Source organism: Glycine soja, chromosome 13 (assembly GCF_004193775.1).
Source record: "Glycine soja cultivar W05 chromosome 13, ASM419377v2, whole genome shotgun sequence".
Lineage (NCBI taxonomy): Eukaryota > Viridiplantae > Streptophyta > Magnoliopsida > Fabales > Fabaceae > Glycine > Glycine soja.
The window spans coordinates 17670845-17815023 of record NC_041014.1 but is presented as its reverse complement, the minus strand read 5'-3'; the positions used below and the strand labels follow the sequence as shown (position 1 = coordinate 17815023).

Below are 144179 nucleotides of genomic sequence, written 5' to 3'. Positions count from 1 at the left end.
AAACCCTCCCCCACACTTGAAATGCAAATTGTCCTCAATGTGAGCATGTAATGAAATGCAAACAAAGAGACAACATATAAAAGAAAAAGGAAAGAAACTCCTCAAGTGTCATTCAAGGCACAACATCACATAAAATTGGAAAGACCGAATAGAGGTCTACCACAAATTCCTCCTATACTTGGGAGCTCTCATGAAAAATCTTGAGTTGGTGACCGTTCACTTTGAAGACTTTGTCAGTAACTCCATTTTCAATCCCAACTGCACCATGGGGAAAAACATTAGTAATAACAAAAGGTCCATCCCCTATAGATCGAAGTTTACCTGAAATAAGCTTGAGGTGAGAGTTAAACAAGAGCACTTTTGGCCAATATGGAACTCCTTCCTAAGAATCCTAGAGTCATGAAACCTCTTCACATTCTCCTTGAAAATCTTGGAGTTCTCATAGGCTTTTAAGCGGATCTTCTCAAGTTCTTCCAATTGAAGCTTCCTTTTCATACCTGTTTCATCAAATGCCATGTTACAACCCTTCATCGCCCAATAAACACAATGCTCAATCTCTATTGGAAGGTGGCATGCCTTACCAAAAACCACCCTATAGGGAGACATCCCCAAAGGTGTTTGGTAAGCAGTCCTGTGGGCCCATAGACCATCCTTGAGTAGCTTGCTCCTATCCTTCCTACTAGGTTGCATTGCCTTCTTAAACACTTGCTTGATCTCTTTATTAAAAACCTCTACTTGCCCATTAGTTTGGGGATGATAAGTTGCAGTAACTTTATGCACAACCCCATACTTCTGGAGCAAGGATGCCAATGACCTGTTGCAGAAATAGCTACCTTGGTCACTGATAATGACTCTAGGAACACCAAACCTACAAAAACATGTTAGATCTCACAAAATCCACAACAACTTTAAAATTATTAGTTTTGGTGGCCTTAGGTTCAACCCATCTGGAAACATAATCAACAACAAGCAAGATATACGAGAAACCATGAGAAATAGGAAATGGACCCATAAAATCAATACCCCAAACATAAAAAATCTCATAAAAAATAATGGGTTCCTAGGGCATCTCATGCTTATGTGTAATGGTCCCTCCTGCTCTCTAACATTGTTCACAGGTGGTGGAAAAATGATGAGCATCTCTAAAAATGGTGGGCCAATAGAACCCATAGTCTAAGATCCTCCTAGTGGTCCATTAAGGACCAAAATGATCATCGACAATTGTGCCATGAAAAAACTGAAGAATAGAGTGAATCTCATGATCGAGCACACACCTGCGGATCACTTGATCACTACCAAACCTCCACAAATAAGGATCATCCCACACATAATATTTGACATCACTCTTAAGTTTATCTATTTGAGACCTAGATGCATGAGGTGGGACAACAGATGCAACAATGAAATTCACAATGTCAGCAAACCAAGGTGTAAGATGTAATGAATGTAGGTGCATCAAATGCTTATCAGGGAACTTGTCCCTGATAAGAAAGGAATCAACAAATCCCTCAATCCTGCTCAAATGATCAACAACCAAGTTTTCTACACCGCTCATGTCTTTAATCTCAATATGAAACTCCTAAAGAAGAAGCATCCACCTGATCAATCTAGGTTTAGCATCAGGCTTCTTCAACATGTACCTCAAAGCTATATGGTCAGTAAAGACAGTAATATGGGAGCAAAGCAAATAAGATATGAATTTATCTAAAGCAAAAACAATGGTTGAAAGCTCCTTCTAGATAGTGGTGTAGTTAACTTGGGTTGCATCTAAAGCGCGTAAGGCATAAGCAATGACATGTGATAATTTATCAACATAACCCCAAGTGCATAGTTTGAGGCATCACACATGAACTCAAAGGAAAGCTCCCAATCTAGTGGTTGCATGATGAGAGAAGTGGTAAGCCTCCTCCTCAACTCCTCAAATGCCTCTTTACAAGGCTGGTTAAGCACAAGTCTATATCCTTTTAAAGAAGCTTGGACAATGGCAGAACAATCTTACTAAAATCCTAGACAAATCTCTTGTAGAAACCTGCTTGTCCAAGAAAAGAATACACTTCCCACAGAGAAAACAGGGTAAGGAAGAGAAGTAATAACATCGATCTTGGCCTTATCGACCTCAATACCTCTACTAAAGACCAAATGCCCTAACACTATACCCTAATGGACCATAAAATGACATTTTTCAAAGTTAAGAACAAGGTTAGTCTCAATGCATCAGTCAATAACTCTAGAGAGGCTATCCAAAAATGCATCAAAGGAGGAACCATAAATAGTGAAATCATCCATAAACACCTCCATGCAACTCTCTAATAAATCAAAAGAGATACTCACCATGCACCTTTGGAAGGTGCTAGGAGTGTTGCATAGGCCAAAGGGCATCCTGGTGTAGGAAAATGTGTCGAATGGAGAGGTGAATGTGGTCTTGTGTTGGTCCTCTAGTGTAATATAGATATGCATGTAACTTGAAAAACCATCAAGAAAGCAATAATGTGATTTACCTGTAAACCTCTCCAGAACCTGATCAATGAATGGGAGAGGGAAATGGTCCTTGCGAGTTGCTTGGTTCAGTCTCTTATAATCAATACAAAGTCGCCAACTGTTGGCCACTCTAGTCGAGATCAACTCATTATCCTAGTTCTTCACAACAATGATGCCCGACTTCTTAGGGACCACTTGGACAGGTGAAACCCAAGTGCTATCTGAAATAGGATAAATGATTTGTGCAACTAGTAGCTTCATCACCTCCTTCTTCACAACATCAAGAATGGTGTAATTCAACCTCCTCTATGGTTGCCTTACGGGTCTGGAATCATCCTCCAAGAGTACTCAATGCATGCATATGGAAGGATTTATTCTAGGAAGGTCAGCAAGTGTCCATTCAATGACCTTTTTGTGGCCTCTCAAAACATGCAACAACTTATCCTCATGCTCAAGAGAAAGGTTGTTAGATATGATGACTGGGAGCTTTTGAGCATCATCTAAATAAGCATATTTAAGGTGTTTAGGTAGTAGTTTCAGCTCCAAGGAAGGTGGTTGAATGGCGAAAGGAAAGGGAAGGTTGATGGTTGGTGGAAGAGAAATAGAAGGATTAGGACTTGTATCACAATTAGAGTGAATTACAGAGGAAATATATGCCCAAATACTACATACAATGGCAAAATCATCACAAGCACAGTTAAAAGAACCAAGATCAAAGTCATAAAAATCAGAAAAATTAGAAAGTAAATTTATACAAATATCTACACTATCTACTGCATCATCAATGATATCTACAAGGAAAATATAATGCTCCTCTGGAGGATGTCTCGTGGCCTAAAAATTGTTGAAATGCACAACATCATCACTAAACTCCATGGAAAGAGTTCCTGCATGCACATCAATTTTGCTCCTGGTTGTCATCAAGAATGGTTTTCCAAGGATCAATGTGGACCCATGGCTAGAAGACTCATTCTCCATATCCAAAATGTAAAAATCTATTGGAAAAATCAAATCCTTAACTCGCACCAGCACGTCTTCAATAACTCCAAGTGGGATCGCAACACTTCAATTGGCTAAATAGAGGACAACACTAGTGGGTTCTAAATCACTAAGATGTAATGATCTGTAAACTGATGTGGGCATGACATTAATTGAGGCTCCAAGGTCAAGTATGGCATCTGTAAAAGTGTAATCTCCAATGGTACAAGGGACAATAAAAGTGCCAGGATCTTTGCACTTTTGTGGCAGGGTGGATGGTGGAATGGCAGCAACATGTTTGCTTTGTATAAGTGCAGAAACATTTTTGCCCATCTTCACTTGCTCATTTCCCTTCAACTTCCTCTTATGGGTGCACCAATTCTTCAAGAACTTTGCATATTTTGGAATCTTTTTTGTGGCATCCAAGAGGGGAATGTTGACTTCCACCCTTCTGAAAGTCTCAAGATCAGAATCAAGCTCCACTTTCTTTGCAGGAATGGATCTAGAAGGAAAAGGTAGAGGAATCTGTTTTGGTGCAGAATTTGTTTTGGCACTATCATCAATTTTGGCACCAACATCTGTTGGCTTTGGAAGCTCTCTATCACTCCTCAAGGTAATAACACTTACATTCCCCTCCAGATTGATAATTGGTTGGGCGAGAATATTGTTAGAACCTTGTTGTTGCAATTGATTGACAGTTCTAGCTAACTATCCAATCTGAGTCTGTAGGTCTTAGATGGTTGAACTAACATTCTATTGAAACTAAATGTTGCTAGTGGCCATTTGCTTCACCAACTCCTCCAAGGAAGGTCCAAAACTACTATTTTGCACATGTTGTGCAGGTATAGGTGTAGACTGCTGGAATTGTTGTTGTTGTTTTCTGAATGAAGGAGCTTGATATTTGTTGGTGGAGGGTTGATATTGTTGTTGTTTGAATGGTTCTTGTTGTTGTTGTTGTTGTGTCTGCTGCTGCTATTGTGGACCAGGGTCATACCTCAAGTTTGGATGATCTCTCCAACCAAGATTATAGGTGTTGGAGTAAGGATTGTATTGTTTTTGTTAAGGTCTAAATGGTTTTCCAAGTTGCGTGGCAGAAACATCAGTAGCCTGTTCTATTTCGTGGAGTGTGGAACATGCATGTGTTAGATGATTAGGTGCACAACAGATACCACACAACCTTGGTTGTTTGGCTGCCATCACATTCTATTGTTGACCAATGGCTAGCTGTCTCACAAGGGATGTCAATTCTATAAGTTTATTCTCCAACCCCTGATTACCAACAACCATAGAAACAAAAACTTCATTTGTAGCAGCCTTGGATGGTGCAACAACTCTAGTACCAAATTGTTGGTAATTTGTTGCCATGTTGGAAATCAATTGTCTGGCAGCAATAAGAGTTTTGTCCATTAAAGCGCTTCCACTGGTTGCATCAATCATACTTCTGTCTATTAGCATCAACCCTTCATAAAAATACTAGATCAATAATTGCTCACTAATTTGATGGTGAGGATAGATAGCACACAACTTGTTGAATCTCTCCCAGTGCTCATATAATGTCTCTCCAGGTTGTTGTCTTATACCACAAATTTCTCTCTGGATGGATGTTGTTCTAGATGCAGGGAAGAATTTCTCTAAGAATCTTCTCTTCATGTGTGTCCAAGTTTTGATATGATCTGATTGAAGGCACAACCAGTCCTTAGCCACACCATCCAAAAAGAATGGAAATGCTTTCATCTTCACATAATCCTCATGAATGCCATGTGGTCACATGGTGGAACAACTTACATGAAACTCCTTAAGATGCTTGTGTGGATCTTTACCTGTATAACCATGAAACTTTGGCAACAAATGAATTAGTCTAGACTTTAGCTCATAACTAACCTTAGTCTCAGGATATTGAATACACCAAGGTTGATACACAACATGCGGTGTAGCCAATTCCTTGAGAGTTCAATCATTATTAGCCATTATATCAATATCAATTTCAGAATTAGAAACAATAGCAGCAGGCTTAGAAACAGAATCAACAATAAATTAAGTATGCACTATACTACTATCCAAAACTACACTATCATGTACAGTTACACTTCTACTACTATTACTTATACTCAACCTATGAAATGTCTTTTCTATCTCAGGATCATATGGATGCAATTCACCTGAGTTGGACCTAGTCATGCACAGATAAGATCATTAGTGACAACACAGACAAAAATAATAGACAACTACCCTATGAGAACATTATTCATAATATTTGCTCAAGTGCTATAGAAAATGGAAAACCGCCCCAAAAAAATTTTTAAAAATTTAAAAACACCACAGTAATTGTCTTAAAATCATTTTTGATTTTTGGTAATTTTTTAGTTATTTAAAAAAAACATAAAAATAGAAAAAAATTCCAAAAGTGGCCTAGATCGTCGAATTTGGAAAAAATGACCCCCAATTCCCATGTTCATACCTCAAAAAGGCACCTTGATGTATGAATTTTTTTTTACATTATGGCAAAGTTTCAACCCATTCTGAGCTAATTGCATGTGAAATGACCAAAATACCCTTATCGCTGAAACTCTTATTTAGAGGTTGAATTTGCAATTTTTGACCCAAACCCAACCCCAAAAGGTTTACTTCTTCTTAAAATGTGGGATAAACTTTTGGACACCAAGTCGTGCAACCAAACTCCACAAGACAATTTACTTCTGTGACACAATGCACTACACTACTCCTCTGCACTACTACTCTACACTATTACTCAATGTAAAACACTCTACTACTCACACAAATTCTACATAACAACATTAACAAGACCAATGCAATATGTCAAACACTTAGTGTATGGAGAATGAAAATGAAAAATGCACAAAATGCAAAATGCTATAAAATGCAGAACATGCACAGATGTGTATTTTTTTTTCTTTTTCCAATAGACAAATGCAAACCTATTATCCTGATGTTAGTTATACCTATAATACTATGAGTGAATTAAGATTGGCACACAATGAATCGTATCCCTAACAACAGCGTCAGTTTTGATAACGACTGTCGAATCACTCCAAAACAAATAAAACTAAGAAATTCTACAGTATAGGATTAACCAAAATCGACTCAGAGATACGATTCAATTTGTTTCCTACTTCAGTTCACTTCTAAACAGCAAAGGGAATTTTAATGAATAGTTTGTAGGCAATGGAAAGAAATGAGAAAAGACAAAACAGAAGTGCGAAATCTAAACTAAAACAGAGTTTTAGTTGCAGAAACACAAACAGAATTGCAAAAAGATATAGAAATTGACAAAGTTTATGAAATAGGTTGTAAAATAGATTCGAGATCATCAATCCAATTCACTAAATCAATCAATTTGAATTATCACAATTCTTCAGAGAATGATCATGTTGTGAAAGTTCAATCAATGTCATTAGAGTTAGTTCAATCAAATTAATCCCTAAATTCATTGAAATCGCAAATTTGGTTGGAATATCATCCAAACAATCTATGATTAAATTTGAAATTAGGAAATGAATCTATAACCTAATTTATTTTGAATCTTAATCACATTCATAATCATGAAAATTAAAAATAGGATTGAAGAAGAAGAAGAAGAAGCACACAAAATTGAAATACTAATCCAAAACTCAATTTCAGTCTTGCTTGGAGTGTATCCTTGGATTGATTGACTCTTTAGCCTTCCATGATCATCACCAGTGGAAGAGCAATGAAATTTGTGCAAGAAAAAGGAACAAAAGTGAAAAGAGGAAGAAAAATGAAGAATAGTTGAGAAAAAAAGAGAGAAAAGAGTTTGATCCTAAAGCTTGTCGAACAAGTTTCTAAATTTGTTTTTGTACAAAATGAAGTAACGCATTAACGAACTAACTGGCTAACTCCACTAATATATACACTGACTACTTAGAATGAAAGGATGGGCCTTGATTAGACCTATCTAATTAAACTAATTACACAAAGCAAAGCCCAAATTCGCAGCCTAATTATTCAAGTGCAATGGTTCTGACTTCCCAAACCAATTGGACCCTCGAAATGGTAGCATTAGCCCAAGCTTATTTTTGACAAAATTGAAACTCTTTTTCATAGGTTTCTAGGGACTACTCACATGCTTCATTTAGAATTTTGTAGTGTATTATAGGCCCTACACAAGGCAGATAGGACAAGTAAGCACAAAAATCCAAAAATAAGCAACAATTATCAATTAAGCTCAATCACTGCCTAAGACCAAACTGAGTTAAGGTGAGAAAATAGGAGTGAAATAGAGGTCAAATAAGCTAAGAAGAATAGAAAAATACTAAACTACAAATGCTCAATCAAATTCCACCACACTTTATCTTTTGCACTCCTAGGCAAAACTAAAAGAAAGACTAAGAAAAAGAAATCAAACAAAAAAATAACCACAACTAAAAGAAAGGTATGAATAAGACACACATATTTTTCAATGGATCCTAACAATGCACAAAAATGAGAGAGATGAAAAATAGAAGAATAGTATCAAGGTAACAAGCAATCCATGTAAACATGATCACAAAATGCAAAGTGGACAAGTCGTGAAGTCAAAATTAAGAATGTATGATGGTGATATAAATCTCTCAAAAAAGAACACTAAAAAAGATATAATGGTATAGTATTGATGCTCTTCAAATGATCGCTTTGACTCTAAACGATCTCTAAAGTGTATGGTCCTTGTCGCAGACATTAGTGATTATAAAATCACTAACTTTGGACACAAGTCACTAAGACTTTCGCTACTCTGTATGATATGTTTGGGTCACTAAGGCTTTGGCTTGTATGTATACATATGGATGTATGATACGTTGCAACAGATCTATGCATGATAAGTTAGTGTTACTTTTGTATGGTTGTAGGATTACAATATATACCATCAAACACCACAACGCAAAAAATTAGCTCGTATTTTTTAATTAAATAAATAAAATATTTTTATTTGAAATTAAAATAAAGTAGTTGTTGGGAGTTGATTAGATGATAGTTGATAGTTTTAGAGAATTGTTTTAGAAAGAAGGTTATGTCATTGATTTCTTGGATGATCAATTACAACATACCAATTGCCTATTTATAGACTCAAGTCACCAACCTCTCAATGGTGGTGAATGTTTCTACATTACTTTAGGTCTTTCTAGAGTTTTCATGATATATTAGTATCATGATAGTTCTAGATTCTTCTATCTTATACATACACTTATAGTTCTAGATTGTTCTACCATATTCATACACATTATAGTTCTAGATTGTTCTACCATATTCATACACACTATAGTTCTAAGATATTCTACCATTTTCATATATATTATATTTAAGAATATTCTAGAAATTTGTAGCAATTTCAACATTCCTCCTTAATGCAAATTTTTGTGACTCCGAGCATAGCTCGTAATTCTTCAAATGTTGGTCTCGACAATACCTTCGTGAATATGTCTGCAATTTGATCTTTTGTTCTGCAGTAGTCGAGTTTGATCTCCTTAGTTGCTTCAGCTTCTCTGATAAAGTGATACTTGATTGCTATGTGTTTTGTTCTATTGTGATGAACTGGATTCTTCGCCATTGCACTTGCTGATTTGTTGTCGCAATTGATTTTAGTAGGCTCATCTTGTTTTTCTCCCATGTCTTCAAGTATCCTACGAAGCCTTATAGCTTGACTCGTTGCTTCAGCAGCTGCCACGTACTCTACTTCTGCTGTTGATTGTGCTACTGTAGCTTGCTTCTTTGACGCCCAAGAGAACATTCCCGATCCTAGTGAGAAAGCATAGCCAGAGGTACTCTTCATGTCATCTGCCGAACCTGCCCAATCACTGTTGGGGTAGCCAAGTAATTATGAGTTGGTTTCGGTAGTATACCATATACCGAACTCTTTTGTTCCTTGTAGATACCTCAAAATTCTTTTTCCTGCTCCAAAGTATATTTGACTTGGGCTTTGCATGAATCTTGATAGAAGACTTGTAGCATACATTATGTCAGGCCGTGTAGCTTGAGACTTGATATAAAGTGTAGGCTCACTCTTGCTCCTCTTGAATCCTCGATCCATGAAATACTGATCGATTCTGCTATACCATGCTCGAGGTGCTTGCTTCAAACCGTAGAGTGCTTTTCTTAGTCTTAACACTTTGCTTTCTTTGCCTTCAAACACGAATCCTTGTGGCTGCTCCACATAGATCTCTTCTTCAAGTACGCCGTTAAGGAAGGCGGATTTGACATCTAGTTGATGGATACTCCATCCTTTTTGTGACGCAAGAGCTATTAGAGCTCTTATGGTATCAAGATGAGCTACTGGTGCAAATGTCTCATTGTAGTCAATTTTGGGTTGCTGTGAGTAACCCTTAGCTACTAGCCTCGCCTTGTGTTTCTGTATGGTGCCATCAGGGTTGAGTTTTGTCTTATAGACCCACTTAACCCCAATGATATCTTTTCCATGGGGACGATTTACTAACTCCCATGTGTTGTTTTTCTCGATCATCTGTATCTCTTCTTCCATTGCCTTGATCCATACTTCCTACTTTGACGCTTTTTCAAAGCTTCCAGGTTCAAGTATGGCCAAGTTACAGGTTTCATATATGTCCACCAAAGATCTTACTCGTCTTGGAGTAGACTCTGGTGATGATAGTTCTTGATCTTGTTGTTGTGGTGGAGGTGAAGGTGGTTCACCTGGGTCTTCTTCCTCAGCTTCTTCTTAAGGTAGTTGAGCGGGTATAAGAACGTTCTTCTCCACTTTTTCTTCATCCCAATTCCAAGAAGCGTACCCATCAACTTCAACATCTCGACTGATGATGAGTTTCTTAGTTTGCAAGTTGTAGACATGGTAGCCCTTAGAGATATTGTTATATCCAAGGAAGATACCTCGTATAGTCTTGTCTTCAAGCTTGTGTCTCTTCACGTTTGGAATATGAATGTAGCATATAGATACAAAGACCCTTAGGTGCTTTGCTGATGGCTTCTTCCCGTTCCAAGCTTCAATTGGAGTCTTGTCTTTTACAGACTTAGTTGGACATCTGTTGAGTATGTAAGCAGCAGTGTAGACTGCTTCAGCCCAGAATGTGTTAGGTAGTCCCTTCTCCTTGAGCATCGATCTAGCTATTTCCATAACTGTGCGATTCTTTCTCTCGGACACTCCATTTTGTTGAGGAGAATATGAGACTGTAAGTTGTCGCTAAATGCCTTCATCCTCACAAAATCTTTCAAACTCGCGAGAGGTGTACTCTTTGTCGTGATCACTTCTTAGTACTTTTATCCGTTTTCCACTTTGATTTTTAGCAAGGGCCTTGAACTTTTTGAATACTCCAAAGACTTCTGATTTTTTCTTTTAGAAAATATACCCATGCCATTCTAGAGAAGTCATCAATGAAGAGTATGAAGTACCCGTTGTTCTCATGTGATGGCGTCCTCATTGGTCCACAGACTTTCGTATGTATCAGCTCCAATAGATCTTTCACTCTCCATGCTCCGCTTGTTGAGAAAGGAAATCGGTGTTGCTTACCAAGGAGACATCCTTCACACACTTCATTGTTCTCCTTTATGCTTGGAAGATCTCTCATCATGTTCTTCTCATGTAACAACTTCAAGGCATGTGTGTTGAAGTGGCCAAATCTTTGATGTCATAGCCATGAATCATCAACTTATACCTTCATGGCAATGTTTGTTGCATATTTTAAATTTAGAGGGAAGCTTCTATTGCTCTTATTCATCTTTACTTGGGCTATCTCAGACCTTTTATTTTTGTTGTCTAAGATTTTGCATTCACCTCCTTCAAAGTGAAGTGTGTAGCCTCTCTCCATCATTTGGCCAATGCTTAGAAGATTTTCTTTTAGTCTGGGAACTAGTAAGACATCATGGATGAGTCGCGTACCTTTATTTGTCTCCACTATGATAGTGCCTTTGCCTTTTGATTCAACCACACTTCCATTTCCCAATCGAACTTTGACTTTGACAGACTCGTCAATGCTTTTGAAAATAGTCTCATCCTTGGCCATGTGATTGCTACATCCACTATCCAAATACCAGCTTCCTCTCTTTTCTTTTATTGAGTCTTGAGTGGCATAGAACATACATTGTTCTTGATCATGCTCCTCTGCGATATTGGCTTGATGCCTATTTTTGTTGTAACAATTTTTCTCTACGTGCCCGAACTTCTTACAAAGGTTGCATTGTGGCATATTACGGAACCAACAATTTTTCTCTGTGTGGCCTTGCCTTTTGCATATATTGCATGGAGGATTTTTATCTGTTTTGTTCTTAAGGAAATTCCTAGAACCTTCTCTTCTTCTGGAAGTTTCTCCATAATTTTTCTTTCCTCCATTTTCTTTGTTTTGGGGCTGAAATTTAAGCTTTGACTGGAAGGCATTTTCAAGTGTATCTTCTTTATGCCTATACAGTCTTTGCTCATATGCTTCAAGAGAGCCCACAAGTTCTATCTCTGATAGAGTGGACAGATCTTTGATTTCCTCAATCGTTGTCATGATTGGGTCAAACTTTTGGGGCATAGTAATTAGAATTTTCTCAACAATTTTCTTGTCAAGAATATCTTCCCCAAAAGCTCTCATTTGATTAACTATTTCTTTAACTTTAAAATAGTAATATTTAATTGTCTCAGACTCCTTCATCTTCAATAGTTCAAAATCTCTTCATAGAGATTGAAGTTTAATGGCATGTACCTTAACACTTCCTTGAAACTCCTCCTGCAATGTGTTCCACGCTTCTTTGGCAGTCTTAGCTCCCATAATTCTTGGGAAAATTGGATCAGTCACCGCTTGTTGCAAGGTGAATAACGCCTTTGAATATTTTTGTTTATTTTTCTTCAACTCTTTTTCTTGAGATGCATTAAGAGCTGAAGTATCTGCGGGAACGGTGAAACCTTCTTCTACTATGTCACATAAATCTTGAGATGAAAAATATGTTTCCATTTTAACACACTAGAAATCATAATTTTCACCATTGAAGATAGGGACAGAAATAGTTGACGATTGAATAGTGTTATCCATAGCTTAGAAAAAATATTATTGGAGTGGGTTAATAGTACAAAGGAAATTTTTGAAGTAGTTGGGAGGATTTTGGAATGGTAGGTAGGTAATATAACTACACTCAATGTATGACCGAACGTAACTCTAATACCACTGTTGGGAGTTGATTAGATGATAGTTGATAGTTGATAGTTTTAGAGAATTGTTTTAGAAAGAAGGTTATATCATTGATTTCTTGGATGATCAATTACAACATACCAATTGTCTATTTATAGGCTCAAGTCACCAACCTCTCAATGGTGATGAATGTTTCTACATTACTTTAGGTCTTTCTAGAGTTTTCATGATAGATTAGTATCATGATAGTTCTAGATTCTTCTATCTTATACATACACTTATAGTTTTAGATTATTTTATCATATTCATACACACTATAGTTCTAGGATATTTTATCATTTTCATACATATTATATTTAAGAATATTCTAGAAATTTGTAGAAATTTTAACAGTAGTAATCTTTGCAGTACGACAGGGTGTTACAGTAACTATGTACTGATTGAAACAGAACAATAAAGTTAGCATTAGATGGGATCACTGAATCAATATTATTTCATCATTGCAACAACCAATTCGAACTAAAATCTAAATCCCACATAGTTAATGCAGTGGGTGGGAAAAAGAGAGGGGTTTACCTTGGTGAATGAAATAGAAACTAACTCTAGTTTAGCTTTCAGAAGGAGGAGCTCCAGCGCCTTAGGTTTGTGAGAATTCTTTCATGTTTTGCGCACAAAGTCTGAATTGGGATTTGTATTATGTCTTTCTTTGGGTAGTGATTGGTGCTCGAGTCTTTCTGTGACATTTATGAATATGAGAAAGCGATGCTTTATCTATATAAAAAAATAAAAGCTCTACTTTGTTGTGGTGGTTGCTTCAAGAACGTTCAAAGCACTGAAGTTTCTTTGCTTATGAAAGACTTGCACTTAGTTGTTTAGCAATAAGATTCCAGTTTCTTAATTTTTATTTAGTAATGTATTTTTTTCCGCAATATATTTCTCCTGTAATTTTTTTCCCGCAATATGAATTGGCTTTTATCGGCAAATTATAAAATTAACATTATAGATTTTGTTTTTATTAGCTAATCATTATTAGCCGAAAAATACTTGCCATTAAGTAATTGCCTCTATATAAAAGCCGCTAAAACCAAGTTTTGTTGTAGTGATGTCTATTTATACCACGCCCTATAATTCATGGATAAAAATTATATTCAAACGCGTGTTAAAATGATGCACTTTATTGCCATATAAAAATGCGTGTGGTATGAATATATATTTTAATACAACTTATTTCTTGAATCATAATAAGAAAATGTTTTAAATTTTAACATTAAAGATGTCAAATGACTACCATGTTAGTTCTCAACACATACATGAATAAGAATAAATTTCACTATACTCTATATGTTTGAGATTACTACAAAATATGAGTTATACCTTTTTATGCACAAAATTTACTTCAAAAGTTGTATCATTATAAATGATAATCCTCTTAAATTTCATTGTAGCACTAATATTTTCTTATCATTAAGTCTCAACATCTAGCTTTCAAATCTCTTACTTCCATTTATTGCAAGCTAGTAATTGTTGGAAGTGAGGATGGCCTATATAAATGTTGTTTTCTCTTAGGTTTTTATGATTCACAAATAGCATGATGCGTAAGGAATATGAAAATGAGCATGCTTGTTGTTCTACATCTTAAGGAATAGTAAAACAAAAGAAAAGGAAAAATAAAAGGTTATACAATTTATTTGATATCAATACTTGTCATGCAACTTGTTATTTGATAAGCGGGGCATTATTTTGCTATGAATATATCAACATAATAAGTTGTACATCCATGCAATGCCATGCATATATTAATATTTTCTTGAAATGAGACTATTTAAAACTTCTAAGTTTGGTAGATTATACAATTTAGAAATGTCATTTGACAAAAAAGATCTCAATTGTTAAGACCATTATTCATCAACATATATAACCATTGTTGTTAAAATTGATTTTACCTGGGATCGAGAGAGAGAAGAAAAATCGTGACTCGGGAATCATAACTTGGATCATAAGATCCCATATTCACACTTAGAATACTTAATGCATAATATATATGCACATAATGTAACAGGAAGAAAGAAAATAACTTCTAAATCACAACATTAAATAAACTTAAATTAAAAGTTCATAATCATAATACATCAAAAGTTTATAACGTGTAGATTAATAAAATTAAAATTAATAATTAGTAGTTATATTATATTTAATTTTTTTATTACTATTATTTAGTTACTTATATTATATCTTATACTTTAAATAGTTTATTATTATTATTATTATTATTATTATTATTATTATTATTATTATTATTATTATTATTATTATTATTATTATTATTATTATTATTATTATTCAATTTGATTATTATATTATATGAAAACTGTGTGGGAGCCCTCAAAAAAGAGAGGGGAATTTTTTGCGATTTGAACATGGACAAAGAACTTCTTGTATTAAAAAAATAACAGCAGGTGGGGTTTTTTTTTTCGCATGTGAGTTAGTAATAAAAATAGTAGAATATAAGTAGCTCGAACATCTCTAATACTTTGGTACACATATACAATTCAAAATATATAAGACATAATAAGGCTAATGGATGGCCATACCCTTCACACCACTCATAAACTTGATACCTGATTGCCAGATCATGTAGAATAAGATATATCTATATAAGAGAGAACTAATATGATAGAATAAAGTCCAAGTACAAACCATTTCAATACTCGCGAGTACTAAACATCAATCATACACAAGTTTGACAGATATAAGTTGTTCAAAAAGGAAAGGATAAGGTACCCTCTATAACAAGTCACAAATATTTACATAAATGTAGAATAAAATATTTGTACTTACATCAGTCATCACACAATCTAAAATCATTGTAATATGCATATATCAAACAATCACCTAACTCACAAAATTAATCATCCTATATGAATGTGATGCATGTCCCTATGTTAGTCATTACTACTCTTCCATTTATGATGTCATGCATAGGATACCCAAATAGTATTTATTTGGCACCCTTGGCACTAAGCCATGAAATAACCAGAACTTGAAATGGCACTTAGCTTAGCATAATATCATGTTTGGAGTGGCACTAAGGCTGGGAGTGGAAATTCGGTCTTGGGATGTCGTGATGCATGATATATTCAATATCTTCCTCTTGATATTAGAGATGAGATGGATGGAACAAATTTTCATGGAAAACACTTGCCCTCATTTGTAAATCTATCCTTTTTCATTTCACAAGCATTTTCTCACCCATAAAACCATATCCTAAGTCTTCAATAGAAAAAAGTGTTTAAAACTTATTAAAACATCAAGTATGATAGTAAGATTACATTAATATAGATATAAATGTAATTAGATAGTATTGAATGAACATAGTATAAGTTTACTAAAACTAAAAGCTACACATAAAAAAAGCATAAATTAGTTGGAAAACAAATAAGACTAATAAAAAGACAGTTTGGGTGAGAAGATACAAAAAATATAAAACACGGTATTTGGGGCTAGAAGTATTTGGGAGGCTAGAATTTTACATATAACTTCTTATGGTTCAATAAAGTACTAAGATTTTTCTCATAATTTTGCAACTATCATAGTTACCTCAAAACTAAGTCCCATTTATTTCACAATCAAACAAAATAAACTGTAGAATTGTATTCCATCTCCGTACTTGATGTAAGTTCCATTTGAGCTTGTAGGTCTAGGATCTTCTTCATCAATGGATTCCTTTGCTTCTTGGAAGATGAATGACAGCGGAATAGAGAAGGAAGAGAGAGAGGAGACGCCACTTCAAGGAGAAGATGAGTCTAGAAGAAGCTCACCACCATAGGAGACCATGGATAAGAGCTTGGAGGAAGAAAGAGATGAATGAAGGGAGAAAAAGAAAGGAGCACAAAATTTTGTCCTCTAAAAGAGCTCTGAAATCTGAAGTTTAATATTCAAATGATCAAAGTTCCAAAAAAATGCACACACATGAACTTTATTTATAGCCTAAGTGTCAAACAAAATTGAAAGGAAATTTGAATTTCAATTCAAATTTTACTTGAATTTGTGGAGCCAAACTTTGGAACCAAAATTTCACTAATTATGATTAGTGAATTTTAGTTATGGTTCAGCCCACTAATCCAAGATCAATTCCAAGATTCTCCACTAAGTGTGCTTAGGTGTCCACAAAGTGTGACTATATGATGTGGCAATGGGGTGTAGTAAACAAATGCTCACCTCCCCCTCTAAAATTTAATTGGATTGGGCTTCTACCAATTCAATTAAATTTATTTCCAACCACACACATCAAATATTCACTTAGTGCATGTGAAATTACAAAACTACCCCTAATACAAAAATTAGTCTAGGTGCCCTAAAATACAAGGGCTGAAAAATCCTATATTTCTAGGGTACTCTACCTACATTATGGAGCCCTAAATACAAGACCCAAAATTAATGAAACCTTAATCTAATATGTACAAAGATAAGTGGGTTCATACTTAACCCATGAGCCCGAAATCTACCCTAAGACTCATGAGAACCCTAAGGTCTTCTCTTGCATCTTTGACCAAATCTTCTTGGAGTCTTCTATCCAATGCCCTTAAGGGGTAGGATTGCATCAGTACTCATCTTATCAAATTCATAATTAACTTTCTAAGAATATAAATCCATTGATTCCAAATCCTATAGGATCCTAGTCTATTTCTCACTAACAAAATACATAGCAAACATCGATAAATGCCAAACAATGCAATTTATTATTTTCATCTCATAGCTAGACAAAATCGTAATCAAGAGGGCAGGTTGTAGTGTAAAAATCACTAAAAATTTTACAAAATTTGAATTGACATGGGACAAAAAGCATTACGTAGAGGACAAACAATTCTACAACAATACTGAAGGGCATTAAAAACAAAGATTTGTAACAAATACAGTCCAAACCATAACTCCAGGGTGATGCTCACAATTCTAACACAATATTAAATGTTTTAAGTCATTCATTTACTTCTACATTACTTGGTTTTCAAAACACCTTAAAGCAGGAACACAATCAAAGTTTCAAGCTTTACATCTCCTGCACACTTCACATGTTAACATAATCACAAGACAACCCATAAGTCCATGCCTAAAATCTAAATTTTCACATTTTGCACTAGTGATTAACATATAACTTAATCAATTCACATAAGTGACATTACAGCTCAAAAACTCCACATTTATTGTGCATTTTGTATTATCATAAATGATCCAAAATCTCATGAAGCTAGGATGATCTCCAGCAAAATATGCCACAAAATGAGACAAAATTTGTGGGTAAAAAAAATCTATGGTTCATGTGTATGCTATTTTAATTAACGCTGCAATAAATTACCTATTAATATTAAATGACCAATAACTAATATTATTAAGATTCATGTATGCTATTTTAATTCATTGTGCTCATCATTACTCTTCATTGTTTTGAACAACTCGACATTCTATTCTATATTAATGGTCATTTACTCAAAAACAATCAATGACCACAATTAACGAGAACATGTGATTGGATGGTAAACACAGCGAATGCTTGATAGCAATTGCATGCAAGGTAATTAAGCATGACTCTAATTTTCATTTCCTTTCTTGAATAACTAGGACTATAGGAGTATCAAAACCAATTTTTAGTTTTGAAGCTCATAAACTACACACACATACTCTAGAACTCCACGTGATTTTAATGCTTTCTTTCCCCCTCTGCTTCCTTACAAGACTCTTCAAATTATACCGTCTAATGATTCTAGTGTTTTTTGCTGTCGCTGTTGCGCTACACTTTCTATTCGCTCTCCTTTCATTTCTAGCTCCTCCTGTTAAACCAATTTTCCTCCTAGATGTGAACACACTTCAACTCTCTCTATTTGTATCTCGCAATTTCCTATATCTATAATCCAAATAATTAATCATAAATTCCTTATCATTTTGTGCAGTTTAACATTCAAGCGGACAAGGCAACGAGAAATCATGCACTCAACTGTCTTTAATGTACATTAGAACCGTCGTTAAAAGTCAATTTTCTAATAGTAGTAACAACTTGAAAATTAGAATTGTGTTTTAGCATATTGAGGTAGTGTTGTTTTGTTTATATAATAAGAGAGTCATTTTTTTTTGTTGGTTTATTGGAGTAACAAGCTTCGTTAAAGGGCAATAGAGGCTTCAAGTGCATATATCTTCTTTCGTTCAAAACTCTTTTGGATGTTGGTATGCGTGCAAACTGGTTATTATTTTACTAATTTTAAAAAAAAATTATATTTAGTAATTTTTAAACAATGTTAAATATTTTTTTGAAGAAAAAAAATGGTGAAATAATTACTAAATTTAAAAAAAAAATCATATATAAATACGTCTATGTCATATAGTTATATACCAAATTAACTTTTAAAATTAGTTATTTATATTTTTGTAACCTTGTAGTTTATTCATAATTTCGATGCTTATTTTGTGAGGCAATAGTTTGGATTCAAATAATTATTTTCAGTCGTTGCATGTTTCCTTTATTGTGTTATGTTTGTTAACTCTTGCAGCATGGTTTTCATTGTTTAATTGTGCTTTAGTATATAAAACTACTAGATTTTATATAGGCAAAAATATTGAAATTAAGTTTAAGTATTTGTCAATGACATTCAATTGTCAAAAGATTCTTAAACAAGTAAGTGGCTTGTTGAAGTTAATATAACAACACTAAAAGAAATGGTTGCTTGCATGGAATAGTGATCATTGAGCATAGCAACTGGGAGCACAAATATGAACAATCAATCTAGGTTGATAATGCATTTTTCTTCTCTTATTTGAACTACACAGATTTGTTTTTATTCGTGAAATATTTTTCATTTAATTTTTTGAATCATAAACTACCTAATTATTAATTTCTCTCACATATTGATATGTATAGAAATTCTGTCAAATATGTGGTGAGCTGAGGTTATTTTAAAGAAAAAACATATCGTTGAATTATCAGTTCTATCACAATTATACAACATCTGTTTTGATATTGTGGATACAACAGACATAAGTAAAAGAAACCAGTTTGGATTCTTAAAATGTTCTCAGGCTCATATACTCATCAACTTGAAAATCATAATTGTTTTTTAGTAGATTTAAATTTAGGTTGTGTTATTTTGTTTATATAATAAGAGCGAGTTATTTTTTTGCTGCTTTTATTGGAGTATCTGGCTTCGTTAAAGGGCAATAGAGGCTTCAAGTACATATATCTTCTTTTGTTTAAAATTCTTTTGGATGTTGGCATCTGAGCAAACTTGTTATTATTTTACTAATTTTATAAAAAAGTTATATTTAAAAAAAGTCATATTTAGTCCTTTTTAAACAATGTTAAATATTTTTTTTGAAGAAAAGCAATGATCAAATAATTATTATATTTAAAAAACTTATATATAAATAGGTTTATGTTTACAGTTATATACCAAATTAACTATTAAAATTAATTATGTATATTTTTTTGTAATCTTGTAGCTTATTGATATTTCAATGCTTATTTAAATTATTTTTTTATAGAAAAATAAAACAAAGTTGTACCATTCTTAAGTATAAAATAATTTCTGGTTTCATTTTTTTTACAGCTAAACGTTAAAATTTTATTTATATAAATATTTTAAAATATAATATTATTATTTATTTGAATATAAACTGGAAATATAAAATACAAAAATATAACATTTTATATATCATGTTTATTTTTTATTTTATTTATTTAATTAGAAATATTTTTTGGTTAAATAAACAATATAGTGTTTTTTAAATATAAAATTGTAATTTTATATTTCACTGATAAAATTTTATATTCTTTATAATTAAAATATATAAGATACTTATACAATCACTCTTTTCCTTTAAAAAAGAGCGAGAAAGTTAAAATTAAAAAGAATAAGAAAATTGAAATTACAAAATTATCTCCAATTATATATATATATATATATATATATATATATATATATATATATATATATATATATATATATATATATAACTCCCGTTTGATGACTATGATCACAATTCATCAGATTTAAAAAAATGACCATTCCCTATATTTATCACCCACTTTTCCTTCTTTTTTGTATACATTAAATTAATTTTTATTTATATCTAATTATTTCTCGTACCTTTTCTTTTTTAAACACTCAATCACGAATCACTTATATTATTGTGAAGTACGTGCTATGATTTTAGATTTTTAATTATGATTTCAAATTATAAAATATATTATTTTAAATTAAAAAAGTCAAGTTTTCACTCATTATTATTCATGAAATATATTAAAAAACTCAAAATATATTATTCATAAAATATATTTTCAATTAATTAATTTAAAAAATAGACCTACGTGTGTGTATATACACATATATTTCTTAATTTATATTCTTAATTGCTGTTAAAAAATTATATTCATAATATTTAAAGTGAAATATTAAAAATTATTTTAAAAATAACATTAATGTGATCAATTTAATCCACCACATCAATGTTTAATTTGATTAAATTAAATCAAAAGAGTTATTGTTAATTGTTAGCTTTTTTTTTAGGGGTTTCGGTTTTGTTTTTGAATTATTTTTAAATAAATTTAAAAAAGGTGTACATGATCGAGTTGTCTTTTCATTTCATGTATACTCTCGTTTGATGACTATTAATTATCACAATTCATCATATTTAAAAAACGGTGATTCTCTTTTTTTTCTAACCCATTTTTCCTTCATTTTGTACAAAGTAAACTAAATTATTTTTATTTATTTTATTTCTCACACCTTTTCCTTTTTAAACACTCAATCACGGATCACTTATATTATTATTGTGAAGTACATGGTATGATTTTAGATTTTGAACTATGATTTCTAATTATTACTATATAATAATGAGCTACAATTAAAAGTTATGATTTTGAATTAGAAAATGTACTGTTTTTAATTAAAAAATTCAATTTTTCACTCATTATTATTCATGAAATATATTTTAAATTAATATATATATATATATATATATATATATATATATATATATATATATATATATATATATATCATCAATATCTATATATATCATCAATATCTATATACTAAAATTGAAGTATGATGAATATATTAAAATGTCCATGATTGAGGTCTTGACATTTGTCCATTTTCTTGGCTTTTTGGTCATTTTATGCCCCTCCAGCTTTGCTTGGTTTTGTACCACCTCGCTGCCATGTGTCATTTTATAGTTATGGATAGTTGGATTGATTTTATGCCACGTAGCTTGGTGTGTTGTTGAGTGTTTGGATTGGCATTTCTAGTTTGGGTGGTTTACTTCTGTTGGTGGTGTACGTGGCTTCTTCTCTAGCATTTTTGAGTCCTTTCACTAGCAACTTGGAACCTGCTGATTTATGCTCGGTTTTCATTGTTTCTTCTTCATTTTGATGTCCTCTTCAGTTTCACTTTTTGCCTTTGTTTTCAGTTCGCTTCTGTCTTCAATATACCTGTTTTGTTGTTTAGCATTTTGGCGTGAGACTGTGGTTTCCGGTTCGTGATTTCCGATTTTCTGTGGTTGAAGGTTCGAGTTTTGTTTGTCTGTTGTGCATGTGTGTTTTTGTCAGTTTTTTGTTGTTTGTTGATTTTGGTCTCTGTATGTTTGTGTTCTTCTAGCACGTGCTCTGTTCTGTTTTTTATTATTAAAAAATTCTTGCTTTTCTTTTCGTTGGCTTCCATTTGCCTGTTGTTCGTTGGATTGCATTTGCATGGTTTTGGATTGATCATATTATTCCTTTAGAGGTATAATTCTTTGGTTTTGTTTTTTTTGCTGTTTGCTGAGTTGGCTATTTTGTTTTTGTCTCTTTTCACTAACTTCGATGGTTGGATTGCATTTACATGGTTTTTGATTGACCATATTATTTCTTTAGAGATATAGTATTTTGGCTTTGCTTTTCTGCTGTTTGCTGACTTGCCTATTTTGTTTTTGGGTTGAGGTCATTGCATGTATTTGTTTTTGGTATGTTGGCATTGATGGAAACGTTATTACATGTGTGGTTTAAGTGTGCATTGGTATTCTATTTTTTGTAAACAAAATTTTGTTGTGTTTGTTTTCAACCCCTTCCATTTGTTTGTTGATGGTTGCAATATTATTTCTTTGGAGATATAGTTTTTTGGTTCTGCTTTTCTGCTCTTTGCTGATTTGGCTATTTTCTTTTTGGTTGAGGTTGTTGCATGGATTGGCTCAGTAGATCAACGAATAGTATAATAGTTTTTATGGTATGTTGGCATTGATCGAAATGTTATTGCATGTGTCGTTTAAGTCTTTGTTGGTATTCTATTTTTTGTAAACATAACTTTCTTGGTTTTGTTTTCGGCGGCTTCCATTTGTTTGTTGACGGTTACATTGCATTTGCATGGTTTTGGATTTATCACATTTTTCATTTAGAATTGGAAGTTCTATCCAATTTTATGGCAAGGATTCCTAACAAGATTAAGTCTATTGATGGGTCAAAAGAGACGCCTAAGCTTGCTGTCAGAAACACCGATCTTTGGTTCGTTGGGACTCCCGTCAAGTCTGAGCAAGCACAAATGGTTTTTGTTGATTCTGAGGTATATTTTGTGTTGTTTATTTGGTTGTTGGATTGTTGTTCATATCGTTGATTGATTATATAGTTTGCATATTTCAGGGTGATCAAATTCATGATGTTTGTAAAGCGGACCAACTCAAGTCTTGGAAAGCTAATTTGAAGGAGAATTCCACTTATGTTATGCATAATTTCAAAGTTGTCAAGAATGATGGTCAATTTAGAGTGTGTGAACATGAGTACAAGTTAGTTTTTATTGGAGTGACCGTTGTTAGAGAAGCTGATTTGCATGAACTGCCTTTTAAGGAATTTAGATTTGTTGAATTTGGAAATGTCGGGAATTTTGTGGCTGGCCTGTTGGTTGGTGAGCCTAGTCACAATTTGTGCTTTCATTTTGATCATAACTTTTTTGCTTTTTTTCAATGACCTGTTTTCATTTTTTGGTGCTTTAAGATATTATTGGGGTCGTTGATCAGGTGCTCTTTCGGCATGTTTCATAAAAAAATACCAGGGTTGTTTTTAGAATGAAGGATTTGAGGTTATGGTTAACACCAAGTTTTGCTACCTCCTATATATTTGGTTATTTATGGTTTATATTGTCAAGGATTTTATTTGTCACTTTGGATGATGGTTATGTCTATTTGATCCTTATGAAGTGATAGATTTAATGTTGTTTCTTTGTTGTAGTGGTGAAATTTTATCTTGCACACTTTGGGAAAATTACTGTATGCAGTTCTTATCCTATTTGAATGAACGTGGGAATGATGGGCTGATCGTTATTATTTTGACACATGCTAGAATAAAAGATGTGTAGGGTAAGTGTGATATTCTGTTTACTGATTTGGGTGCTGATCAGATAACTTTTGGCGTTGGTTTTTTTCGCATTTACAGGAAGTTATCCCGCTTCAGTGAGCAATTCCTTCAAGGCCTCAAAATTATTAACTAATGAACCTATATTGGAAATTTAGGAATTTAAAGAGAGGTATTTTGCTTATCATCTTTGCTCTGTGCCTGTTAAATTCGTGTATCAATTGTGTTGAGTGTTTTCTGTTGCTTTTTCCTATTTATTTGATTGCCTTAGGCTTTTAGATTTAGGCGTTGAGGTCAGCCCAGTTTTACCACCTGGCGATCAAGGAAGTTCACAAGTTTCAGGGGGAAGCCAACTATCATTAAATGATGCATTTCTTTCGAAAGCTAAAGTCAAAACTATTTCCGAGATCAATGGCATTTCTGAGGTGGACCTGTTATCTGTGTTTATTGTGTATTCATTGCAATTAAAAGTCCAATTTGCCTAGATATGTTCACATCAAAATATTATGCCTAATGTCTCTAATGCTTGCATTTTATTGTTGGCAATTTGATTGTTATGGTTTTCTGTCAGGATGTTGTTTGTGTTACGGTGGGCACTATTAGCAAAATAGTCATGGATAATCATTCATGGTGTTATCAAGCTTGCGTTCAATAGTCATGGTTTTATTCAGCATTTTGTATTTGACTGGCATGTACATTGCTAGGTATAGAGTTGAAGTAATGGTTACCCAAAACAATGAGAGTAGCAAGTTTTTGCTCTGGGACCATGAATGTGCTGAATTGAATGATCAAACAGCTGATGAAGTGAATAGGGTCAAGATTGAAGTATGTTCATGTCTTATCATATACTGCTTCTTATTTTATGTATTATATTTTGTTCTTTCGATTGTAACGGTGACTGGTGGATTTTTCCTCTTTCTGGCACGATGGTGATGTTGATTTGAATGCTTCTCCTCAAGCACTTGATAGGCTGTTGGGTTATGTGCTTGCTTTTAAGGTTAGGATTCAATCAAAATTCAGGAATGTCGTTGTTCTTAGATACTCAAATGAACTAGATTTGATCAATGTTGTGCTCGAGATGCTGGCTGATAGTGAGGTGTTGTTTTCTAATGTCTATTTTAATTGTTGTTGCCATAGCGATATGATGCATGAGTTTGACTATCATCAACTTATATATGATACAGGCATGTTCCAAAATAGATGCTTCGAATGTTGATTGCAATAATGCTACCCATCCTTAATGTATAAGTTAACGTTGTTGTCATGAGCGTTGATATGCTACATTGTTTTTTATTTACCAGTTTATCTTTTATGCAACAATCTCTGTCTGTGACAACGGACCATGATCCAGTTGCAGGATTCCCTTTAACACCCAAAAAACGGATATCATCTGATGAAGTTGATGATGAGTTAGGAAGCTCCCAAATTTCCCCAGCCCAACTATCGTCTAACAAATTAACAAGACATTCTAATAAAAGTGAATTTAGTTGATTCCAGATTGTTTTCGTTGTGTTTTCACGATGCTGTTAAAATATTGTGGAATTAAGCAGACAATTATGTAGTTTTGGTTATGACTACCTCTGACAATTCCCCTTACGTTTCTTTCCGCCATGCCGATGTTTTGGCCATTTGAAAATCCGTTTTTTTGGATTCATGCTATTTTGTCTCTTGCTGCTGTACATTTCTGCCTTTTATATTCTGTCAGTTCTGAAGCTAACTATGACTTATTTTTAACAGGTTACAATTCACTCAGTTATGGGCAATTAAAACTAGGCAATTACCTGTTAGGGTTTTTTTTTGTGGAGCTTTTAGGCGCCCTAAATTGAGATTTGCCCATATCATGTGTTGCTACCATAATATTAGAAGTTTTCTTATATTAGATATGCCACTAAAAACAATTAATTTTATCACTTTTGATGATTTGGTTGCCCTCGATACAATTGGACTATTTTTTATGATACAATTGATGATCTATATGCTTCTTACAAATTAATGTACGAGTTAGACTAAACTTTAAAAATAGTGAAGGAGATAAATTGATGTTCAAATTACATCAAATATTAAAAACAAGGAAGAAGAAAAATTTAAAGGCACATTGGCGACTATATTGATAGTCGATACTCTCACATTCTTAATTTGTTTCTGGGTAAAATGTTTGATGAATTCCATTCCCATCTAAATTGCATGAAAATAACAACAAAAAAAGCATATTAATAAAAATAGAATCGCCAGGATTCTGTTAAATTTTTAGTTTCAGTTTTGCTTCTGGATCCATGTGCTCTTTAAATTAATACAATTTTCTATACTGACATCATATTTCCTCATTTAGAATGTGTTTGACATGAATGTTATCATCCATATCAGTAAAAAATCCTTCTAGATATGAGTGCAACCATTCCCACATACTCCATTTTTTCAGCTATCACTGCTTGCCTAAAATCATGTGTTCTATATTTCAATTGTAATTTTTTAGTTCATTGATGGCTTATGCAAGTATAATACTGATTTTAACTAGAGCAAACTAGAACTATATAAAACAAGTCTAATCTATGGACAAAAGAAATCAAAAAAGAATTTGTGGTGCGCCAGACTAGCAATATATAAACAACCGATGCCCATCTCTGATATAAACATTTAGTAAACTTTTTTTTTGCATCTTTTGTTACATAATGCCAAATAAAATATGTAAAATAGAAATTTAAGATTTCAAGTTGAACACACAATCTAACATATTTGAGCGTACAAATAAAACAAATTTGTGTTACTGAATGGAAAGTTCATTACTATATATACAATATCTTCCATTGCAAGCTTAGTAGCAGTTGCAGAAGTTAATATTTCTGCCAATGACTATCATCATTTCTATCTTACCTATTTTGAATTATGGCATTGGTTTGTGTGTCTAGATTGACACCAGACTCCTAAATACACAATATCTTTCATTGCAAGCTTAGCAACCGTCCCAAAACCCAATTTTATTCGCAACCAAGTGTCATGATTTCTATATTACCAATTTTGCTAGCTGTTAATGTTGAATCATAGTTTTGCTCTCTCATCTGCCCTTCGTCTCATCTCTTTACCTTACAACTCAGTCAATTCTATCATTACCATTTTTCAATATGTAGAATTACCAACATGCAAACATATCTAATCCAGCAAATGTCATCATCAATAGCCAGGCTATGATCCAGAACCAACGAGATGCCTCATCTCCCATTTCTTTCATCTTCTAAATTTATTGTACCTTCTACAGATTTAAAAGAAGCATTTGGTTCTTCATTTCAACATGAATCTACTGTTTAGTTTATAATTCACTCAATTCTGCCTTTAGTCATTTTCAACATGCAGAACTATCAACATGCAAAGAGATCTAATTCTGCAAAAGCCAGGATCAATTGGAAACGTATCATGCAGCAAAAGCGACATCCTCATGCTCAGTCATCTTCACAACCAACAATTAACTGCACTTCCGAATATGATAGTGAGACGTCTGATATAGCATGTTCTGCAAGAAATCAATTTACTTAGCTAGCTTAATCACATTTTCTTTTGTTTCCTCTCTATTTTTTAGTCATTGCATCTGATTCATCAGAAAGTGTAATTTCTTAATCCACACAAGGTACTGCAAAAAGAATGTTTCATGCTCTTTTTTGCTATGGTTCAAATATTGCTATTATATCTATTTCTAATTTTTGCAGGTTCAAGCTCTAATTTTTTAACTGCTTATGAGGATTGTCAATCTCCAACTAATTAGCTTGTTATCGACACTAAAGGTAATGGCTATAATTTTGATTTAAAGTTTCAGATACCACTGCACATGCTCTTAAATTAATATTCACAATTGTTATCATCATATTGTACTATGATATTAAACAATTTTAGGAAATTCTGATCTTGGTGATCAACTCATGCAATGTAGATATTGTAATGCACAAATGTGGTATGATGAAAGAATATCAAAAGATAAAAATTGTCGGAGTCCAAGGTTCAGCTTATGTTGTGGAGATGGCAAAGTTGAATTGCCATTATTACAAAATTCACCCCAATATCTCCAATGACTTCTGTTTGATGATAATACAATTGATAGTAAAAATTATCAACATAACTTACGAGCATACAACATGATGTTTGTCTTTACTTCTACTGGATTAAGCTAGACAAAATAGTTAATAATTCAAGAGGACCTCCTACAATTAGAATACAGGGTCAACCATGCCACAGAATAGGCAGTCTATTACCAATGCCTGGAAAAAAAACCCAAATTTACACAGCTATATATCTTTGACACAGAAAATGAAGTGCAAAATAGAATTAATGCCATGAGGTAGAAGTTCTTTTATTTCTATTAGTGAGAAAATTATTCATTCACCTACAATAGTTTGTTGCAGTTATGAATATCTTTAAATATTGTTTTTTCAACCAATATTCTGGAATTCAGAGCCATATTGTTTCAACTTTAACTCACATGCTGGATCAACAAAATTCTCGTGCTAAAAGTTTTAAAATGGCCAGGGATAGATTGGCAGATGATCAAGCCGATAATATCAAATTGCAACTAATAGCTGCTCAGGGAAAAGATGGTCGTGTATATAATATGCCTAACGTTCCGGAAATACAGAATTAAACTCAAATATAAGTTTATCATTTGGCCACTTTTCTTTATTCTATAATGCAGATATTAATTTCTAAAATCTTACAATTTGACTGATACTTTTACAAATATGAAATACAGAATTATACTTTCCATCTTAACATTATCATTTATCAATCACAGATATGCATACTATAAAGTTTCAAAAGTGAGGACTCTCTCACGTCCATTTATTGTTATTTCTACACCCAGACAATAAATATCCATCTTCAACTAACATTGACCAGATAATATCAGCAGAAATACCTTCCCATGAAGATGACCCAAAACTCTACAGATTGGTGGAAAACCATATGATACATGGCCCATGCGGAATTTTACAACCCAACTCTCCATGTATGAAAGAAAGCAAATGCAGTCGTTTTTATCCTAAACAATTTCAGCCTTAGACTCTTTTGGATTCAAACGGTTACCCAGTCTATCGTAGAAGAAACAATGGTCATTCAATTTCAAAGAATGGTGTTATCATTGATAATAGATACATAGTACCTTACAATCCAAAATTATTGAAAAAATATCAGGCACATATAAATATTGAATGGTGTAATCAAAGTACTTCAATCAAATATTTATTCAAATACATAAACAAAGGCTATTACAGAGTGACTATTGTTATGGTTTCTAATAGCAATGATACAACTCAAAATGTTAACATTCAAAATGATGAACTTAAAGAATATCTAGATTGGAGGTAATTTTATCTTAACCTGCATAATTTATTTGCTCATTATTACTTTTACTAACCAATCTATATGACATATACATTTCTCCCTGTGAAGCTGCTTGGAGAATATTTGCTTTTCCAATCCACGGGAGAAAGCCTACTGTTGAGAGATTGTATTTTCATCTTTCATATCAACACAATGTTCTTTATGAAGATCATAATGATATAAATGATGTATTATCCAAACCAATTATTTCAGATTCAAAATTCCTAGCTTGGATGAACACCAATAAATGTTTTGTTGAAGGCAGGAATCTTATTCACAATTTGTGTCAAAGTTTGTATATAATAAAAGAAACAGATCATGGAAACTAAAAAAAAGGATATACCATTGGAAGACTCATATGGGTACCACCAACCACAGGAGAATTGTTTTATTTAAGAATGATGCTTGGCAGTTGCAAAGGACCTACTTCATTTGAGGATATCAGAACGGTTGCAAATATCCAATATCCAACATATAGAGAAACATGTTTTGCAATGGGCTTTTTACAAGATGACAGAGAATATGTTGAGGCAATCAAAGAGGCTAAGGACTGGGGCATAGCTAATTATCTAAGGAAATTGTTTGTATTAATTCTATTAATAGGTGCCATGAGCAAACCTGAAGAAGTTTGGAACCAATGTTGGCATTGGCTGGTTGATGACATTGCATATCAACATAGCAAATCAACAATGAACTCCAGTAGGTCGTGACTATTTTTATGTTGCACACCAATGGTCAGAATCATTCACTAACAACTTGATTTTTATTTCTTATTCACTAACAACTTGCTTTTTATTTCTTAGAATTACAGATCAATGATGATACTCTTAGAAATTTGACATTGATTGAAATTGAACAACTATTGCACATAAACCAAAGATCACTGAAAGACTATCCTACAATGTCATATCCTCAGGATATCAATCTGACATCCTACCTACAAAACAACTTGGTATTATCAGAACTTGATTACAACCATGATGCAACCAGATCAGAATTTGAGCATCTTTTTGCATCCATGACAGGCAATCTACCTATTCATATATTATAAATTATATTCATAACAGTTAACATCTTACAAAGAAATGCTCATTAGGAATTATAAATTGTATTAATGTTGTTAATTTTCTATTCATAACAGGCAATCTACCCTTATTTAATTCTTTCCATCAACAACAAAATTAATCTTCATTTCAATATAACATTAGCTTACCTATGAATACAGATGAACGAAAAACAATTTACGATAGAATTATCCAAGTTGTCAACAACAATGAAGGTGGGATGTTTTTCCTATACGGATTTGGAGGCACAGGAAAAACATTCATATGGAGAACATTAACAAGTTCATTGAGAGCAGAGAATCAAATTCTTATTATCGTTGCTTCTAGCGGAATAGCTTCTCTATTATTACCAGGAGGCATAACTGCACATTCCAGATTTAAAATTCTTGTACCAATTTTTGAAGACTCAACATGCAATATCCATCAAGGGACCCAATTAGCAAAATTGTTGAACCAGACAAGTCTAATAATTTGGGATGAAGCACCAATGGCCCATAAATTTTGTTTTGAAGCACTTGATCAAAGTTTAAGAGACATTATCACAAATAAATCAAACTCAAATCAAATATTTGGAGGCAAAGTTATAGTATTCGGTGGAGATTTTTGCCAAATACTATCAGTCATCCCAAGAGGAACCCGCTCAGACATTATAAATGCAACAATCAATTCATCCTATCTATGAGATTCGTGTGAAATATTGACCTTGACAAAAAAACATGCGCTTACACATCAATCTAGAATCAGTTGATGAACAAGAAACTGCCACATTTGCTAAATGGATTCTGGAAATTGGAGATTGAATTATAGGTGATGAAAACGATGGTTATGCTACAATTCAAATTCCTGTCCACCTACTTATTAGTGAATATGATGATCCAATCAGTGCAATAGTCAAATCAACATTCCCAGACTTAGATCAGCACCATAATAATCCTCAATTCTTTAAATCCAAGGCAATACTAGCTTCAACAAATGAAACAGTAGAACAGATCAATCATTACGTATTATCCTTCATCCCAGGTAATTATCTCATTACTTATTTAATTAACATTTCCTCAGTCAAAAATATAATCATTGAAATTGGAATTTTGCAAACCATAGGTGACCACATGGAATATCTAAGATCTGATTCCGTTGACAAATCAGAAACCAGTGAAGATTCCCATTTCCAATCAATTACTACTAAATTCCTTAATTCATTGACCACATCCGGTTTGCCAACTCATTCTATCAAACTTAAAATTGGAAGTCCTATAATGCTCTTAAGGAACCTCGACCAAAATCAAGGTCTATGTAATGGTACTAGATTAGTAGTAACAAAGATGGCAAAACATGTAATTGCAGCTGAAATTATCTTAGGCAAAAACATCGGCCTCACTGTTTATATTCCAAGAATGTCAATGTCCCCTTCACAATCACCATGGCCTTTTAAATTATTGAGAAGACAATTTCCGATTATGTTGTCTTATGCAATGACAATTAACAAGTCACAGGGACAATCGCTATCCATGGTTGGACTTTATTTGCCAAAACCTGTATTCACTCATGGCCAATTATATGTTGCATTGTCAAGGGTCAACTCAGCAAAAGGATTAAAAATTCTGATTCATGATGATAAGCAGAAAAGTATGAATTCCACTACCAATGTAGTATTCAAAGAAGTGTTCATAAACATCAAAAGATCAATTTGAGTTGTTTAATATCAGGTTCAATTCTTTTGTCATGGTTTCTGAAACAGTGTTATTCTTTTGTAATCACTTCTTTAATATTTGATTATGATTGTATTATATAATTTAACTTATTACAATCTTCAACACAATTCCATTGATTTTAAATACTGAGAATTGACCAACAATAACGACAAGCAGTCAATAATTTTTTAAAAACTGTCTGCTTAATCAAACATGACCAGCTTGACACAGACACACACTCACATACACACACACACACGCGCACACACACACACACACACACACACACACACACACACACACACACACACATATATACACACACGTGGTTTTACTAATAACAAAATAAGCATCGAAAAATTCAATTACCACCACAGGAACATGTAAAATAGTTTAGTTGTTCGGTGAAGTTTACATGATTAACCTATTAATTAACCCATTAAGCCGAATACCTCATACAAAAAATTTACCCATTTAAGGCCCAACTATTACATGCACGCCACAAACAACACTAAAGTCCAATAACTTCTGAAACCATTCACAAAAAACTGTTCAGTTACTTCCACAACTATTCACGTTCAGACTCCTCACATCACCACTAACTTTCCCATTCCAGAAGCAACAATTGAGTTGCACCATTTCCAACAAATACCTACCACCACTTATACCATTGGGAAGATAAATCAATTAATCAAGTCCGCTCAACTACTAAGCCATATTACACGTTCTTCTGTAAACTTCATCTCAACATCTAAATACCACACTTTCACTTCAGAAAAACCCAAAATGAGTATGACATCCTCCACCGCCTCAAGCAGAGTAAGGAGTGTTTCTTTAAAACTTGACCTCTTCCAATACATGATTTCTTCACTTTAAATTTTCTACATTTCTAAATGTTGTGTTGATGCAGATGAGATATCCGATTATAAGACCACCCTCAATCATGCAATTCAAAGCAGCTTTGCACAATGACCAGGTTATACTTTAAAATACAAAAAGTTTTTTTTCGTTGCCTTCCATTTGTCTATTGTTCCTTGGATTCCATTTGCATGGTTTTCGATTGATCATATTATTCCTTTAGAGTTACAATTCTTTCATTCTGTGTTTTTGCTGTTTCCTGCCTTGCCTATTCTATTTTTGTCTCTTTTCGTTGGCTTCCATGGTTGGATTGCATTTGCATGGTTTTCGATTGACCATATTATTGTTTTAGAGATATAGTATTTTGGCTTTGCTTTTCTGTTGTATATTCATCATACTTTAGTTTTAGTATATTCATCATACTTAATATCATTCTCTCATTGTAGTATCATATTGACATTTGACATATTATTTGTTTTCATATACTTCAATTATCCTTTTACTTTTTTTTATTTCTCTTTTGACATATTATTTCTTTTCATGCAATTTCTCCCTCTTTACATCCAGACTACTTAGTATCATTCTGTGACTGTAGTTTTCGGGTGGTACTTTATATCATTTTCCTTTGCTTCCTTTTACTTTTTTTTTATTTCTCTTCTGACATATTATTTCTTTTCATGCAATTTCTTCCTCTTTATATCCAGACTTTCATAGAAATACCCCCATTCTACCATCAACAATGGGTGCCAAATTACCCAGAATCGATCCAGTTGGGATACAATGGAGCAACCTACCAAATACAACTCCAACAACACCGAGGCAGATATTTTCTGGCAGATGGACTCGTAGACTTCAGAGCAGATTTAAAAATCTACGAGTCTATCATCATCAACTTCTTTGCCTGCGATGATGACTCCATTTTTTATATACACTTTACACCTCCACTGGATCAACAAACATGTGGCAGACCACTACTTCATTCCCGTCAACACATCTGGACAAAAGAAATAATCCAATGTATACTGGGTGCTCCTCATCCGCTGGTAACTTGTAATTACATCAATTTGCATTGTTATGACAATTTCAATCACATTATTAATTTGTATAAATAATATGCAGGAAATCCCATTGCATGCAAGAAAACATCTGAAAGAATGTGGCAATCACATGACAATTTTAAGGAAGCATGGACCTCCTCTACAATAGAACGTGGTTACCCTGGATGCCGACATTAAAGATAAAAGTGTTGTCCAGCCATGGTATAAGTTCCTCAAGGAAAATGACTTTCACCATGGAGACGAAGTATCATTCTACTACCGACCACATGAAAAAATTTGGGAGATAGTCATTAGAAAAGAGAGGAAGTGGGAATAATTTTCATTTTACATGTAATTATATTTTGTTAATTTGCTCTGAACAAGCGACCTGTGCGTACACACGGGGTGTAGACTAGTATATATATATTTCTTAGTTTATATACTTAATTGCTACTAAAAAATTATATCCTTAATTAATATTTAAAGTGAAATATTAAAAATTATTTGAAAAATTGCATTAATGTGATCGATTTAATCCATCATTAATTGTTGCCTTTGATCAATCCTTAAATATAAGATAAAATTATAAATTTGTTCTCCTTATTTGTTTCAGAATTCAATTTTGATCCTCCTATAATTTAATTCATGAATTTAATCCCTCAGTTTTTTGAAATCTCATTATTTCAGTGTTCAATCCCGAAATTGGACGTTGACTGTTAATTGTTTACCTTGACCATCACATGTTACATTTTTGTTGAACGGTGACCACCACGTGTCGTGCTTGTTGGACAAGAGGCCTCAATAACTTAAGAGGGGGTGAATTAAGTTTCAAAATTTTCCACTAACAAACTTTTAACCCTCTTCTAAATGATAGACTCATAATGCAAAAGAAGAAGAAGAAGAAGCAATCAAATTAATAATGTTCTTTAAACATGCAAGACAAAATTGATTGCAATAACATAAATGAGATAAGGGAAGAGAGAACTGCAAACTTGATTTATACTGGTTCGGTCACTTCTCGTGCCTACATCCAGTCCTCAAGCAACCCACTTGAGATTTTCACTAACTTTGTAAAAATCCTTTTCACAACTTCTGAACACCCAAGGGATCCCTTTCCCTTGTGTTCAGGAAACTCACAATTCAAGAGACAACCAGTCTCTTGATTACAACTGACTTTCTGAAATGAACAGAAAGATTTCTCTCCTTTAGAGTGGATAATACAAATTGAAGTTTCTAGAGGAATTTCTCTCTTTTAGAGATGATAATACAATTTGAAATTCCTGGATGAACTTTCAATAGATTTGCAAGTGTTTACCCAAGAGTTGTTGAGAGAGCATTTGGCAATGAAGCTCTCTTAGAATATCTCTCTCTTACTTTTCAAAGTCAGACACACATATATATAGGCCCTTTGTGCCTTTTCAAAATGGTTTGAAGAGATGTGTTTTTTCAAAAAGCTTTTTTTGAAAATTTTCACTGGTAATCGATTACAAGTTTCTGGTAATCGATTACACATTTATATTTTGAAGGGTCATGACTTTTCAAATTGAATTTCAAAGAGTTCCGTTGCTGGTAATCGATTACACATCAATGGTAATCGATTACAACTTTTAAATTCAAATTTCAAAACCCTTCTAAAAGCTGATTTTTCAAAATTGTCTTCTGGTAATCGATTATACTGTCTGGTAATCGATTACCAGAGCCTTGATCTTTTGGAAACACTTTGTTTTGAGGAAAAAGCTTGATCTTGAATTAATCTTGAAGCAATGCTTGTTTGCTGAAGCAACCATGTATTATTCTTGAAGCAATGTTTAACCTTTGAATGTCTGTTGAAGTAATCTTGAAAGCAACCTTGTTTGATTATTCTTTGGCTTCATCAAAATCATGTATTCATACATTCATAGTGCTTTTATTGGACGTTAATTTCATGCACCTAATTAACGTCAACCTCCAATAAAAAAGTGAGACACGTGACGATCAATGTCCAATAAAAGCGTGACACATGACTGTCAAGGTAAGCGATTAAGAGTCAACGTCCAATTTCAAAGTTAAGTACTGAAATAACATGATTGCAAAAACCTGAGGGACTAAATTCGTGAATTAAATTATATGGAGACCAAAATCGAATTATGAGACAAATAGAGAGACCAAATTTGCAATTTAGCCTAAATATAATTATTAATTATCGCAACTCATCAGATTAAAAAATGGTCATTCTCTTTATTTCTTACTTGTTTTCCTTGTTTTTTGTATAACCTAAAGGTTAAATTATCTTTTAGTTTCTCATACTTATACAATTTTTTTAATTAGGTCCCTTTAATTATTTTTTTAATTGGGTTTTATATTAATTTTAAATTTGTAATAAGATCCCTATCTTAATTTATTCTGAGAAATCTAATAGATTTGATGGAATATATATTTCACCACGTAGATGTGCATCCTAAATCAATACACTTGAGGTGATTATAGATATGAAAATCCTAAATCACGAAATGCTACAGAGGTGATTAAGGAGGTGTGAATAACATTACAAATAAATTAAGGATTAATCACGCATTAGAGTTGGGTTGCCGTGAGATACAAAATCCACATTTTAGGGTTGGGTTTTTGGTTTGGGAGATAATTGGTTGAGAATGAAAAATACGGGATGTTGAAACGCATTAGATAAAAAAAATTAAGAAATTAAATAATTTCACGTGTAACACCAACACTATTTTGACTAACATGAAATAACACTTGACATGTATGTATGTGTATTTGATAGAATATTTTGTCAAATCTAACATATTTTTCACGATAAATTAAAATAGAGACCTGATTACAAATTTAAAATTAATATATAGACTCAATTTAAAAAGAATAAAATATAAAAACTTAATTAAAAAAATTGTAATAATACCAAAACTTACATACTAATTTAACCTAAGTTAAACTAAATTATTTTTCATTTATTTCTAATTATTTCTCACACCTTTTCCTTTTTAAATACTCAATCACGAATCACTTATATCATTGTGAAATACATGGTATGATTTTAGATTTTTAATTATGATTTCTAATTATAACTATATAATAATTAGTTGCAATTAAAATTATGAAAAATATATTTCACTCATTATTATTCATGAAATATATTTTAAATTAATTAAATTAAAAAATAGACCTATGTATACATTTCTTAATTTATATCCTTATTGCTGTTAAAAAAATTATATCACTTATATCCTTATTTTAAAAAATTCTATTAATGTGATCAATTTAATCGATTATTAATGTTCAATTTTATTAAATTAAATCAACGGTTATTGTTAATTGTTATTTATTAAATCATATTAAGGGCTATAGTAAAATTAAAATCTTAATTCAATGGTTTAAAAAACTTCAACCTTTATATATATATATATATATATATATATATATATATATATATATATATATATATATATATATATTCATTTACTTTTTCAATATATACTATTAGAATTACATGCAGAAATAATAGAAAATAGGAAATTGTATATGTGAATTACTGGATGTTTCTTTCTTATTTAATTTCAATATGTATAATATTAAAGAATGAAAAATACTCAATGAAATAAATTAGTAATTAAATAATTGAACTTATATTTATAAATTTTAATTATTTTAAATATTTTATAATTGAGTTCTAAAATTTTAAACTTTAAAATTATTACAAATATTTTTGAAAAAAAATAGTTGAATTTAAATTAGTAATTATAAGATCTTATTATTAATAAAAAAATTTCTTAAAATATGATTCATATATTAAATATTTTTAAAGTGGCTAATATAAATTTATTTATATATTGTTACATATGAATCAAAAAATTAGCCCGTATTCCAAAAAAACAAAAAACAAAAAAGGCATCACACGCACTAGTGAGAAAATAAAGTAAAAACAAAGTGATAATTTCATAATTTTTGTAGTTAAAAATAAAGACAGAAAGCGTTAAAATTAAAAAGCTTTAAGGGGCACTTCCTTTAACCTAATTACCATTTTGGATCGGTGCATTTCCCTTTTGTATCAGTGAGTGAAGAAGAATCAACGTTCCCTCTTATCTCGATCAACCAATTCGGTGAAGCAGAAGTTTCGAATTCTCTCTCTCTCTCTCTCTCAAATTGGCCTCTTCACTCCGCCATGGTCAGTTTTCTTTCTCGCTGCTTTGCTCCCACTCACTACTTCATTTATCTCAAACCTTCCTTCAACTTCACACACACTAACTATAGTTAGGGTTTTTGGTTGTTAATTTGTTTTTTGTTGTTGTTGTTGAAGTCGCAAGGATCATCTTCACACCCCCAAATTCTGAGACTGGGGTTTCTGGTTGTTAATTATGTTCATTCTTTTAATTAATTAGTTAATTAACTAATTAATTGATTAATTATTATTACTGTTATTATTCTGAGGCCATTTTGATGCGATTGTTATGGAGTGGAGATGAGTGGAACACTTGGACTGCTTACTACTTTACTTTGAGAAAACATTTTCTGTTTTTTTAATTACAAAACTGCAACATTGTTTTTAATCTATTCCCTGGTTTTCAAGATTTGTACAAGGAACAGATTGTAAACAAGGTGATATTTATTTAATTAGCAGAACTGGCCCAACATATTTTAAGCCTAAAGCAAACTTTGAGGTGATGCCTTTTTAAAAAATTAGGAGCTTTACAAAAATAAAAGTAAGTTTTCCTTTGTTAGTATTCGAAGCCCATTCATTAAGGGAAAAGCACACTGTAGTAACAGTTACTACTATACTAGATCAGCTAATAATAAATAATTGTATAAATATGAATACTAAATAATATTTATTTTCTGGTGGCCTTAAGCAAGGGTTTGGGCCGTCCCTGTAACTAGAAGTGAAATCAGAAAATGAAAACCGAAGTGTTGCACACTTGGTTTTTGTTTGTGTTTTCTTAGTTGCAAGATTGATTATATGTCTGTTTGACTGTTTGTTTGTGTGCGTGCGTGTGGATTTATGTTTTTGATTTGGTTGTGTTAGTTTTGTGAGAGAGATAAGGAGAATGGTGAAAATTTATCATGTTTAATTGTTTGTGTTGTGTTTGGCAATAGTCGGGTCGAGGAGGAGGAAGGGACCGGTTTAGGAGGGATTATCCTTCTAGGTGTGATGATAATAGGGGGAATGGGGTTGGTGGACGTGACAACCGCAACAGCAGCCGCAACAACCCTCCTTCCAGGCATCTTTGGGTTGGGAATCTATCCCACAATATTGTAGAGGAAGAACTTGCTCACCATTTCTTGAGGTACGGACCACTGGAGAATGTGGCATTCCAACCCGGCCGCAGCTATGCTTTCATAAATTTCAGAATGGATGAGGATGCTATTGATGCCTTGAGAGCACTGCAAGGCTTTCCTCTTGCTGGCAACCCACTTAGAATCGAGTTTGCAAAGGCGGTCAGTGTTGCCCACCTTTTACTGCTTGTTACTTTTCCAGCTGATTATATGAATCTACCGCAGAAGTTCAATTCAGTTCAGTTCTATTTATTTAATCCAGGCCATAGTATTGGCTTTGAAATAAATCAGCAAAATTTGCACAGAAAAAAAATGATGGAATACTACACACTAGTTATTGCTTTCCATGTGTGATTTTTGATATGGTTCATTTCATCAAATTAAGGTGCTCCAGAATATGCACCTTACTGTTAAGAAGAGCATGGCCGAAAGTTACTTCTTTTAATTTTCAGTTAATAATTCACTCCACACTGGGCTACAAAATAATAACCCTACTCATCCAACTAGTGGATCCCTTCAGCATTCACTCTCAACTGCTTGATACTCCTTCTCAAGTCTTGCATTGGTTTTCCATTTTGTTGAATCTTGGGGCAAGAAATCTTTCATGTTTGCCTCTTGGTAATTTTCAAATTTGATGAGATTTTGCACTCCCAATGATTTCCACATCAAAAGCAACAGATGTAATGCATAGCAGATCTCAAATGAGGTTGCCATAGTTCATTATCAACTAATAATAAGTAATAACTATATCCTTTAATTAGAGAACATAAAGCATTAATGTTTTGCAGAAAAAGTCATAACATTTAATTAACAGGACTACATATTTGGTCAATAATAAGTCCAAAATTTCATCCAGCCTACTTATGAGAAATTGTAGCAAGAGGCAGTGATATCTATTCAGTGTTCATGTGTTTGAATCTTTGCAAACATTGCTCAATATCTAACACAAATGTGGGAGGTGAGATCAGAGTTGCATGGCCTACAACATTAAATTTGTATTCTTGTCATTTTCCATTTACTTTTTATGATCTTTGCAAGTATGTGCAAGTTACAACATAATGCGACCTTCCATTTTTGGATAATTCTGGCTTTTTGTAGCATACATAGCCTACTTAGATGCTTTTATAGTTTTCAGTATATTAGTTCTTGCTATTCTTTTAGTTGGTGGAGCCTTACTCCTTCTCATGTCTAGTCATAGAGCTGAACTGCAATTCCAGATGTTTATATATGCACTTGCATTTGTTTGGGATAAACCTGTAAACTATACTTTATCATGCTTGCTTTTATTGATTGATATAATTTATAATATATAGAAGGATTACAAAAGAGGAGAACACGGTTTTTTTGTAGACAGAAAGAAAACACGGCATAACACAAGGAAAATACTGCAAAGGTAAACAAAAGTAACCTCCAAAGATATCCATAAAACCAAGAGAGAAACAAAAAAAAAAAAATTACGGCAAACTGAGTAAAACTTTAATTTGAAAATAAGGTTTAGCTTCTATCCAATACAATAACTGCATGGTTATTGTATTTCCACGAGGCTTTGATCTCCTTCCTAAAATATAAAGAAACTCACTGAGGAAACTGCTCTTAAAGGGAAAATTCTATATTCATCAAATGGCACAGCTCAATCCATATGAATGTTGTTAGTGGTCAGTATAAATGTAGTATCAAATAGTTTTGGAGCTAGAACAATATACTTTGCATAAAAGGGCTTTGTGAAGTCATTGAACATGGAACAGGTCATTAATATTTGCATTTCTAGTGAAATCCCTGCATCATTATTAAGATTCATCATTAAAAACAAAAAAATCTCAAGAACATCTGCATGAAGTTCTTTTGTAAGAATCACTATAAACAAAGTATAAATGTTTGTACTTGCATAGAACTGAACTGCAATTCCAGAACTGAACTATACTTTTTGCTTCTTATATCTGTTTCCAGCAAAAGCTCCAAATTCCTTCATTTAATCTACAGGAAAAAGTGCTTCCATTTGTGATTATGGTTATTGTCCTCAAACCATTAGAGTATCAAAATACACCATTATTTATATTGTGACATTATGGCAACTTCATGTTGGTGACTGAGTATTGCCCAAATTAAAGTATGAACTTGGGTACGGGCAGGAACATATGCATGAATCATACATCTCTAACAATGTATTAATCCAGAAGGAATATATTCCTGCATTGTGAATGAGTAAGAAAATGGAAGGATTGACCAGAATGCACTATGGAAGAGCAAGAAGTTTACATCCTCCCATCCATAAACGAGGAAAGACCTGCAAGGCTAACAAACTTCTCTATCATTCAGTTTTCTGGAAAATAACATCTGGAAATATATCAATCTTTTAAATTTAAGAAGTATGACAGTTCAGTTTGCTATCAAGAGAGGACAAGGATATGCATTTATAAAAAAATGTTTCAGAACCAAAGATAAGATAGAATAAGATAAGATATATATCATTTTAATCTATTATTTGGTGAGTCGATAGGATATGATAAGCTTATCTTATCATTTTCATTAGTTCGAAAGTTATCCTAAGAAGTTGGGCTAGGAACAAGTAGGATGTGAGAGATTTTTTTCCCCTTTTCACTCATACCTCGTGTGTGCAACTTCTTCATTCCAACTCTTCACCGCAATTGTTGCCACCATTACCACAATTTCCTTTGCTGCTACTACTATAATCACTATTGGGAATGACTCCTATCACTGCAAATGCCATCATCATTATTGCAATCACTATATGCAAATGTCATGACCACTGTCATTTTTTCCACCACCATCAACTACCATCACTATCACTACAAATTGCATAACGAACACTTCTATTGTTATCATCACCTAATGTTGTCAATTGTGGATTGTAGAAAATGTTGGAAAGCCAACAATATGCTACTTTCTTTGTTTTTAATTATAAGACCTAGAAATTTGTTTCTCTTTTTATAATATTATTTTCGAATTTTTAGATGCATTAATTATTTTTTTATATATATCCTTAATTATTTTCTCTTTAAATATTAATGAAAAACAATTAAGTGGATACAAAGATAAGAAAAAGGTAATTTTGAAATGATAATACAAATAATTAACAGATTTAATTTGATTAGTTAAATTAACTGTTTTTCTTAAGGGACATGAATTAATTGGAAGGGTCAAATTAATTAGGGACGGAGGAAGTATATCATATAGTAGGTAGCATCACAGCCATATACGGGTTACATGTCAGTTGACATATATGATTATACATTAATTATATTATATATTTATATATAATTAATTAAGCTGTATGCAAATAAAAATAAAATACAGAAATATTGGCATAATATTAACTGAAGTTCAAATAGCTGGAAACTTACCAACGACGGACAAAAGAATGCAAGACAATGATGCAACCCCAACAATGATAGTGTTCGCAATAGGGGACAGAGTTACAATTGTAGATATGATAAATTCTACTGTGCAATAGCACTATAGCATGGTTGTTTAACAACACTTCCATCACCACATTATTGCCATCATCATTGTCTCTACAATTAGCATTGTTGTTACCACAACTATTATCATTACCATTATCATTATTTCCGTCATTGCTAGTATCATTGTATTGCCAACACCATTCTTGTTGTTTTATCATTGCCATTGTCTCCGTTGATGCTACAATAATTGTTGTAATCGTCATCACTAACACCATTGCCACCATTGATCCCACCACCACCATTTTTATCATTGTTACCGTAATCACTAATTGCATCACTACAACCACTTTTCATTGGGATAATTTTTCCAATTTGCATATTATATTACTATTTGCTAGTTTATCTTGTCTACCAAACACAGTATGAAGTTAGAGCTTAAAGCTGTGTTTGGCGGTGTGTGGGGCGGCGGGACTGGTGGCGTTGGGTTCATCGGAGGGAGACGATCCTGATGGTGTAGTCACAGGTGAAAGGAGGTTGCAGTAGCGATGGGAAAGGCTCATGGTGGTCGCAGTACTGTTCACACAACAAAAAAAAATAGTAGCTGCTGTGGCTCAACAGAAAAGAAAAAAAAAAGAAGAGAGGGATTAGAAATAAAAAAAACTAAATCACTGATACCATGTAAGGAGGTAGTTTACTATGTTGTATGTTCACCACACACAGTGTCTTTATAATTAGAATGGATACTTAAATAGGGAAACCTAATAATGAGAAATAAGAAAGGAAATCCCTAATTTCAGCTATACAATTAAAGCATATCAATTATATTATAAAGTATATTTCACAAAAATTATGAAATTATCAGTTAAATTTATTAAATAAAGATTGAGACCTATATTATTTCATGAATCCCAATTGATTGTAGTCAATAATAGTGTGTTTGAACCAATGTTGTTATTGGCGAATCTTTTGCCAACTACCATAGGCAATCTGTGAAGGGAGGCCTGTTATGGCAGCGCCATAGGCCACAATGGTGTGTTTATATGATAGAATTTTGGCCTTCCACCATTCGCCATTGATATAATTGGTTTGAACGAATAGTGTGTTGCTACTATTTTTCTGTGCAAAGTAGAAAGAGTATAGGAAAAACATACCTACCCTAATGTCCTCCCAAAATTTAGCACAAGAACCATCACCCAAACCCAAGGAAATAAGAGATCTAAAGGAAACATAACTTTGAGATACAAGTTTCCTAGGGCTAGCATGTGTAGCTTTCACCACTGAATTGGCATCCCACTCATTAACTAGTCTTCATTTAACAGCTAAAGCTTTTGAGATGGTTCGTAATGGTACCGAAGCCTTTATGACTGAGTGGTTGCCCCCATTTTTCCAATTATAAGTTGAATTTCCACATAAGGTAGGTAATTTATCCATGCTATAAGCTCAATGGCTCTTGCTAGAGGGCTTATGTTAGAGATCTAATATAAAACCATTCACATGTCTTCACCTAATAGTTTTTTGCTTATGGCATATTTGGTTTATAATAGTAAACTGTACTTTGGAATTCAGATAATGTGATTCCATAAAGTAGTTTGTAGAGGAAAAAGCACAGCCATTTTGCTGTCAGAGGCAACGTTTATAGAAAATTTCCTAGATCCAAATTTCTCTCTACTTTTTTCTCTATATTGAAATGGAGATTTGCTTTTTCAGGATAAACTTGAAATGATTTTATTGAATAGAGTACATGGAAAATGACAACCTCCGAAAGGAAAACACAAACATGTATCATGGTTGCCTCCATTTAAAATTATGTGCAATGTTTTTGGAAATTTGGACTAGGATTTATAAATGTAAAGTTTTTCAATTGCTTTAACCTAATGCTTAAACTTTTAAGAGGGTTTGTCTTTGACATATCAAAGCTTCAATTGCCACATGTTTAGGAGTTCAATCCTTGTTGCTCTTGTTCTTTATGGTTAAATGCTTGAATTAATTTAGGGCTGTTAGTGTATAGCCTTATAGTAGGCTTTAAGTAGGCCACCTGTCACTGTCGGACGGTTGCACCTGTCACTGTTAGACAGCCAAAGGTAGTTACTTTCTGTTTTGTCAGTTAGAATTTACCTCTTGAATCTTGCTCAATTATAGAACCCCTCTGTTCATTACTCACAGTCAATGTTACAAATTTTCAGTTCTATACTTCTTTCTCATTCTCTCTCATAATGATAACTGTTATCCGGAGTTACTGATGCCTAACCAAGGCTATAGATCCACTGCAAACACCTACAACTCCAAAGTTGCCACCAGAAAATCCCCAAACTCTGGTGAATTTTCTCCCAATGACTTCTCCAGTCTACTTTTCTTATTCGATCAGCAAAAAGCTAGATGACTCAAATTTTTTGGTGTGGAAACAAGTGGAGCCTATCTTGAAGACTGCTTCATCGATTTCTGATTCAGTCAGAAATTCCTGCAGTTCCTTTCTAACAAAGATCATGGTCTAGGGTTAGAGAACCCTGCATATCGAGCCTGGGAACTTCTAGATCAACTTCTGCTCACCTGGCTTCAATCGTCTCTCAGTGTCGATCCTGACATGTGTTATTGGACACTTGTTCCAAATATGGAACAGGATCCATAATCATTTCAACACACACACAAAAGTGAGGGCTGGTCAACTCAGAACCGAATTCCTCAATCTCAAAAAAGAATATTGAATGATTTCTGCTTCTTCGAATCAAAGCCATTGCCACTTGCTTGAAATCCATTGGTGATCCTGCTCTAAAGCTTTAAATTCAAAAATAGAACAGGGCCTAGGAAGTAGTCCAAGTCAACCAACTCATTAGAGAGAACACTGAATTGAGTTTGGAAATCTCTGATGTATTTACCTGGCCTGGATGGGCTTAGTCTCGGCCATGTTGGTTTTGGCTAGGAGATCTCTGATGTATTTACCTGGCCTGGACTACTTCAGTGTTCTCTCTAAGCCTCTGTTTGGAAGGGAGGAATTTCGTGAGAGATTGGGGGAAGAAGAACGATAGAGGGTGGAAGGAAATTTAATTGGTTGTTTGGTAGAGAAAAATTAGTGTGGAAAGAAGATAAAAGTGGTGGGTGCCAACTAAAAAAGGGATGTGGGTATATTTCCAAATGTTAAATCTTAGAGTAAATTACACAAACCTCCATTGAGGTTTGAAGAAACTACACGGACCACAGCGCTGAAAGTGGAGTTAGGTTTAGGGTTGTCAACATAGGGGGAAATTACACAAACACCTTTGGAAGTTGAAGCAACGTTATTCGTTGACTGCCAGGGAGTTCCTGTGCTTTCTGTGAGTTTCGAAACAGCGGTGAAGGAATTGAAGAGTGTAGGGTTTTCGAAGCACCAAGTTCTTGCATGCTATTTATTGTGTTTTGAGAATTCTGGTGATTTCTTACGGTAAATCTAAATATGCATTCTGTGTTGGGATGCAATCAGGTTCAACTGCTGGTTTGTCATTTAAAGTTCTAGTTTCAGAATACTTACATGATTGCCATGCTATGTTTGACCATAATTTGTGGTTTTTAAATTCTGGTTTTCTTAAAATTTCTTGATTGGTTCTATAAATTCTGGTTTGGTTCTGTGGCTGTCCATTTACATCCATCACCAATTCTGGTTATGTTCTTAAAATTTCTTGCTGATATACTAGGAATTAATGTTTACTGAATCATACATGCATCTCATCCAGATTTGATGGATGTCTTTGTTTTTCTGTGAATGATTAAAAGGGTCCATTGCTTCTGTACTATATGTGCTAGGCAGTCAAATACAGCATTGAAGTAGAAAACTAGCTCCTGGTCTTTTTCTCCCTCCCTCCTTATAAATAGACTTTTTCATATGCTGATATTCTTGGTTCTATGAAGTGATTGATGGACACAAACACATGGATTGGTTACTTGGTTCAATTAATCTTGGGAAATGGATTGCAGTAGTAATAATATAGAGATCCCTGTATGTTTGATTTCATGTGTACTGAACACATGTATTGTTATAAACATAAATAATCGACACAGTTCTATGGTGAAAAATTTAAGTACTAAGTATTTTGCATGTTAGATGACCCAAATGAAAAAGGTGAACTTACAGTGATTTGTTTTTTGATATTTTCTTCTTTTTTATGCAAATATGGCATCCTGGAGTCTGTTTTGGGTTCAGAAAAAGATGAGATATGGGGATGTTGCTTGAGAATTTGTACGAGATAGGTTTTCTTCTGGCATTCCTATAGTTTTCTTCTTGCAAGGTGTAACCATCAAGGACATTTCATAGATGTGTACTGAAGAGGGGATTGGAGGTTTGTGTTTAGGAAGTTAGACTTAAAAGGCCAATATAAAACTTTGTTGAATCTTCGTAACTAGGGTCAATGACAGAACCTGGTGGTATTGATTGATCCTTGTAGCTGATTCTACCTTGTGGGATATGATTAAGTTGTACTTGTTCTATTGAATAACTTCGGGTGTTTTATTTTCTTGACGTATTTTGTCCCCATTCTTTTTGTTTAATGTCTTTTGTGTTTGATTTGTGCTCAAATCTTGATGGTGCAATTTTAGTCATGTTCCACTTCTATGAGTTTAGCGTGTCATGCCACCATTAGAAGAACAGTATGCTTTGTATTAAGCAGTTAATTCTTAGTGCTTCAAGATGTTGTGCATGTTGATAATCACTTAATCTTCGTAATTCATATCTGGTTATGGAATTAATATTTTTCTTTCAAAGTAATAAAATCTAAATGCTTGAAATGTACGATAATTTCACAGTTACGCTCTTAATCACAGGATAAACCATCGGCAATGCAACATGATGAAGATTACTCATGGGATGAACGAAACTCGATATTAAGGGGTTCTCCTTTCTCGCAAAGAGAGTTTAGAGGATACCATGGTAGCCCTGAACCGCATTATTCTGATAAATCCAAGCTAGGTGATAAAAATCCAGAACCCAGTGAGGTTCTTTGGATTGGGTTCCCAGCTCAGTTGAAGGTGGAGGAATCAATTTTAAGAAAGGCTTTTTCTCCATTTGGTGAGATAGTGAAGATTACTACATTTCCAGGTCGTAGTTATGCCTTTGTTCGCTTTAGGAGCCTAACGTCTGCGTGCAGTGCAAGAGATGATCTAAAGGGGAAGTTATTTGGGAATCCCCGTGTACATATTTGTTTTGCCAAGAGTGAAACAGGTTCATCAAACAGTGAGAGAAGATCATTTAATGGCCCTCGTTCCCCTATTTACAAGTCAAGAGGGCATGATGGATCTTCTGAGAACCTCAGACAGGATCGGAGCTTCAATGCAGATCACAACATTGGTTCTCCAAACCATTTCCGTAATTGGGATTCTGATCCTTATGATCATAACAAAAGTGGTTCTTCATGGGATAGTGGAACTGACACATATGAGCCAAGGAAAGTTGGAGAGAAGGGGAGAACACTAGGAGTATCACAAGAAATCTATGAACATATGAATAGTCCATCAAGAGAAAGACATCATGTGGGTGATTTTCCACTGCGATTTCCTCAAAAGGGTGAATTCACTGAAGATCCACGGGCCTTGCCCGATCTTCCCTATCTACATGAGGCTAAAAGGCTGAAGACTGGTTCTCCTCCTCTTGAAAGAGAGCTTCCAGAGTATCCTTTCACTGAGTTAGAAAGACACAGACGTGTTTTCCCGAGATTATTATCTGATTTACCCCCGCACAAGCCATTTGATAAAGGCTTTGATACTGGAAATTTTGCTTATGGCCAGACTCTTGATCAGCCACCAAATTCACCTCTGCCTCGTTTAGATAGACATGAAGGCCGGAAACCTTATGATAGTTTCCAAATGGGTCCTGGTGCTCTGCAGTCAACATATGTTGAGAAGAAAAGATTCACGCCTGAATCCGATAGTTCATCTTTAACTGAGTGGAAATGGGAAGGAACCATTGCTAAAGGCGGAACCCCTGTTTGTTGTGCACGCTGCTTCCCTGTTGGGAAAGTCCTAGATATGATGTTGTAAGTATTAAATATTCCTTCAAAATGTTTATGTGTGTGCTTTTCTCTCTTTTATATAGTTTTATGTAGTCTTAGCTTTGATTTTTCTTTCCTCTATTTCTTAGCTATTCAAATTTTACCAAGACTCATTAGATAAACTTCTTTTGAAAGGGGTAAAATAACATGGAGATGTGAGAGGGAAAAAACAAAAGAATTATACTTCACCTCCCTGTAGTTTCACTCTTTCTCTAGTAGCCTCCCTCTACTGTTTTGTCACTTATTCCACAAGGAATTTTGTTTAAGTTGAAAACATTAACTTTTCAGTTAAATCTAATGACTGTATAACATTTCTCAACTTACCCCCTGGAGTTTTTATTTTATTATTATTTTTTTATTCATAGGAGGTAACATGTAAAATGCGTGGTAACTTCATGCTAAGTTTGGATTCATGGAAATGGATGGAATGTAGAGGAATCATACTAAATTAACTGTTAAATATTTGTTGGAAAGTCTCATATTGTCTGCCTCAATCACCAAAATGCAATTTATATACCTTCTGAGCATCTTAATGCCATTTGGTTTTAAGATGGAGTTTAACAATACATATAAGGATTTCAGATAAATGCTCAAGTGCTTTGTTATTATTGTTTTTATATAGAATTAGTTGACAGCTGTTTTGTTCACATACGTTACAGTAAAGGAATTGAGACGAAGTCAATAATTTAGGAAATGTGCAATAAGTGGTGGAAATTAATATAGTGAAGTCATCCAAGAATATAGCTAAGTTGGTTTGTTTGAGCTTTTGAACTTGTCTAATTATGCATATATGCTACTGTGTTATCAAATTAAATGCGTCGCGTCTTTTATTTATTTTGCATGCATGTATGCAGCATCTTATTAATATTCGAATTAAAACTCAATAGTATTGAGAGGAAAAGAAAACAATAGACAATTGAATCCGAGTGTCCATGTATACAACAGAGAGAGTTATTATAAAAGATGGGTAATAAATGAGATTAATTATAGATATCCTAATTGTCTAATTACCATAATTATGTAGATCCTAAAATATGCCCATTGCAAAAGGCCATAGATACAATATCCAACAAAAAAAGTTCATTAGATGATAGAAAAGAACAGAATAGGAGGATGAGGAATTCCCCTACAGCAACCAAAGATATAATGAAACATTAATTAGCTCAAAAGAAGCTCTCCCATCCCCCCTTTGTATGTGGACAATAGAAATCTCCCCTCTAGAAACTTGTGCTGGCAACCAAAAGATCAAACTCTGCCACAAAATTGTGGTGAGGAAGAATTCTGATTAATAACTCTGGCATTATAATACACTCACCAACATTGCAACCATGCAACTATAGCGCACTTCCAATGCAGTTTACTATCATTATTTTCCTCTCAATGGTTTTATGTTGAGTGTTAGTGTCAATACATTGATTTCAGACCTGAGTTCTTGGATTGCACTGCAAAAACTGGTCTAGATATGCTTTCAAAGCATTACTACCAAGCAGTTGGTGTTTGGGTTGTTTTCTTTGTGCCTGGAAGTGATGCTGACATGGAATGCTACAATGAATTTATGCATTATCTGGAGGAAAAGCAGCGCGCTGCAGTTGCCAAGTTGGATGACAAGACCACCTTATTTCTTGTTCCTCCATCAGAGTTCTCAGAGAAAGTACTGAAGGTACCTGGTAGGTTGAGCATATCTGGTGTTATTCTGAGGTTGGAGAATCCTGATTTAAATCATGGTCCTGAACACATTCAAAGAGAAATGACTAACAAAAATCTGCTGTCCTATAATGAGAATATACTGCATCTGAAGTCTACATTTCCTTCAGTACGTGTACCTACATTCCCATCTATTCCAGAAATGGGTAATTCTGGAATCAGCAATCTTTCATTTCTGGGAAATAAATTTGCAGCAGCTCCATCAGTTTCTGATTCAGCTCGTGCTGTGGCTAGCATGTCCGAGTTTCATGATGAAAGAAGTCACAACTATCCTACCCAGCAGCGGACTTCTTCTCAAAATCTCCAGAACTTCTCTAATAAAGCTCTACCATTGCAGCCATCAAGTGGTGCTGGAGAACCTATTGCTGATGAACACCAACCTATCATTCCAAGGGCAGCGCAGGATGTAAACGCGATTCAACATCCCAGTGGAATTTCTGGTATTCCATTTTATGGTGATAGCAAGTTGTCTTATCCAGATATAAGACATTTAGATCCTTTATCAGTGCCTGTGGGAGCCCTTGCTCCAGAACAGCTTGCACAACTAGCAGCAACGCTTCTTGAGCAGCAGAGGCAATCGGGAGGCTCTTCGAGTACATCTGCGTTGGCTGATCCCCAGCAGATTAACAGGTTTGGCACATCCGACACCTCATCCAGATTTATCTCATCCGACAACTCATCCAGACCACCCCAGAAATATGCTACAGAAAACAATGTGGTGAATTCTGATCTCTCAGCATCTCAGATGGGTCAAAGTCAAATGCTACAGATGCAAAAGCAACAACAGATCGTAAATGTGCCTCAGTTGTCACAGATAGTTCAAAGGGAACCACAAAGTGAGGCTAATGGAAACCAGTTGGATAGCAGCTTGCAGGAAGATGCTGATGTAGATCCACAGAGACGTCTACAAGCAACACTGCAGCTGGCGGCTGTTCTTCTTCACCAAATCCAGCACGGAAAAGGAAGTTGAGCAGTGTCAGGATATATGGTGTTGCTTTATTGGTTTAATGTATTTAACATAAAATTTTAAACAAGGATTAACGGTTGTAAGTAGGATGGTCAGATTTTCATTTTACTCGTTGCAGTGGCTTGTAGTCAGTTCTTAGTTCTTAGCGCTTTTATTGGTAGTGTCCTTTCTTTTCTAAAATTATGGTAGGGTTAATTAACTTTTTAATTCCTCATCATAGGTGGGTTTCTGCGTTTAGTTTCTCATAAAGATTTTGACCGGTCTTGGTCTCCTACTCCCATAAAATTTTGGATCCATTTTTAGTCGTCCCCGTCATTAACTTGGACTGTTTAGTAATGATGTGGTATTCATGTTAACACCCATGTGGTTTGCCACATGGACTATTAATCTTATGTGGCAAAATATATATATATATATATATATATATATTTTAGAAAGAAGACATCATATAAGAGAAAGATATCTGATGAGAGTGAGAGAATAAAATCTAGACCGGATAATCTAACATAAATGTCAAAATTCGATGTCATGTGATCACTTAAAAATTTATATGATTTTTTATATTAAAATTTAACTTTTCATGTATGGTTATATGATTTGGATTTAGTTATTTTATTCTTATATAAGATGTTTTATTTCAGACACATATATATACATAATTTTCCTGTCAATGTCAAAACTGTCAATACGGTAAATTATGAAAATGATCTTTTATTTTATTTTTATTTTTAATCTCTCAACAAAAGTTATGTCTTAGTCCCTTAAAATTTGTTTGTTTTGTGTTTTTGGTAGAGTCCTTAAGCACCAATTGAGGTAGGCGACTGCCTAGGGTCCATATTAAGACACCAAAATTTTTATTATTTAGTTTATCTAAATATAATACATATATATATATATATATATATATATATATATATAAATAATTTTGAAATTATATAATAAAATTATCATGAAAAAAAATTATTAGTAACTTTTTTGAAAGAACAATTACCAATATTTAGTTAACTAATGGGATATGTTTTCACTTCTCAACAAAAGTTTACCTACAATTTTGAGAAATGAACTGAGAATTATGGCAATGTTTAACATAAAGAGAATAGTGTGGTATATTATTTCCTCCATTTTTATCCGTGTCAACGTAATTATGTAAACAACTTGAACTTTCTCTCTAATCGGTGCATCTTTGATCTCTCTAATATCCTTGTTGCCTCATCGTGTTGGCCACTTAAACACACAGTTACGCAGAACAATCAAATGGTGCCATGCCATTCGTGCCTTCTTACAATCTTTGTGCCCCATTCTCTCCAATCTCTCTGTCACTTTCTACTCCTTCAGTTTGTCTTTAGTTAACACTTTTGGAAATGGGGGTTGCAACTACAATTTTATACTATAGCAATGCTAATGTGGGCCCAATCTATTTCTATTTGATTGGGTTGTAAAATGTAAAAAGGGATAAACTAGAAACATAAAAGAAAACAATAAAAAATTGAACTTAAGCATGATAATTTTTAGGAAAAAAAAGATGTTTTTAGTCCTTACTTTTATGGAATTTTGTTTTTAGTCTCGGTAGTGTCATTATAATTAAATTTAGGGAAGGCATATTAGTTTTTCTTTTTAAAAAAATAAAACACTTTTCCACATCATTTTAATAATTTTTTTACATAAAAAGACACTATGTTTGTCATGTCAGACAAAATTTAATGCTATTTGTGAAAATTCTATAAGGAGAGACTAAAAACAACTTTTTTTGTTAAATATATGGATTAAATTGAATGATATGAAACTTTGAGAACTAAAAACAAGATTTCACAAAAATATAAGAATCAAAAACATTTTTTTCTTTTAATTTTTATGATTTTGATTGTGAAACTTTATTTGAAGAATTAAAAGTCTTTAGAGATATTTTAACGTTGGAATCAAGATCAAGCTTTATGATATTGTGTAATTTGAAGACATTCAATTGTATTTCTAATGTATGTGCAACTTATAGAATAATTTTAACTATTCACATTATCATTGTATCTGCTAAAAGAATTTTATTGAAATTGAAATTGTTAAAATCATATTTGTAATCTACCATGTCACGAAGGTAGATTAAATAATCTTTGATTTCTATTGAAAATAAAGCATGTACAATTTATAGAATAATTTGAACTATTCACGTTATTATTGTATTTGCTAAAAAAAATTTATTGAAATTGAAATGGTTAAAATCCTATTTATGAGATCTAGTACATCACAAAGGTAGATTAAATAATCTTTGATTTCTATGTGATTTTTTTAGAGAATCTTGATTATGAATGGATTATTAATGATTTTGCAACAATTATTTTATTTTATTTTTGCAAAAGGGACAATGATTATAAGATTTTAATTTTCTGGATTCGCCTAGGGCACCAAAAAATATTAGGGTTGGCCTTATTTTTAGTTTCCCTATTAACATAGACCATTAAACTTAACAATCAATAATTTCTTCTTACTTTGTTGTCGCGTTAATAAACAAGGCTAGTCGAATGCAATTTGGCTAACTTTTGCTTCAACATGATTCCAACCTTTGGATTCATGATCAAACGATTTGAGTCAAAAGGGAAAATCTATTTTTCAACTATAATGGGTTCTCAAGTTACTTCAAAAAGCACTTGATTGAAGGTGAACTGTAACATAATTTAGAGATAGAACAAACTTAAAGATAAATGAATTTAAAATATAGCAAGACGGAAAGCAATTAAACTGGAAGAAAAATAGTTTGGAAAAGGCAACTGTATTGATTGATTGGTTTGTTGTGTCTTCTAATGTTTCCAAACACATATTTGTACAAGAATATCTAACACAATTGCCTAAAGATATGTTCTTTCATGTTGGGCCACTATTGGCTTCTAACAATCCATTTCGGCTAAAACACATGTAATTTGGCTAATCCTATTCCTATCTTCAGCTGCATCTTCTTAGCTCCAAATTTTTAATTAGCCCATACTTAATAGGATGATTGTGTTCTCTCCTTTTATATTCTATTTTACGGATCTTCTTTTATAAATTATTAGTTCAATAGTACTTTAGACTGTTGGGCTCTTATTCAGATGAATTTATTCATTGAGAAAATTATGTATCAAAGTATTTTAGGTCAGTTTAGATAAATTTGTGGTGATGAAAAATATCTAATTAAAATAACATTTGAAATTTATGATCTAAAATACATCTTTTTATATTATTCAAATAATATATAGAACATGCTATTTTTAATAAAGATTTGTTTCAATTTTTAAATACTTATATATAAGGGACTCTTTTATTGTTTTGCTCTAAGTCTCTAAAATGTGAGGATCATCCTACTTAATCATGTTAGCTTAATATCTCCTTATACTACCACATATGTGATACATTAAAAACATTATGCTATCACAAGACATAATGATAGAAGACTATCCAAGGAGGACAAGTTTGGCTTGGGTGGGCTCAACAGGGATGGACCAATCACTAGACAAGGAGGAGTAAGAGATTTCAAAAAGAGCTTGACGAGAGAGTAATTCTCTCAAGGGGAAAAGATAAGAAGAAGTGAAGCTTATAAATTTTAGCCTACTCTTAGAATAAGATTTATTTTCATTTTTAATAGTATTTTGTGCCTATTTTTGAACTTGTAATGGGTTGTCACAACCTTTTATTACCATTTTCAAGTCTTTTAATTATTAGATTAGTTATTGGGTCTTGGACCTTATCTAGGATTATTATTAGGGGGTATAAACAGATTCATATTAGACACAATTAATAGAATGTCTTTCTTGGTTATTGTGTGAAACCTTAGATTCATATCAAAGAATTTTATTCTTTGTGGCGAATCATCCTCAACTTATCAATCTTCCAATGTTGTGGCATTGTTCTTTCCATCTCTTTTTCTAATTCGCTTTTTTCTTTTTATTTAACCAATTTTAGAGAGTCACAAATAGGTTCCCAAGTCAGATCCGTTTCTTTTTCTGAATTCTATCTAGTATCAATATCTTTTTGTCATTTACACACATACACACACACACACACACACACACACACACACACACACACACACACACACACACACACACACACACACACACACACACACACACACACACACACACACACACACACACACACACACACACACACACACACACACACACACACACACACACACACACACACACACACACACACACACACACACACACACACACACACACACACACACACACACACACACACACACACACACACACACACACACACACACACACACACACACACACACACACACACACACACATATATATATATATATATATATATATTATCAAAAATTTGTGCTAAAAAAAGAAAGAAGTGAAAAAAATCCAATTTTCAAATTTGGAGTCTAAATTATGTTAGAATCCAAATTTGGATAGTTGAAGTTGTTAGGATCTGAATTTGTTTTCAAATTTGCAGACAAAATTTTGTTACAATTCAAATTTGGATAATTGAAGTTGTTAGGATTTGAATTTGTTTTTCAAATTTAGAGCCAAAATTGTTACAGACAAAAATGTGTCTTATTGGTTATTTACGTCTAGTTTAGTTCAATTTTGGGACAATCCTTTTCTTGATTCTGGAGTCCTCTAGTTTTTCTTCCTTGGCATTCCTTTTGAGTATTCCTTTCATTTTTGCTTGTCTTTAAAATTTCTTAGTTTTGTCTTAGAGTATTTCTATTCTTGCCTTCTTGAGTTGAGTTTTGATTTGTGGCATATTTCACATTGAATACTTCATGATTTTGAGTTTAAAGGTTCTACTTAGGAACTGAAGAGTGGTAAAAGGCAAGAATGCATATTATAAATGAAAAGGCCTTAAAAGAGTGATACACGAGTGAATTTGAGTGAAGCACTAAGTTGAGTGGTGAGGTCATATTCTATTTATTACTTGTGCACTAACGTTTTCTTGTAGGTATGGCTTCTACAAGTGGAGATGCTACTCCACCATCTCCAAAAACCACAAGGCTCATGGTGGAGATGATTAAACTTGGTGATCAAATGAGAAGAATGAGTTATGAAAATGAAGAAAGGATGGAGAGAATGAAAAAGGAGAATGAGGAGATTTTGGGAAGAATACAAAGAAGTAGTGAAGCTTTAAGTGTGAGAAATGAAAATATAGAGTGAAGAAGAGAGGTCAAATCATCTAATTCTTCTCATGGGGAAGATGAAGGGTATAAAGAGGATGAGGGGGGAAGGAGGAATGAGAGGTATAGGGAGAGAAGAAATGATAAAAGATATAGAGGTAGGAAAAGAGAGGAAGGGATTGAGGGAGTGAAGGTGAAGATCCCTACCTTTAAAGGGACTTGTGATCCATAAGTGTATCTTGAGTGGGAGATGAAGGTTGAGCAAGTCTTTGCTTGCTATAACTACAATGAAGAAAAAAAATATCAAATTGACCTCCTGGAGTCTAAGGGATATGCCTTAGTGTGGTGTAACCAAGTGAAGAGTGATGTTGAGAGGATGAGAAGACCTTTGATTAATACTTGGCAAGACATAAAGAGAGTTTTGAGAGAGAGAGATTTGTGTCGTCCTATTATGGGAGGGACCTTCACAACAAGCTCCAAAGACTAATTCAAGGGAATAAGAGTCTGGATGAGTATTAAAAAGAGATGAGAGATTTCCTTGATCAGGGCTCAAATTGAGGAGTCTCAAGAGGCCACCATGGCAAGGTTTTTGCATGGTCTCAATAGGGAGATCCAAGACATTATAGAGTTGCACAACTATGCGTCTTTGGAGGATCTCATTCATCAAGCTATCAATGTGGAACACCAATTAAAGAGGAAGCAAATATACAAGAAGTCCTCCTATGGCTCTTCAACTTGGAAAGGTAAGGAGTTCAAGAATGAGAGAGGATCTTCATTCAAATCTCATGAGAAAGGTGTTGTACTTAGTAAAAATAATTCTAACCCTACTCACTTCATCAAAAATGAGTTCTATTAAATGTTTTAAGTGTTTGGGAAAGGGTCACATTGCCTCCCAATGTCCTAACAAAAAAATTATGGTCGTGTTGGGTAATGGGGATATCATTAGTGCATCTTCCTCTAGCTCTTCTAGTGAGAGTGGAAGTGAATGTGATGTACAACCCTTGAAAGGTGATCTTTTGGTGGTTAGGAGGTTAATGGGGAGTGTGCGTAAGGATGGAGATGAAACTCAAAGGGATAATATTTTTCATACTAGGTGCATAGTCATGAGAAAATATATGCTCTTTGATTATTGATGGGGGTAGTTGCGCTAATGTAGCTAGCCAAAGATTGATTGAAAAGCTTGCTTTGAAAACTTCCCCTCACCCTAGGCCTTACAAACTATAATGGTTGAGTGAGAATGAGGAGCCAGTTGTAGATGGAGGGCGAGCGTCCAAGTGCATGCGGAGGCGGTTCGCGGTGTGTCAGAACATTAAGGGGTCGCTGGAGGGAGGCAGCAATGGCGGTGCTAGTGGGCAATGATCTTAAAATACAAGGTCATGCGTGAGAGAGAGAGAGGGCGAGAGGGAGGTTGGCACATGGTTCATCACCTTTGGTCACCCAGCCTGTAGGGCGCCCTGTAGTGTGTTCTGGCCATGCATAAGCCTCATCGAACAGGGAAATGGACGCTACGGCCACCACCAACAACTGAAGATGGCCAAGTCACGTTCTTTTTTACCAATTTCCTGATGAGACTTACAGCGAAGGACATGTGGGGTGCGCTAGGAGGGATCGTGATCAGTGGGGTTTGTCTTTGTGCGAATGTCTCGCGTTTTGATGCCGCTGATCGTTGGCAACTTGCATTGGGGAGAAGGGAAGTTGCAGGGTCTGGTCATGGTGGCCTGTGGAGGTCTAGTAAGACACAAGTAGGTCGTCGTGGTCTTTTACGTGACCAATATTTGCACCATTGGCATGCAGCGATGTTAGCCAACCCGTTTTGGCAGCCATGGTGAGGTTTTCAGGGCAACACCACTACTAAAATTGTCAACCAAGGCACCAAGGCGAAGCGATGACTTTTTCTTACAGATAAGGGGGTGTTCTTGGTGGAGGGGGTTTTGTTGCAACACCATCTAGTTTGGTGGCGGCTTCAGTGGTCGATGATAGTTGTTCAATGCTTGGAAGATGGCTTGGTATGCGCGGGGAAGGGGGGTGTCAGGGTGAAGTGCCTCGGGTGGTTTTCGATCCGCCTATGGATAAGGTCTAGTGGCTCGCTAAGGCGTATATAAGATGTGTATCTCATATTAGTGATGTTTTTCTCATGCAAGAGAAACTACTACACTCGGAGGGGTCATTTCTGGTGTGGGTGACCCCATTGGGTGCTTCTTTGGTCTTATTGGAGACATCGGAGGTACACGATGTTAAGTGCCTGTTGGAGCAAGGTAATCACTAGACGAGGGAGTGGTTCGATAACATCTCTCTGTGGTCAACTACCATCATTGATGAAGACCGATTGGTATAAGTGAAATTGTCAAGGGTGCCTGCTCATGCTTGGATGAAGGATTTTATTTAGGCTAGTTACAACGGGTGTTGGAAATCTTGTGTCGGTGGATGAGTATATGGCCTGTAGGGGTCGTTTGGATATAGTTAGGGTCCTAGTGCATGTTAAAGGGTTTCACAACATTGATACGCATGTTCTGGTAGACGTGGGAGGTGAACCTTTTGACATTTGGGTGAAGCAAGATGGGTATACCTCTCTATGTCCTTCTTGCTCAAACAACCCAAAGGGCGAGGGGGATGGTGATGAGACTGATGATGAGTTGGAGTTACTGAGTCTTATAGCAGATGACCTACAAGTGGATCAATCAAGGGTTATAGGTGGCAGGGAGGGGTCTAGAGCTAGATCTGGTGTTCCGATTATGATGAAGGTGAGCGACTATAGTAGCCATGCTGCTAAGTTTGTGGAGGAGGTTCATAAGGAGGTTGTATCTTCAAACCCCCAGCCAAGACGAAGTTGGGTGGTTCCGAGATTTAGTCAACGTGAATTGAGGAGATCTGCTAGTGTTATTACCACTTTGAGGGTTGTGGATCATTCTGATGATGCAATGGCCTGGCGTGTGTGGTCGATGGTTAGTGCTTGGGGTTTGAAGGCTAAGGGGGTAGATGAGAAGTGGATTAGGTGGATCGAGGAGAAAGAAGCCAGAGAGCGTGAGGCAATGGTTTCTAGGGAGAGGCTAATTATTCCCCCATGAAGGTCTTCTCATTGAACATGAGGGAGATAGGGGACTGGGCTAAGCATGTTAGGTTATGGTCCTTTATCAGAGAGGAAATGGCAATTGTGTGCTTCTTCTAGGAGACTAAGTATCCAATACTTTCTGATGGTGTGCTGAGGAGTTTGTGAGGTGGTGCAAATTTTGATTGGATGGCAAGGCCATGTATTGGTCAACCTGACGAGATTCTGTGTCTTTGGAAAAAGGGGGTGGGGTAGGTGAAGTATCATTTCTTTGGATTTGATTTTATGGATTTTTGTGCTGCTTACATTAAAATCAGGTTTGTTTTCCACTTCGTTAATGTTTACTCGCCTTGCAACTTAGCGGGTAAACATAAACTTTGGGCTAGTCTAGTGATGCCTAAGAGGGTTTTGGTGGTTCCTTTGAGCGTGTTAGTGGGGACTTTAATGTGGTAACATCCAGTAGAGAGTGATGAGGTCATGGCTCTCAAGCAGAGCAAGTAGAGTTCCAGGAGTTTATAGACCAGATAAGGGCTTGTGGATGTGCCAGTTGTGGGGAAGAGGTTCACTTGGTTTAATGATGGTTGTTCTGCTATGAATAGATTAGATTGGTTTCTAGTGTCTCGAGATTTGATCAAATTGTGGCGGGTGTCCTCCTAGTGGGTGAGGAGGAGGAACATTTCTGATCATTGTCCGATAACGTTGCGGACTGGCTTGTAGGATTGGGGTTTGAAGCCTTTTAAGTTCTTTAACATTTGGTTAGAGCATCCTGGTTTTGTGGAGCTATTGGGTGAGTGGCGGAGGAAGTTTCATGTGGCTGGGTGGAAATCATTTGTATTCAAGGAGAAGTTGAACCTTCTGAAGGCAAAGATTAGTGTATGGCAGTGATATGGTGGTTTGTCTGTGGAGATTTCAGCTTTGGTAGATGACATGAATGAGTTAGACTAGAGATTGTATGATGAGATGTTGATGGATAGTGAGCAGCATCGACTGCTTGTCTCAGAGTTCTAGTGGAAGGTGCGAGCCAAGAAAAGTATGTTAGCTCAGAAGTCGTGAGTTAGGTGGATTAGAGAGGGTGATGCTAGTTCTCATTACTTCCATGCTTCTTTGAAAGAGGGGTCTCAAAGGAACTTCTTAGTGGGTCTCCAGCTATGTTAAGTGTGGGTGGAGAATGTGGTGGTGGTGAAGGGAGATATTGTGAGGCATTTTCAGTCCTTGTTTGCAGAGCCAATGGAGGAGAGGCTTATGCTTGATGGTGTTGTGTTTAAATAGTTGTCCTCTATGTATCCCACCTCCTTCGTCGCTCCTTTCTCCCTTGAGGAAATCAAGGAGGTTATTTGGAGCTGTACTAGGGATAAAAGTCCATGGCCCGATGGGTTCAATATCAGTTTCTTTTAGGCTAGTTGGGAGTTCTTGCAGGATGACCTAGTGGCTTTTGTGATGGAGTTTTTCTTTTCAAGTTTTTTTTCGAAGGCGATGACATTGTCGTTTGTGGCGTTGATTCCAAAAAAGGATCACTCCCAATCTCTTTTAGAATACTGACCAATTTCTCCCGTTGGTAGTATGCAAGATGATTTCCAAGCTCTTGGCTCTTAGGTTAAGTAAGGTACTTGGATCTGTTACCACATCTTGCCAATCGGTTTTTTTTCCTGGCCGATGCATTTTGGATGGTGTAGTTATGGCTAATGAGTTGGTGGACTTAGTGAAGCGGAGTAAGAAAGGGTGTTTCATGTTCAAGATGGATTTTGAGAAGGCGTATGATTCAGTGAGTTGGGCTTTTTTGGATTGTATGATGAATCATTTGGGTTTTGATGACACTTGGAGGAAGTAGGTCAGGGCGGTGGTATGTTCAAGTAGGATGTTTGTGTTAGTTAATGGTAGCCCTACAACGAAGCTTCAAGCTAAGTGGGGGCCGAAGTAAGGGGACCCATTAGCCCCATTTCTTTTCTTGATGGTGGCAGAGAGGTTACATGGTTTGGTCGAAAAGGCAAGGGAGATGGGAGATTTTAAGAGTCTCAGGCTAAGCCCGACGGTGGAGTTTTCTCTGTTTCAATTTGTTGATGATTTGATTATCATAGGGGAGCCTTGTTATGGTAATATGTGGGTTGTTAAAGGCATTCTACGTGGCTTTGAGTTGATGTTGGGTTTGAGGGTTCATTTCTTGAAGAGCAGTTTCTTTGGTTTTAATGTGGAGGAGGGGTTTATGGCTAGCGCCTCTAATTTCTTGCACTGTTCACTATCTAGAGTCTCATTTTGGTATCTTGGTATTTCGATAGGCGTTAGTCCCAAGAGGGTTTCAATGTACGAATATGTGGTTTCTTCTTTTAGGATGTGGATTAGGAGTTGGAAGGGACGATATCTTTTTTTGGGATGAAGGATCACTTTGATAAACTTTGTGTTATCAAGTCTCCCTCTTTATTTTTCCCCTCTATTTACAGGGCTCCCAAGCACGTTATAGCCACGCTAGTGGGTATTCAAAGGAGATTTTTATGGTCTATTGTGTCAGCTCAGATAAGATATGCTAGGTGGATTGGAATTTAGTGTGCAAGGCTAAAGGAGATGAGGGGTTAGGGGCGACAAACTTACCAGCTTTCAATGCTAGTTTGTTGGCTAAGTGGCAGTGGCGTGGTTTGCTCGCTCACAGGTAAGGGCGCTTAGACCGACTTGGGGAGCATCAGGCCCGGTCTGGGTCAGCTTGGTGACATGAACTCATAAGGATCGACGTGGGGGACAACTAGTTTTCTAATAGGTGGTTTGTCGAATTAGTGATGGACAAAACACCTCCTTCTAGGAGGATCGCTGGTTTAAAGAGTCATGCCTGAAGAATCTCTTCCCACATCTTTTTTATTTGGAGGTTGACTAGGAGGTCAATGTAGGGGAGATGTCAGCAAAGGCCAGCGATCATGGGGTGGCATGGAGTTGGAGATGGCTAAGAGCTTTATTTGAGTGGCAGAAGGTGGTGGTACAATAGATGGAGGCCTTACATTTTGCGGTCCGCTTGGATTTGATGATGAAGGAGGACAGATGGTTGTGGATTGAGGGTGAGTCCTCCTTTTCAGTGGCCGTGGCCTATCGAGTTATCACATTTGAGATTTATGATAGGCAGACGGTGGTGATTTTCCCCTTCCAATCGTTTGGAACTGTGATATCTCGTCCAAGGTCTTGCCTTTTTCTTGGAGGTTGATCCTGGACAAACTGCCTATTTTTGGGAATGGTGGGTGTGTTTTTTGCGGGGCTGACAGGGTGTATTTGCAATACCTATTTTTGGGGTGCACCTTCTTGTTTCGGATTTAGTGTGAGGTCTATTGTTGGTAGATATTTCTTTAGTGCAACATTCGGAGGTTCCGCTTCATTTCATGCAACATGGTTCTTTCTGGAGGGGTAAGAAGATGCGTAGAGTTCGCTATCCCATCTGGCATGTGGTTTGCTGGAGTCTTTTGTTTCACAGGAATTGTATTATTTTCCATGGAGAGGTAACAAAAGCACATGTGGCTTTGTGGCAGATTCAAACCTTGTCTTGGTCGTGGCCTCTACAAATGGGTCATTGTACATTGGTTTGTTCCTTTGTCAACTGGTGTTTGTAGCCATTTGTTCGTTTTAGGTTTATTGCGTTTTTGTTTTCTTTTCGTTTTATTTTTTATGTTTTTATGTTGATGTATTCTTGTTGGGGGTTATACTTTGTAACACTTTTTATTAATATATCAGTTTCATTTTGCATTTCAAAAAAATTTAATATATATATTAATAATTTATGCACATATTTAAAATATTTTATATCTATATTTCTATGTAAATTACAATAATATATATTTTATTTTTAATTTTTAAAATAAATTAATTTAGTTTTTGTTAGAAATAAAATTATACTCACTATATTATAAAAATAAAACATGTGAGAAAATGATTTGATGAAAATAATTGTAAGCATATAAAAAGAAACTGTAAACGTATAATTAAATTTTGAATAAATTGTATGAATATGCATTTAATTTGGTTACTTTTAAAGGTGATAATTTATATAAAGCTAGGAATCATAATATACTTTTCAACTTCAAAATAAAAAATTGTTTTTTTAATTGTAAAAAGTAAAAGATATATACTATCAAAGTCTTTTCAATTTACCAACAAATCATTAGTTTACGTGGTACTAGATGCTTGGAAAAGGAGAATCCCACTAAAAATAATCAGTTAGATTATCCAATAGAGATTAATTATCGACGAAACCAATGAATACTCCATACTAATAATAACATGCTCATGCTTAGAAAAAAAAGTTTTTTTCTATTTTTTTTCTTCTTTCCAATGAATCAAGCACCCTTACATATTCATTTTGTCATTGTTATCAGCACAGGATTAAATGCTAGAAGTATTTTCAATTCATTTCACCATTTATTTTGTTTCGTTGATTTTAAAGGAAAATAATAATTGATTCAGTGTTTGAGTTAACGTATAAAATTGATTTAAATTTTGTAACTTTTTATAAATCATTTTAAATTTTATTAAAAACATGAACTAACCTCATTATTATCAAAGTTAAAATCATTATTTTCTCTTATATATTCTATATTCTTTCATGAAGTTTAGGGGTCAATTAGTATGTGTATTTTTTCATTCTTTATCTTTTTAATTTTGTATAGATAAAAAATGAAGGATGATCAGTCTAAGAAATTTTAAAAACATATCCATCAACCAATTACAATAGATATGCAACATGCAAAAATGGAGTCAAATGAAATTTTTTTCATGTCATTAAACTACTCACTTTTCATAGTTTCTTCATTTTGCTTCATTTTGTTAATTAATTATTGAATATTAATATCTATACCATCTCTTCATATTCATTTTGTCATTGTTATCCGGATTAAATGTTAGAAGTATTTTTAATTCATTTCACCATTTATTTTGTTTCGTTGATTTTAAAGGCAAATAATAATTGATTCAGTGTTTGAATTAACGTATAAAATTGATTTAAATTTTGTAACTTTTTATAAATCATTTTAAATTTTATTAAAAACATAAACTAACCTCATTATTATCAAAGTTAAAATCATTATTTTCTCTTATATATTCTATATTCTTTCATGAAGTTTAGGGGTCAATTAGTATGTGTATTTTTTCATTCTTTATCTTTTTAATTTTGTATAGATAAAAAATAAAAGATGATCAATCTAAGAAATTTTAAAAACATATCCATCAACCAATTACAATAGATATGCAACATGCAAAAATGGAGTCAAATGAAATTTTTTTCATGTCATTACTTCGAAGTTACCAAACTTTAACTGCTCAATTTTCATAATTTCTTCATTTTGTTAATCAATTATTGAATATTAATATCTATACCATCTCTTCATAGTATTCTTGAGTATATTGTATCTATATATAAACTCAAAGTTACACGTAAGGATAATTAAGTTAATAATAATAATAATAATAATAATAATAATAATAATAATAATAATAATATCAAAACTTACGTTGAAGTTATCTTAATATTATTTTAATTTTTTAATTTTTTTTTCATATAAGACTTATTTTATTTTGTTATTGTATTCTCTTTGACAAAAATCACACTTTTCATTTTCATAATTCTTTCGTGTAGAGAGATTGAAAACTTTATTCCATTAATATTCCCTTTTTAAGGATTAATTAGCATGTGAATTATTCTATTCTTTGTCTTTTTATTTGCTCAATGTTTGTTTTGCTGGCTTAATTAATATTTTTTTTTCTCATTTTGTTATTACTGTTTATGAGAATGAGAATGTTACTCAATATGTCTAATTTAATTAGCTTGCAATAATAACACTTTTATATCGATAAGAGATAAAAATTGACCATCTAATTAATTGAATTTCACAAAACATGTGAAGTAAGGTTTGAGAATCAAATATTGCATAACAACTCATCTTTGTGTTTTCTTATTATTATTATTATTATTATTATTATTATTATTATGATGTACATATGTAACTCTGCATTTTTTTCCTTTTCGTTTCTTATTACTAATATGCTAGTTAATTTTTTTATCATTATCATTCAAATGTTTCATATTTTTTCTTTTTGTTATATTATGAATAAGTGATGTATATAATTTTACCCTTTTTCATTTTTAGCAAAAAATAATAATATTTTATTTGATTTTTACTTTATATCTTCAATTTATAATATTATCTTTTTAACATGACATGAAAAGACCTTATTATAGATGATATTTAGAGTAGTAGTGTAGTATTACTTGGTTCCCGTAAGTGTGTTTCAATTTATTTTCTTCGTGTATATAAAATACTTAAAAAATGGAAATTAAATTGATGTAAAAACCTCAATTTTATTTTATAAGAAAATCACGTAAGTAGTACATAATTTACAATGCTAATTAAATTTAATGTATAAAAAATATACATATAACATAATAACAATAATAATAAATATACATTATTAAATAGTTATAATTATTAAATAGCATCATCTTTCTGAATTCATTAAAAGTGAAAAAAATAACACATAAAAAGTAAATTTTAATAATAAAAAAATTAGGACTATATAAATAAATTATTCTAATAATAAGTAAGTTAAAACATATAAAGTATATATATATATATATATATATATATATATATATATATATATATATATATATAAAATTACAGATAAATAACCTTAAAAAATAACCAGTACTGAAATTAAAATTAAAGAATAAGTAGTAGTAATAATAGTAAAAATTAATATCTCTGTTAAAAAATGTTAAAACTAATATTACATCATTAAAACTAATATCTTCAAAATCATTAAAATATTAATTTAAAATAAATTTTTAATTTTTACAATAAAAGTATTAAAAATTATTAATTATAAACACAAATTTAAATAACATAACATTCAGGGTAACAATCAAAATTAAATATTTATCAAATTTATATATTTATTATATATATATTTTAAGTTTTACGTTTCATATAAGTATTACGTAATTATTAGTTGGAGAAAGAATAATCAAAATAAATTTGAATAGGTTTAATATTTTTTTCAAAATACATCTCTTTAATGAAAAATATAAGAAACTGTTTTTCTTGAGGATGAATCAACTTATGCAAGACTAAAGAGTTACTCTTTATCTTAACCATTTTTTTTAAATATAATAATTAAAATTAATTAAATCATTAGACGCCAACAAAATAAATAGTAAAAATAAAAAATAATTCTAAAAGAGTTATTTTTAAAATAAGTTGACCATCCTCATCTTTCTCAATTTTAATATATTATATTTAATATCTTACTAAACATTTTAAAAATTAATTTTATTAATGTACATATTTTTTATATTTAAATATTAAATAATATATAAAAAAATATATAATTTAATTGAACCCTGTGACACGAATTTAGAATTAGACATGACAACCGTCCGGAGCGCGAATGGGTATTGTCTCCCCAATTCTCGATCTCAACTCTAACATATCTACCCTTTCCATCACTTGAAATTTGTTACCCGTCCTATAACGGTTAGATATCGAGTATCCTTGTCTCCATTTCAGATTTGTAAAATAAGTTTCTTTTGTAAAAAAATTATATTTAAAATCTAATTTTAAAAAAATTAAATTGATTGTTACATATTTATTTTTAACTAATATATTAATAAATTCATTGCAACGCATTTGTCTATAAAAATTGTCAAGAAAAGAATGTTAAATTATGTAAAAATTCTAAAATAAAATTAACAAGTAATAATTAAAATTTTAATAATTTCATCATCGAGACAGGTAAAAAACAAGTAGTAACATTTATATCCCCGACCTTGATTAAAAAAGTCGAATAATCCCCATAGTCAAAATCATGTCTAATCAGCTCAAATATTCCATATCAAAGTTAAAACGAATTTAGATGATAGTCACACATCTGAGTTTTGTTGCCATGCCTATTTAGAATCTAGTTAAGTATTGTTGGCTTTGGGTTGATATGAGTCTCACCATTTTGTCCAAATTATCAAGTGAATGTAACTTTTTCATAGGTTAACAGTAGAGCAAAGATAAAGATAAAGATATTTAAGGTGTTAAATTTTATTGAGGAAAAAAGAGAGATTTATAAGTAATTACGTGGGAGTCAAAGAAGAAAAGAAGAAAAGGTAAATGCAGTGACAGAGCGAAAGTGAAAAATTCAACTAAAATAGAGCATTTTTGACAAATTGTTGTCGTGATAGAGTTAAATCAATTAAATAATTAAACTGAGATGTCACCATGTTATTTCCAGGTCTCAATTTGAGAGAGCTATAGCAAAAATTAACTTAATATTATCTTGTGAATAGATAAATAGAGATGCTCCATGAAGTTGAAGCGTCATCTTAAATAAGAGAAAATGAAAACCATCTATTGATCAAATGATAAACTTCCTTGGGTTTAAATGTCTGGGCCACATGTCCAGCGCCCTGCATTACATTAAAATGGCAAAAGACATAAATCAATTTATTCAGAGAAATTCCTAATTAAATGTTACGTACCAAAACAATAGATAATTAAATTGTCATAAATAACTTTAAAATATTAATCTCAAATTAAGGGTTGTACTTGCCTTCACGATCACATATGTTAAGTAGTGGTCTTCTTTCGTTTTGTGGACTTCTGTGTATCTGTGAAATATTTAAAACATGTTATTAATTAATTAATATGAAGGCAAATAGTTTAGCTTTAAAGCAAAAATGAAGATGTTGAATCAAGAGCTGAGAAAAACATGCAGAATGACAGAGTGATTGAACCCAATTAATAATTAGAGAATTTATAAATAAAAATGAACATGCAATAATATTTATTAGTAAAGACGCTAACAATATAATTGTATAACTATTGGAAAATACCTAAGTCTCACATCTTCTAAAAACAAAACCAAATTAGAATATATAACGGAGGAACAATCTTTATTCCTTGAGCTAGCTTTTGGGGTTGAGTTAGACCTCTTACATTCATTCTAAGAGTAAAAGTAAGCATATAAGGAAATTAACTAACGATTTTTTCATATAAACTTTATCTCAATTTTCAACTTAAATTATATTTAAATAAACTTATTTTTTAATTTGTATTTGTTTATAAAAATGAGCACTGGGTTCAGGAGGATTACTTTACTGCTACCCACTCTATATAAGTGTGTATCCAAATTATTTAGCATTTTACTTAGGTAGTATTTAAGCTACATATATTTTGGGGGACTTCTCTTTACAAAGAGAAGTTGAATCAACTTTCATCTTTTGAAAAGCTCTTAAAAATTAAATGACTTGTTTTTCTATGAAAAAAGAGAAGACAATAAGTAGTTTTTAAAACGAATGGAATGAAAAAGTTTAAGACAAAAAGGTTGATTCTTTTCTTATATCTTTCTCACTCATTCTCTCTGTCTTTTCTATTGACACTCTTTATATTCTCTGTTTTCAAACCTCTCTCTTCATATTTTCTTTTCTCCTTATATCAAGTGAACCTTTTAAATTAAAAGAAATAAATATCAAATAATTTTTTATTTTATTTTCGAAGTTGTTATATATTTTAAATCATAAGCTTAAAGTAATTTTAAGCTAAAAAAATAGTCCAAATAAATAGCCTTACAATTAAATATTACTATAACTTAATTACCCAGCCACTTGACCGTCAACAAACCATGCACGCCATTTGTCACGTATGCTCGTGTTGAATGAATTGATCCAATATTGTGTACCCAGGTGTGGTACATTCATATCAAGATCAGCACTGCAATTAATCACCCGCAAAGGAATTACTAGTTTGATCAGATAAACTTTAACTGCAACATAATTAATGTTTTAGTGTATGTAATTCGATCGGTTGGAACAATGTCAAAAGAGAAATGACGTCAACAAGCTGGCTCAAAACTAAAAAAATAATTAGCAGTTCAAAGTTAATAACTTGATCGTTGTTAAGCTAATTTATTATATTATAAGTATTTTATAAAATTATTTGTGTTTGAAGTAACTAATAAAGATAAAACAACAAAAGTAGGTACGTTTATATGATATTTTTATAAAAATTTAATGTTATTTTCTTGATAAAAAAATATTTTAATGTATTTATAATTTTAGTTGTTAGTTAATTTTAAACTCTTATAATTTTTTATATATGAATCAATTATTTCAATTACATTTTTTACTTTTAATTATCTTAATTTTTACATAATATTTTCAATCAAATCAAATGTAAAATAAAATAAAATAACATATTTTTAACTAGCTAGACATCATACTTTTATTATGTTAATAATCTTATGATTAAAATATTCAAACAATAATAACAATAAATAAAAGAAAGCTACCATCTATAAATATCAATATCTTGAAGTATAATCCCGAAATAATGAAATAAATATTGTGAATACTATAATAGTTAAAATAAATAATGTAACATAAAAATATCTATAAAATAAAATAAAATAACCTAATTGTGTATTATTATTAAAAAATTTATGTAATAGAACAATAAAAATAAGAAAATCCTATCTTATGTAAAGTAAAAGGTAAATTGGTAAACTTATTTTATGAGTATAAGAAGAGAAAATTTATATAATAAAATATTAATTTATATAAAAAGAATAAAAAAATAATAAATACTTTAAGGACAAAAGGAAAATAAAGATAAAAAATTAAAAACTAATGTTTTAAAAAAGACTACTTGAAGTAACATATCAAAAGAATGCAACAATTGATAAAAAAAAAAAACTTATTTATCAAATAAACAATTTATTTAACTAGTAAAAAGGAAAATTAAAATCTATCTTAAATAACATGTCAAACATAGATTTTTTGAACATTCTCTGTTATTTACTCAAATTTTTTAAAATTATAAATTTTAATGAGTCTCACTCCTTATTTAATAGGTCTATTTAATTTTGTAGTGGGTTTTTTAATTTTAGACTAAACCATGGATAAGGATTTTATGTAGTTTATGGTGTCCATTTTTTCTTTACATGTAAGAATCAAAAACATCAGAAAGTTTACCGTAACCCATGCGCATTTAATTTAACAAGCTGAGTTAGATCTTGTAACAGTATCAAGTGGTCCATTATCTTATAATCATTAGATTTATTATTGAAATATTGAAAGGTATAATTAGTCATGTGCAACTTTTTGTGTCAGTTATTAATAATTAAAAATAATTTTTACAACATTTACTTTTTTACATATTTGCCCCTTTCTTTGAGTAGGTGAGTAGGAGGCCAAACTCAGTTGCTCTCTAATTGTGCATCCACACATCTCTCATTTTTATAACACATTCTAATTTTTATATAAATCTTCTTACTAAATACGACTTGTTAAATGAAACAAAAAAAGAAGAAGAGAGAAACAAACTAACCAAAGCACACCTGAAAATTTTATCTGCACTCAAAAGAATTTTCGTGGGGGAAATTAATTATTAATTACCAGTAAACGAGAGCTTCGAGATTGGCATTAGTGAGATTCCGATAAAATTCTACTGTGTTTAGCCGAGTTGTGGTGTATGCCATGGTTCTGTTGCATCTCAGGAATTCCTCTTTAGTTCCCTATTGAAATGGCATTGTTGAATTAGTTTGCAAAGCTAGCAGCTTTCATTAAGTAATCCTTAAAATATAATTAAAAATTAAATGATCCAATGCAGCATTACCTCTCTTACATGAAGGGCCTTCCGCACATTTTCATCATTTGCCCATGTGTCAACAAGGATATGATAATAGCTCTGAAACACAGTTGATAACTTCAAGTCAGCTTCGTGGCCTAGTCTTACGAATAGGAATGTTAAACAGGACAATCCAATTAATCTGCTAAAAAATGGGTTAAATGAGGTTGAATTTGTTTTCCTATCAAGTTTAAAATAAAAAAAATGAACTCAACTCAATTTGGGTGAGTTGCATAGTTAAGTTGAGTTGGCCCGCCCGCTAAATTAAGCAATATTATAAAACTTTTAATCATTTTATTTTTCTAAAATTTTCTACAAAATTTTATGATCAAATATAATTAATAAAAGAGAAAAAAAATGTTATGAAACTAGTAAGTAACAAAACTCACTTATTACATCAGAGATTATGATCACAAACTTTAGGCTACAATGTTTATTTGTCTTAAATTCTAATCACCACACAAATCCCCTTTTAGGGGCCTTCACAATTCTTTACAAAGAGAAAAAAACCTAATTCAAGGGAGGGAAAAAAACCTGATGAGTCAACCTAACTCAAGCTATTATTTGACTTGTTAGATTGGTGGGTTGTGTTGGTTAGGTTATGCATGTTCAAGGATTGAACAACATAACTCAACCCAATCAATTTGGGTGGGTTAAATGAGTTGGTTGATTGAAATTCAAACGCATGACCTTTTCTTTTATTATTTTTTTTCTTTTTATTATTAAATCAATCTTATAACTTTTGGTTTTACTAATTAATTAAAACATAAAACTTAATTAGTTATATAGTTATTGCACAATAACTTGCATAATTCTTTAACACAAATATTTGTTATGTGAATTACCGAGATTAAACTCGAATTATGAATGGAGAATAACACAAACAACACTTAAAGAAGTTAAAGAATTGTATCAAAATTTTGTCCTTATCTAAATAAGATTCAACTGAGTGCCCATATGAATAATTAAAACCTTAATCGATAAAATAAAGGAGTATTAATAATATATCTTGTAACACATTTTTTATTATTAGTTAAAATTTATTAAAAATTATAAAATCATGAATAATTAAGACTAGTTAAATATGAAGTAGGACTCGTAAGTTTATGTAGTTTTCAATAAATTTCTACTAATAATAGAGAATATTGTACTAAAAAAGTGTGTTAATAAGTGTTTTAGGGAGTACTTTGCTAATATTTCTCAAAAACCACATGTAAGAAATTCCTTGAGGCACACATGTTTATAGAGAGAGAGATTTACTCAACTCTACACCAAAATGTTGGAGGATCTTGAACTTCTTGTAGGATTTCTCGATTCACGCCAGGCGTAGTAATACAAAGAGGTTCCATAATTTGTTGTTCGTTTATGTAACGAACAAGCTGCAAGTCAATCGGTTACTAAATACTTTTCATGCATGCAAAGCAGAACATGACAAATAAATGCACACATTCTGAATTAATACTGACCTCAACATAAACACTATAATCTGAGACACACTTTGTGTTTTCTGGATCAATGTTTATATAATCCCCGTTACAATTTTCTTTCATTGACTGCAAAAATGTATTCAAAAGTTTCCAGGTATTTTTATGTTAGGTGACTCGTAAAAATGAAAGCATAACTAAGTTCATAACTAGAAGCATATAAGATCAATAAAACACATCTACAATTAAACCACCATATTTTTTAGGTCATTATGACATTAATATATGCACAAGCTTTAATTGATGATTAATCTCTAAAAAAATTGATTAATTATTAAGATTTTCCATTTCAATCATATTTTTTAAGATGCTCAACCCACCATAAATTAATACCCAATAAATTAATAACTTCAAAAATATTTTTTTCTAGACAAATTAATATGATTATAATTATTTTAGTAAGTTATATATATATATATATATATATATATATATATAAAGAGATATCAAATTATACTATTGTAATTTTGATAATTATTATATTATTTTTATAACTTGATATATAATGTGATTTTTATTGATATAATCATTGAATTATATTTACATATTATCAAAATTATTTGTGTTAAATTTTGTTAAAATAACTACAAAAAAATAATCAAATGATCCTTAGTATATTTTAAAATATTTATTACATTAGTTTTAATCCATATGTAATAAATGATTTTAAAATAATATGAAATTTTATCTATGTAATATATGTGAAAAAGACTTCTAATCTAACGGTAAGTTTTAAAAAAATATTATTCATTTGAAAGTTATAAAATTATTGTTAAAGTTATAACGGTGTAATTTCATCTCTTTTATATATATATATATATATATATATATATATATATATTTTAGTAAAATATGAAATTTAGATGAAATATTTCATTTCATCCATAACTTTCCTCATTGCATACCAAACTTTGGTATCGTATTCTCGAACTGAATCTATTGTTGATTCTTTGAACAAATGCATAACTAGACAATGATGACAAATAACCTTGTAGAGCGCTTCTGGTATAAGACTCCTTTGGTATGCATATAAAACTTTCATGTTCTGCTCTCGAAACCCGTCAACAGCTGGGCTCGCGAGTACATAACCCTAATGACAAAAGTCATAATTGATCAGTTATATATAGTAGTTTAGAAAATATTTAGAAATATATAAAATATACTCCCAACAAGGTTTGTGTCCTTTAATTTGTACTTTGATGTTCATGAGTGGCTTGCGTCTTGCTTTGTATCCTGCCCTTGGAGGAAGCATATATAAGATACTCTTGGCCACAAACATTTGAGGTAAGACCACATTTAGGTTATCATATTGACATTATTTGCTATTTAGTAGTTACCTTCATATACTTGTTGAACAAGAGGACCAGTGATCATTCCTGAATATGAGCCACCACCAATGTAAAAAGGATTTGAGCTAAACTTTGGATGATCAATAAACCACTGCATATTGATAATGAATGAAACTCATTACAAGAGAAGATGAATCACATGAAAAATGATTCTTCCCAAATTAAATGTTAGATGCCAAACTCTGATCCAAACGTATAATATAAAGTAACCCATAATTAGATAGCAGTTTTTTTTTTTCACCATGATATTTGGTACGAAGTATCTAACAGGTTTGTAGATGATTCATTCCTGTAAAGGAACCTTTCATAAGATCTCTTCTTTCAATCACATTTTTTTCTCCATAAGACTTAATTTAAAATTTTACTTGAAAATTAAGCCCCCCTTCTAGGATTCTTTGTGTATATGAGAGAATAAAATTAAAATAAAAAATATTAATAAAAGAAAATATATAATAAAAAATATATTTTTGAGTTAATATTTATTTAAAATTTTTCTAGTAATAGATTATATGTATAATATTATCCATAAAATTAATAATAAATATTTTTTAAACTTATTATTTATTAAATAATTATTTATGGAGCTTAAATATTTAAATATTAGGTAAAAAAATTTCAGCTCCTTTAATACATTATTGGATCCGTCCCTGCATTCAGATGAATGATTAATTGGTATAATTAGATAGCAGTTTCAAGTATACATTGGTATTGTAAATAAATAAAAAATATTATAAACATTACAAAATTATAGAAGTGGAGAAGAATGGCTCACCTTCTGTAGAAATTCGTAAGTATGCTTCACCCAGAGTATGTCACTACTGTAATAGCCTTCTTGCGTTTCTGAGTATGAAAATCCTGTGCCTACTGGCATGTCTATGTATATCATATTCAACGTGTGTGTCCATGAATATGGGTTCAACTCAAGTTTTGGAAGGTTTCCATTGTAATTCTCATTCATTACTAAAGGCCCTGCAAACAGTTAATCCACAAAAAATTAATCCAATCCAAATGAAATTTTTTTTTTTTTTTTTGGGGGGGGAATTAAAGTCTCGTTTAGAGATGACATTAAAATGTGAAAATTGATAGAGGAGGTTCGTAGTAGTACAGATCTCCTTTTTTGTGGTGTTATTTAACTCTCTGTGGGAACAATCAATCTCTTTACTAATTCAAGAGAAGAATTTCTGGAGAGAACGTGCGGAAGTTCATTGGTTAAAAGAGAAAGATATGAAGAAATTATAAGATTAACTTGATGGTTAAAGAAAGAGGAGAAATATCGCAGATTTGAATCTCTGTACTAACAAAAACTAAAAATTTACATCTACCAATAAAATAAAGAGAAGATATGAATTCAAGATTCTTTCACTCAATGGCAACCGCGAGAAGAAAGCAAAACTATGTTTAAAAATTAGAAAATGAGGAAGGTGTAATGGTGGAAGATCAACGGGGTCTTTGTCACGTGGCTCACGATTATTTTCAAAAGCTCTTTATTTAGGCTTTAGCGGTGAGAGTGGCGACTACAACCCTGTCATTGATAATGTTCAGGATAGATTGAATGATGTTGATAATGCATTATTGACAAAAATATTCTAAACTTTTTGGATGCATCCTCAAAAAATTCACGGTCTAAATCTGACTTTCTATATCCACGGTTTAGGAACTTATGCGGGAAGTATTTACGACATGTAAATAGTGGGAAGAAGGTTTTTTCCCAACTAATCTTAATGATATTTATATTGTTTTTATTTCTAAATGTTTCAACCCAAATCAATGAGAGATTTGAGATCAATTTCACTTTGCAATGTGATTTATTAGCTGTTGTCCAAAGTGTTAGCTAATCGCCTCAAGTTGATCTTTCATAAGTGTATATTTGAGGAACAACCCACTTTCATCTCCCGTAGGTCTATTTTGGATATTATCTTGGTGGGTACTAAGCTTATTCATTATATGAACAGTAAAACGAGAGGTAATTCAAGTGACATTTCCATGAAAGTTGACATGAGTAAAGCTAATGATCAAGTGGATTGGAGGTATCTCAAAGCTATTACGGGGAAGATGGATTTTGTAGCTCGTTAGATTGATTGGATAATAATGTGTGGATTCAATTAATTAATTATATTATTCTCGTTAATCATAAGCCTATTGAGTCCATTGTTTTAAGGAGAGGTTTTCGTCGAGGTGACCTTCTCTCTCCGTTTGTTTATATTATTTGTGTAGAGGGCATATCAACTTTGATAAAAAAAAATTAAAAAATAAAAAAAGAGAAGGAAATTTTTTGGTAATAAGATTTTTAGGAGAGTGTGAATTATTTTATCTTTTATTTGTAGATGACTATTTTATGTTCCTCATATCCAATGTTAATGGCTAAATGGGTGTAGCTTAATTATTAACATATGTTGAGTTTGTGAAAGAGGACCTGATTTGATCCTTGTAGAATACATTTTTGGTACAAAGAATTGAAGCTTACAAAAATATCTTGGAATATCAATAGGAAACTAAGGCCTTAATTATGATGATTACCAAATAAAAAAAGAGCCTATGCTAAAGAATATTTTATGTATGAGAAAGCTTTTGATTAGATTGTTAATTAGCACATTTCTAAGTATTTTTTTTTAAATGTGAATCAAGACCGCTCTGGTGTACTGCCTTCTATGTTGGGGGTGCTTTGGGGATTGGAAAATACCTGGGACTACCAAAATGGTGGGAGGAACTTCTAAAATTGGTGATAGATTTTGTCTTTTTCTAATTTTATTGTTTCTAGTACACAGATTAATAGCCTACTAAATATTCCTACAAACCTCAAAAGATTGATTAAGTCAAGCAAGACAGGATGAGTCCGAATCAGGAGACTTTCTCTGTATTGAGTTAGTGTGACTTCTTTTTTTTGACAACGAATTAATGTGGCATCTTAGTTTCTAATTTTTTTTTTATAAAAAAGCTAAATATTTCTTTAAATAAAAGATTATTTACCATTTTCAAAAAAGAACGCTGATAGGGCAGAGCAACCAGGACCTCCAACAAACCAAATTAACAGTGGATCAATGAATGGATTTCTCTGAGACTCCACAAATAAGTGAAATATTTGCACCTCTTCTTCTTCTCCCACTCCTATGTACCTACGCATGCAACAATAATTAATTAACTAAAATTTAAAATACTCGCACGGATCTAGTAACTCATAAGCATTTGTGCGGATACCAAATACCTTTGCTAACTAAATACACATTTGTATTGGTGTATAATCAAGGATAATAAGGTACATTTCAAAATCATGTCTTTCTTTTTTTCTTATTAATTCAAATTGTTGTCTTTGCTAATCATATTGGGACAGAAAATTATCGACAAATATTAAAATTAAATTATATTTTTGCTCACTCAATGTTAGTTGTTAGTTTTTGTTGTTAGTAGAAAAAATTTGAATCAACTATTTTTTTCTTCATTTTTTTCTCTTCTAACCATCAAACCAACCTTATAATCTCATTAAATTATAATCAATTTTTATTAAAGAAAGTAATGGAATTCAAATTCTAAGCTTAATCTTTTTCATTATGATATTTCATTTTTTTAGAAGAATTATGTTATTTCCTTTGAGAAATTATATTTATATAATTTATTTTACAACATAGATAACAAGAAAAAGAGAGTTTATATATATAATAAAAAGAAAATGAAGAAAAGCACAATGTACTTCAAGTAATAGCACTGTCTTCTTCAAACAAATCAGAATAATTAATATTTTTCAAACACTCCCAACACAAACTTATGACACCAAACTAATATTCATCATTTTTCTCTATCTTTTTATTTATCATATCATGTTATATATCACATCAAAACTCATCTCTCTTCTATTTTCTTTTTCGATGTGTCTAATAGCGTAAGGTGTCCACATATAATTTTTTAACAAGTTATACATTTTTTTTTGTTAAAGTTTGAATTATACTTTTTCAAACACTTTCTATATGAATATCCTTTCATCTAACCTAAAAAAATTTAAAATATAAAATTAGAAAAGAGAAACGACAAATTTGTGGGTCTCCTAAAACCCACATCCAATGATCCAATTTTAAGCCATTAGCGTTTCTTTTTTAAATAAACCGTTCAATTTGTCTCATATAAGAGGTTTTTGGAAATGCAAAATGTTTCGCTCAATGTATAAGAATTTTATAAATTTCGATCATATTAATTATTTTTAAGAAATTGATGTATTGTAAAGTAAGATTTTTGCATTTACAGAAATTAATGTGTTGTCACCATAACTTTTTAAATTAAATTTAAATTTATTATAAAAAAAAATTAAAATTTACTAAACAATGTTAAAATTCACGGAGCATTGGAGTTCGAGACAAGGAGAATGGACCCCAAGACTTAGCTGTCATGGACCCCATGAAAACAATCGCTTTCTTCGAATTAAGTTACTTCAAACGGAACCTTTTTTCACGGGAATATGTACTGCACAAATTGCTCTTCAGTTTTAAGATTTTAATTTGGTGATTTGGGGAGTATTTTGCTACTTCTGTTTTGTAACCTAAAAAAATTCCTAATTTATTGCCCTATATTACATTGAGCGCACTTCTCGCATTTAATTAATAGAGTCACTCCGTGTGATGTGTAGGTGAGTTTTAATGAAATATCATTCTAAAAGGGCCCTCATCTTCTCTATTTAAGTATTTATAATATGCATATTGTAACTAAATTTTTTTTGCAGGATGACACTCCATTACATTTTTTAGGAGAGGCAAAACTAAAATATAATAAAATTCAAATCAGTACAAAAAATGTTGTCATAACATTAAATCGTGCATTTATTTGAAACCTACTTTTGTTTATTTTAGAACAAATTACGTAACATTTTCTGATATTTTATGCAATTACATAGTATTTTTTATTTTTTTAATCATTATTTTTGTGTTCTCGATTGGGGGTATTTGTGTAAGAGTTGAGGAAATATCACTATAATATTTTTAAACATTAATGGAGTATTAATCTAATATTTTCAAACTTAGCGTAAGAAAATAAAATAAAAAAGGTGAAATAACATGTAATTACATGAAATCCTTCGGGAAGTATTGATATAGTTTATTCTTATTTTATTTAAAACATGTTACATATATCATGTCAAAGCATATTTTCCTAGAGTGAAATAGTTTTAAAAATAAGATTTTAAAAAAAATTAGTTAAAAAAAATAATTTTAACTTATGAGAAAATTTTCATTTTATCTTTTTCTTATAAACACTTGTGAAGAATTTAAGTCTAAATTAGAAAATCATGACACCTACATAAATATTTTTCAGGAGATAAAAAGTTGTCCAATGATAAAAAAAAAGGGTAAAAAAAAGAAGAAAAATGAGAAAAATTATGCGTTTAAATTCCTCAATTAATATTTTTAACTAACTAACATTCGATAAAAAAAATATAAATATCTTTCCTGTAATAATGTCATACACATAATTAAGTAGGGTCCCTGTATCATCAACCATTAATGATTGAATGGACAGTTAATGCTAAAATTATATTTGAAAAAATGGGGAAGACATCCCAAATCATACATATAAAAAAAATGCCAAAATACGGACTTAAGAAGATTGCCGATTGAAAATTAATTAAAAAGAAATTTGATAATGTAAAATTAAAATAGAACCTTGAACATAATTCCTTATAATCAATTAATCATGCTATTTTCATTTTTCTTATGAACACTTATGAAGAGTTTTAGTATAAAATAGAGAAACCATGACACCTACATAAATATTTTCCAGGAGATAAAAACTTGTCCAGTGGTTAGAAAAAGAGTGACGGAAGAGAGAGAAGAAAAAGATCGCAAGCCCAAATCTTTCAATTGAAATTTCTAACGACTAAAAAAAACATAAATATCTTTCATGTAACAATGTCAGCCACATAATTAAGTAGGGTCCCTGTACTATCAACCATGATTGAATGGAAAGTTAATGCTAAAATTATATTTGAAAAAAATGGAAAAGACACCCCAAGTCATACATATAAAAAAAAAGCCAAAATATTGACTTAAGAAGATTGCCGATTGAAAATTAATTAAAAAGTAATTAGATAATGCAAAATTAAAATCGAACCATGCACATTCTTCCTTATAATCGTGATATTTTCATTTTTCAACCAAATTGATCCCACTTCCACCCCTCCCCCAATTTGTTACAAGTTCACAAAGTATATATCCTGAATATTTCAAACAATATTAGTGATCATAAACTTGCGAGATGATGTCAGATATTCGGGCATAAGAGAATATTCTATGATAATGGAAAATACCATTATACAACAAAGATAGGAAATGATGGCACGTACAACACATAAGTATAGTTATAAAGGTCGTATCTAGTGTAATTAGAATATTGATTAAGAAATTAAATAAAAAAATATTTATGATGAAAATCATATAACATAAAAAATCATAAATAATATAATTTTTTATATTCTAATAATTTTTTTAAATTTCTTATTCAACCTCCTAAGTCTAATTGTAATGCATAAAATAAAGGGCAATGACACTTTATTTTCCATCACGACGCTTATGACCAGCTGTAATGCACATCTCATTAAAATATTTGTGCTTAGTTTGGATTACTCAATTTTACAGAAATATTAAACGCAAATAAGCAATAATTTAACCAAATATGATTGTATCAGCAAAAAATAAAATAGTAAGTAATCATTGGAATGGAAAAAGAAACGAATGAACTCACCCAGTTTCAAGTTTGAATGGAAGATCACCCTTGTAACCCGGTAGGTTCTTCACAATTGAAGCAGCAGAAGCCATGTGTGGCAGAAGCACTAAAGCAACCAAGACCACACTGCCATATCTCAAACTCATAGCCCTACAAAAGAAGATTAATTTATAGTTGCTTTTAATAATTTTGATTGGTGTAAATTATTGGGGGGGAAATATATTACCAAAGTAATTTTTCTTTTGTAACTTACATATTTTCCAAAAAAATATTGAAAGCATAAAATCTGGACACAAATAGAGATGAGATACATGGAAGGTGTTTTGGCAACAATCATAAAATAAAACTATATAGTATTCAATAAATGCCAAACGAGTGCTTGAGACACTAAACCCAACACAAATGGCAGATAAACTGTGAGACACTATATATAGTATTCAATTCCTCTCTTGGTTTTCCTCTCTTGGTTTGTCTCTTTTTTTATGTAATATGTTAAGTTTTTCAAGAAAGAAAAATTGCAGGAAAAAAAATGAATATGAGTGACAATTAGCAAATAAACTTACCACCAGTGAGCGTTTCTCAACCTTGGTCACAAAGGTTCGAGACAGATCAACTGTGGCGGAAGAAGAACAGAGGGAAAACTAGATGAAACCGAGAGACGAAGAATTTACGGGTTTTGAGACTTGTGTGGCTATTTTTTTCCCCTGCTACTTGTGGGCCTGTGGCAGAGGTGTAAAGTGAGAAAGCAAAGTTTCATTGCATATGCATTAATATATTTTTGTTAATTTCTTTTTTATTTATTTAAGAGGATGGGTTAGTTGGGTGTCATTTTTTTTATTCATCTCGTGATTATAATTAAATTAATTATACTTGTTTATTTTGAATTTATAGAACCTTCTAGAGATGGGATACACAAATAACAATTTATACCATACTATTTTTTATCTGCCAATTTATACAATTATACTATATTTGTATTTATCTTTCTTCTTCATTCTATCATTTACTACATTTTAAATTCAAAAAATTTCTTCAATTTTTATCTTTCTTCTCTCTCAGTTGTATACATTATTGTGCAAGTATCATTCCTAATTTTTTTTTAATTAGAAATTTTTTGTTTCATGAAATCTTATTAAATTCTGGAAAATGATATTTTAAAAAATATTAGATGAGAATGACATTTCTGAATATTAAAAAAAACTATATTCAATTAATTGTTAAAATTGGTTGAAAATCTTTTTTATATTCCTAGAAATATTTAAAATATGTTTTGGTTCACATTATTTTTTCCTAAGAATATATGTTATATTACTAAAATAGTTATTTTATATTAAAAAATTATTATATTTTATATCTAACCGTCAAAATTTCTATGCTTCTCGTGAGTACATGCAATGCAATTATCAAATTTCAATATAAAATAAACTCATCACACAACAACCATGATCTGGTGTGTGTATATATTTAATATATATATATATATATATATATATATATATATAATTTCATATATATTAGACGGACAAGAAATTGAAATTCATCTCATTTAGTTCATGAATGTTAGTTGAATTCATTTTCAAAATATTTTTTAGTTAGTTCAATACATATGAAATTATATATATATATATATATATATATATATATATATATATATATATATATATATATATATATATATATAATTTGATTGTATAAATAAAAGTATCTAAAATAGTTATAATTTTAAATTGAGTCAAATTAATAAGCAAAATAGAATTATTCGCGTGTTTGAATCAAGTCAAGTTCACCTAAAAAATAAATTTTCATATCGAACTTGAGTCGAGCTGCGAGTTGAGTGATTTCATATCGAAATGAGTGAGCTAAATTGAACTTGACTATCATTTTCAACCATGTGTTACTAAGTACATATAAAAAGTAAAAAAATAGAAAGCTTATCTTAGCCAAAGTCAAGGACACTAACACTTACAACCTTTTAAAATAGTCTCCTAACACACTTATATTAAAGAGAAATATGAATTAGTAGCACAAATAATGATATGAGGTAGGTTGAGAGCTAATGGAGTAACAGAGGAAGGTATAATATAATTTTTATACAATAAATATTATCACACTGTTAGAATAAACCTTTTAACCTGTGATGTTACTAACTACAAAAGAAACACAGGTTATTAACAAAATGCGGAAAATAAAAATCAAATCATACCTCCAGCCATTGCCATGAAGAGTTTTATTGTTTTTGGTTCTTCCAAGCTCTCTCTCTCTTTCTCTCTCTCTCTCTCTAGATGGTGTATCAGAATGAATTCAAAGATATGAGCTCAGGGACCAAATACATGTACTATATATAGGCATTCTACCATCAATAATGCATTTAGTTGCCATTACCACTCATTATTGGTTGTTACAATTCATTAGTGGCCATTACCACTCATTAACAGTCATTCAATTTGGCTTCCAAAAATGACGAGCGTTTCAATTTTTCAAAATGTTAGTACCAGAAATTATTACATTTTCCCACTTGGTCCAAACATTTCGACTTAATGCTCAATCTTCTTAAGAAATGAATATACAAATCATAGTGATGGTTCCTCTTATAACGAGTAATATTATCCATGTATTATAATATGCTCAATTTCCCAAACAGTATACTTAAAGTGATAATAAAACTTAATGAATAAACCCAATGTTTATTCTTGGTCCAAAACATAATTTTTCTCAAATAAATCAATGTGCACCCAAATATGAGAAAATATCATAATATAAAAGTTTCAATTTTAATATATAAGTATACAATCATAAAGTAGAACCAAGTCTCATTCTTTCTACATGATCCTTAAATTTAAACGGTGGCATGCCCTTAGTTAAAGGATCAACGATCATCAACTTAGTGCTTATACGCTCAATGACCACTTTCTTATCTTTTACTCTTACACTAATGGCTAAGTACTTAATGTCGATGTGCTTACTTCGACTTCCACTTTTTTTTATTCTTAGCCATAAAGTCAGGAGTTATCGTAGAAAATTCTCAAAGGCCTTGAAATAGTATCAATTATCTTCAATCCAGAAATGAAACTTTTAAGCCATACACCATGTGATGTAGCCTCAAAACAAGAGACAAACTCAACTTCCATGGTAGAAGTATCAGTCAAAGTCTGCTTAACACTCCTCCATGAAATAGTTCCACCAGCCATCATGAAAATGTACCCAGATGTTGATCTACGAGAGTCAACACAACCAGCAAAGTCTGAGTCTGAATAACCAATCACATCTAGATTACCTGTCTGTCTATACATAAGCATGTAATCTTTGGTCCCTTGAAGGTACCTCAACACTTTCTTAGCAGCTCTCTAGTGGTCAATACCTGGATTACTCTGATATCTTCCTAACATTCCAACTGCAAAAGCAATGTTAGGCCTTATGCATACTTGAGCATACATGAGGCTTCCAACAACTGAAGCATAATGAATGTTTTTCATTTGTTCCCTCTCAAAGTCATTCCTTAGACATTGGTTCAAATTAAACCAATCACCCTTCACAATGGGAGCAACACTTGGTGAACAATCTTTCATTCAAAATCTCTCTAGAATTTTGTTAATATAGGTTTCCTGTGATAGACCCAAAATACCTCGAGATCTATCGCTATGAATCTTAATGCCGATGACATAAGATGCATCACCCATATCCTTCATGTCAAAATTCTTAGAGAGAAATTGTTTCACCTCATGTAGCAAACCCTGATCATTAGCTGCAAGTAAGTTATCATCTACATATAAAACAAGAAAACATATTTTACTCCCACTGACCTTGTGGTATATGCATTGATCCATGGGGTTTTCATCAAAACCAAATGAAGAAATTATCCCATGAAACTTAAGGTAACACTGACGGGAAGCTTGTTTTAAACTATATATAGATTTATTAAGCTTGCAAACCAAATGCTCACCACTATTAGAGGAGAAACCTTCAGGTTATTTCATATAAACCTCCTCCTCTAAATCACCATTAAGAAAAGTTGTTTTCACATCCATTTGTTGCAACTCAAGGTCAAAATGAGCAACTAATGCCAAAATTATACGAAGAGAATCTTTCTTAGATATTGGAGAAAAAGTCTCTTCGTAATCTATTCCTTCCTTTTGAGTAAATCCCTTAACAACAAGTCTTGCCTTGTATCTCTCAATGTTGCCTAATGAATCCCTTTTTGTCTTAAAGACCCATTTACATCCAATGGCCTTTGCCCCATTAGGCATCTCTACAAGGTTCCAAACTTTTTTACTCTGCATGGAATTCATCTCATCCTTCATGGCATCATACCATAAATTTGACTCTTTATAACTCATGGCTTGATCAAAAGTTTCAGGATCATTTTCAGCTCCAATATTATAGTCAGATTCTTGCAAATATACAATATAATCACTAGGAATAGCTGATTTTCTTACTCTAGTAAACCTCCTTAATGTTGCATCAACATTTTCTAGGGGATCATGTTGTTCAATTGGTTGTTCATCATTTTCATGAATTTGATTATCAACTTGATCTACTGGATTATCAACAACAGTTTGTGGAATGCGAATCATGTGTTGTTCATCATCCCTTTGAACTTGAGGGTATGAATTACAACCAATCTTTCATTTGATGTGAAAGGTTGAGACTCTATATAATCAATTTCAAAACCTAAGTCCCTCAATTGATCACTCCCACTAACCAAGTCATTTTCAATAAACTTGGCATTTCTTGATTCCACAATCCTAGTAATATGATGTGGACAATAAAACCTATAACCTTTAGACCTTTCAGCATATCTAATGAAATACCCACTAATGGTCCTCGGGTCAAGTTTCTTCTCTTGTGGGTTATATATTCTCACCTCAGACGGACAACCCCAAACGCGCATATGTTTCAAACTCAGTTTCCAACCTTTAAACAACTCAAAATGTGTCTTTGGGACAACCTTGGTTGGAACACGATTTAATATATACACTACCGTCTTTAGTGCTTCAGCCCACCAGGATTTAGGAAGATTGGAGTTGCTAAGCATACTCCGCACCATGTCCAATAATGTCCGGTTCCTTCTTTCTGCCACACCATTCTGATTTGGAGAACTAGACATAGTGTATTGAGCAACAATCCCATGTTGTTGAAGAAACTTTGCAAAGGGACCAGGTGCTTGTCCATTCTCAGTATATCTGCCATAGTATTCTCCACCTCTATCTGATCTCACTATTTTTATTTGCTTGCCACATTGGTTCTCAACTTCAGCCTTAAAGACTTTGAAGACATTCAATGCTTCGTATTTGTTATGAAGCAAATAAACATTCATATATCGTGAATAATCATCTATAAAGGTGATAAAATATTTCTGACCACATGCATCCATATCTGGACAACAAATATCAATATGAATTATTTCTAATATGCTTGAACTCCTGTTAGCACCTTTCTTAGACATGTTGGTCTGCTTACCTTTAATGCAGTCCACACAAGTCTTAAAGTCAGCAAAATATAGAGTATTGAGTACCCCATCTTTCACTAACCTTTTAATCCTCTCAATGGAGATATGTCCTAATCTCCGATGCCATAACATAGAGGAATTCTCATTAATATTACACCTTTTAATACCAATTTGAACATGCATTGAACTATAAGTGGCACTATTTTGTAAACCAAGAAGATAAAGACCATCAGACAAGATACCATTCCCAACACATTCAGAATTATAAAATAACTCAAATGATGTGTCTTTGAAATTAAAGGAATATCCAAAAGGTACAAGTCTTGAAATAGAAATCAAGTTTCGGGAAAAACTTGGTACTTAAAAGGTCATTTCTAATTTTAAAATAAAGTCACTACTTAAAGTCAAAATGCAAGTTCCAATGGCCTCCACATGTGAGCCTAGCTTATTGCCTAATAAAATGCTTTGCTCACTTCCCACTAGTTTCCTTAGGTTTTGCATACCCTGTAAAGAATTTGCAATATGAATAGTAGATCCAGAATCAATCCACCAAGTGTTAATATTAACACTAACCATATTAGATTCATAACATACTAATGAGATTGATTTACCTTTCTTCTCAAGCCATATTTGGAATCCGGGGAAATTCTTCTTCATGTGCCCTTCTTCTTGCAAAAGAAACACTTTGTCACCTTCTTAATATCAGCTTGAGGTGGTATTTTACCATTCCCTTTCTGATTAGCTTGAGACTTAGTTGCTTTGTTCTTCCCATAAGCAGTAGTCGACAATGCACTTTCACCCATCTCCATTACAAGCCTTTCTTCTTCATGAACACACATGGTCATTAATTCATTGATAGACCATTTATCTTTATGTGTGTTGTAGGAAATCTTAAACGGTTCATATTCATGTGGAAGGGTGTTCAAAATGAAATGCACTAGGAAGGATTCAGACATATCAACCTCTAGTTTCTTAAGTTGAGCTGAAATATCTCGCATTTTCATGATGTACTCACGCACACCTTTCACACTGGTGAGGCAAAGAGAAGAGAACTTCATGATCAAGGTACTTGCTAAAGTCTTATCTGAAGTGATGAACTGGTCATCAATGGCCTTAAGCAAGTCTTGGACTTTTTCATGCTGGTCAACAAAACCATGTATCCCAGCCGAGATTTTGGTCTTAATGAACATCACGTTGAGCCGGTTGGATCGCTCCCACCGCTCATATAACGCAATGTCAATTGGGCTACTTTCATCAGTGATTGCAGGCGGTTCGTCTTTCCTTATAGCATAGTCTATGTCCATCCACCCCAATTGTAGAAGAATTCTCTCCTTTCATATCTTATAGTTATCTCCTTTGAGTTCGGGAACATCACATTAAATATCAGAAAAACTAATAGTTTGAGAAGCTGCAAAATTCAAAGGCTTATGTCAAGATTTAAGGCATACTAATCTTAATTGTATCTTTTACCAATGTAAACATACCATAAAATTGAATCTTGTGACATAAAAATTGTCTGTGGGCTAAATTTTTAATTCAATAAGAAACAATTAAATATTATGATAGAATAATCAAATTATATGCTTAAATTCATGATTTACGGGTACAACATGAAAATAATTTAATTTCTATCGTAAATATTTACTTTATGATAAAATTGACAAATTATACATACCTTATGATGCCTGTGGGTAAACCATGAAAAATAATGTCATTTTATCCGAATTAATTATACAAATATAATAAAAATTCCTATGGGATAAAATTCATTATATAAGTATAATTAATTACAATATTATGTCTAATTCATTATATGATCTTTAACCAACTTAATATATAATTTAAATCAAAATATAGATGTTGTGGCTAGTCTATAATTAATCAAAATTATAAAGATCATTTAGACATAAAACTTAATTATATGAGAATAAATCATATTATCATTTCAAGATTAAGATATAATATAATTATGAATAAGATTCTCATATAATTTCATAATTGAAACATAATATTTGATTTCATACATATATGAATAGAATAAATAAAATTTTCCAAAATACATTCATGCATAAATTAAATCAAAATTCCAAAAATTGTAAAGCATAATAAGTATATAAGATATGAAAAACGATTGCATATTAGAAAAACTTTACTGATTTAGTGGTTTGCACATATTACAGACTTCAATAAGTCATGGGCTCAACACCCAACTAGCAAAAACAAGGAAATTGAACAAAATAAAGATTTCTAATCTTATTTTTAAGAAACAAGGCCCTTCATACCATAAACGAAATTAAATCGGAAAAATACTGAAAACTGAAAATGGACAAGGCAAAGGCAATTATGGCTCTGATACCAAATGTTAGAATAGCCATTGGCATGCTTTTGGTTCTTCCAAGCTCTTTCTCTTTCTCTCTCTCTTTCTCATTCTACCATCAAGAATGCATTCAAAACTGACGAGCGTTTCAATTTTAGGACAAGAAATTATTACACACCCCACACAAAAATTCACATTCTTACCTTCCTTTAATGGGAATAAAATTATTATAAAATGGAAATCTCATTTTCTTGAGAATAAAAAATACTCAAGATTTTGTTATTAACATGTAACAAATATGAAAATATATACTACCATCTTTACATTCTTAAAAATCCAACAACATCCTGTGAAACAAACTTCCTTTCAGTTTGTTAGGAAATTAGTTAGACTTGATTAGTCCAATTATAAACTCTATAAATCAATTACAAAGAGTCTTATTATGTCTCTATCTATCTTATGCTTATGACCTTTTTACCCTTCACACCCACTGATTACCAACATAGTATCAGAGCAATAACAAGAGGCTTCCGCTGCCATGGAATTTGAAGCTTCATCCCCTGTTCTCAAAACCAAAATTCATCATCGTCAATACTGTGACACCCTCTACCCCTCACATATATATACTAACAAAGGAATAAAAATTCAAATATTAATTAAAAGTATTTTTTTAAAACATTTTTAAATACAAGTCTTTCAAAGGGATAAAAGGTTCACAATCACTTTCTTCTACATCATATTCAAACTTGTCCAAATAAATAATAAAGTCATCGGCTCGAACAAGGCCGTCTGAGACTTCATACAATTAATATAAAACCCTATACCCCAATGTCACATCCTATCAGAGCGTTGTGTCTCGACGTCCTTCAACACAATATTCCTTAAAGCAATTCACCTAGTCATCTGCTCCCCCGAACACAGAGTTCAAGATCATCACAGGATCCAAACACAAACAACAAACCGAGAGTGAGTTATCACATTCCTAACTAATAGAGAAACAAGACAACTAAATATACATATCATATAAATCAAATAAAACTTACTTACACGTAATTCACGTAATTCCACCACTTTGTCATTCAAAATTAACTTTTCATCAATCAATCACACTTTTCAATCATCAATTACATTACACAGGAATCACACGCTCTGATCAAGACATAATAACACCTCAATTTCATAATAAACAATTAGCAAGCGCATGAGACAGTTATGCTAAGACTCAAGCCTATATGTAATGTGGTACCATGTCAGTGAAAAACCACCCTGGGGCGCTTAGGAGTACATAACAAGACACACCACACAATGGGTTTGTCAGGTCACTCTCACTAAGTAAGATCATAGGGAGACCAGTTAGGGTCACGATGTTTTGCGAGAATGCTCCAACCATATGGGATCAACATAGGAGGAGTACTCAAACCCGGTGACCCCCAAGGCCTACACTCCGAAGAGTCCGTCAGGGCCTCTCCCTCCTGATTCAGGTCCAACCCCTAAAATCATTTTAGCACACAGACACTGCTCGTGAATTATACAATACCCACGACCTCACACTTGTGTTTTAAACACGTACAACATATTGCGCTACAATTTAACACTGGTTCCTAAATAGGAAACCTACACTTTCTCTTTAACACTGCGCATTTACACTTTTCTCAAGATAACACTGGTCGGGTTATTGTACAATTCACAGCTTACAACATAAATAATGTCACATCAAGAGTTAATCACACACTTATTTACAACCAAAACTCATTTACAATTTCACATCTCATAATGTCACAATCCACCATCACATGTTTTCACGTATCTCACAATTCAACACCTGTTCTACTTTACACTTTTACTCAATCTCAATAACAATATTATAATCTCAAGGCAACAAATTATTCCACAATTCATCACATATTTCATTTATAAGCACTGCTCATGAATTATACAATACCCCCGACCTCACACTCGTGTTTCAAACACGTTTAACACATTGCACTACAATTTAACACTGGTTCCTGAATAGGAAACCTACATTTTCTCTTAAACACTGCGCATCAACGCTTTTCTCAAGATAACACTGGTCGGGTTATTGTATAATTCATAGCTCACAATATAATTATGGTCACATCAAGCGTCAAACACACACTTATTCACAATTAGGGGTGGGAATAGGCCAGGCCAGCCTACAGGGCCTACGACCTGGCCTACATAAAGCCTGACCTGAATTGACCTATTTAATTAAAAGGCTAGGCTCAGGCTTTTTTAAAAGCCTATTTAATTAAATAGGCCAGGCTTAGGCTTATTAAAAAGCCTTATAAGCCTGATAGGCCGGCCTATATATATATATATATATATATATATATATATATATATATATATATATATATATATATATATATATATATATATATATATATATATATATATATATATATATATATATTATTTTTTTGGTATAATTAATATTTTTTTTTAAACTAGCAGATTTCATTCCTATAATTAAGTAAAACTTTAATTACAAGGTGTATTCTAGAGCAAATAAAAATCATATCCTATTATCATATTACGTTCCTATACAAATCATATCTTATCATATCCAATTACGTTCTTATACAAAAATTATATCCTATCATATTTACGTTCCTATGCAAAAATCATATCCTTTTTCTATCATGTTTCTTTTTTTTTAATTCTCCTATTACGTTCCTAAATAAAAGATTTATTGTAAAAAGACTTTTAAAAAGGCTATCAGGCCAGGCCAGGCTTTTAAAAAGGCCAGGCCGAGCCAAAATAAAAGCCTTTGATAGGCTATAGGCCAGGCTCAGGCCTCAAAGATTCATCGTAGGCTAGGCTCAGGCCTTTCAAAGCCTGGCCTGACCTGGCCTATTCCCACCCCTATTCACAATCAAATATCATGCTCACAATTTAACATCTCATAATATCACATCAATCATATCATTTTTACATGTATCTCGCAAATTGACACATTCAACTTTGTACTACTCAATCTTCCCTATAATATTATAATACCATTATAATAACTTATTACACCTTATAACTCATGCATATCACACAATAATAATATTTGCATGATACAAAACATATATATGTATATGTATATAGAAAATTAAACTACATTGTTTTTTTGTCAAAGGATTTCTATAACAATTAATTTAATATTACATCAAAAGAAATTACCACTAGACATTAACCTTACACTTTTCTTTAATTTATTATTCTGCTATTACAATAATTATATACACATAACATGTTGATCATCGTCGTAAAAAAATTAGAACAAGATAATAATTTATATAAAATAAGTCATTGAATAATATTATTTAAAATATAATTTACGTTAATAAAAAGAACTTAATTTTTCTAAGGGGTTCACACTCAACACAAAAATAGATCAATTTCATAGCAATTTCTCATTGTGACATCAACTGATTCATCAAACATATATAATTCACTGTAATAATTAAAAAGATAAAATGAAAATTGCAAAAATACCCCAAAACTCATTCCAATTGATATCTCTAAGGATCCCTACACATGTTCTCACTAATCCCCAATTGTGAATAACTCATCCCTTACCTCTGAGCCGACTCACTTGTCTTCAGCCAGCGATAGTAACATCTCTAGCGGTTCCCTGAGATTTCTTCAGTCATTCCTCTCACTGTTCCGATAGAATTCCCAAACGTCGGAGAGACGGAGAAGAGATTGAAACCTTCACTTGTACTGTCTTCATGAGATTCGTTTTTCTCCCTCCACAAATGTTATCTCGAAAATCCCAACGGTGGAAGTGTGTGCAATTGAATTTCAAACAACATGTCCAAATTTCATGAAAATCCAACGATTAACGAAACTGGAATCGTAGTTTTACCAAGATAGTTTTGGATTTCTATGGGAAATTAAAATGCTATAATGCAAAGGGTTTTCCTCTAAGCTCAGATATGATTTTGAAATTCCCAACTGTGAGAATGTTCGAAATTTGATTGCGAACGTGGTACTCAAATTTCACGACGGTCCAACTCTGAGATCGTCGTTTTTCTTAGACAAGTTTGGTGGGCTGCGGAAAAAAGAAAGAGTTTTGAGAGGAGAAGGGAAAAAAGGGAAATGAGGCAAAAAAGAAACACCTGACTTAACATAACTATTTATACCTAGGGTACTCAGCCTATTATTTGCTCTATATTTATTTATTTATTTATTTTATAAAAACAAACTCTATTTTATTTTCTATCAAATAAATAAATGAAATATCCTTTTTATTTTTTCTCAAATCATTATTTTAATTAATAATTATATCTCCTTATTTATTTATAAAATCTCATCATTTTTTTTAAACTCTATTTATTTATAAACAACAATCCTTTTTTAATCTAGATTACAAAAATTAGGATGTTACAAAAGATCAACTTCACAAAAAGAGCACAAATCGATTTTTGTTCGTCATCGCAGATTACATCAACATAAGCGTTCTTCACTCTTCAAGCGGTTCCAGGTTGAAGACGATGCTCTCCTCTCCCTCAACAATCACATTGCGCCTCTGTCGTTGGATCTTGAATCCAACACTATTGAAAAGTGGAATGCAATTATTGGACCAATGATCAAGCAAAGAACATTGAAAAGGAAACAATAGAGTTCGTCGAACTCATTGTTGACGGGAGAAACTCTGCCATTGTCGATCTGGTTTTTGAAGAAGTTGAGTAATCAAAGAAAGTTTTCAAGAAATCGATAGATTTGCTACCGAACAACAACTCCTATGATCTAGATCGAGTCTTGTTACGGTTAGTAACAAAATTATTTATAACCATAATCTATCCAATATATATAGAAGTACCTATAATTTTTTTCTTATCACACACATATACTTATATACATTCATCAAGTATTGTTCATCATAGAACATAAAAGTAGTACATCTCACAACATAATGATAGTGTTTTGTATGACTTTACATAGTATTCCCATAGTGGTAAATTCAAGTTTCAAAAAATGATTCCCTTCATGAGATATATTTACAACAAATCAGGGACAGAACCAAAAATAATTAATAAGAGGACGAAAATTTATCACGTGATAAGCAAAAACTATTTCTATTAAGAATGAAGAAAGAGTTCTTTATGTTGTTATACTAATATACTTTAACAATTCAACTGCAATTTTTTTTAGACACAGAAAATAACAGTGAAGAAATAATTTAGTAAGACAATGTAAAATAACATTGAATTTTTGGTTAGTCTAAAGATAAAAATTTGATGATAAAATATTATTTAAAATAACAAGTTGAATGTAAATTCAACTTTTAGTAAAAGTCTTCTTATGAATTAGATTGTTGAAACGTGAAACGGTGAATCAAATGCATAATAATTTATGTGCCAAAAAATTAATATAATTAATTTAAAACCATAACAATTTAGTTCTCTAAATAATAAATTCAAACCCTGAATCAAATGCATAATCATTTAATCATATGATAATTGAATTTCTTAAACCAAAGACATTTCTTTGCCTAAAATAATTTATTATTCTAAATTTCAGTCCTTTAAGTTCTTGGTCAGGCTCTCTAATTCCAAAGAAGTGTTTTTTTATACCAAAGTTCGAGTGTTGAAGTTAGTTTACTAATTTTAATAAAAGCGCTTGTAAAAACATATATCACAATAAATGGAGTTGAATTATGATTTTATAAATTTTTTATTTTTTTAAAAATAAGCTATCGTCTGAAAAGCTTTCACAACACAAATAATAAAATTTTCAAACAACACAAATATGATAAGATGATGATCAATAGATTTTGTAAAAACTTTTTCAAAACAAAAATCAAATTTAAACCTAAGGTCAATTAAACACATAATGAAATAAAGATTAGACACATGAAGTTTTATATTGATTTATCTTTGTCATTGATACTACGTCCAGTTCTTGGTAAACCACAAGTTCTATTAACTTTTCAAAGTTAAAAGTATTTTTTAATGTCACTTCTGACTCTTACAGACCAAGTTTATCATTAAGCTTGAACAATCTAGTATTCTTTGTCCTACCAAGCCATTGTTAACTCTAAAACAAACTAGAAGATTTGGTGTTTGGTTGGCTCACTTACTAGTTCTTAATTGTCTCATAGACGAATATAGAATCTAAGCTCTCAATCTCTTCTCTCAAGATATTCAAGGTGTTTTAAGAGTGTTTTAACTTTACAAAGAATATACAAAAAGCTTTACAAATAGATCTTGAAATGATAATGTGTAGGTTCATAACCCATTTCTTCAAAGCTTCTAGTATTTATAGGCTTTCTTCTTCAAGTGTTCATTGTCTTTAAACAAATAGATTTCTTCACTTAAACTCACGTATGAAGATGTGACTGTTGCATTAAATGCACATCCTCCTCATGCTGGAAAACCATTATCTTTAGCTACCTTGAAAAATACTTCAACAGGAAACCACTTGCTTTCACTCAGAGCAAGTTTGTCATAGCATAGCACATTGTTTGATATTTGAACTTCAAGGTGTTGAATGTTCCTTTATGCTTCTTAGGATTTTGATAGATTCTAAGAGAATGTCGTGTAAAACAGTTCTTGCAAAATGAATCTCAGACACAAAGTATTAAATGAAAATTTTAAATGCATTCTTAAATGTTGTATCAAATCATAACTAATGTTTACTTTCATTTGAAACTTCAAAAGCATATTCAATGTTTACAGTCTAATAGCGCATAATACGCAACCTTTAACCTTTTGTATTTATGTGCATCTTATCAAAATTATGGGTTCTAATTCGTCTTAAGACACAAATGTCTTTTGACTTAACATCACTCATTAGAATAAAGCATTTCAATAATACTTCCTTTGTACCATAATAATCGACGTGTGAGAAGAAAAGTTTTGTCTCAAAATAATTGTCATTTTAGTTTTTAAATGTAACCTTAATTACTTTTTCCATTTATATCCCTTATAATATTAATGATATGAGCTAAAAAACAAAAAATGAATTAATGATCATAAGGTTAATTTTATAAAATTGTTATCATCTTTCATCTATTTATTACTTTTCTTGATTTGTGTAAAATAATCTAGGACAACAATTATAATAGGACGGAGGGAGTATATCTAACTAGGAAGTAAAAAAACAAGAAATCCTTAATTTTTAAGGTCATTTTGTTGTGCATTACAACTGTTACGAAGGTCTAATATATATATAGGGTCTTTTCTTTAAACATCAAATGGATGAGATTTTAAGATATATAGTTAAATGAATTTTGTTGTCCAATTAGACTGAGAAAGGAAGAAAAGAAAAGCTAGGTGTTTGCTAAGAGATACTTTTTTTACTACCAAAACCCACACACATATATAAAATAAAGTATGTTATAACATAGATGTTTCTCTGAACAAATGTATTAGATACAGCCTCAAAGTATAAACAAAAATACATATGATGTTAAAATAAGATAATTGAACATACGTATGTTAAAAGTTACGAAACCTGAGTCTACTCATATCAACATACAGAAAAAATAAAAGATCCTAGACTCAGAGTAGTCATCACTAAACTCAATCCTGCATGTCAAACTAAACCTCAAAAGAAATGTAATGATGATGAGGACGACGAAGGTGAAAAAGACGATATCTCTATGATCTCCACAGGAGCTGTCATTTGTTCCTAAAAAAATAATACATAAGGGTGAATTTTTCACATTTTTCAAATGACACATAGAAGGACTTTAAAAAGTCGTACACAATTATCCTAGTTTTTTTTATAGGATTTTTGTAAATAAATTGTATAAAATCATTATAGAAACTAAAAAGGTAGTTTTTAACGTTTTTGTGATAAATTTTGATGTTACAAGGATAAATTTTGAGCTTATAGGAATAATGACCTGCAGACTTGATCTCACTACAACGAGATGAACTCTCGTCACAGCGAAAAAGGACCAGTGATCAATTGAAAAATGTGAAGATTTTCCATGGCAAAACTGCACATCGCCACAATGAATATGAAGGTTGAAGATCTTGAGTAAAGCAAAAACTCGCTACGACAAGAATGAGTCAGAAGCATCATGAAGATTTAAGTGAAGAGTCTTCTTTGGTTGTTGAAGTTTCATTGTAGCGAGATGTGTCCTCATTACAACAAAATTCCTATGTAGCAGAAAAAAATAATGTATTTTCAACTCTCTATATAAGAGTTTGTAACATCTGAGTGAAGATCTTTGGTTCATTTTCAGACATAAAAACAACAAAATTCTCTCTTTGAGCCTTAACTTTAAGTCATTAGATTTGGGTTAAAAAGACAATTAGTATAGAACGTAGTTGTAATAGCCATCTCTTTTAGGCCACAATTCTAGTTTGTTATTTCTCCATCTTTCTATTGTAATTCATTTTGTTATCTTTTAACCTATCAATTACAATGGAGTCTTATGCTCTCAATCTTTCCTAAGCTTATGACCTTTACCTTTTCACACCCTCTGATTACCAACATTTATATAAGTTAAATAGAACCATATTACATGTAGATAAAATTTCAAAGGATAAAACTTATATAAGCCTTAAGTGCTATTCTCTAATTTAAATTAAAACTTTATTTCAATAATTAATTTTATTGTGCATATTAGTGATATGAAACTTTCAATTCAATTTTATTAATGATATATATTTAATATTTGTCATTTTTGTATTTTAATACCATATTAGAAACTAAATTAAAGAGATGTATTGTGACACCCGGTTATATTGTCTATAGACTAAATAATATTCCCATATAATATTATTATTTATTGGATTGTATTTAATTAGTAATTAGAGTTAACTTAGTAAATTATTATTAATTTTTTATACTTAATTATAATTAAAACATTACAACCTTAAAGAAATATTTTTTTGAATAATTACTGCACACCATCATGAAATTAAAATGACACATGAATAAAACATCACATATATACACATGTGAACCATAAAAGTCAACACTAACAAGTACATAATATAGGGCGTTATCTACCACCAAAGTAAAGTATCTCAAAGATATCACCACTAACTAACATAAAAATATATACAACCCAAAAGATCTTGACTATCCATTGTGAATTGTCTTCATAAATACAATTGGTTCTTCCTTCTTTCTTAGCTTGTCCTTTCTCTGGCACGGTCACGAGTTTTACTACTCTAAAAAAATTGAGTCTTTAGCAAGTAAGTCTTCTTCCTTCTTTGAACAATTGCAATTTTATTGAGACTTGTTTTCTTATTCTTGGTTGCCTTGCTTGTATAGGACTTGCAATTGATGACTAGCTCCCTTCTTTAGGATACTTCATCTATTCAAAAAAGTTTACCACTTCAGGTGACTAGCTTTTATGTTTTGTTATTTTAATTTTGTTTTGTAAGTGGATGTTATAGACTTGAGGCCCATAAAATTAGATATGATTTTAGACTCTTGTTTAGGAGTCTGAACCTTTACGCACTGATGGCTAAGAGTAAGGGAAAACAAATCTTCATCTTCCTCTTTCTCTAGTATTCTTGCATTGAATTTTTAGTGTTTCATGGTTTTACGACTTGCCACAATGTTTGTCTTGTTTTCATTTCAGTTTAAATCGATCTTGACATGAAGGATTTAAAAAGGGATGTTTGAAAACAAAAGATTTAGAAGCAAAGTTAAATTCAAGGAGATTTGTTGTACCTTGCAAAGAAGATCACGAGGGTGTGATTAGGATCACGACCCCATGATCAGACATCAAAGCTGGAGTTCAAATGGTACCTACAAGAAGATCACGACCCCATGAACATGATCATGGGGGCATGAGCACGATCAAGACTTTATGTTTTGATGTTTGTTCTTTTCTTATTTCTATTTTTATGTTGAATTTGATGGCTACTTAGGAGTAGTTCTCTTTTCTTCTAGAATTAGGTGCAGTCCTATGAACTTTGAATGAATTAATTTACGTAATTGTTGTGTTTTTATTGTTCCCTTTTTTCAATTTCTTTCTATTGATTTAATTATGTTGAATGAATTTAGCTTGCCTTCGACATAATCATAGGGGTTTGGGGAAGTACTCAGAGGTGAACCCATAACATCATAATCATAGGAGGAAACTTAGGTGTGAAACAAACGAATTAGCAAAGCACTCAAAGGGTCTAATTAAACATAGCCACCATGAGAGTAGGGGATCAATTTAATTAGATACCTCTTCGTATCTCGAGAGGAAACGAAGAGTACCTTAGGTTTATTCACCTTAAATCAAGAACAGAAGGGTAATTGAGTTAATTTGTTTATTGTCATAGCGTAAACCCCAATTCTGGAAGTTTTCACAAATTGAATTTAAACCCATTTTAATTACTTGCTCTAGTTCTAATTTTAATCCCAAATATTGTATTTCCTTTAGTCATTCCTTATTTGATTTTTTTTCTCTTGCTTAAATATTGTGTAATTAACAACAATTACTTTGCCAAATGCACAGTGCTGTGGGAAGAATGCTTTATTATTTGATGACACTGTGCACTTGCCATTTCTTCACATTAGGTATCTACCTCTTGGCTAAATTTACCTCTAGAATCATGCTTCTAGTCATGTACAACTTCTAATATTTACATTTTGACATAGAACTCGTGATTGTCCTTTTGCTTTCGATTTCTTGCTTATGAAGTTGGAGAATTTCTAGATTTGAGATACCTTCACTTTAAGCCAATGCTTCACACCTCTCTCCATGATTATTTATTAAGTCCCACAGTTTTAAAAAGCACTCAAGGCAAACTGTTAGTAGCACAGGTCCAAAGGACTTAGAATTTTCTTCTTGAAAGTTTGTTGTCATTAAAACATTTTAGCTCAGAAACGGTTTTGCTTCAACAAAAGGGTGAGTGTAGGGCCTCACTTAAATGAGAGGGACCCTAGGCTTAAGTGAAAATGGAATAGAGACTAAAGATAACTATGTTTAACTTTCGCTGAAGTGAATGGGTACTCTTCTTAAGTGACACAAAGCAAAGGGATGTTTTACCTTTTAAAAAGAGATTTTCCAAAAGTGAATTAAGAGTTTTGAAAAGTTATTGATGTTTTAAGGCTTTGAAATAAAGTTAAGATTGATGCATCCTTTGTTTCTAAGTTTCTTTTGAAATAACAACAATCACACTAGAAGAGGGGGTTGAATAATGTGTTAATCAAAGAATAAATTTTTTGCAAAAAAACTTGTATCAAAGGTTCAAAATGATATATGTATTGGAGTCATTCATTGATAAGACAGAGGTTTGATAGAAGAAAGTTTGTTAGCCCAGTAAACATATGAAATAGAATTTTATAAAAAGTTTTTAAGTAAACACTTGATGAGAAAAAGGTGACAAAGAATGATAAAAGAATACTTAATAAAACCATTAAAGAGGGATGTAGAAACACTTGGTTTATATTGGTTCACTCCATAAAATAACAACAATCACATTAGAATGAGGGTTGAATAGTATGTTAATAAAAGATAATAACTTTTAAAACATTTATCATCGATTCAGACATGTGTGTGTGTGTGTGTAATATGATGATGGGTCATCCATTGAAAAGAAAATAGATTTTGATAAAGCCAAGTTTGATTGTTTAGTAACTAAGTAAGATAGATTTTTAAAATAGTTTTTCAAGCAATTACTTGCTATGAAGAGAATGACAAAAAATTCTAAGAGAATGTTTAATAAACTGTTGAGGAGAGAAGTAGAAACACTTGGTTTATATTGGTTCATTCAAACTGAGCTACGTACAGTTCTTCTTTACAAAATAGTAAAGGGTTCTAGTAATCAAAAATTGATTACAAAATAAGTATTTTGTCTTCTAGTAATCAAAACTTGATTACAAAATAAGTATTTTGTCTTGTCACTCCTGATTATACAAGTATTCTTAAAACCATTTCTGACACTATCTTAGACTCCTCCTAAATTTAAGAAAACCCAAGTATTATTTAACACTAAGTCACTTCTAGCTTTCACAAACAATAGTTTAAATGAATGCAAGTATTCAATAACACTCAATGAGTGGATAAACAATAAAGCTCAAATGCAAGATAAATTTTCTCAGCAAAGGATAAACAATGAACGCTTAAATGAATCGTCTAGTGATTTTTGTAGACTTTTGCTTCAAAGTTATTCTCATTTTCTCATAATAATTTTTGTCAACCTGCTTTTTGGGTAGAATCTTCCTTTTATAGACTTCAGTAAAGGATCCTTTATGGGATTAGTGTTCAGTCCTTGAAATAACCATTGTCTCACAATGGGAGATGAGGCTATGTGACATTCTCTTAATTGAGAGGAAATGAGCAAAAGTACATACAATTGCATCTGCTTCTTGTACTCGATGAAAACAACCCTTGAGGAATATTTTATGTAGATTGTTTATTCTCTTCTATTTTGACTTTTCCTTCAATTTAAATGTTAAAAATTTAAATAAAGAAAGGTAAACTGAAAATTAATGAGAGAGAATATGTGTACTTCCCTTTTCGGTTATCACAACCTTTTCAAATTGTGTTGATCATTTTGAAAGAATGCACGAGTCTCGTACTAAAGACACCGAGTGTTAATAGTACACAATGCATAACACTAGTTAATATCATGAATGGACACTCTTGGTTTTAGTGCATTAGATGCTAGTTAGTAATTATAATAGCATTTTCATCTTTGAGTTTGGACGAAATATGTAGATAACATTTAAGTCCATTAATAATGTTGATCATGTCCACTTGTCGTAAACTCATTAATTTATCAATAATTTATACTCATTGTTAATCATCAAAATCTAAGGTAGGTAAGAATGATCATGCAAACCTTAAAAAAATGGTTGTCTAGACCTAACAATCTCCCTTTTTTTATGATGACAAATAGTATAAATTTTGACTTACATAAAACATAATCAGAGTACTAAGATATGTAATGAACTTATAGTCCCCCTGAGTTTAAAATAGCATGATGTTAATATATTTATAAATCAAAAACTAAAAACATGCTAAAATGTGGCAGCGAAAATAAACAAGATATTTCAAAAACCACTTTATTTATTAAGAGTTTGCTCTTATAATCAAAATTCTTTCTTCTCCCCCTTTTGTCATAAGAAAAAATGTGATGGGTTTGAAGAGAGAAATGATGCTGGAAATCATAGTCAATCTTGAGCTGGCAGTGGCGGTGGTGGTTGAGTAGGTGAAGGTGAAGATGGTGGGGACAAAGGTGTTGGAGCAATGGATGGTGGTGATGGCTCAAGTGTTGGGGGAATAGGTATAGGCGTGGGTGCAGGTGCAACAACAGCTCTTAGCATAGGCATCTGAGCTTATTGAAGATTCTAAAGAAGAACAACACCAAGGTTGGAGAACTGTCGTTATAACATTTCGCATGGAAAGCCTAAATTGGTCATTTTCTTGTCATTAGTGTTCAACAAAAGATTTCATGGCTTGCCCAATCATGTCTTGCACCTAATCTTTGGTTACAACAATAGTATGTGCATAGTTCAAAGGAGAAGGTTCTGAACTGGTGGAATAGACAATGACAACATCATGTTCACCTTTTCCTCTTTATGTAGCTTCATTTAAGGTTGTGGACTGCTTGGACACAGTTTCTTTGTTGTGATAGACAAAGAAACCGTGTCCAAGCAGTCCACAATCTTACATCAGTTTCACCTTTTCCTCTTTTTGTTGCTTAAGCTTCATTCTATGGAGTTTTGTCCATGATACTAGGTTAGTAAGATCAGTAAAGATCCCATGTATAATGGTATCATCCACAAACTTTGGCAGATGCTTAAGCTTGGATAGAGGCATTTTTTCCTTCAATGCAACAACAACCATTGCTTCTTTTTCTTAAGCCTTCTTTGCCTGTTGAACATCATGGAGCTAAGTCACATGAGCTATCATTTGTTCTTCACTCATCTTAAAGAGATAGTAAGTCCCTTTGAATTGAATAGTGGGAAGTCGTAGTATACACTAAATGAATGAGTAGTTGTCGACATCATTTGTAAAGTAGACACAATCATCATCAAAGTGATACTTCCTAACTAAACATAAAACTTGGATAATGTTGTGGTGAACAACATTGTTGCTTCCATCATAACTAGAGGTGGAAGTCTTCAAAGTGTATGTCCACACGATCTGATTCCAAAAGATTCTCGTATCATAAGCATCTAGAACACGAACAAGCTTCTTCCCACTAAATAGGGAACTCTAATTTTTTAGGTAGTTGACAACTTCCACCTTCATCTACCTTGAGGGCATCTCTTCCGTGTAGTATAACTTGAACCTTTTTCTTTTTAGCATCATCCTATATGGGTAGACAAGGACACACCTTATCAACAACTATCTTGATATCGGTGGCCCTTAAGATGTGCAATCCCGATGGATAATAATGGTTTAATCTCTCATATACACTTGTGCATGGAGGTTTCCAAGAGAGGAGTAGTCTTCATGAGACAAGTTGAGATCTATTGGATGCATGAGTAAAAGTTTTGTAAATGACATCTGAAGATTCACCTTCTTTTGGAATTCACTCTTGGGTGGTTCCATTTCTTGCCAAGGGTCCCTCCTATTTTTCTTAAACAAATCCCTAGAGATATTTTTTTTGGGTGTTTTTCTCATCCTTACACCTCTGAAGGTTTCTCCATGCTATTGTTGGTGTAACCTTGGTGGACAAATGAACTCGTTGGGTGCCAGGTACAAGACAATGTGGTTGCATCTTTATGACTTGCGACTGCATTGGACATGTCCATTATGGAGGCTATAGATGAACTATGGCATATGTTGGAAGAGTCATAAAGGACTCCAATGGTATCTGCACATAGTCATGTCTCGTCCATGCGGGTTCTTGGACAGTGATGGATTCCCTCGTAAGGGGTTTGGCATGGATGACTTTAGAGAAGGAAGATGTTGATTTTTGGATTACCTTAAATAAATGCTAGAGGAAACATATGAGCATCTGTCAAGGGGGGTTCCTTCTATTGGGTTGATCTTCTGAACTTCTCGAGGTGAATGAGGAATGAAGGTGGACGCGCTTTTGTTGTGGGAATTGGATGCTTTTGGAGAGGGGAGATAGAAGTTTTATTAGTTGACTTACTATTTGAGGAAGATGAAGCTAGATTCTCCTTGTTACCAATGAATTTGATTGTCCACTCCTTCACACCAAACTTAGGATTGGCTTTCGTAGCCTTCATCTTGATACATCTAGGAATGATGGATGGAATGATAGATTCTCGAACTTTAAGAGTTGGTTGGATGATTTTTGCTCTCTTTGGGGTAGGGGTAGCTTAGGCCACAAGCTTTCATTTTTGCAGAGCTATTTGCACAAGTTCCTCATCCTCCTCATCAGTTTCACTTAGGTCTTTCAACCTTTGTGGCACCAATTTTCTTCTATTAGACACATAGGAGTGGACTCACTTATCTGTTCATGTTTCTTCTTTGTCTTGTGCTCCCTTGCAATAATCTCTTCTTCTTCCTCCTCCTCTCTCAGAGATTGTTTCTTTCTTCTTCTTTTTCTCTTGCTCAAGCATAATCTTCTGTATTTTCTTGGCAATGCCAAAGCTGTTGTGACCTCTGTCTTCGAAGGTGATAGCCTTGGCAAGCCTCTTCTGCTTCATCGTATTTATGGCGTCTAGGTCCACTTGAGGAGCTTCCTTTAAGTTTTGTTCTAAAGCAACATTCATAGATTTTAGGTTAGTCATGCTAAATTTTTGTTGTTTAGCAACAACTGAACTCTTGGCTATAAAGGTGTGCTTAGAATCATCGTCCATCTTATCAAAGACGTGATATACGCCTTGATCCTAGAGCACCTTGTTGATTAGGGCAGCATAATAGATGTCATCCAGACCACCTAAGCCCTTAAGATTCCTAAAATGTTGATGTTGATAGTGTGAGGAAAGTCAAAGGGTAGATTCTCCATCAAGTGGAAGAGCACAAACTTATGGAGATATGAAAATGATGTCTTTGATCCTGCTTTTTGGAGAACACTCTTGTTAATAATGTTGGATCAAATCTTGGCCCTCTCACACATCAGGTTGTAAACTACGGTCTTCTAGTCACCTACTTTGTCAGCATTCTCCTTGTAAAGTGCCCTTACAACATGAGAGTCATAGTTCTTCTCCCATCTATCTTGATAGGCGCTTCCTTCATGAAGGCACCCAGTTGCCTTAGCAATTGAGTCGCTTGAGAGTACCACCTTGGTTCCCAGAACCTTGGGTACAATGAATTTCTTGTTGGCAAACTTAGCATTTATCCAGAACGTTCTGATAAGTTCTAGGTAGATTCTCTAAGGATCGTTGAAAAAAAATGCCTCGCTCCACAGAAAAGAAGTGTCTTATTGAGGTTGAGACCAACCTTCTCGAGTTCTTGAATACCAAAACAATTTTCAACATGTATTGAAGGCTCATTGTCAGTGTGGATGGTCATTATCTCTTTGGAAGGAATGATTTCAACAGTAGATGAGTTTGAAGTGACCATTGTAGAGAGTTGAGAGTTCAAAGATAGGGTTTAGGTCTCAGTGAGGAAGAGGAAGTGTTTTAGAGCTAAAATGAGAGTGATACCAAGAGTCTCATAGTTTAAAGGGTTTATTGTTGGCGTTGAAAAGCAATCATTAAGCCCGTCATCCAAGATCTGACTCAACATAAAGCGTTAAAACATTCTTATATAGAAACATTGTGTTTTACATAATAGTAATAAATTCATGAGTGAACGTCCATTTGTTGAACATTGTGGGTGTGTGCTTATACTCATTGGATGATAGGTCCTCTAATGTAGCAGTGGATTCCATATAGAAATTAATTAATTCATTAATAAACACCATGCCAAGGCAATTTCATAGCAAAATCAACCTCTTTTCAGTTAAGGGTTTTGTGAAAATGTTAGCAAGTTGATCATCAGTGGGTACAATTATAATTTCACTGTCTCATTCTGAACATGATCTCTTTTGAAATGATGTTTAATTTCTATGTGCTTAGCTCTAGAATGCAATGTTGGATTTTTAGAAAGACTCATAATACCTTTATTATAGCAATAGATGGGAATTTTACTCTCATAGATGTTCTGGTCCTCAAGCTGGTTCGTTATCCAAAGGAGTTGGGCAACAACTTGCTACTAACATATATTCAACTTTACCAGTGGACAATGTAGTTGAGCATTACTTCTTGCATATCCATGTAATAAGGTTACCACCAATAAAGCAATTGTTCCCACTTGTGCTCTTCCTTTCAACTTTGTCACCAACATAGTTAACACCACAGAAACTTGTGAGTCTAAAATTTTCTCTTTTTTTGAATAGAAGACTAAGATTATGAGATAGAGTAGTGATCCAATCATTACTTTGTATCAAGTCTTGTCTACCTTTGTTGATTCCTCGTCCAATCCAAGGTATGTTGTAGTATGCATGAGATTCTTCATTTCTATTGCACCGTTCATGTTGAATATCTTCAACAACTTTTTCACATACTTGGTTTGGTGGATGTAGATACCAATGGGTGTTTGCTTTATTTGTAGCCCGAGAAAGAATTTCAGCTCACCCATCATGCTCATTTCAAATTTTGTTTGCATTAGCTTAGAAAAATCTTCACAAAGCATTTCATTAGTAGTACTGAAAATGATGTCATCTACATATAGTTGTACTAATAAAAATTGAGACTCATAATTTTTGCATAAGAGAGTTGTGTCAACTTTTCCTTGCTCAAAGCCATTTTTCAAGACAAACGAACTTAGTTTTTCATACCAAGCTCTAGGAGTTTCCTTAAGTCCATATAAATCTTTGTTGAGTTTAAAAACATAATGAGGAAGAGTTTCACTCTCAAATCCTGGAAGTTGTTCAACAAAAACTTCATCTTGGATTAACCCATTAAGAAATGCACTTTTTACATCCATTTGATATAACTTCCAAATCTTTAAGCTGAAAATGAAAGTAAAATGCACATTGCCTGTTGAAGAGCTACAGGTGCATAAGTTTCTTATTAATTTATACCTTGTTGTAAATATCCTTTGGTGACTCACCTTGCCTTGTTTATCACAACCTTACCATTTTCATTCAGTTTGTTGTAGAAGACCAATTTTGCTCCAACAACTTTCATTCCTTTTGGTAGTTTAACTAACTTCCAAACATCATTCTTTTGAAACTGATCAAGTTTCTCTTGTATGGCTTTGATCCAGTTATCATCTTGCATTGCATCATCAATGTGTTTGGGTTCCACTTCAGAAATCTATACAGTGTACCTTATGATATAAGTGAACCTTATCTGAACACAATCTGTTGGGTCTCAAATGATTTGACTTTCTAGATGATTTCTTCTCATGATGCGTTTAGTGGGTTAGGTATAGGGATGGCATGACTGTGAAAATTTGTACCCAAAACAAGCGCGCTACCAAGTTGCGCTACATCCTTTTTCCATTTGTTTCTAGTGTTATTGTAAAGAATCTTTGTCTTGTTTTCCACATTTTTATCTGTTGATATATAGGTTCCCTTACCTCTTCTTGGGATTCTTGTTGGGTGGACGCTATTGTTCTAAGTTCTGACTAGACGAGCATGTTTCTATTGAGCCATCGTCCAATCTAAGATTTGCAAAAGACTCATCTAGCTCACATAAATCTTTATCAGGCTTATTTTCATTAAACTTCACATGAATAGCTTCTTCAATCGCTAAAGTTCTTGAGTTGTAAATTTTGAATGCCTTAGATGTTTCAAAGTGTCCAAGAAATGTTCCATTATCACTTCTCAAGTCAAACTTTCCCAAGTTATCCTTTGTGTTGAGAATGATACATTTACATCCAAATGGATGAAAGTATGATATGTTGGTTTTTCATCCCTTCCTCAATTCATTGATTAACCTCCAATTGTAGACATGATACCTTTGATCTGAAAGTTTTCCTAGTCTAATCTTGTAGAGGTTGTCTTTTTTCTTGGTAGAGAATAGAAAGGACCCATCTTTTGGATTTAACGACAAATTCATCCTTATTAAAAGACACATCATATCCACCATCACATAATTGACTCATGCTCAACAAATTATGTTTGAGTCTTTCAACAAACTATATATTATCAACAATTATTTTTTTAATTAGTTTTATAAACATTACTTTATATGCATCATTAGTCCGTTATTAATTTTTTTCAAATTATAAAAAATTATAAATTAAAAATATTTAATATATAAATATTTTAATTTTATTTTATATCATTTTATATATTTTTTATTTTGAAAAGTTTACATATTTTTTTTTATTTTACCAATTAATAGTTAAATTTTATAAATTAATACACTAATTATTTACATAAATTACTTTGTAAATTTATTTTAATACACATATTATATTTACTCCAATTATATAAATCAATATAATTATATCAATTAATATGTAAATTATAAAAATTAGGTAAATTTATTTTAATATGTGAATTAATAAAATTTTAATACTTAAATTTTTTAGGAATGTTAATATTTTTGGTTTTAACTATAAAAAATAATTTATTAAATGAGTTTCTTAATACCAATTATATAAATTAAGAAAATTACATAAATTAATATGTAAATTTTTTATAAATTATTTTATGTAATTTATAAAAAATTATGTACATTAATTTTTAAATATAAATAATACAAATTTTTATTTTTAATTATAAATATTAATATATTTTTATTTTATGTATTAGTTTATGTATTTTTTAAATATTATAATAAAATAAGAACGATTTTTTTAATTCATATTAAAATAAATTTTATAATAAAAATAAAAATATGTAAAATTAAATATTAAATATTTCTGTTTAGTTATAATTTTTTATAAGTCAAAAAAATTGATAACTCTTGACTAATAATACATATAAAATATTGTTTATAAACTTAATTAAATAAAATAAGTGTTTTAATAGTTTATTTCTTTGTCTTTAAATAAAAGATTATGAGTTCAGCTAAGATTTTTTTATTTTTTTACTTTATTTAATTTCTTGTCATATAAGTATTATGTCGACAACTATATAAATGTCATATCAGATTAATATATTACAACAAAGTTAACGTTTAAGCCAACTGATGAAGAGAATAAATTCGATTATTTTAAAAATAAAGAGACTAAAATCATATATTTGAAATTATAGAAAAAGTTAAGTTATAATTAGACAAAAAAAGTGAAGTACATTTTCATACCTTGATTAAATAGTAATATTGAAGTTGGAAGATTATATTTGTTTTAAAAAAAGATAGTTTCTAGTTAAACAACAAACTCAAATTAAAAAAAAGATATTTTTTTGCTAATTAAGAAAAAAGTTATATAAATATGTTTTTGATAAGTAAAGGTGAACAAATATCTAAATTAATTCACATATGATTATTTTAGTTAAATAAATTATTTTAAGGTTAAGTGTTGAATATGCATAGGTAGTTCAAGAAACTTTATTGAATTGTCTTCTAAGTAATTTTATCTGAACTCGAGTATATCTGTCTTTAGTAAAAAATAATTCTATTAAAAATATATTAATATTTTAATTTAATCAGAAATTTAATGAATTATTAATTAACTAATTAAGGTCACCAATTCAGTCATTTTAAAAAATCAACGGTCCAAAAAGCCAGTCATACAATCCAATTCTGGTCAAGATGACCCAAAAACATATAGAAATTAATTGCGAAAATCCATTATAATTTTTTTATTTTATATTTTTTATTCAAATATATTTTATGAGATGGGAAAAAATGATAAAAAATTAAATTCGTTCAAAAAAGTGTATCCCAAAAAGTGTGAGATATTAATAAATTGATCTGTAAAATATAAAAAATTCAAATTTAATCATGAAAAGTACAACAAACTAATATTACAAACAATTTAATAAAAAATTGATCATAAACTTTACAATTTAATGTTAAAATTATTCTTAAAAAATATAATTTATTATTAAATTAATTTTTGAATATTATAACTTAACAAATTAATTTATCATACTCTTTTTTACATTTAATGATTAAATCTATATATATATTTTTATTTTGCTTAACTAATTTATCATAGTATCACACTGCTAAATTTAACTATTTATCTTTTAAGAAAATGATTCTAATGTAGAGTTGAAGAGGCAAAACAAAAAGACAAGGATGGTTCCCCAATAAGAAGCCCTATATGAAGCTATCAACGTGTGCCACTTGCCATCATTTTCCACAAAATTCCGAATCAGTCCCACATCACAACACAACTCAAGTTTAGACCAACTACCCCTTTTCTTAAATTGTTCCCATTTTCACTTGTGATTCACCCCACAAAATGATGTGTTTCCCTCTGCACTTGCCAACCCCGAATTCATAGGGTCTCTCTCTGTTCTTTCAGATCCTTTTCACATCCCCCCCCCCCCCCCTCCCCTATTTTCAGGTAAAAATCGATGCTGCCCTTTTGCACTGTGATCTTGTGTGATGGTTTTGATGAAGTTGGGTTGATCGTCATTTGCGAATCATAAAGTTTGAATTTTTTAAACTCCTAATCTCTTGTTGTGATGGTGTCTTTCTGAGGACCCCAGAAAGGGTGGAGTGTTGAACTTTTGAAAAGGTTTGGAAATTTGTTTAGGGGAGGAATTTGGGGTGATGTTTTTTTATTTTTGGGTGTGATTGAGTTATAGAGATTCTCCAAGTGCAATGGTGAATGATGTTTTAATTTGATTGTTGCTTTGTGGTTTCAACTTACAGGTTTTGGTTTGAATGGGGATTCAGACAATGGGATCTCAAGGTAATGGGCAACAGTCTCATTTACAGCCTTCATCTTTGTCCAGGCAAGGTTCATGGTATAGTCTCACTCTTGATGAGGTCAATTGTCAATTAGGAGACATGGGGAAGCCATTGGGTAGCATGAACCTTGATGAGCTTCTTCAAAATGTGTGGACTGCTGAAGCAAGCAAGTCTTTGGTGATAGGCGCGGAGAGTGAGAACATGTCGTCGTCTTCCTCGCTTCAACGGCAGGCCAGCCTGACGCTGGCTCGCGCATTGAGTGGGAAGACGGTGGATGATGTGTGGAGGGAAATTCAGCAAGGTCAGAAGAAAAGGTATGGAGAGGATGTGAAAAGTCAGGAGGGAGAAATGACTCTTGGTGAGACCACCTTAGAGGATTTCTTGGTGCAAGCAGGGCTTTTTGCTGAGGCTTCTATCAGTCCAGCTGTGGGGTTGGATACAATGGATTCCTCCGCTGCACAAGGTTTCCAACAGAAAACAGGCCTGTTGTCCTCCCCTTCAATTGGCAGTTTATCGGACACAAGACCGGGCCGGAAAAGGGATGCTCCCGATGCGTATGAGAAAACATTAGAAAGGAGGCTGAGGAGAAAAATCAAGAATAGGGAATCTGCTGCTCGATCTCGAGCCCGAAAACAGGTTTAGCCTTCATTTACTACTACATGGAGCTATTTTGGTTAGCTGAATTGATTGCATTCTTTGGTTGTTTCTTTTACCTGTTGGGAATGTTATTTTGTACCATTGCTTTATTTTTTTTTATCAATGCTTTTTGGTGCAGGCTTACCACAATGAACTGGTTAGCAAGGTTTCCCGTCTAGAAGAAGAAAATGTAAAGCTCAAGAAAGAGAAGGTATTAGACCTCATTCATGCTTCGTTTTCACCACTATGTTCAGCATTCCTTGTGTTTGTTGTATAGGTGTTTGTATTACCTTTTATTAGAAATTTATTGTGCGTTATTTGTGGTTTGTATGCCATTGATTTCTCTTTCTTGATCAAAAAGTTTAGGATGTGTTCTGTGGATTGAATGTTGTTTTGCAACTAAGAGACTGATTGATTGTCATGTACTGGATTTTATCATCCTTGGGGAAATGGGAAGTTGCAGATTTCCCCATATTTGTCAAAATTCCAATATTTTAATATTAATTGAGTAGAATGACATATGAGATATGAATAAAATGATCTTCTGTCAGTTATTTCTTAGTATTAATGTCTCTTGCATTTCAATAAATTGAAATTTGGAATCACTTTAGGTTGAGGGTCAAATGGTACTTTAATTTCAAGCTAAGTGAGTTGTTAACTTCTTACCACAGAGAAAAATAGAAACATGAAATTCTTCACAGCAACATCTGACTATTTTTTGTAAGCCGTACTTACCTTAATAAGTCTCTTAATTCTTAAATATAATTAATTGCAAAAATATATACCATTGAGTACTAGGTTAAAAACTGGACAATATTATCCTGTACTTATATACAAACTCGCTTTCTGCCTGTTTCCAAAATGCTTTTGGCGTAATACTGAATCACTTTATCAGTTGTTTACTATATGTTGATAAAACTCTTGTGCTTTGTTTTATCTTAGCACCTTAAGCTTAAATCTACTTTTAGTATTCTGAGTGGGACTAATTGCACTAGAGTCTGAGCATGTTTTTCTTTACTCTTTACCTGTAGTGTATGGTAATATTTATCTGAGACTTGAGGTTACATGTTCTATTAATGATTGGGAAACCATTACAAAATACTTTGATGTAAATGATTTTACTGAAAATTTTGGTTTCAATAGAGCCCAATGGCCTCAACTGATCTATGTATCTAACCCCACCTAATGAGTTAAGGAATAATTGTTGAAGACTACATCTGTATTTTATACCAACACATGCTCCATCAAAATCTTTTTCAATTATGTATGCTGTAATGCTATGTTTGTTGCATAGGCTCTCATATATATTGCACTGTGAGCAAATGTCACTTTGAATACCTGGTTTCTTGTTTAATTTCTGTACCTCAAGTTTAGTTCACTTGGTCTAATTAAGTATACAACTTAACCAATAGAAAGGCTAACACTTGAAAACGGGTCTACCATTTAATTGGCCAATCCTAAATGGAAACCTCTTTACCAATTTGGTTTTTGATAGAATAGAATGGCATCGTTAGATCCATGTGGCCAACCTACCTTATGGGAAAATGTTTTGGTTGTTGAAATTTGGCACCCCCTATTGCTTATAAGTGTGTATATTTTGGACATAATAGAGCAGCATAGAGGGTTGTAAATGTGATGTATTTGGATGTGAATTTTCAAACATATACCTATTATAATGTTTTACTTTGTGCTTGGGTGGGAAATGAGTATGCCTACTGACTTATCTTTTAACTCACTATAACAATGTTGCTTAACAATGAGAGTAGACATGATTTGGTTGATACCTATGTATTACTTCTTATTAGTTTGTCCTTTTTGTTAATAAACTTAGATGAGTCTAAATAAGCTGCTATATGTTTTTGGGAGTTGGATCGTGTTGTATAAATTATGTATACAAGCTGCTTATTCTAGCTTACTATAGTATTATCCTCTGCTGACTTATTCTATAGTTTAGAAAAAGGCATCGGTAGGTAGTGGAACCATTATTTAAATTTGATCGACATTTCAGTATTATGTTAGTTATGGACAACATGGTGTTTTCCTCCTTTTGTTAATTTGCTACTTAATATTTCATTATTTCTCAGAAATTTTTTCTCAAATTTCAATATTTCATGCTATTTTTCACACACACAATCTTCGTTGTACCACGGCCAATGATTTTATATTAATTCACACCATATTTACATTTGGTTGGTACTCGTGTGAATTTCCATTAACTTAGAGCTTATAGCAGCTGCAATCAAACCAGTTTTAGTATGTACTTCTGTTGTTGATTTTATGCCAAGCTCATTGTATAATATTCTAACCAGGATGATGATTGATGCATTATTTTATTATTTCAAATTGAAAAACTTTAATGGCAGTTATATCACGTGTATTAGAAATCTACCATTCTCTGTCTATTTTTGCAAGATAATTTCTCTTGAACCACGAGATTATATGTTGAAGTTTGATATTAGTGCTACAATTCAAATTCCTGATTTCATATTTTGGACTTCCCCCCATTAATAGGAATTCGAAGAAAGGTTACTGCCTGATCCATTGCTTGAACCAAAATATCAGCTTCGAAGACATAATTCTGCCTTTTTCTGACATGTAATCTGCAATGGAGTTTTCTTGTCATTCGTGTTCTTGATTTGATGGGGACATGTCCAGGATTGCATCATTGCATTGCTCATTGCTGTTGCTACTGCTTTGCATTTGCTCTAGTAGGAGAGTATGCTCCATATCTACAATCAACTAACTATAGGGTACATATGCAGAAAAGGTTTGATGTTAGTAAGTTTTAGCATTTATTGGAAACAGTATCAAAAAATATTTGAGCCCAGTGGAAGCCCTGGAAGGGTTGCCTTTTTGTATAATGGTTATCTGTGTGTACTAGGGCAATTATAGGCAGTTATTGAAAGGTGACCTACCAAAAAGGCTGAAACTAGGTAAGGTAGGCGTTGTTAGCATTTCTGAACTGCAATACTGTATTAGTCTAAACTAATATCTGTCGGTAATTGTTAGGGAAAAATCCAGTTATGAGAATTAGTGTGCTCTGTAGAGATAATTTTCTAGAAAAGATGAAATAGCAAAAGAAAAGTTTGTTTATTATTATGTTTTCCATTGCAGTTTTCCACCTTGAACATGTGATTTATTGTTTGGCTACTCCTTAATTTTGGGAAGAGTTTTCAACCAAAAGAATGTATTCTTGATATGACTTATAGCATGTTTGGATTTCCATCTCCACAACTCAAATGTGGATCACAGAAGCAACTTTTAGTTGCTTTTTGTATATCTTGACGTGAAAATTTGATCAAATGAGGATCACGGATGGTAATCCAAACACACTTAATATATTATAAACACTGCATTTGTGAACTTAACCTAGAAGCCCTAACATTGAGCAAGAATGTGAAGTTTAGTGATATTGACAAAAACAAATAGAAAGTGAGAATGTAACCAAATAATGAAGATAAAAAGAAAAAGCACAAAAGAAAAAGAATGAAGATGGGGAAAGTTAATAATGCATTGGCATGTCATGTTAGGAATATAACTTGTTTTTCTACTTTCATCACTTTTGATATTACCTCTATTAAATGCTTTTTTTTTTTTTTTTAATTTCGTTATGTAAACACATCTCAGTGATGATATACATTTTCATTTTCCCAAATTAGCTATGCTGCTACGTTCACAAGGCTATCTTTGTATACATGTCACTGCTCAAAATCACGTTCAATAACAAAGAAGTACAAAGGCTGAAGATAGTAGCTGATTGACGGGGATCGGAATGGATGAATCACATGCAAACATGAACTATGAGGATAAGGAGTTGAAATACTTGAACATATAGTGAGAGTCACATCACAGCCAGTGATAAAATAAAAGTTGCTCTACATAATAAGAGTATGCTCTGGTTGTTTGCAAATGGTCATTTTGTCCCTAACCTAGGACCCTTCGAACATCACCCTGGAAGACAGTCATTTCTAAATAACAGTTTTATTTTCTATGCTTTAAATGGGTCTTGTCACCATTAAACGCATGGATTAACTAGTGTGAAATTATTCTAGCTTAATCAAAAGTATCAAGTTTAAACCCTTGGTATACAATTACATTAAACACTCAGGAAGAGTTTTACCGTACATAATAGTCATAACCAGCTCGAGCAGACTATACATGTGGTTTATACCAAAAATGGGTCTTGGCATTGGGATATTCTTTTACCCTAGTTGATAGTTTTATTTGAGCTTGTGGTGGTATTTTTTTATAGTATGTTTGGACTTTGGATAATTTGAAAGAAAATGGGGATAATAATGTTTTATTATTATTTAGTTGAAGAAAATGGTGATGGTTCCTTCATTGACAGCTTTACTAATATTCGGAGGGTGTCTTCTACAGTAAAGACAGAGCACAATATACTGGGTGTTGTGGTTGTAATTCCTTTTTGCAATTTGAAGATCATAACAATCGTTGGAATATAAAACTAGAACGGGGATGGTCTATTTTCTCTTCATCTCCAGTCTGAAGTTTGTGCAAAGTGTAAAGGTTCGTGCAACCTACAAATTATGTACTTAAGTTTGAATAGTTTCTGTATTTTCCCATTAAAATAAGAATTTGGAGGATCAAAAGATGAAACCCAAAAGACTAGTGCAAGAACTAGAGACACTTGAAAGGGTTGAGACAAACAAATTTAGAAAAGTCAGATCCATATGAAAAATTTAGGTCTATAGTTCCATCTGGCACATTATGTTATGACTTTTTCTTTACCAACATGCTGAAAGTGAAAGTCTTAACAGTGGTAATGTTTCTGTTGGAGAGTGTTTTAGATCCCCAAAAACTGGTTTGCTTGCTGCGGTGGCAAATAAAAACCATTAGGATTGGCTTGGTGAGGGATTTGAGAAATAAGCATAATGTCATAGGTTTTAATCACTGTTATAAAAAAAAAAGTGTAGCAAATAGGTCAGTTGTAGGAGCACTTCAATATGCTACTATAACTAGACCAGGAATAAGTTTCTCTATAAACAAGGTCTGCCAAATCATGAAGGAGCCTCTTGAACATCACTGGGTGGCAGTTAAAAGGATCCTAAGGTATCTCAAAGGCACTCTCTCATGTGGTCTTCATCTGAAACCTGCTTCTGCCCCTTTTTCCAGCAATGCCTTTTGTGATGCAGACTGAGCCTCTGATCCTGATGACTGGAGGTCCACATCTGGTGCTTGTATTTACGTTGGGCCTAATCTAATCTCCTGGTGGCCAAAGAAGCAGACAATTGTGGCTAGGTCCCGCACAGAAGCAGAGTACAGGAGCTTGGCCTTAGTCACTGGAGAGGTGTCTTCCCTTCAGTCTCTTCTAACTAAACTTGTTGTCCCACACAAGCTCCCTGTCATCCGTTGTGACAACACAAGCACTGTATCTCTTGCTCATAATCCAGTTCTTCATGCTCACACCAAACACATGGAGTTAAACTTATTTTTTGTTCGTGAGAAGGTTCTGAACAAGCTACTACAAGTCAGTATGCTGACATTCTTACCAGGGTTTTATCTCCTAGCAACTTTGAAGCTTTCAGGGCCAAGCTCACACTGTGTGATCCCTCCAATTCTTCTTGGTCTCACCCACCATGAGCTTGTGGGGGTATTAGAGTATTGTTACTCCACTAAGTAAAGTGTATTGGTTTTTACTTAATGGAAATTATCAACTTCAAGCTGTCAGTTTCTGTTAGTCTGTTAGAAGTTACTAACTGTAGTCAGTTAGTAACTGTCATGGTTCGGTTCTGTTAGTCACTCTATATGTAGAATTGACACAGACCTTTGTAACTTGGATTGATAATTTTTCTGATCAATGAAATCAGTTTTACATTTTCTCTCAAACTCTATCAAGTATTTAATACAATCTATAGGTTTTAAGAAATTAAGAAATGGTTTCAGCCGCAACATCGAGGTTTTTGGAATTGCTGTGACTGCATCAGTCACATTTGTGTGCAATTTCCTGCAACATCAAAGATCACAATAGAACCACTACCACAACTATGACCATAATTTAAAACCTTGGTAAACAAATCAAAATAATTTTTTTATTAGGAGTATGTTCGACTAGAAGTTAAAAAAAAATGTTACTGAATATTCTTATAAATGGCAGAATGTTCATAGGTGAAAATGATTAGGCGTGCAGCACTTTTAAAGCTAATATTAAATTTATTGCTTGGGGGCAACATGTACGGCTCACAAATAACTGGTTTACCAAAGCACTGATCCTTTGGAGCATTGAAATGTTAACCAAATGGGTTCAATTCGAGAGTGATGACAGATGTAGTGATGCTGAGATAAATTATGGGGAGACAAATACAAAATGACAAGAAATAGAGACTAAATGCAACACACATAATCAAGCAAACAGAAATTGTGTGTGGTTCTTCATCAAAACTTTTTTGAGATTATTTTTCTTCTCCATGGAATAACCACTAGTTTATATATATATATATATATATAATAGTTTGGGGTGCAGGTAGTATGGGATGAATAAAACACCAGAGCCTCGCTTAAGGAAACAGCATATTGCCCGTAGAGATGAGTTAACTCTTTTGAAATGATCAGGGCCTAGTTTTGAGATACTGACCGACATATTGTCCGCGAAAGATCGATTTGTAGTTTTAGGCTTCTCGTTCAGATACTGACCGACCTATTGTATGGATGACAGTTGCGCCTAAAAGATCCAATCGCATATGAGCCTAATCGCACGGTTGTTATATTTTAATACATCTTAACATACTTTAATCATATCTTATCATATGGTATGTCCAAAGATCGAGCAAATAAGATATGATAGGAAATTAGCCCAAAGAAACCTATATAAAGGTGGTGAAATGGCGGAGCTTGAACAAAAATACCGAGGACTCAAAATAAGATCTAAATAAAAAAAAAATCATACATTATTGATTATTTAATAGTTTCATCCCTTTTTTCTGAACCATTAGTACATAATAGTCTTACCGAAAGTAATTATTAATCTTCAATGGAGATCGTAGACGCACACAAGATTGATATTTTCCTCCTAACATTGAGCATAATATGTATTGATAGTGTAAAACATAATTTTTTGAAGTTTTCACACAATATTATTTCATGACTATCTAGATAGATGTAATTGTATGATTAACATTTAATTTTCAAGAATGTTAATAAAGGCAAATATCACAAGAATGAAGGTTGAATTATGATTTTTAAAAATTTTGAAACCTTTTTTTCTAAAACAACAACAGTATCATTTGATGGTGAATTATGAAAGAAAGTAGATATCAGATTTTCACAAAACAATTCAGATGATAGTTTTAGATCTTATAAAACAATTTGAGATTTTAAATGCAGAAAGTATTATTTGTCCTATCAAGTCATTGTTGGCTTTAACACAAATAAGTATTTGTTTATTTGATTGTACAATGATTAACACTCGATCGTCTTACAAATGGATAGACAATCTTAGCATGTAGTTTGTTCTCTCAAGATAATCAAGGTGTTTTGAATGCTATTCTAAACTTTACAAGAATTTACACGGATTTTTGTACTAAAAGAACTTGAATATGAGTGCTTCAATTGGTTTTTCATCTCTTCGAAGCTTATAGTATTTATAGGTATTCTTCAACAAGTGTTCGTTGTCTCTAAACTGATAATTTTTTTTTCTTAAGCTTGTGTCTGAAGAACGTGGTCATTGTGGCAGTTAATGCTTGCATTAAATGAACATATTTTTGCATGCTGGACAATCACTCTTCTTCGCTAACATGTTGAACACTTTAGCAGAAAACCACTTCCTTTTGCATTACAACAGGTCTTTGAAGCTGGACGTTTCTTTTGATGATGATTGGCGAATTTTAGAGCTTAGACTTCATTTATTCTTCATAGGATACGAAAAATCCTAGGAGAATGTCTCTGTAAAACAAATTTTAGACACAAAGTATTAAATAAAGTCTTTAAATTTCATCTTTAATGCCCTATCAAGTCATGATCTAAGCTTGTTATTGTCTGAAAAATTTGACTGAGACTCGCAAAACATGTTCTGATGGTGCACAAGATGCAACTTCTAACCTTTGTATTTGTTTGTATCTAATCAAAATAATAAAAGGTCCTAATTTGTCTTAAGATACAAATGTCTTTTGACTTAACAATGCATCATATTAAATTAAGAAGAAAAAATATGGAAATATAGGATTGGTCTAGTGGTGAAGGGAGAATGGAAGAGGGGAGAGGTCATGTTTGAATCTCCTTACTAACAACCAATATTTGTTGATATGAAAAGAAGAAAAAAATACCAAATCATTGTGAGAAGAATATGTTGGAATTTTCTATTCCAATAATTAATGTGGGCTAATATTATAAGACAATCATATTAGTTATTTATCATTAGTGGATTTTATTTTATGTGATTAAATTAAGTGAGTCTGTTAGACAACTAGATCAGATAATATGAACCTAAATGACCAGATGTAAGTGTCGGTCCATTAGGGAATAATGGAAATCCTATTAGTTTAACACGCTATAAGAAGACTATGATTCCCAATATACCGAGCTGTCACACATAATTTCTCTTCTTTCCATCTGAAAAGTTACGAAGGTCCTATTGAGAAATAAAAAGGTTTCGGTTCTGTTTGAGGAAGAATCATGAAGTCATCGGTTACGCTGTAGCCGATTATCCATTGTCTCTACAACACCTAAGAAGAACACATAAATAATAAATCACCTAAGAATTCAGATTCTGCTACGTTTGTTTGATAAATCATTATGAATTCAAATATTACTAAAACTTTTCTTGATAATCTAACGTAATGTGTTCCTAGTTGTTATTAGTATTTTATAAGAATCCCTTAAAATTCCAACAAAATAAATATTGATTGTTTGCTAACAAAAACTAACAAATTAACAACTAACATTTATTGATACAAAAATGAAAAAAAAAATCAAATTACAATGAGAAGAATAAATATTGATCATGATTGATTTTATCAGGAATAATCAAAATTAAAAAAACAACTTTTTAAGTGGACACATAATATTAAATCTCGACAAATCATATGTAATTATACGATTAATATTAAATTTTCTCACTTTCATATATAATTGAGTCTTTCATTATGGTAGATGTGAAAACATTAGGATGTTTAAAAAAAGAAATAAGGAGAAAATAATTTTTAAAATATTGGGACTCCTTGTGTTATTCCTCACCTATTTATATTAATCTCTTCCTACTCTACTTCTCTTCAACTAAACACTTCCAATTTTCCTTTTTATTTCTCACTTATTTTCACTCAATGCTTTTTATTTTGATTTATCTTATTTTTATTCTCTATATCAAATACACCCTAAATATTCACACACATATACATAAATTTTTTTTAAGAAAATTAGGGGGTACCACGACTGCCCCTGTCATCAAGAAGCTCCACCTATGGGTCAAACCTAGTAGGAAAAGGCTAATACATTAATGCTCTATGTAGGTTACCTCTAACCCTAATTGATAAAACATTACTATGGAACAATAATTCTTCTTCTTATTATTATTTGTGTTATATTAACATACATTTAAAATTTTCTATTTTAATAAATATATTATATTTAGTAAATAATTAATACAGATAAAAACATCAGTATGTTTGTATATTTATACAAATATTTTATTAATGTTAATAAAATTCATGGAGGGGTAAAGGGGGGAATTCGAGAAAAAATACAGGTGATCGATGTAAGAGTAATAGCATGAAAAACAATTAGGTGATTTTATTGGGTCAAATAACTAAGCGGTACTATACACTATTCATTGAAAACATACGGATACGATGAGTATAATTTATTTTAATTTTTTTTTTATATAGACTAATGATTAAGATGCAATAATCTTTCTCAATTGATCCATTGATTCATGAATCCAATGGTGTCATATATAATAAATTTGATTTATTAACCATGTAAAAAAAATTACAGTACGTAAAATTAAAAAATGTCAATAAATGTGTGATTGAATGGTTCAATGAGAGTGTTCGCACATTTAAAAATGCACTATTTCAACCCAATTATTAAGTAGTATGATTTATTTATTATGAATCTAAAAAGTTTTAATAACATGTTCACTCTTTTTATTTTTTCTAAAGATATTTTCATACCTAAACCGATATCAAGGTATCTTTGCTCGTAAACTTATTCACTTCATTTATTGTACACTCACACTCTTAATTTTGTTAACTTACTTTTTGTCCCAGATAAATAAATAAACATATAGATACATAGATATGACAATGTTTTAATTTCATTTAGAGGACGAAACATCCATCTTTGACGAGAGAATGACCTCTCTTATACCTCCTGGAAGCTCCTCTAACAGCAGTGTAGATGCTAGGTTTAGCTCTTACAACATCTTCATTTGTCTTCTTCTTCTTTCTGTTGACAGCAAAATATACTTTGAATAAAAAGTACCCTGATTGGTTAAGCTTTCACACATAACAAGAAATGCATCATGCATAATTAAATGATTAATGGCAAACTTTTTTGACATCTAACTTTTGCATTCAACTTGCTGGCTATTTAGGGTAGCTATAGGTCAAATTGTATAGTAGTTGGGAAAACTTGTATCCAAATTAATTATATAGAATCAAGCTGGTACTGAAAATTGTCATATTAACCCGATCAAATCCAATTTGTTTTAGGTCAACTCAGTTGCACAAAAATGCTAACAACTTTTCAAACCTCTTCTAATTTTCTTAAAAAAAAAAAAAGAACCTGAAAGTGAAAAGGAATCCAATCAAGTCAAGACCTGACGTGAATCAGTTGGGTTTTATTTTTTTATTTTTTATCTGGCCTAACATAATTATCTTTAAGAAAATTCGAATTAGGTCAGATCCATATTTAGTATTCGCTTATGTATGTGGGTCAGTGTTAGAAACCAAGTTCAGATTCGAAAGGTCGAGTGCATATCAATCATAAAACATGATGCTAAATGTCATCTTCGAACAAAAATCATGAGATGCTATCCACTTTATTCTCGTTCTTAAGTTTTGTTTGGGGGCCGTTTTGTTTTCATTATGGATATTAGGCTTATTGTTAAATGTCTTTGTTACATTATGTTTTCTAAAAAATATTTTGCTTCTTTATGCTTTTAAAATATATGATTTTAAATTTTTTTTGATATTCCATTAGAAATATCTTTATAAAATGACTAAAATGATATATTTTGAAAACAAATAATTAAGATGAAAATTTTAAAACATTTGCATCAAAACAAAATAAGTGTAAAACATAATGGACTAAAAGTGACACTAAATCATTTTAAAATTTAAAAGAATAATCATCTTTAAAAAATTGAAAAAAATAATCAAAATAATATATTTTTAAAAGTTAATATGTCAAAAAGTAAAACAATTACAATGCAAAAGTGTAGACAATTTGTTCTTTTTCTTTTGGATGAATTCTTTTGGCCACTTTCCACCACCCAAGTGCTTTAAGCCAGTGATGGCAGCTTTATTCCATGAGGCCAATGCGTAACAACTAAAGAGACCATGATATAACCACGTTCATGCCAAACCATGTTTGTTCTGTCTCCACCTAATGCTTTTATGTGACGTGGTGACGACAAAAGTTGTGTACCATTCTCAAGCATCAAGTGATTCAAAGAGAGCGCACAATGAAAAGGCACTAGCGAATCCACACTCGAGGGTGCTTGATGCATTACTTGTAAGATGGGACATAACGACAAGTACCCATACAACATTCCCTTAGCATTATTTCATGATAGAGATTTGGATACAAAAACAAACTTATTTAATTACGTTAATTGAAAGAATTGCCAACTTATAGTGACTCAATATCGGCTTGTAGTGATTGTTCAAACTAAAAACGGAGAGAAAGGTGTTATTTGCAAAGAAAAGGGGTGGAAGCATCCCATAATATTAAAGTAGAAGTGTGTTGCAAACAGCTTATTTGAGTGCTTATAAGTAGGAATTTAGCTTATTTGAGTGCTTATGAGTAGGAATTTATACGGGATGGGTTAAATCGGATTTGATTAAATTTGTTATCCAACCCGTTTAAAATTTTGGGTGAGATTGAATCAGATTTGTGTAATTTTATTGACAAATCCAATTCAAATCAACCCAATCATAAACAAGTTTAATCAAGTAGGATCAATCAGATTTTCAACATTTAAAAATTATTTTTGATTTTGTAAAAATTCATTTTTTTAGAATAATTTGTTTTTGTCTAACATCTTATAAATATATTATGAATATATAATGACTAAATGTCTTCCAAAAGAAACCAAATCGTGACTATATTTAATTAATAAAATAATAGTTTTAATGTTAATACAAATATTTCTATTTTAGATAGAAATAAAATTATATTAGCATAACCAAAAAGCCTGTTGTTAATTGGCCTTCCTCTGTAGTGCAAGTTCTTGTTAAAAACCTCAAGAACCCAAGTGAATACCCTCCAGCAAAGATGCTCTAAGGAAATTTTTAATTGCATTTTAGTTAATAAAATAGTTATAATTACATTGGTTAAAATTTTGGTAAACTGCACGTTCACGTGAAATGTTAATGATTTTTTAAGCCTAACTAAAAAGACTGTTGAGGTATAATTGGCTAAATCGTACGAAAGCACGGGGATGCGAATCATGAAGAGATCTGGGCAAAGTAAACCATGGTTTGGTGAACTTTATAACTAATTGAAGTTAGGACCCCATCAACCGGTGATGAAAGCAATGTTTTCACTGAATAATGCCTCCCCGTAAACAAAAGCCTCTCACACACACATTCCATTAGACTTTTTAATAAAAACAAATTTGTGCATGTGATATGAATATTATGGTGCCGTATGACTCAATTTATTTTCTCTTCTCCCTTGAAAGGAGATATTGATATAAATACATTTTCTGAAAAACACTTGATAAATTAGGCACATTAGTATTTTTTTTAATAAGAAAAATGCATTATCTCGATTTTCGAACTTCAACTTTAAAATACCTTTTAAGCAAAAATACAGTGCTTAATAGTTTCAAAATAGTTTAGATAATAATTCTGTAACCGGATGCCTAACTTCACATTCGGGAAAGGAAGAAGGAGGCAGGGTCATTAATGATTGTAAAATGTTGGATCATTAACAATTGATGAAAACAGTGAGCATAACAAATTCCACAATTTAAACCCAAGCAGATTGCATTGAATTCATAATGATCATAATAACAATCACATGGCAAAAGATATAAAATATTAACAGCATTAGCCAACCACATGTAAAAAACACAAATGCATCCAATTGTTCTAGGTTCATAATAATAACCAAAAAATAAATATGAAAATGGAGAGTAACAAAGCATGGTGAGACACAGCTAACCGAAGCTACTAAAAACAAGGAACAAAGCAAACAAGTAGGATAACTAGGGAGCAGAAGTAGTACCAGTTAAAGCAAACAAGAAAAACAGACACTCAACTAACAAAAGCTAATAACCCCAAATCAAGATGGACCTAATGGAAATAGAATTCTCATCAAAACTTATCTGCACTGTCCCTCTTCTCTTTATATGCTTTTCAAATTTAGGTTATGGTTGAATGGTCCTCACTTGGCCATCATGACTTTGACGAACTCCTCATAGTTGATCTGTCCATCACCATCGACGTCGGCCTCGCGGATCATCTCATCAACCTCCTCATCGGTCAGCTTCTCCCCAAGATTTGTCATGACATGGCGGAGCTCAGCTGCAGAGATGAAACCATTCTGATCCTTGTCGAACACACGGAAAGCCTCCTTAAGCTCCTCCTCGGAGTCGGTGTCTTTCATCTTGCGAGCCATCAGGTTGAGGAACTCTGGGAAGTCGATGGTTCCATTGCCATCAGCATCAACCTCATTAATCATATCCTGCAGTTCTGCCTCAGTTGGGTTTTGCCCTAGTGACCGCATCACAGTCCCAAGTTCCTTAGTAGTAATACAACCTACAGAATGTTACAAAATTGTTAAACACAAAAAATACTATTCACTAAAGCTGACAAATGAAATACAGGACAAAGTTTTGAAAACATGAAGGAACATAAAAAAAAATCAGTTATGTTGAAAGCAAAGTTTCAAAAGAAAAAGATAATTTGCAGCAGGGGGTAGTATAAGCAAGAAAAGAGATGAACATTATCAATTTTTCACAAGCTATATATTTGGTAACAATTTTTCACAATGCTTATTTAACATCGCGGACATGTTGTCAAAACAGGAGAACCCCCACGTAAAGATATTCTGAGTGTCAGTGGGAGTAGGGATTTACCTATCCACTGAGACACTCACAGCAAAAACATCCCAGAATGTTACAATTGTAAAAAAAAAAACTCAGTCAATGAAATCCATATTCCAAAACCAAAACACAAGAATGTCTAGCTAAAAGAAACCAAATAATCCAATCCTCCACAAAAGATCCGGGTACCCTAGTTCATCACAATAAATATGAACACATGAAACACAATCACACCCTACTTCAGTTGCCAAAACAAACACCCATTTAAAGGGGCAAACTAGCACATTTCTGACTCAATAAATCACAGAAAACTCCTACGGAAAAAACAGATCCTCAATTTCAAATGCACCAAGAAAGAAAAATGCTTTCCCCAAAAAGTATAAACATTCAAGCACATATCAATAATGTCGATCCCACATTCGGATCAGAGACACGCACACAAGGCTTGTCATCAACCAACCCAACAACATGGCAACAACAGATCCACTACCCAGAACACTATGCAACAAGTCAACATTCCATTCTCAGACATCACAAAAACACAAATCCCCAAATTAAACACAACAAACTGCCACCCATAAAAAGCAACCTCTCCCCCTCCCCCTCTCACTCCCACTCCCACTCCCACATTCAACCTTCCAAATTACAACCCATAACACTAAATTCCAAATCCACAAAAACCATTCTAATTTTTCACACGTGCATCAAACAACAAAAAGAAAAACCAATTCGAAGTCCAAAACACGCTAAAAGTGCATTCCCAACCAATCCCACGATCCACATCCACCCATACCCAGAATCATCATCACACACCAAACATCACCACATGAACAACCACAAAACCACGATAATCGAAGAAATTTCAAAATCAACGTCCACAAGGTCAAACAAAAACGAAACCCTAAATCAGCCAGAAAAAAAAAATTCACCCCCCCCCCCCCCCCCCCCCGCAAAAAGAATTAAACTTGTTTGCACGTAAACAAACACGGAACATGCATCAACAACAAACGAATAGCAGAAATCAGATCTAAGAAACACGAGAAAACTCAAACGAGGGTTCAAGAGAGAAACATAGAGAGAGGGATCTGAAGAGAGAGACCATCGCCGTCCTTGTCGAAGAGGCTGAAGGCCTCCTTGAACTCGGCGATCTGGTCGTCGGTGAGCTGGTCGGCCATTGGAGGAGAGAGAGGGGCGTTTGGCGAGCGAGAAAGTGAGGGAAAATGAAAGGGAAACGCAAGGAAAATATGAATGTGGAAAACAAGAACATGAGGATATATATATATATATATATATTCATTCCCTACAACACCCTCTTCCTCGGTCTGAATCTTCGAATGCTAGCCTTAATATATTATTTTCCATTTTTTTTTTTTGAAAAAAAAATGAAGAAAGTAATTCTTCTTGATACATGCTTAAAAAACTAAAATTTGCACCAAAACGAACACAAAGCATGCATAAAAAATTTCCCTATTACAAGATAAATTATTTTCTTCACTTTTTTTTATAATAAAAACAAGGTGAGTAAGTTACATATTGAGGATTAGGAATGACAATGGGTAGGATCTGAATAGGATCTTATAGTATATGTATTTATATTAATATCTAAGAATAATATTCGTATCCGATCCATGTCTGAGCGGGTAGTAATTTTAATCTTTATTTCGGTTTTTGTTTATTACTTATATACTTATACTGGTAACCCACACTTTACTTACATATAAGGTTAATAATAAATCAATGAAAAATTAATTAAAATAATTACTATAATTATAATAAAAATTCATTCTTAAATAATTCAAACACAACATTAAAATCATACATACATAATATTGATTTGGTCAAACTCAAATCATAAATAAACAAAATTATAAAGATAATCATTTAACATAATAATTATTAAAGTTAATTTTTTAATCGCTTAACAAAAACTCCAATTAAATGTATTTTCCGCTCTCTAATAATATTAAAAACTTAGAGTATTAGTTACAAAAAACAATTATTTTTAATTGCAAATTATATATATATATATATATATATATATATATATATATATATATATATATATATATGGCAATGGGGCGGGGCGTGGACGAGTATTGTCTCCCCAATCCCTGACCCCGACTCCCTACCATGTCTCATACCCATACCCGATACCCGATGGTTAAAATTTATTGTCCCATCCCTGTACCCGTTGGGTATCGGGTATCTCCGACCTCGTCCGGTACCCAATTCAAATTAGAACAATAATTTTTTTTGTAAAGAAAATATTAAAAATTTGATTTTAGAAAAAATAAATTGATTGTTAAACATTTATTTTTAACTACTTATATATCAATAAATTTATCATAGCACATGTGTCTACAAAAATCGTTAAGAAAAAATGTTAAATTATGTAAAAATTCTAAAATAAAATCAACTAGTTATAAAAATTCTAGGCCTTTTGATTAAATTATGCAAAAATTTTAAAAATTAAGTGGCGGGGCGGGTCTGGGTTCGGGGTCGGGACGAATGTAGTAATCCCATACTCGTACCCGTACCCGACTTTTGATTATCGGGGAAAACCCAAACCCGAACTCATACCCGATCAACTCGGGTATTACCTGTCAAAGTCGGGACGAATTCGGATGGGTATCCACGGGTACGAGTTTTCTTGTCATGTATATATATATATATATATATATATATATATATATATATATATATATATATATATATATATATATATATATATGAGGTGAGACTGGTTAGGTACTATAGTACCTATAGCCACACCCATACACATGTAAATTTGCAGGTATATACTTGTCCCGTACTCATCCACAATATTGTGGGTAATTACTCATCTTGCTTTGCAGATTTTTTACGGGTACAGATAAGGTTCGAGTACACTTTGTCATCTTTATCGGGAATTCACCAAAATAGAGGTACTTACATATAACCGCCAATAATGTACTCATATTGGTAGTAGGAATCGAACTCATATTCTTTGGGTATATAAGTACGTTGTTTATTAAGTGAACTAACCTTTGTTGGCCTTCTTCACTTATTTTGTATATGTAAACAAGATTTTGTTATTATTGAGTGTGTGGATCAACTAGTACGCAATTGTTCCAACTTAATCAACGATTTTAGTATTGTAACGACTCGTCGTCGTTACATGGAACTAGAAAACTATCTCAAGCAAAAGACATTATTTATTTAAAACTCTATATTAATTTAATTATGAGAGTACTTGTAAGCTTTTTGCATTTTAAAGGCTCAAAAGCTAAAACGCAAGATATCAAGATAAAATACCACATGATACACACACACACACACACACACACACACACACACACACACACACACACATACACACACACAACTGAAATATCACGTGCCCTATGGTACTCATGTAACATCACGATCGAATCACACCAAAATGAGAGGGATCTAGAGGTTGTGTAGGTATGAGGATATACAGTTGAGGAAGAGGAATTAATTGGTATTATCTATACCAATAAGATGCATATACTTTTCACTTTTCAGTAGCTTATCACTTAAGAACTCCACATTTAAGTATGCTTGACTTGGAGTAGTTATGTGATGAATGACCTTTTAGGAAGTTTTCCAAAAAGCGTAAGTGAGGACAAAACATGCTGAAAAGTTCCATGTTGGTTTGTAGGGACAATCATTGATCCTAGAAGCAATTAGAGCAGGTTATGGAGGTCTTGAAGGGTTTTGATCGATGGAGGATTCTTACCAACAAGGAAGTTAAGTGAAATGCTATCATGTGAAGTTTCATATGTTGGATTAAGTGGCCTCGGAATAATTAAGAAGGGGGGGTTGAATTAATTATTAATGTGTCTTGACTAATTAAAAATTATCCTTCTTAATATCACTAGATTCAATTAGGCTTTATTACTAAGTTATGAGGAAGTAAAGAACAAAAACAATAACCTAGACAAAAGTAAAGCGAAAATAAAAGTACACAGCGGAAATATAAAGAGTGTAGGGAAGAAGAAGACAAACACAAGATTTATACTGGTTTGGCAACAACTCGTGCCTATATCCAGTCCCCAAGCAACCACCGGTTTTTGAGATTTCCAATAACCTTGTAAAATCCTTTACAAGCAAAGTTCCACAAGGGATGTACCCTCCCTTGTTCTCTTTGAACAACCAAGTGGATGTACCCTCCACTTGAACTGATCCACAAGAGATGTACCATCTCTTGTTCTTAGTATTACAACCCAAGTAGATGTACCCTCTACTTGTACCACAAAGGATGTACCCTCCAATGTGTTAAGACAAAGAATTCTTAGGCGGTTAGTCCCTTGAATCTTTGTAAGGGAAAACAAAAGATATCTCAGGCGGTTAGTCCTTTGAAATATTTTGTTTAAAGGGAAGATGAATAATCAAAAGAATTCTCAGGCGGTTAGTCCTTTGAATCTTTTGACAAGAGGGAGAAGGAATGAAAAGATAGCACACTTTTGTTTTCTGTAGAATTTCCACTTGCAGAAAAACAAAGTTTTGAAAAAAAAGTTTAGAAAGCTTTTTGGCAAACAAAAAGCAATGGGCAATGGTTAGAGAAAGATTGTGAAAAAATATTGTTTTGAAGAATATATTATATCTTTTGAACGTGTGCCAAAGTCATGCTTTTATAGACTCTTCATGTCTGGTCAAAGAAACCATTGGAAGAGTTATGACTTTTGAGAAAACCATGTTAAGAATTATAACTCTTAACTTTTTCTTCAAAACTGTTCACTGGTAATCAATTACCATAATGGTGTAATCGATTACATAATGTATTTTATGAAAAGCTGTGACTCTTCACAATTGGATTTGAATTCCAACGTTCAGATTCACTTGTAATCGATTACTAATATAGTGTAATCGATTACACTATTTGAAAATCATTTTGGAACATTGCAAACCATTCGAAAACATTTTGAAAACCAAACTGGTTACTGATAATTGATTACTGATAACTAGTAATCGATTACCAGAGAGTAATCACTCTGGTAACTTAGAAAATTTGAGAAAATTCTTTTGTAAAATAAAACTATGCTATTTGGTTTTTGAAAAATTCTTTTAATACTTATCCTGTATGAAGTCTTGAATTGTTGCTTCTTGATTTCTTCTCTTGAATCTTGAATCTTGGATTGGATTCTTGATGCTTGATCTTGAAGTCTTGAATCAATCACTTGGGCTTTTGGCATCATGACTAGATGTGCCCAATCAATTTGTCGGCCGATATGAAAAGCCCACATGACTATTAGATCTTCTTCAGAAACCTATGCAAGGTTTGAAGATCTGGGGAGTAAGATACAGACAATTAGATAATGGAGGATGCGGCTTTCAAGAGCCAATGAACCGGCAAGCAGTCTTCCGGTCATATCCGCTTGGTTGGTGCAAACCAACCGGCGGGCATCTTGCACAGAAAAATCAAACTTCCAATCATCATCTAGTGCACCTTCAAATGGCACACCATCACTAGACAATTTGGTCAAATCATAGAAGAGGGATTGGTTAATGACAATCTTTATCCCATAGACCTCAGAAATCAAGGTACTTTCTTGAATTTCAAGGTTAGAATAAAAGGCTTTTACTAATTCAGAATACACAGGCAATTTTAAAGACATAAAGGGAATGGGATTTGAGTTATGAAATGCTTGAATGCATTTGAAACTCTCATCAGAAAAGAAATTTATATCTATGAACTTAGGGTCAATGATAGAACGAGAGGAGAAGAGGTTTATGTACTATGTATGTTGTTCTTCCGATGAGAACAATGAGGAGGAGGAAATGGAGAAAGGAATTGGAGTATCTTGAGCCTCGGAGTGTCGTTGGCTTCTACTTGAAGAACCCTTGCGCTTCTTCGATGGTTCCACCATTTGAGAGACTTATTTGAAATTTCAATCGGTTGAAATGAAAGAGGATGAAAAAAGATGTATTTTGGGCTTTGTGGGACGTGATTTGGATAATAAATGAGTAAGTTATGGCAGAAAGAAAATTTGGGAATGAGGGTTTTGCTAGAGAGACAAAGTTGCAGTTTCATGAATTCTGAAATTTGAATTTATAAGCAGCATGGACTCATTGTAATTGATTACATCTTTTGGTAATCGATTACAATTAGCCTGCCTCATTGTAATCGATTACACATTGTGGTAATCGATTACCAGAGAACATTTTTGCAGAACTAAGTGCTGAATGAATTCTTAGGGTGAAAGGATTTGAAAAGGGGTCAAAATACTTTATATCTAAAACCTCTTATATGAAAATAAATAAATAAATATATATATATATATATATATATATATATATATATATATATATATATATATATATATATATATATATATAACATAATAGATTTTTGAAAAACTTTATGAATGAATTTTTAAGCAAGTAATTCACATATCATACTAAAAATCATGCAAGAATCATAGACATCATCAAATATTTGTTTAAAAATTAGACTTCATGCTTTGAGAAAAGAAAAATACCTCAATCAAACATATAAGAAAATATTCTCAATAGAAATTAACCAAGACAAACAAATAAGATTTTGTTAGTCATCATATAAACAAGTTAATTGAAAGGAAAGTTTCAACCAACTTAATTTAAAAGAGAATAGTTTTGATGTTACCTTTTTCATGATTTAAGTGCCTAGATCTTCAAAGATGGACGTCAGACTTTTGCTTTTTGCTTAATCTTCTTGAGAGATGTTCTCATCGCTCTCATAGTTCTTGGATAGAAGGTTAATCTCCTTCTCAGAACCATCGGATGAGTCATTGTCATCCCATGCAATATACGCCTTCTTGGATCTTCTTTCTTCATGACTTTTCTTCTCATTCTTCTTAGGCCATTGCTCGTTTGAGGGGCAATTTGCTTTGATGTGACCAAGTTGGTTGTACTTGTAGCATCTAAGAGTTGGAGAGTCTTCTTGGAATCTTTTTCCATGGTTGAAATTTTGATGCCTCTCAATTCTTCTCTTATTGACAAATTTGTGAAACTTCTTCACAAAAAGTGAGAAGTCTTCTTCATCTTCATTTTCTTCTGGTATTGAGGAGGAGGCTTTGAGTGCTATGCTTCGTTTCCTCTTGTCGATTTCTTCATTTTGATTTAGTCGTTGGAGTTCCATCTCATGTTCCTGTAATTTGCCAAAAAGGGTGGCAAGAGACATAGAAGAAAGATCTTTACTTTCAGAAATGGCAGTTACCTTGGGCTGCCATTCCCTACTTAAGCATCTCAAAACTTTATTAATTAAATCTTCATTAGGAAAGGTTTTTCCTAAGGAGGCAAGGTGATTAACTATGTGTGTGAATCTTTTCTGCATGCTTTGGATGTTCTGATTAGTGTTCATCCTAAATAATTCATATTCATGTGTAAGGGTGTTGACTCTAGATCTTTTCACATCAGTGGTGCCTTCATGTGTAAGTTGGAGAGTATCCCACATCTCCTTTGCATTTGAATAGTTTGACACTCTAAAATATTCATCTATTCCTAGGGCAGAAGTAATAACCTTCTAGGAAGTTTCCTAACAAGTGTGTGAGTGACAAGAAAGCATGTTGAAAAGTTCCATGTTGGTTTGTGGGGACAATCGTTGACCCTAGAAGCAACTAGAACAGATTGTCATGGTCTCAGAAAGGACTACTTGCGGAGGGTTCTGATCAGTGGAAGATTCTAACCAATAAGAAAGTTGAGTAAAGTTTCACCGTGTAAAGTGTCACAGAGTCGAGACGTCAACAATTAAGGGTGTTACACTTGACCTATAATTTACCATCTCTTAAATAATCTCTAAGAGAAATTATCATCAATTTTAACTCGTCTCATCCAAGCCTAAAACAACAAGAAGCATGATTGGTTTATATTCTTTAGTTCCTTTAATCTCCTTTAAATTGAGTTAGCTCTAAAGGTATTCTCTTCTAATGGCGAATTAGTCTTAGGTAATCTATGTTCTCTTTCAAGAAACATAGATGTGGCTAATTAAATTAACCCTTACTATCGTGATGCTATGTTGAATTAAACCATTTGCACTCTTTACTTTTTCGTTTTATCCACCTAGGATTAATTCTACAATTGTGAACTAAAACCTAAGTTCTCCTCTCATGGTTCTAAGATCTTTTTGTTCACCCCTAATCGTCTAAAATCATGCAAAACAGTGATCAGACATCTAACATGTATAAATTACAAAAGGAGAAGGAAAAAGAAGGAAGGTGTTCTTCTAAGAAAGTTGTAAAAAAGGAGAGTCATTTTGCAACAAAATGAGATATTAAGAGAGCTCTTCTTCTCAAGCAATCTTTCTACCTCCTCCTTTCAAGGGAGACTTCCTTTAGCACTGCCACAATTCCCTCACTTAAGACCATTCCCCTAAAGGTCCAAGAACTCTTACAGGAATTTGGTGATGTATTTGCCAAAGAAATACCCCCTGGGTTACATCCTCTTAGGGGAATAGAAGACCAAATAGACTTAGTCCCAGGAACAAACCTTCCTAATAGGCCAACTTATAGGACTAATCCTCAAGAGACCAAGGAGATTGAATCCCAAGTTAAGGAATTGTTGGAGAAGGGCTGGGTCCAAGGGAGCCTAAGTCCTTGTGTTGTGCCTGTGTTGTTGGTGCCAAAGAATAATGGTAAGTGGAGAATGTGTACAGGTTGTAGGGCCATCAACAACATAACTATGAAGTATAGGCACCCCATTCCCAGGCTTGATGATATGCTTGATGAATTGCATGGTGCAAATATATTTTCTAAAATTGATCTTAAAAGTGGTTATCACCAAATAAGGATGAGAGAAGGTGATGAGTGGAAATCAACTTTCAAGACCAAGTTTGGGTTGTATGAGTGGCTAGTGATGCCTTTTGGGCTCACTAATGCACCAAGCACCTTCATGAGGCTAATGAATCATGTCCTAAGGGAGTTCATAGGTAGGTTTGTAGTTGTTTATTTCGATGATATCTTAGTCTATAATAGGGACCTAGATGATCACTTAGGACATCTAAGGCAAGTTCTTTAAGTTCTTAGGAAACACACTCTCTTTGCTAATATAGATAAATGCACCTTTTGTGTCGATAGTGTAGTCTTCTTAGGTTTTGTGGTTAGCAAAAATGGGGTCCATGTGGATCCTGAGAAAATCAAGGCCATTCAAGAGTGGTTTACCCCAAAAAGTGTAGAAGATATTAGGAGCTTCCATGGGTTGATAAGTTTCTATAGAAGGTTTGCTCCTAATTTTTCTACACTTGCTTCACCACTCAATGAATTGGTGAAGAAGAATGTGGCACTCACATGGGGTGAGAGACAAGAGCAAGCCTTTGCTTTGCTCAAAGAAAAGCTCACCAAGGCACTTGTTCTAGCTCTCCGTGACTTTTCTAAAACTTTTGAGCTAGAGTGTGATGCCTCTGGTGTAGGTGTGGGAGCTGTGTTGTTGCAAGGTGGGCACCCTATTGCTTACTTTAGTTAGAAACTTCATGGTGCCGCTCTCAACTACCCCACATATGATAAGGAGCTTTATGACTTAGTTAGAGCCCTCCAAACTTGGGAACATTACCTTGTTTCCAAGGAGTTTGTTATTCGTAGTGATCATGAATCACTTAAGTACATTAGAGGGCAATGCAAGTTAAACAAGAGGCATGCAAAATAGGTAGAGTTTCTAGAGAAATTCCCATATGTTATCAAATACAAAAAGGGAAAGACCAATGTGGTTGCAGATGCTCTTTCTAGGAGACACACATTGCTTTCTTCCCTTGGAGCTCAAATTTTAGGATTTGATAACATAAGGGAATTGTATGTTTCTGATGAGTACTTCTCTCCCATTTACGCTAGCTGTGGGCACAAAGCCCAAGATGGATTCTACATTTCTAAGGGGTATTTGTTCAAGGAGGGAAGACTTTGTATACCCCGAGGATCCTTTAGAAAGTTATTGGTCAAAGAGAGCCATGAGGGTGGGCTAATGGGGCATTTTGGAATTGATAAGACTCTTGTCTTCCTCAAGGAAAAATTCTTTTGGCCCCATATGAAAAAATATGTCCAAGGTATTGCACTAGGTGTGTGGCTTGTTTACAAGCCAAGTCTAGGGTGATGCCTCATGGGCTATACGCACCCTTACCCATTCCATATGCACCTTGGGTATATATAAGTATGGACTTTGTCCTTGGGCTTCCTAGGACCTAGAGGGGTGTAGACTTTATCTTTGTGGTGGTGGATAGGTTTAGCAAGATGACACATTTCATATCATGCCACAAGGTAGATGATGCTAGTCACATGTCAAGACTTTTTTTTAGAGAAGTTGTGAGGCTTCATGGTTTGCCAAATATTATTTTGTCTGATAGAGATACTAAGTTCCTTAGCCATTTTTGGAAAACTTTATGGGCTAAACTAGGAACTAAGATCCTTTTCTCCACCACTTGTCACCCACAAACTGATGGGCAGACAGAGGTAGTGAATAGATCTTTATCCACATTGCTATGGGCTCTCCTAAAAGGCAATCACAAGTCTTGGGATGAGTACCTTCCTCATGTGGAGTTTTCCTATAATAGGAGGGTTCATAGAACTACTAGGTAGTCACCTTTTGAAGTTATCTATGGGTTCAATCCTCTCACACCTTTGGACCTAATTCTCCTTCCACTTGACACTTCTTTTATACATAAAGAAGGGGTATTTAGGTGAGAGTTTGTGAAGAAATTACATGCAAGGGTTAGGAACCTAATAGAGAACCAAACGAAGGTGTATGCTGCTAAAGGCAATAGAGGAAGGAAGGAGTTGGTGCTTAATAAAGGGGATTGGGTTTGGCTCCATCTTAGGAAGGATAGATTTCCTACTATGAGAAAGTCCAAACTTAGCCCTAGAGGTGATGGCCTTTTTTAGGTCTTGGAGATGATCAACAACAATGCTTATATGCTAAACCTCCTAGAGGAGTATGGAGTTAGCAACACCTTTAACATTATTGATTTGGTTCCTTTTGCAGGCTAGACCTCCCAGAGGAGTATGGAGTTAGCAACACATCATATAATCACACTTTGTGCATGTCCTTCATGCTTTACATGCCTCATGACATCTAAGCACACTTAGTGGAGAATCTTGGACTTGATCTTGGATTAGTGGGTTGAACCATATGTGGAAGCAAAGCTTTCCAAGTTTATTTTGATGATGCCAAAGACTCAAGTCAAGAATCAAGAGTTAAGCAAGTATCAAGAATCAAAGAGTCGTTCAATCAAGATTCAAGATTAAAGTGAAGATTCAAGATATACAAGAACTTCAAGAAAAGCATAAAGATAAGTATAAAAATATTTTTTTCAAAAGAAAAGATTGAATAACACAATTTGTCCAAAATAATTTTTCAAAGAAAAATCTTTTACCAAGAGTTTTACTCTCTAGTAATCGATTACTAGAAGACAGTAATTGATTACCAATAGCCAACATTATTTTCAAACTGATTTTCAAAGCAGTAATCGATTACCATGAGCATGTAATTGATTACCAATGTTTTTGAACATTGAGATTTCAAATTTCAAGAGTCACAACTTGTGATAAAACATTTTCAAACTTGTGTAATCAATTACATAATATATGTAATCGATTACCAGTGTTTCTAAATGTTTTAATTTTTAAATTTAAACATGAAGAGTCACATCTGTTGGCGTGTAATCGATTACACTATGATGGTAATCGATTACCAATGACTCATTTTGAAAATTAAATTACCAAAAGTCACAATTCTTAAAGTGACTAGTTTCTGAAGATTTTTTAAAGAGTAACAACTTTTATAGTGACTAGTTTTCAAAAAGAGTCACAACTTTTAGAGTAACTAGTTTTCAAGAGAGTCACAACTTTTAAAGTGACTAGTTTTGAAGAAATTTCCAAGAGTCACAACTTTTAACTTGGTTTTTTCAGATCCATCAAATGGCTATAAATATGTGACCATGGTATGAATTTTAACGAATTGAGTTCATTCAATTATTCTCAACATATTTCTAAGAGTTTTTGTTCAATACTTTCTTTATTCAAGAAAAGTTCATTGGCCAAAAACTTGTGCTATTCTTCTTCTTCATTCCTTCTCCCTTTTGCCAAAAGAATTCAAAGAACTAACTGTTTGAGAATTCTTTTGATTCTTTCCTTCTCCCTCTTGCCAAAAGAATTCAAAGAACTAACCATCTGAGAATTCTTTTGATTCCCCAAACAAAGAATTCAAAGAACTAACCATCTGAGAATTCTTTGCCCAAACACTGAGTTCAAAGAACTAACCGTCTGAGAATTTTGTGTAAGAAGCGGGTAGCTTCTTGGTTGTAATAGTGAACACAAGGGAGGGTACATCTACTTGGTTGTTCAAAGAGAAGGGAGGGTACATCCCTTGTGGATCTTTCCTTGTAAAGGATTTTACAAGGTTATTGGAAATCTCAAGAACCGTGGGTTGCTTGGGGACTGGACGTAGGCACGGGTTGTGGCCGAACCAGTATAAATCTTGTGTTTGCTTTCTTCTTCCCTACACTCTTTACTTTTCTGTTGCGCACTTTTTATTTCCGCTTTACTTTTGTCTAAGTTATTGTTTCTGTTCTTTACTTTCTCATAACTTAGTAGTAAAGCCTAATTGAATCTAGTAATATTAAGAAGGATAAATTTTTTAATTAGTCAAGACACATTAATAATTAATTCAACCCCCCTTCTTAATTATTCCAAGGCCACTTGATCCAACACCATAGCTAAAATTTACTAATCATAATTAGTGAAATTTTTGCTCCAAATTTGGCTCAACAAATTCAAATTCAAGTGAAATTTGAATAGAAACTCAAATTTTCCTTCATTTTTGTGTGACACTTAGGCTATAAATAGATGCCTCGTGTGTGCATTTTTTGAACTTTGATCATTTGAGAATTACGCTTCAAAGTTCAGACCTCATTTGAGGCATAAAATTTCGTGCTCCTCTCCTTCTCCCTCCACTCATCTTCTCCTATCTTCAAGCTCTTATTCATGGCTTCCTATAGTGGTGAGCTTGTTCTTGACTCATCTTCTCCTTGAAGTGGTATCTTCAATCATCTTTCTTCCTTCTCCATTCCGCTGCCATTGATGTTCAAGAAACAAAGGACTCCATTGGTGAAGAAGATCCAAGACCTACAAGCTCCACATGAAGCTACATCCTCCTCCTCCTTTTCTCTTAATCATTTTCATTATTAGAGCCTCCAACTCCAATTGCTCTGGGCTGTGACTTATTGTCTGAGGTTTGAATAATGGATTTTGATTCAAAAGTTTTCTTGCTGCTACCACTACCAAACAACTTGAACCCTGATTCTGAGGCATACACTGGGAAGACTGCACACCCTTTTATCCCAGTAAGGTAATCAAATTTAAATTTAAATGGTATATATGTTATGGAAACGATCATGCATTTAAATTCATGCAAAGTAATCGGGGGCTGTTGTCGAGAACATTTTTGTTATCTTGATAAATAGAACATGTAGGAAAATCTTAAATTGATCCCTTAGAAATAATGGTGCAATAAATGAAACTGCACCGGCCAGACGATGGTAGGAGATAAGGAATAGTTATTGAACTCCTTGCTTTAAGAAATCCACACTCTTTTGTGACATGGTTTCCCGGGAAAATGAAAAACTTGTTCTTCCAATGCAAAGAAATATCAAAATATTGTTAGTGTAGGTAGGGTATGTGGATTTGTAACATGTATCGTAACATTTGCCATTCAGAGAAGTCTGCCCCAGAGAAGTGCAATTTGCAACACTCACCTTTTCTAAGGATGGTGGGAGCTTCGACATAGACACTAGTTTCCTACAATCATCTAACAAAAGTTGTCTCAACCTTGAAAGGTTTTTGATGTTTTCAAAGAAGCTGACAACATTAGTTCCACTTATGAATAAATCATTTAAAGATGAAAAGTGGTCAATGTTGTCAAGTAGTTGTAATAATGACAAATTGGAAGTATTGTGATGTGTACTCCTAGATTAGTTGGGCGCTCTGGGATCATCTGATAAACTGTCAAGATTGGTACAATCTCTTAGAGTAAGATAAGAAAGTTTCTTGCTAAGCCAAATTGATGATGGCAATGTGTGGAAGCAATGACTTCCAAGATTATTTTGATGATGCCAAAGAATCAAGAGTTAAGCAAGTTCCAAAGAATCAGGAGTCAAAAAGCTTCAAGAATCAAGTTTCAAAGAATCAAGATTGAAGAACAATTAAGTTTCAAGATTCAAGATTCAAGAATCAAGTCTTAAAGAATCAAGATTCAAGACTCAAGATTCAAGATAAGTTGATTTCAAGATTCAAGAGAAGAAATCGAGAAGCAACAATCAAGACTTCACAAGGGAAGTATTTTTCAAAAATTCAAACATAGCACAATTTTGTTTTACAAAAGAGTTTTCTCAAAAATTTTCTAAGTTACTAAAGTATTTACTCTCAGGTAATCGATTACCAGTGACCAAATTTGATTTGAAAATGTTTTTAACTGATTAGCAACGTTCCAAAATATTTTTCAAATGGTGTAATCGATTACACTATATTGGTAATCAATTACCAGTGTATCTGAACGTTGAAATTCAAATCCAATTGTGAAGAGTCACAACTTTTCATAAAATGCATTGTGTAATCGATTACATGATTATGGTAATCGATTACCAGTGATAACTTTTGAATTAAAGGTCAAAAGTTGTAACTCTTGACATGATTTTCTCAAGGTTATAACTCTTCCAATGGTTTTCTTGACCAGACATGAAGAGTCTATAAAAGTAAGACCTTGACTTGCATTCAAAAGAACTTTTACAACTCTTTAACAATTTTTGAGAAACTTTTAGAATTCCTTTCTACTCATCTCTCTTCTTGTTCTTCCTTCGCCAAAAAGCTTTTTAAGTTTTGTTTTTCCAAACCTTGTTTTTCTGCAAGTGAAAATTCTGTAGAAAACAAAAGTGTGTTATCTTTTCTTCTCTTCTCCCTTTGCCAAAAGAATAGAAGGACTAACCGCCTGAATTCTTTTGTGTCTCCCTTCTCTCTTCCAAGAGAATTCAAAGGACTAACTGCTTGAGAATTCTTTTGATTCTTCCCTTCCCCTTAAACAAAAGATTTCAAAGGACTAACCGCCTGAGATATCTTTTGTTTCCCCTTACAAAGATTCAAAGGACTAACCACATGAGAATTCTTTGTCCTAACACATTGGAGGGTACATCCTTTGTGGTACAAGTAGAGGGTACATCTACTTGGGTTGTTATACTGAGAACAAGAGAGGGTACATCTCTTGTGGATTAGTTCAAGTGGAGGGTACATCCACTTGGTTGTTCAAAGAGAACAAGGGAGGGTACATCCCTAATGGATCTTTGGCTTGTAAAGGATTTTACAAGGTTGAAAGAAATCTCAAGAACTGTTGGTTGCTTGGGGACTGGATGTAGGCACAGATTGTGGCTGAACCAGTATAAATCTTGTGTTTGTCTTCTTCTTCCCTACACTCTTTAATTTCCGTTGTGTACTTTCAATTGCCGCTTTTACTTTTGGTTAAGTTTTTGTTTCTGTTCTTTACTTTCTTAACTTAGTAGTAAAAGCCTTGTTGAACCTAGTAACATTAAGAAGGATAAATTTTTTAATTAGTCAAGACACATTAATAATTAATTCAACCCCCCCTTCTTAATTATTCTGAGGCCAGTTGATCCAACACAATGCATGTATAGCAATGCGAGATAAGCCAAAGTACACAATTTCCTCTTATATCATTGAGAATTCTTTGAGAGATGAACAATCACTGAGGTATAACATGCTAAGAGATTTTGAATGACCTTTAAGGCTTGCAATACTTCTAGAACCAGATAAAGCTAAATGTGTAGGTTTGGGGATGTCGCAACCTACCCTTCGGCAGGAGGGCGACGCGTGACTCACGGATGCGTCTTCCAAGAAAGGAATACGCGCAGAGTCGCCACCAACATTTATTTGAGGAAAACGTCGGAAAAAACGAAAAAGACTTGGTCTACAAACTTTAAGCGAAAAGGTTCGGGAGTTGTATTTACGCACAGGGAAGGTATTAGCACCCCACACGTCCGTCACAAGAGACGACAGCCTTTAATCAAATGTGCAAATATTACTTCAATTTATGTTATTTTCCCTTTTTACGTTCTTATGTCTTTTTGTGCCTTTTTATATTTTTATCTTTTTGTGGTCGACAAGGGTGTTTCTCTTTGCTCCTACGTATTCCTCAATTGTGATAAGGAAATCAGACCTACGTAGTTCTTTGAGAACAAAGCATTTGGTTAAGTTATTTTTTATCCTTTTTTGCAAGATATGTTTTTATTGAATGAAAGGTCATTTAAGGAATTGGACCATTAAACAATCTTTCATTTTTTTTGAAAAGAGAGAAAACATTAAGGCATTGGACCATTAATGATCTCTTTATTCTTGAAAGAGGTAATAAAGTTACATGTTGATTTTAGGCCTTTAGAAATCTACATTTAACCAATAAAAGCGGAAAAGACCATTTGAAGGCGTTGGACCTTAAAAATGGTGGCTTTTTTTAGGTGATGACAAAAGCTTGACTTATGAATTGATTTTAGCCTTAGTTTCACCTCCTCCAGTCTTCCATGGAGAAAGGTAGTTTTGAGATCGAGTTACTTTAACTTCATATCTAGAGTTGTCACTAGAGCTACCAAAACACGTATGGAGGTGTGTCAAACTACTAAAAAATATCCTAATGTAGTCCATTTCTTCCTTCTTATTGTAGCCTTTAGATGCCATACATACTTTATAACGAATGACTTCTTTAGTGGATGGTCCAAATTTCTTCTTGAAGATCCACTTGCACTCTACTACTCGTGTGCTTTCAGGTAGCTCAACTAAATCCCAAGTTTGGAAAGGGATTCCATCTCTTCATCCAAACCCATTATCCACTCTTTAGCTTTAGAATAGGAAATTGCTTCCTGATAAGTGGCTAGTTTGAATGAAATGGTTTCTTCTGCTACATGTAGCGCATAAGACACTGATGCAATCCTACCCCCCAAGGGTATTGGATAGAAGACTCCAAGAGGATTGAGCTAGAGCTACTAAAGAAGGCCCTAGGGTTCTCATGAACCTTAGGGTAGATTTTTGATCCCATGGGTCAAGGTTGGATTCACTCTTCTTTGTAAATGTTAGAATTGGTTTTTCCTTCTTTTGGGCCTTGTATTTTGGCCATTCTAGTAGTATATGGTTTTAGCCTTGTATTTCAGGGCATTTTGAGTAGTCTTTGTAATAGGGACTTTTTTTTTATATTTTCATGTATTTTGGTGTGGGGGTGAGCTTAGCTATTATAGGGGGTGTGTGTAGCTAAGTTCTAGCTTCTTTAGGAATCTTCTCAAGGAGGTGGGCTTAGTTATTAGAGGGGTGTGTGTAGCTAAGCTCTAGGTTCTCAAGGAAGTTTTCTCAAAGAAGCTTCTCAAGGAAGTTTTATCAAGAAAGCTTCTCAAGGAAGCTACCTTGTCTATAAATAGAAGCATGTGTAACACTTGTTGTAACTTTGATGAATGAAAGTCTTATGAGACACACTTCAAAGTTCCACTTCTCTCCCTCTTTTATTCCTTCAATTTCGTGCTCCCCCCTTCTCTCTTTCTTTTCCTCCATTAAAGCATCCTCTTCAAGCTTCTTATCCAAGGCACATTCTTGGTGGTAAAGCTCCATCTTCCATGGCTTATTCCCTTGTGGATGGCGCCTCCCCTCTCCTCTTCTCGTTTGCCTTCCGTTGCATCTCCATGGTGGAAAATCACCATTGAAGCTCAAAGATCCAGCCTCCATAGAAGCTTCACAAGCAAGCTTCCATCAAGTGGTATCAGAGCATAAGAGCTTCAAGTAGGTGCTCCTTAAACCTCCATTAATTTTTTGCTTTACCTTCTCTTCTATTGTTGTTTCTTCATTTTTCTCCATGTATCTCCTCACATGTCTTGTGCTAAATGTTTTTAACATGATTCTTTAGAGTTTCCACCGATTAAACTTGCTATAGAAGCTAGATTTGATTTTCTATGGTTCAAATTTCTTGTTCTTGTTCTTGAACCATGAATTGTGTTGAGTTTAGGTTCCTTTGAGTTTTGTCTTGTTATTTTTTGTGGCTGAAACCTAAACCATAAAATTCTTACAAAAATATTAAAGTAGAAGAAAACCTCAAAAAATCTAGAGTCTTTGATTGTGAACCTTTTTCTTGAACCTTTAGGTTTACTTATGATTGTGTCTATTGTGAATTTGAGTTTTGGTGATTGAATTGCTGGCTGAAATGTCAATCCTAGTGAGTTCAACATACATAGGAAGGTTGAAAGTAAGCCCAAGGCAATCAATATACCATGCTTAAAAAAATCGCTGGTGCTGGCAGCTTGGACATACAAACTTGTAAAAATTACTGAGAATTGGTTACTTCGAATTTTGAGTTAAAATTTTTAGTGAATTTTCTAGACATCTGGAAAAAAGTTTAAAAAAAAGAAACAAGTGATTTGGATAAAAGCAAAAAAATACGAAAAATTACACAAGTTGGTAGGAAAATCAGTATCCAGAAAAAAAAAGGTGAAAGGGAAATGTGTTTGTTGTTTTGGCTCAAAATTTATTCTATAATTGGAAATTTCAATTGAAAATTAGTGTGAAAACAAGTGCCAAAGCTAGAGGTTTGTTGAGTCCTTTTTTTTTTATCTTTTTTTACTCTACTCTAGAGTCATTCTAAGTTTCTCTTTGAGTCCTAGCTTGCTTCTATGTCCTTTTCATTGCTTTAACTGTTGAATAATCCTTGAAAAATTGTCTTGTTAAAACTCCATTGGTTTAGCTTTCATTTCATTTTTTTTGGTCTTTGGTTATTGCTTGTCTCTTTGTTTCCTTGTTTGTGGGTTGCCATATAGGGAATTGGAACGAGGATTGGTGTCATCCCTTGAAGAATTTGAGTCAAGAAGAAAGGGACCAACCACCTTAAGAGCTATTGGACTAAGAAGCTCTCCAAATTGAGTGAATCACCAAAGAGAGAACAACCACCAAAATTGAGGACCATTTTGTAATTTTGTAATTTGAAATTTACTTACCTTCATTACTTTCAAGTTTTGTAACAAAAAGGCCTTTCATTGGAAGTGTGTTGGGAGCCTCCAATAGGTTACCAAACTTCCATTTGTGTGTAATAATTTTAGGCAATTTTTCCTTAGGATAGTGAGTGTTTTGTTGGGAACCTTGAATGTGGTCATCCAAACACTCTTAGGATTCGCCTAGTTTACATTTCTTGCTTACTTTCATATCTTATTTCCTTTACCTTCCATTGTCAAACCGCCTAGATAGCTTTACTTTTACCAATTAGTTTTTTACCTTATCTTTCACACCTCTTTTAGTGTTTATTT

General features: G+C 32.7%; 4 protein-coding genes across 7 annotated transcripts; 2 read left to right on the top strand and 2 right to left on the bottom strand.

Moving 5' to 3' along the window:
• Nucleotides 1–37913: 37913 nt before the first annotated feature.
• On the top strand, nt 37914–51504 carry LOC114381817 (flowering time control protein FPA-like). The gene is made up of 4 exons (XM_028341040.1): nt 37914–38077; nt 39004–39345; nt 47394–48601; nt 50039–51504. The coding sequence occupies exons 1-4, from the start codon at nt 38075–38077 to the stop codon at nt 51288–51290; spliced, it is 2805 nt and encodes a 934-aa protein (XP_028196841.1). The 5' UTR covers nt 37914–38074; the 3' UTR covers nt 51291–51504.
• A 16073-nt stretch (nt 51505–67577) lies between these two features.
• On the bottom strand, nt 67578–81351 carry LOC114382548 (serine carboxypeptidase-like 2). 2 transcript variants are annotated; one of them, XM_028342051.1, is made up of 14 exons: nt 81175–81350; nt 80630–80761; nt 76880–77025; nt 74685–74881; nt 73901–74003; nt 73759–73796; nt 73552–73653; nt 72546–72632; nt 72345–72458; nt 71068–71139; nt 70848–70966; nt 69052–69165; nt 68006–68063; nt 67578–67862 (listed from the first exon to the last, which is right to left on the bottom strand). In XM_028342051.1, the coding sequence occupies exons 2-14, from the start codon at nt 80755–80757 to the stop codon at nt 67779–67781; spliced, it is 1362 nt and encodes a 453-aa protein (XP_028197852.1). In that variant the 5' UTR covers nt 80758–80761; nt 81175–81350; the 3' UTR covers nt 67578–67778. The 2 variants fall into 2 exon arrangements, with proteins under 2 accessions (XP_028197852.1, XP_028197853.1); XM_028342052.1 differs by lacking the exons at nt 67578–67862; nt 69052–69165 and having other exon boundaries at nt 81175–81351.
• Nucleotides 81352–109463: 28112 nt separating this feature from the next.
• On the top strand, nt 109464–116496 carry LOC114380903 (ABSCISIC ACID-INSENSITIVE 5-like protein 3). 3 transcript variants are annotated; one of them, XM_028340020.1, is made up of 4 exons: nt 109464–109675; nt 109987–110661; nt 110801–110872; nt 114321–116496. In XM_028340020.1, the coding sequence occupies exons 2-4, from the start codon at nt 109999–110001 to the stop codon at nt 114420–114422; spliced, it is 837 nt and encodes a 278-aa protein (XP_028195821.1). In that variant the 5' UTR covers nt 109464–109675; nt 109987–109998; the 3' UTR covers nt 114423–116496. The 3 variants fall into 3 exon arrangements, with proteins under 3 accessions (XP_028195821.1, XP_028195820.1, XP_028195822.1); XM_028340019.1 differs by having other exon boundaries at nt 109464–109849; XM_028340021.1 differs by lacking the exon at nt 114321–116496 and adding an exon at nt 113173–113762 and having other exon boundaries at nt 109464–109849.
• Nucleotides 116497–123870: 7374 nt separating this feature from the next.
• On the bottom strand, nt 123871–126201 carry LOC114382136 (calmodulin). The gene is made up of 2 exons (XM_028341373.1): nt 125988–126201; nt 123871–124601 (listed from the first exon to the last, which is right to left on the bottom strand). Exons 1-2 carry the CDS (start codon nt 126061–126063, stop codon nt 124228–124230), a joined length of 450 nt encoding a protein of 149 aa, XP_028197174.1. The 5' UTR covers nt 126064–126201; the 3' UTR covers nt 123871–124227.
• Between the last annotated feature and the right edge of the window lie 17978 nt (nt 126202–144179).

What these genes read in the sequence shown, in the direction of transcription:
- LOC114382136 (XM_028341373.1), bottom strand. Translation starts at nt 126,063, where the DNA reads ATGGCCGACCAGCTCACCGACGACCAGATCGCCGAGTTCAAGGAGGCC. An exon ending in CTTCGACAAGGACGGCGATG is followed by an intron (nt 124,602 to 125,987) that starts GTCTCTCTCTTC and finishes AACATTCTGTAG; the next exon opens with GTTGTATTACTACTAAGGAA.
- LOC114382548 (XM_028342051.1), bottom strand. Translation starts at nt 80,757, where the DNA reads ATGAGTTTGAGATATGGCAGTGTGGTCTTGGTTGCTTTAGTGCTTCTG. An exon ending in TGTTCAACAAGTATATGAAG is followed by an intron (nt 73,797 to 73,900) that starts GTAACTACTAAA and finishes CTCCAAGGGCAG; the next exon opens with GATACAAAGCAAGACGCAAG. An exon ending in AGCCACTCATGAACATCAAA is followed by an intron (nt 73,654 to 73,758) that starts GTACAAATTAAA and finishes TTTTGTCATTAG; the next exon opens with GGTTATGTACTCGCGAGCCC.
- LOC114380903 (XM_028340020.1), top strand. Translation starts at nt 109,999, where the DNA reads ATGGGGATTCAGACAATGGGATCTCAAGGTAATGGGCAACAGTCTCAT. An exon ending in GATCTCGAGCCCGAAAACAG is followed by an intron (nt 110,662 to 110,800) that starts GTTTAGCCTTCA and finishes TTTTTGGTGCAG; the next exon opens with GCTTACCACAATGAACTGGT. An exon ending in TAAAGCTCAAGAAAGAGAAG is followed by an intron (nt 110,873 to 114,320) that starts GTATTAGACCTC and finishes TTCCCAAATTAG; the next exon opens with CTATGCTGCTACGTTCACAA.
- LOC114381817 (XM_028341040.1), top strand. An exon ending in GAATCGAGTTTGCAAAGGCG is followed by an intron (nt 39,346 to 47,393) that starts GTCAGTGTTGCC and finishes TCTTAATCACAG; the next exon opens with GATAAACCATCGGCAATGCA. An exon ending in AAAGTCCTAGATATGATGTT is followed by an intron (nt 48,602 to 50,038) that starts GTAAGTATTAAA and finishes CATTGATTTCAG; the next exon opens with ACCTGAGTTCTTGGATTGCA.